Genomic DNA, 134,943 nt, shown 5'->3' with positions numbered 1-134,943 from the left:
AGTCCCAGACCCAGCTCTAGCCCCAAATCCCAGACCCGGCTCTAGCCCCAGATGTCCGTCCAAAACCCGGCTCTCGCCCCCGATCTCAGTCCCAGACCCGGCTCCCGCCCCCGATCTCTGTCCCAGACCCGGCTCTCGCCCCCGATCTCAGTCCCAGACCCGGCTCTCGCCCCCGATATCAGTCCCAGACCCGGCTCTCGCCCCCGATCTCAGTCCCAGACCCGGCTCTCGCCCCCGATCTCAGTCCCAGAAGCAGTTCTCGCCCCAGATCTCAGTCCCAGACCCGGCTCTCGCCCCCGATCTCAGTCCCAGAAGCAGTTCTCGCCCCAGATCTCAGACCCAGACCCGGCTCTAGCCCCCGATCTCAGTCCCAGACCCGGCTCCAGCCCCCGATCTCAGTCCCAGACCCGGCTCTCGCGCCCGATCTCCGTCCCAAATATAGCTCTAGCCCCAAATCCCAGACCCGGCTCTAGCCCGAGGTCTCAGTCCCAAATACAGCTCAGGCCCCAAACCCGGCTCTCGCCCCCGATCTCAGACCCAGACCCGGCTCTAGCCCCAAATCCCAGACCCGGCTCTAGCCCCAGATCTCAGTCCCAGACCCGGCTCTCGCCCCCGATCTCAGTCCCAAATACAGCTCTAGCCCCAAATCCCAGACCCGGCTCTAGCCCCAGATCTCAGTCCCAGACCCAGCTCTAGCCCCAAATCCCAGACCCGGCTCTAGCACCAGATCTCCATCCAAAACCCGGCTCTCGCCCCCAATCTCGGTCCCAGACCCGGCTCTCACCCAGATCTCAGTCCCAGCCCGGCTCTACCCCAGAATCTGTCCCAGACCCGGCTCTAGCCCCAGATCTCAAACTAGACCTGGCTTTCACCCCAGGTTTTAGACCCGGCTCTCATCCCAGATCTCAGTCCCAGACCCGGCTCTCGCCCCCGATCTCAGTCCCAGACCCGGCTCTCGCCCCCGATCTCAGTCCCAGACCCGGCTCTCGCCCCCGATCTCAGTCCCAGACCCGGCTCTCGCCCCCGATCTCCGTCCCAGATTAGGCTCTCGCCCCGATCTCCGTCCCAGACCCGGCTCTCGTCCCAGATCTCCGTCCCAGACCCGGCTCTCGCCGCCCGATCTCAGTCCCAGACCCGGCTCTCGCCCCCGATCTCAGTCCCAGACCCGGGTCTCGCCCCCGATCTCAGTCCCAGACCCGGGTCTCGCCCCCGATCTCAGTCCCAGACCCGGCTCTAGCCCCAGATCTCAGTCCCACACGCAGCTCTCGCCCCCGATCTCAGTCCCAGACCCAGCTCTAGCCCCAAATCCCAGACCCGGCTCTAGCTGGAGATCTCAGTCCCAAATACAGCTCTAGCCCCAGATCTCAGTCGCAAACCCGGCTCTCGCCCCCGATCTCCGTCCCAAATTCAGCTCTAGCCCCAAATCCCAGACCCGGCTCTAGCCCAAGATCTCAGTCGCAGACCCGGCTCTCGCCCCCGATCTCCGTCCCAAATACAGCTCTAGCCCCAAATCCAAGACCCGGCTCTAGCCCGAGATCTCAGTCCCAAATCCCAGGCCCGGCTCTAGCCTGAGATCTCAGTCCCAAATACAGCTCTAGATCCAAATCCCAGACCCGGCTCTAGCCCCAGATCTCTGTCCCAGACCCAGCTCTAGCCCCAAATCCCAGACCCGGCTCTAGCCCCAGATCTCCATCCAAAACCCGGCTCTCGCCCCCGATCTCGGTCCCAGACCCGGCTCTCGCCCCCGATCTCAGTCCCAGAAGCAGTTCTCGCCCCAGATCTCAGTCCCAAACCCGGCTCTCGCCCCCGATCTCAGTCCCAGACCCGGCTCTCGCCCCTGGTCTCAGTCCCAGACCCGGCTCTCGCCCCCGGTCTCAGTCCCAGACCCGGCTCTCGCCCCCGGTCTCAGTCCCAGACCCGGGTCTCGCCCCCGATCTCAGTCCCCGACCCGGCTCTCGCCCCCGATCTCAGTCCCAGACCCTGCTCTCGTGCCCGATCTCAGTCCCAGACGCAGCTCTGGCCCCAAATCTCAGTCCCAAACCCAGCTCTAGCCCCAGATCTCAGTCCCAGACCCGGCTCTCGCCCCCGATCTCAGTCCCAAATGCAGCTCTAGACCCAAATCCCAGTCCCGGCTCTAGCCCCAGATCTCAGTCCCAGACCCAGCTCTAGCCCCAAATCCCAGACCCGGCTCTAGCCCCAGATCTCCGTCCAAAACCCGGCTCTCGCCCCCGATTTCGGTCCCAGACCCGGCTCTCGCCCCCGATCTCAGTCCCAGAAGCGGTTCTCGCCCCAGATCTCAGTCCCAGACCCGGCTCTAGCCCCCGATCTCAGTCCCAGACCCGGCTCTGGCCCCCGATCTCCGTCCCAAATACAGCTCTAGCCCCAAATCCAGACCCGGCTCAAGCCACAGACCTCAGTCCCAGACCCGGCTCTCGCCCCCGATCTCAGTCCCAGACCCGGCTCTCGCCCCCGATCTCAGTCCCAGACCCGGCTCTCGCTCCCGATCTCAGTCCCAGACCCGGGTCTCGCCCCCGATCTCAGTCCCAGACCCTGCTCTCGCCCCCGATCTCAGTCCCAGACCCGGCTCTCGCCCCGATCTCAGACACACACCCGGGTCTCGCCCCCGATCTCAGTCCCCGACCCGGCTCTCGCCGCCGATCTCAGTCCCAACCCCGGCTCTCGCCCCCGACCTCAGTCCCAGACAGACCCTGCTCTTGCCCCCGATTTCAGTCCCAGACCCTGCTCTCGCCCCCGTTTTCAGTCCCAGACCCTTCTCTCGCCCCCGATCTCAGTCCCAGACCCTGCTCTCACCCCCGATCTCAGTCCCAGACCCGGGCCTCGCCCCCGATCTCAGTCCCAGACCCGGCTCTCGCCCCCGATCTCAGTCCCAGACCCGGCTCTCGCCCCCGATCTCAGTCCCAGACCCGGCTCTCGCCCCCGATCTCAGTCCCAGACCCGGCTCTCGCTCCCGATCTCAGTCCCAGACCCGGCTCTCGCTCCCGATCTCAGTCCCAGACCCGGGTCTCGCCCCCGATCTCAGTCCCAGACCCTGCTCTCGCCCCCGATCTCAGTCCCAGACCCGGCTCTCGCCCCCGATCTCAGACACAGACCCGGGTCTCGCCCCCGATCTCAGTCCCAGACCCGGCTCTCGCCCCCGACCTCAGTCCCAAACCCGGCTCTCGCCCCCGACCTCAGTCCCAGACCCTGCTCTCGCCCCCGATTTCAGTCCCAGACCCTGCTCTCACCCCCGATCTCGGTCCCAGACCCGGGCCTCGCCCCCGATCTCAGTCCCAGACCCGGGCCTCGCCCCCGATCTCAGTCCCAGACCCGGCTCTCGCCCCCGATCTCAGTCCCAAACCCGGCTCTCGCCCCCAACCTCAGTCCCAGACCCTGCTCTCGCCCCCGATCTCAGTCCCAGACCCTGCTCTCGCCCCCGATCTCAGTCCCAGACCCTGCTCTCGCGCCCGATCTCAGTCCCAGACGCAGCTCTGGCCCCAAATCTCAAACCCGGCTCTCGCCCCAAATCTCAGTCCCAAACCCAGCTCTAGCCCCAGATCTCAGTCCCAGATTCGGCTCTCACCCCCAATCTCAGTCCCAGACCCAGCTCTAGCCCGAGATCACAGTTCCAAATACAGCTCTAGCCCCAAATCCCAAACCCAGCTCTCGCCACCCATCTCAGTCCCAGACCCAGCTGTCGCCCCCGATCTCAGTCCCAGGCGCAGCTCTAGCCCCACATCTCAGTCCCAATTACAGCTCTTGCCCCACATCTCAGTCTCAGACCTGGCTCTAGCCCCAAATCTCAGACCCAGACCCGACTCTCGCCCCCGATCTCAGTCCCAGACCCGGCTCTACCCCAGAATCTCAGTCCCAGACCTGGCTCTAGCCCCAGATCTCAGTCCCAGACCTGGCTTTCACCCCAGGTTTTAGACCCGGCTCTTGCCCCAGATCTTAGTTCCAGACCCGGCTCTCTCCCCAGATCTCAAACCTAGACTCGGCACTCGGACAGGTTCCTTTTAAGGTTGATAGCACAGTTGAATTATTTATTTTTAAAGACTACCTGTGTTATCCCTTTTTCAACGGCTGGATGTTAAGGCTATTTCATTCAAGTTTTGCACAAATTTAAAGAAAAGCTTTAACTTGCATTTTAAAAAGTTGTGAGATTCATGTTTCAAAATAAAGGCTTGTTCAGATTTTTTTGGGGGAAATCTGAAATAACAGCAATTCCATAATGTTGCTGAGACAAAATATATCCAGTTTTCCTTTGAATTGAACTTCAAAACTGGGCAGCACCTGGACTTTATGGCTATGAGACCAGACAATGATTCTCTTCAAGGAGCGCTAAATGAAGAATACCATTTACCTGTCTATGGTTGGGAATTGTCCTCCAATTCTCCTATCTTTTTCCCAGTCTTATTATTTGAACTGTTTGCTGACCCATTCCTTAAGTCTAAAGAATGCGTGTGACATCATTGTATTGTCCAGTCAAGAACCTCCTCATCTACGTTTTTCTTGTTACTTCTCCTGAAGTTGCTGTGTTCTGCTGGTATTTTCCTGCACCTAACCTAGAGACAAAGAGAGGCCCATTGGATCCTTGCTGATACCCGTGAATTCAACACCGATCAGGGTTGAATTTGCGACCTTCTTGATGTATCTGGGTCAGTGCTACACTGTGCAATGGTATTATCTATGGTTCCATCGGGGAGCTCCATGCTTGGTACATGATTCAGATCTTTTCTCCGGGGTGCCAAAACCTGAGGATGCTGGTTTTTAAAAGGAAGAAAAAATACATGGGTGGGAACTGTTCAAGTTTGAAGAAATGTGTAGCTCTGTCAGTGAGCATATGATACTTTGAAGTCTGTAATACTTTTCTTCCCTTTCATTTAGTAGAAATTTTGCTCTGTAGATTTTTCAATTGGAACTATTACTATACTTCGTGAAAGGTGCTTTACAAATATCTGTTCTTGAATAAGTAAAGAAATAGAGACTTAATGACCAAGTCGATAACTATCAACTTGCATCTATATAGCACTTCTTGCGTCTCTCAACATACAAAATGCTTCGCATACAATTAATTATTTTAACAAATGACTTGCATAAACAAACGTGTAACTGTTTTGCGTGTGCATCCAAAAAATGGTAATAAGCGGACTCAACCAGCTATATTTTTCCACGATGCCATCTGCGAGGAAGGATTGCTCGTGGTGGTATTGAGAGAATTCAGTCTTCAAATCCGTCTTCTGGCTTGGGCAAGAGTGTTGGCACCAGTTCGTCTGAGCTAACACACAATTGTGATTTCTGATATAGTTCTGAACTCCCCGAACCAGTTTTGTTCTCCGTCTGTACTCATTTAGCTGGTCTGAACAGCAATATCATAGAACCTTACAGCACTAAAGGCCTATTTGTTTGAATGAGCAGTCCAGTTTAGTTCCATACCACAGCTTTCTCCACATAGCTCTGCAAATTAGTAACATGCAGTCTTTGACTTTACAACATTCAGGTTACAATGAACGGCAATTACAACATTTATAAATTGATGCTATGTTTCGAATTTGCAACATCAAATTTTGACTTTACAACACCACGCTAGTGAAAGTGAATGAGTTCAAACATTCATAGGTGTGCATCAAAGTTCTGTCCCATCCATTGTCCTAACTCTACACTCAGTTGCTTTTCAAATGCATTTTTAGTTTGAACTTAAGACATGGGTTTTCAGGACCTCAGTTGCTGACTGGCAAGCCTGATATAAACAATTGGACTAGATATCTAGGACATAAACCCGGCAGCAATTACAAGCTTGTCTGTAGAGGGTCACTTTGAATGTAAATATCCATCAGATAGTTGTGACGTAACTAAAGCTTGGAACAACAGCTGATGGAAGGGGTTAACTGAAGTCAGTCATAAATCTACGGTTTGCTGCTCATCATTAGGTTGCACAGATGTCGTCAGCTGCTGTTGGAACACAGTACTTCCACCTATTGTTCAATTGGGTAGGGACTGTCTTGATGTTGTGTGAACGTAAGAACTAGGAGCAAGAGTAGGCCATCTGGCCCCTTGAGCCTGCTCCGCCATTCAATGAGATTATGGCTGATCTTTTGTGGACACAGCTCCACTTTCCGGCCCGAACACCATAACCCTTAATCTCTTTATTCTTCAAAAAACTATCTATCTTTATCGTGAAAACATTTAATGAAGGAGCCTCAACTGCTTCACTGGGCAAGGAATTCCATAGATTCATAACCCTTTGGGTGAAGAGGTTCCTCCTAAATTCAGTCCTAAATCTACTTCCCCTTATTTTGAGGCTATGCCTCCTAGTTCTGCTTTCACCCGCCAGTGGAAACAACCTGCCCGCATCTATCCTATCTATTCCCTTCATAATCTTATATGTTTCTATATGATCCCCCCTCATCCTTCTAAATTCCAACGAGTACAGTCCCAGTCTACTCAACCTCTCCTCGTAATCCAACCCCTTCAGCTCTGGGATTAACCTAGTGAATCTCCTGCACACCCTCCAGTGCCAGTACGTCCTTTCTCAGGTAAGGAGACCAAAACTGAACACAATACTCCAGGTGTGGCCTCACTAACACCTTATACAATTGCGGCATAACTTCCCTAGTCTTAAACTCCATCCCTCTAGCAATGAAGGACAAAATTCCATTTGCCTTCTTAATCACCTGTTGCACCTGTAAACCAACTTTTTGCGACTCATGCACTAGCACACCCAGGTCTCTGCACAGCAGCATGTTTTAATATTTTATCATTTAAATAATAATCCCTTTTGCTGTTATTCCTACCAAAATGGATAACCTCACATTTGTCAACATTGTATTCCATCTGCCAGACCCTAGCCCATTCACTTAACCTATCCAAATCCCTCTGCAGACTTCCAGTATCCTCTGCACTTTTTGCTTTACCACTCATCTTAGTGTCGTCTGCAAACATGGACACATTGCCCTTGGTCCCTAACTCCAAATCATCTATGTAAATTGTGAACAATTGTGGGCCCAACACTGATCCCTGAGGGACACCACTAACTACTGATTGCCAACCAAAGGAGGAATTCTTTAGGCCTAATATCAACGAGTAAAAAACAGTTCTTGTCTGTTATCTAATAGCCAACTAGATACTGTCCTTAGTTGGGGTGAGAATATGTGGGATCTGTCTTGGACCAAGTTGGCTCCAAGACAGCAGTGGGACGCAATAACTTGTGTGTGATGTAGCCTTCAACATCAAATATCCCAGTGTGTTTCACAGGAGGGTTGTAAAACTTAAATTTGAAACTGGGCCATATAAGGTGATATTGGGCCAATGACCAAAATCTAACTCAGTGATGGTTTTTAAGGAGTATCCTAGTGGAGGATAAATGCGGAGAGGTTTAAGGAGGGAATTCCAGAGCATTGGTCTTGGCAGCTGAAGGCAGGGGCCATGAATGATCGAGCATTTCAAATTAGGGATACTCAAGGCGAGAATTAGAGGTCTGGTGGAGATTACGGAGACGGGGAAGGGTGAGACCATGGAGAGATTTGAAAGCAAGCTAAGAATTTTAAAATTGAGGTATTACTTAGACCAGGCATTAATGTAGGTCAGTGAGCACATGGCTGAAGTATGAACTGGACTTGCTCTGAGTAAGGACACAAGCAGCAGAGATTTGGATGACCTTAAATTTATGGATGATAGAATGAGAGAGGAACAATCAGTGATACCAACTTGAGAGATAACAAAGCATGAACAAGGGCTTTGGTTCTAGATGAGCTGAGGCTGGGCAGTGTCAGGAAATGTTACAATTGTGGAAATTGATGGCATTTGTGATAGCACAAATATGTGGTTAGAAGCTTATATCAGGGTCAAATAGGAAATCAAGTTGCAGATAGTTTGGCTCAGCCTCAGACACTTGTCAACAATGAGGCTGGAATTGTTGGCTAAGAATGGAGTTTGTAGAGAGATCAAAGATGATGTTTTGAGTCTTTCTGATGTTTAATTGGAATAAATGTCTGCTCACCCAGTATTGGATGACTGCAGACAGTCTAATAGACAATGGATGAATTGAGAGAGGCGGTGGTGAGTTGCAGTGTTGTCACTGTACTCATAAAAACTGACTTTTCAGATAATGTCACTGAGGGAGAGCATATGTGGGGGGTGCACTAGGTTTGGAGGCCACCAGAGATAACCATGCTGTAGTGGGAAAAGAAGACATTGGATGTGATTCTCTGACTACGATAAGATGGTGAAGAATGGAACCAGTCAAGTCCAGTCTGTTGGAGGAGGATGGTGTAGACAACCATGTCAAAATTTGCAGCTAGGTCAATCCACTACACGATTGTGGTCAATTTGGGGCTGGTTTAGCACACTGGGCTAAATCGCTGGCTTTTAAAGCAGACCAAGGCAGGCCAGCAGCACGGTTCGATTCCCGTACCAGCCTCCCCGAACAGGCGCCAGAATGTGGCAACTAGGGGCTTTTCACAGTAACTTCATTTGAAGCCTACTTGTGACAATAAGCAATTTTCATTTCAATTGGATACCATATAGAACCGCAGCGACTGAAGATTCTTCCCACTCCAGGTAAACTGTAAGCCAATGTTCTAGGGATAGGTTGGTCTTGGCCAAACAGGAAATGTGGGACTGAGTAAATTGGGCTATACTCTCCTGAGTTTAGGAAATTCAAAATTAGAAGTGAGTATGACTCTGCGATTCTCTACTTCAGAGGGTTGTGGACACTTCATCTGTGAATATATTTAACGCTTAGGTGGACAGATTTTTTTTGTCACTTGGGGAATCCGGGGAGTGGGGGGCGAGTGGAATTGAGACAGATTAGAGAATGAGGGGGGGGGGGGGGGGGGGAGAGGGGGGAGTGAATTGAGACAAGATCAACAATGATCGTATTGAATAGTAGAGCAGGTTCAATGGGCTGCTCCTATTTCTAATGTTCTCTTTTTAAATTTAAAATGCCCAATTCTTTTTTTTTCAATTAAAGGGCAAATTAACGTGGCCAATCCACCTACCCTGCACACCTTTTGGGTTGTGGGGGTGAGACCCATTCGGATATGGGGAGAATGTACAAACTCCACATGGACAATGACCTGGGGCCGGGATCAAACCCGGATCTTCGTCTCCGTGAGGCAGCAGTGTTAACCACTGCACCACCGTGCTGCCCTACTTTTGTGTCTCTCTATGCTCCTCACGTTCTGGCCTCTTGCGCATCTCCAGTTTTAATCTCTCCTCCACTTGTGGCCTGATATTCAACTGCTTCAGCCCTAACTCTGGAATATCTCCTTTCAAGATTCCGTATCAGATTTTGTTTGATATCACTACTTTTGAGGTGCCTTGGGATATTTTGCTGTGTTGATGGCCACATAGGATTGCATGTAGTTATTGTTGCTAAACTGCATGGAATAAACAACACTCGTAATCATGTGTACTTTTGAATATTTTTAGTCCTGCTGTCCTAAGCATACGTTCTCAGGGTTCGGGCAAATAGAATGTGTCTCTATGGGAAGTGTGTATGCACTTCAGAAACTGGCTTTCAATAGCTTGATTAGAATGTTGTTCTAACAGTGGTGGATATTCCTGAGTATCAGCTATCCAACTAATTAGACAAAGGTAAAAGCAGCCCCAATTCCACTTTCAGGGCTCATCAAATGTGATGTGAAAAAAATCCTTTTCCCACAACGAGTGGTTCGGGTCTGGAATGCACTACCTGGAAGTGTGGTGGAGGCAGGTTCAGTCGAGGCATTTAAGAGGGCATCAGCTGATTATTTGAACAGAAAGAGTGTGCAAGGGTGCAGGGAAAAGGCAGGGGATAGTGCTAAGTCACTGCTCATTTGGAGAACAGTTTTCAGACACAATGAACCAAATGGTGGCGGCCTGCACTGCAAACATTCTGTGACCTGCCATAATTATGAGTCCTGATATTTTTGTGTTTACGTATTGATAAAGAACTGTTTAATGGCAGACAGTAATTATTTTCATGGAAGCCTGCCATCTCACCTTGCCCCTCAATTGTGGAGAGGTGCCCCTCCAGTTTTACCAGTTGACTCTAATAGCAAGAGATGCCTCTCGTCCTCTGGATTTTGGCTAATTACCTTGCCTTAATTACTTGCTTTAAGAAAAAAATTACATGGTTGATAGATATACAGCCTGATACCGAGGAATGGAAACCAAGAATGTTAATTTATAATAATAATTGTATTTTATTCAGAAAGCTTTGCAGCTCCAAAAGCTGAATAATAATGAGACATACCTCAGTATAATTCATATATAGACAAGGTAATCAGGTTCAAAATGTGCAAACGTGACAATCATGTAGTAACAAAAATTCAGCAGGTAACAGGGAAGCAGTGGACAGGATTTTAAAGGAAAGGTAATGTTAAATTAAAATTATACACCATTTCTACACTTCAGGCACCAAAATTCATAATTTAAGTGCTAAATTAGGTACATTGCATATTTTTTCATAGAATTTACAGTGCAGAAGGAGGCCATTCAGCCCATCGAGTCTACACCGGCTCTTGGAAAGAGCACCCTACCCAAGGTCCACAACTCCACCCTATCCCCGTAACCCAGTAAACCCACCCAACACTAAGGGCAATTTAGAATGGCCAATCCACCTAACCTGCACATCTTTGGACTGTGGGAGGAAAACGGAGCACCCGGAGGAAACCCCACGCACACACGGGGAGGATGTGCAGACTCCGCACAGACAATGACCCAAGCCGGAATCGAACCTGGAACCTTGGAGCTGTGAAGCCATTGTGCTATCCGCAATGCTACCGTGCTGGGATTTTCCAAATTTAGTACAAACGTTAATCCTTGTTTGTAACATTTCAAACTTTGTGACATGAAGGGCATTGTCGTATGACCACTCAAAACGTGCTTCTGTATTTCACAGACAGTTCAATTGTTGATTGTCTTTGAATGTAAGATGCACAGATGCAGAAGAACTTTCTGTGCACGTGGGTTTCTGAAAAGTCAAAGGGAAACCCGGTGACAGCAATTTGGAGCTTTAAAGCACTTCATTGTTGAGTGACAGGATCCCACGATTGTGTTAGCATTCTTGAAATTCATCTGAAAATCCGGTGGTTCTGAGGCGTCAAATTGCAATGCTATACATCCCCTTAAAATCAGCATTGACAACAGATTTTCCCTGTTAAAATTGGAAACCCGAATGACAGTGCCCACTAGGCATGCGTAATAGCTGAATGGAACAAATTGGATCAATCTTGACTTAAGCTCTCCTGGAGCGGTGTATGGAGTTACTGATTTTACCTCCAAGTCAGTAAAATAGGCCTTTCAAACCCAGCTGCACTCAAGACAATCTTTCAGACACACCTTATTATTTTAAGTCAAACCAGCAGTGCAGGTATTGTAGATTTGCTCAAACTCGTCTGATACTGTTGCAACGTGTTCAACTTGTGGTAGGATCAATCAGAGTCTGGTATAATTGCACATGGTTCCTCCAATAGGATTTCAGTGAAACTTATGCTGCTTTTCTGACATTCTCTGGGGTCTGAGGTAGGAAACTCCATTGGCAAGATCTCTTCTGTTTGCTTTTTTGCAACAACATTTCAATTATACCTATTCAAAATTGTCCCACTCCTGATTGGTGCCTAGCAACTTTTGATGGAAATGCACCCTGTAGTTATGTGTTGCTGGACAGGATTGGTCTGAGCTACAAAGTCTCCACGTGGTAATTTAATCTGCTGATAACTTGGTATTTTAGGTACACACAGAAATGCTTGATTAAGGGACCAAAGGGTGAGTGGTGAATTGAATCCTTAGCCCAGAAAGGGCTTATTCAGGAGAGTAGGAAGAAAGACATTGGGTAGAATGGGTGAAAATGAGGGTAAATTCAAATTCCATGCAAGCCACAAAGTTTGTGTATTTTCCCAGCTTCGATCTGGCATTGTTAACACTAAGAAATTACAACTGTAACTTGGCTTCAGCTATCCATTTGTCGGCTATGAAACGGTTTCCCTGTCACCTTATTGGCTAGGCTGCTGTGTTGAAATTAACTATTTTGGTGACAACCAGTGAATCAAGGAGCTGGGGTGTGTAGTAACACAATTTGTTCCTAATTAAAATCAGACAAACTTGGAGGTACAGGATGTGTCCAGCTACATCTGAAAGAAAAGACACTTCCGAACTGACAAACTCGCTCCATTTGGAAACATCACCCATGATTTCTCTCTCTCCAAATGCTGAGCAATGTACTATGGACATTGAGCACTTGTTTTTATTTCAGATTTCCAGCATTATACCCAGATTCTCTATAGAAAAATAAAAAAAATCATGGTCAGATTAGTAAAACAGGCAAGATGCAACCAATTGCATTCAATCATGTATATGGTCAAATACGTTTTATCCAGGTCTTACTAGAGGAATAATGAAAATTGTGGTCATGGTTTTGAACAGCTTTGCTAAATGGCTGAACATTACTTCCAGCTGTATTGGGATCCATTTGGATTGGTATCTTGTTTTGGAGCAATCTAAAAAATATTACATTAGACACCTGTATCTACTCAAATGGTGATATGAAAGGATCATTATAATTCAAAACTATGGTATTCAGAATCAGTGTAGGAAATGAAAAATCTTAATTGTCGCAATGTGCTTCAATGTTGGGTGGTTCTCTAAATTGACTATTCAGCATGCTACCAGTCTCAGTGGCTTACCTATAAGTAGCAGCGGTTACAAAGCTTAAAATCATTGCTCCAGCCAACGCCAGAGTTTGGAAGGCCAAATGTATAATTGTACATTTTGTTGTAACAGTTAAATTGGATATAGTATGAAATTCAACACGGTTTTCATTAGGTTTTGCTGAAATCTAATTGCACAGAATTGGTCTGAGCTACAAAGTCTCCATGTGGTAATTTAATCTGCTGAAAACTTGGTATTTTAGGTTCACACAGAAATGATAGCTGCTTGATTAAGGGACCAAAGGGTGAGTGGTGAATTGAATCCTTAGCCCAGAAAGGGCTTATTCAGGAAAGTAGGAAGAAAGACATTGGGTAGAATGGGTGAAATGAGGTTAAATTCAGATTCCATGCAAGCCACAAAGCTTGTGTATTTTTCAAGCTTAGATCTGGCATTGTTAACACTAAGAAATTACTACTGTAACTTGGCTTCAGCTATCCATTTGGTCGGCTATGAAACAGTTTCCCTGTCACCTTATTGGATTGTGCATTTATAGCCTCTATACTGTAGACACAGGACGTCGGAAGCTTTGAAAACAGAAGACAAATAATATAATTCCATTACTGTAGGAAGCTTATCTGTGTGAGTACTTTTGCAGCTTAATAAATTATTGGCCTAATAAGGACCCTCTCCAATCTTGAAGATGACCTGTTTTTAATTGTTAAATGTGTATATTCTTTCTTGGTCCAGCTCCAGGTTTCCTTTTTTGTTCATTTGCTGGTATATCTTTTCAGCCCGTGACACTGTTCAGCCAACAGGACCATCCATATACTTCTCAGCTGGGCATCCTATGAAGCATCTGAAATAAATAGATCAATTATAAACGTCCTATTGGTGGCAACATTGACTGGATCTTTCCTTGCGTTACACATAGGAAGACATTTCCAAATAGATGGAAAATTGTGGCTTAACTTCTTCCTCCCCCCTTGCATTGGCAGAGATGCACAAGACGCAGTCTATGGAAGAAATGGTTATGATTATGGAGTCTATCGTTTACGGGTGGAGTTCCAGAGAGGCAGAGGAGCTGGCGGAGTCGGCGGTGGATCTAGAGGAAGACCAGGACCAGCTGCCCGCAGATCAGATTTCAGGGTCATTGTCGCTGGTGCGTTTTTGTTTCCGTTTCATATTTGACAGCCAATGTTTTTGTTAAAAACCTGAGTAGAGTTGGAAAGTCATTTAGTCTAGAATGTCCATTTAAGCTGGGGTCCCCGTGTGATGACCCGCAACGTCTGGCCAATTGAACCCCACAAAGCCCAAACAACTTTCTTTCTGTTCACTTTTATACATTTCATACTGTTTAAATTTTGTGAACTTGGAGGCTCGGAAAGGGCTGTTGGCTCATTGGGTGATAAATATTAAATGAAAACGTCAGCATCTGTTAATTCCAGCAAATTAACCGGAATATTCATTTAAACCTTATTGTGGACTGCAAGGATTCCTGTGACCTAAATTTGGAGCAAGAACTTAGGACACTCCTGGTATCAAGAAACTTCATATATTTAAGGATGAAGTCTTATACATCTTCACACATGGATTTATGTACTGATCCTTACTCTACAGAAATAAATTGCATTATTGTCACTTTCCCTGGAAATCAACAGCACGGTACTTTTAAAATTATGCAGGCCGCCACAGCTTTTTATTTTAAATTTTGCATCTTAAATGTGATCTAAAATGTCTGGCTACAAATTGCTAACTAGAACTACTGGAAAAGTTTTCTTTTTTTATCATTTCCCTCTTCCGTTTCTCACGGCCAATTTTCACCCGTCTACCACCGCCCCCACCCCAATCTCCAGGCATTGGCTACTTGCCTGTAATTAGCTGCAGCTCATTTTTAAGCCCAGACAGCAAGCTGTTTGACTTTGGATAGGGGCCATCATAGACCAATTCAGTATTTGTCCAATGACCACACATGGGCATTTTACAGTAGGGAGCACTGGATGCCAATCAAGAATGGGAACTCAGACTGAGTTTTCTCCTGTCTAGTCTAAGAGTAATGGCCCCACTTGTGACAGCAGTAATGAGACAAGCAATTTAGTGATTTGTTATGTCAGCATTCTTCAAGAACTGACGATGCTTGGAGTAAAAACCAAAAATGCCTGGAAAATATACCTTGGATCAGTCAACATCTTAAAGAGAAAAAGACACGTTAATTTTTAAGCTGAGACTGACTTCTACAAAATAAATATTTTTCAACTTCATATGCTGACTGACCTGTGATTCGCTGTTTTAATTCTGATTTCCAACATTGCTTCTAACTCCACTAATTGATTTCCCGGACCAATGGCGAGAATATGCATCTGAGGCCCAAACGTTTCTGTCACACTGATTGTGGAACGTGATATGGCAGAACAAATTTCTGGATTTATTCTTCAAAGATGCTACTTCATTTTACCTGACAAAGATCAGTAATTCGTTCTGATGTTCGGTGGCGTGTTTCCAGTCCTATCTGAGTTCAACCCATTGGGTATTTGGGTCTCTTACACTTGTAGAATCAGCTACCTATTTTGCTTTCTCTTGTTACCACCTTTGTGACTTTACGACATTTAACGCTTCAATCCAGAAAAAGCAATTCTCAAAGAACCAAAAGGTTAAAAACCGGATGGTGGAAGTGAACTACATGATCATTGTGGCACACTGAGGGCAACTGATTTGTTATCATTCAGATCTGTTCATAAACCCAGGAATTCTTAATGCAAAATCCAGGTCCTCACACAGCAAATCACACTATACGGAACACTTGATGCAACATGCTGTGCCAAATAACTTACCCTACATATTTCAAATATATTTCCTGTGGGTGAAGATGAAGATTCGTTAGTAAGCACTTTCCCAAACTGGCACTTAATGTGGTGAATCCGTTGCTTGAGGAGCAATCAGTCCTAATGCTTCTGAATAAAGTATTTGGCTACAACAAAGCAGCAAGACACGGAAGCTGCAGTCATTTTAAGAGAGAGTTGGATGCGCTGAGGATTACTAAAACGGATTGAATGTCCTCTCTTGTTCAGTTATTTCTTCACTTTTGAAATCATCTGGATTTTTCGTATTTCAGGTTTGTATGCAAACAGCACACCCAATTTTGGTCCTTCAGGATTAATGCTTTAAAAATGTTTTCCTACATAGGACTACCTTCCTCTGGCAGCTGGCAGGATTTGAAGGATCACATGCGAGAGGCTGGTGATGTTTGCTATGCAGATGTTCTGGGAGAAGGTGCTGGAGTGGTGGAATTCTTCCGTAAGGAGGACATGGACTACGCAATACGGAAGCTCGATGACACGAAATTTCGTTCTCATGAGGTTAGTTTGTTTCAGCCATACATGTTTGTTAATAAATTATAGACACTGTATGAAACACATTAGTGATGTCCTGGTCCTAGTAGTTTGGTTAGTCAGTGCATTGACCAATATATATATATAGCATGAATCCCACTAATCAGAATTCCTGTATAATCCCTATTCTGTGTTTTAGTTAGCTGGTGTCAGCTAAATTAGCAATAGAGTGGCAATATTCGATTCCAGTGTCCCTGACTTAGCAATGGGGAGATAAATTAACCAAGGCGTGGGCGGCATGATGGTGCAGTGGTTAGCACTGCTGCCTCACAGTGCCGAGGACCCAGGTTCGATACCGGCCCTTGGGTCAATGTCCCTGTGGAGTTTGCACATTCTCCCCATGTCTGCGTGGGTTTCACCCCCACAACCCAAAAGATGTGCAGGGTAGGCAGATTGGCAATGCTAAATTGCCCCTTAATTAGAAGAAAAAAATTGTGTACTCTTTTTAAAGAAAAAAAAAATTAGCCATGGCTGTGCCTATGATTGTTAATTCAGTTACATCGACATGGATGTTGAAAAAGCGCAGGATTGGTTTGACTGATTTCCATTGCTATCAGATAACCCGACCAGCACAGACTTTCGAGGTCCACTAATTTGTGGTTTGTGTTCAACCTGGGTGAGGTACTAGGCCCCATATCAATCTGGGTATTGACCTTCAGAGTGGCGGGGAGAAAAGGAAGATCTCGGCAACCAGGATATCCATAACAAATTTGGATTCTCTTTTTAAAACTTATTGTACATTTGAGAATAAATATAAAGATTCCTTAGCCCTGCCTTTTTCCTATATGTGTAACAAGGGACTGCAGTTTGTGGTGAAGGCCAAAGTTGATGTCATCCATCTTCGTGTTGTTGGAGCTATAAAACATTGTGACTCGTCCAAGAGATCTAGGAAGCGAAGAATGAAGGCATTGGTATATTTGAGGACGATACTGTAGATATGAAGAGGCAAAGGCGGGGTGAAAATTGAGAGTAACTCCAGAACTGATGGTGCAGATGAGGGGAGAGATCATAGAATCATAGAATTTATAGTGCAGAAGGAGGCCATTCGGGCCCATCGGACCTGCACCACCCCTTGGAAAGAACCCTCTACTTTTAAAAAAAATTTAATTTAGAGTAACCAATTCTTCTTTACAATTAAGGGGCAATTTGGCTTGGCCAATTCACCTACCCTGCACATCTTTTTGGGTTGTGGGGATGAGACCCACGCAGGCACGGGGAGAATGCAAACTCCACACAGACAGTGGCCCGGGGCCGGGATCAAACCCAGGTCCTTGCTGCCATGAGGCAGCAGTGCTAACCACTGTGCCGCCCAACTAAGATACTCCAACTCAGTTTAAATAGGTAGAAATGTAGACAGTGCAATTGTAGTGCAACAATGCTGGATGATGTCTGAGAGACATTAAAGCAAATGGTGTGAATAACCATAGATTGTGGTGGACAGAAAGGGATAAGCACTGATCACAGTGACAGAGGATGTCATTTAGGACTTTGTTTAGTGTCATTTCAGCATTGAGTATAGTAGAGGAACTGGGTGGTTTAAGCAGGTAGTTACTGGAGAAATAGGAAGCAATGATTGCTGGAGAAGGAAACCTGCCTTCTTTCAGCTGATTAATCAGTACTCCTGCATGTCCTACATGTTGAACACCAATAGAAGAAGTCCCTGAGACGGCAAGGCATAGAATATACACTGGATAGGGGACTTCAATGCCCATCATCAAGAGTGATTTGGTAGCAATACTCCTGACTGCACTGGCCAAGACCTGAAGGACATATCTGCTATACTGGGTCTGTGGCAGGTGAGGAAGGAACCAATAAGAGGGGAACACATGCTTGACCTCGTCCTCATCAATCGACCTGTCGCAAATGCCTATGTCCATGACCGCCTTTCTAGGAGTGACCACCACACAGTCCTTGTGGCGATGAAGTTCTGTCTTTACACTGAGGATACTACTATCACTGTGTAAATGGAATAAATTCAGAACCGATCTTGCAGCTCAACACTGCTATGAATGCTGTGTGCCATTAGCAACAACAGAATCATATTCAATCACAATCTGTTACCTCATGATCTGGCATATCCCTCATTCTACCATTACCATCAAGCCAGGGGATCAACCCCGGCGCAATGAGGAGAGCATGGCAGGGCAGTACCAGGTATACGTAACAATGAGGTACCAACCTGGTGAAGTTTCAGCATTAGTGCTACATAAGGGACAAACAGCAGAAGCAGCATGCGAGAGACACAGCTAACTGATACCACAATTGACGGATCAGATCAAAGCTCTGCAGTCCTACCGCATTCAGTTGTGAATGGACATTAAAACAAATTGCTGGAGCAGGAGGCTCCACAGACACCCCACTCTCAAAGATAGGAGATTCCATCACATCAATGCAAAAGGCGAGGCTGAAGCATTTGCTGTTTGCAGCCATCTTCAGCTAAAAGTGCTGTGCGCCTTGGTGCTGCCGCCTCCTGAGCTCCACAGCATCAGGTGCCAGTCTTCAGCCAATACAATTCACTTCACATGATATCAAGAAAGAGCTGAAGGCAATGGATATTGCAAATAGTATGGAACCCAACAGCATCCCAGCAGTAGTACAGAAGACTTGTGCTCCAGAATTAGCTGCATTTGCAGCTAAGCTGTTCCAGTATAACTAAAATACTGGCATCTCCCTGCTGATGTGGAAAATTGCCCAGGCGAGTCCTGTTCACAAAAGGCAGGCCAATTACTGTCTCATCAATCTACTCGCGATCATAAATTCAGTGATTAACTGTGTCCTGGACTACAATGACCAGTAATAACCTGCTTGGTTTGAGTTCTACCACGCCTACTCAGTTCCAGGCTTTATTACAGCTTCTTGGTCCGAACATGAACAAAAAAACTGAATTTAAAAGGGAGATGAAATGACGACCCTTGACAGCAGGTAGCATTTGATCACAGCTGGCATCATGCAAAATCTATGTCAATGGAAATTGGGGGAAACTTTCCACTGGTTGAAGTCATAACTAACGCAAAGGAAGATGGTTGTGGTTGTTGGTGGCTAATCATCTCGTGCCTTGGACACCACTGCAGGAGTTCCTCAGTATCGTGGCCTAGACCTAGACATCTTCAGTTGCTTCATTAAACATCTTTCCACTATCATAAGGTCAGAAATGGAATATTCGCTGATGATTGCATAATGTTCAGCACTGCTTGTCACTCCTTAGATACTGAAGCAGTCTCTGTCCACGTGCAGCATGTCCTGCTGGTTTAGGCTGATAACTAACAAGTAACTTTTGCACTATGGAAGTGCAAGGCAATAACTACCTTCAACATGAATGAATCTAACCATCTCCTTTTGACACCAACGACAGTCCCATTGATGAATTCCCCCACCATTACTATTTTGTGTGCTACCGTTAGCCAGAATCTTAACTAGACCAGCCATCTAAATGAAATGGCTACAAGAGTAGTCAGAGGCTGGGAATTCTGCAGCGAGTAACTCCCTGACTCCCTAAATCCTGTCCACTACCTACAAGGCCTATGTCAGGGGTGTGATGGATGAGTGTAGCTTCAACAACACTCGAAGCTTGACACTATCCAGGTCAAAGCAGTCCACTCAAAATGGCACTCCATCCATCACCTCAAACATACATTCCCTCGACCTCCGGTTGCAGCTATGCAGAGCTAAGTCGCACGTTCGGCAGCTCTCGCTTGGAACGGACTTTTGGGCTCTATTCAGGACCCCCAACGGCATTTTTTCAACATTTCCTGGTGTGGGAAGAAAACTGCAACATTCTCTCGACAGTGTATGGCTTGGACCAGGAGCGGGGTGACTACAAAAGTGGTGGTGAAGCCAAAGAAAGTACGAGGGAAGAAGAGCAAGACGGCGGCAGGCGGGGACCAGGCAGCATGGATGCAGTGGGCGCAGAAGCAGCAGGAGGTTATCCAGCGCTGCTTCAAGGAGCTCAAAGCGGACCTGCTGGAGCCGATGAAGGCTTCTATTGATAAGCTGCTGGAGACCCAGACGGCCCAGGGGGTGGCGATCCACGAGTTCCGACAAAGGATCTCAGATAACGAGGACGGGATCTTGGGCCTAGCGGTAAAGGTGGAGGCGCACGAGGCGCTCCACAAGAAATGGCAGGAACGGTTCGAGGAGATGGAGAATCAGTTGAGGCGGAGGAATCTGCGGATCCTGGGCCTCCCGGAGGGGCTGGAGGGGTCGGACATGGGGGCCTATGTGGTCACCATGTTAAACTCGCTGATGGGAGCGGGGTCCTTCCAGGGGCCCCTGGAGCTGGAAGGGGCCCATAGAGTGCTGGTGAGGAGGCCCAAGGCTAACGAGCCACCGCGGGCGGTGCTGGTGCGGTTCCATCGGTTCGTCGATCGGGAGTGTGTGCTCAGGTGGGCCAAGAAAGAGAGGAGCAGCAGGTGGGAGAACGCGGAGGTTTGAAGATATTAGGACTGGAGCGTGGAGGTGGTGAGGAAGAGGGCCGGGTACAACCGGGCGAAGGCGGTGCTGCACAGGAAGGGGGTGAAATTTGGCATGCTGCATGGCGCATCTGTGGGTCACCTACAAGGACCGGCACCATTATTTTGAGTCCCCGGAGGAGGCGTGGGCCTTTATTCAGGCCGAGAAGCTGGACACAAACTGAGGGTGGGGATGGGGGATCGGGCGTGGGGATGGTAGAGGATTGTTGTTGTTGTGTTACATTTTGAGGGGGCGGGGGGGGGGGTTGTTCTTGTTTCTTTTTGGTTCAGTTAGGGTGGGTTGGGCACTGTTTTGGTTGGTTCTGTCGGGTGGGCTCTTGGAGGAAGGGTAAGTAAATGGAGTAGGGGGTGGATGGCCGGTAGGGGAGATGGGGCCCCGCGGGGGAGGCCGGAGTCGGGGGTGAGGGGACTGGGCCTGTAAAAGGAGCACCGCCAGAGGAAGCGGGGCCGGGCAGGTGGAAAGCGCGGGCTTTTTTCCGCGCTGGCGGGGCGGGGAAGCGCGGGTTTTTTCCCGTGCTTGGGATGGAAGGGGAGGCAGAGAGCCTGCTGGTGGGTAATGGAGGGGATGGGGAAGTCCCACAATGGGGAGAGGCGGGAGTGGCCGGGGTCAGCGGGAATCAGCTGACTTGCGGGAGTGCAATGGTGGGAAGCAATGCAGCTAGGAGGGGTCCTAGCTGGGGGGGGACCGGGTTGCTGTTGGTATGGTCAAGGGGGAGCTGGAGCAAGTAGAGGGGGTTGGGACGGAGGTCTGCTGCCGTGGGGAACGGGCCGGGCGTGGGGTGCCTGCGCGTGGCTGGCCGAGGAGGGGTTATGGCTAGTCGGCGGGGGAGGGGGGCGGGTAGCCCCATGATCCGGCTGATAACCTGGAACGTAAGGGGACTGAACGGGCCGGTTAAGCGGGCCTGGGTGTTCGTGCACCTGAAGGTGGATGTGGTCATGCTCCAGGAGACACACCTGAAGGTGGCAGACCAGTTAAGGGGTGGGTAGGCCAGGTGTTTCATTCGGGGTTGGATGCCAAATATCGGGGGGTGGCGATCTTGGTGGGAAAGAGGGTGTCCTTCGAGGCATTGTGACACACAATGGCAGTAGGTACATAATGGTAAGTGGTAAGCTGCAAGGGGAGAGGGTGGTGCTGGTCAACGTGTACGCCCCGAACTGGGAGGATGCGGGTTTTATGCGGCGCATGTTGGGTCGGATCCCGAACTTGGAAGTGGGGGGCCTGATAATGGGGGGGGGACTTTAACACGGTGTTGGATCCGGCACTGGATCGCTCCAGGTCTAGGACGGGTAGGAGGCCGGCGGCGGCTAAAGTGCTGAGGGGGTTTATGGACCAGATGGGAGGGGTGAACCCTTGAGATTTGCAAGGCCGGGGGCTAGGGAATTTTCATTCTTCTCGCACGTTCATAAGGCCTATTCCCGGATCGACTTTTTTGTTGTGAGCAGGGCGCTGATAGCGAGAGTAGAGGATACCGAGTACTCGGCGATAGCCATTTCAGATCGAGCCCCGCATTGGGTAGACATAGAACATAGAACGATACAGCACAGTACAGGCCCTTCGGCCCACGATGTTGCACCGAAACAAAAGCCATCTAACCTACACTATGCCATTATCATCCATATGTTTATCCAATAAACTTTTAAATGCCCTCAATGTTGGCGAGTTCACTACTGTAGCAGGTAGGGCATTCCACGGCCTCACTACTCTTTGCGTAAAGAACCTACCTCTGACCTCTGTCCTATATCTATTCCCCCTCAGTTTAAAGCTATGTCCCCTCGTGCCAGCCATTTCCATCCACGGGAGAAGGCTCTCGCTGTCCACCCTATCTAACCCCCTGATCATTTTGTATGCCTCTATTAAGTCTCCTCTTAACCTTCTTCTCTCCAACGAAAACAACCTCCAGTCCATCAGCCTTTCCTCTTAAGATTTTCCCTCCATACCAGGCAACATCCTGGTAAATCTCCTCTGCACCCGCTCCAAAGCCTCCACGTCCTTCCTATAATGCGGTGACCAGAACTGTACGCAATACTCCAAATGCGGCTGTACCAGAGTTCTGTACAGCTGCAACATGACCGCCTGACTCCGGAACTCAATCCCTCTACCAATAAAGGCCAACACTCCATAGGCCTTCTTCACAACCCTATCAACCTGGGTGGCAACTTTCAGGGATCTGTGTACATGGACACCTAGATCCCTCTGCTCATCCACACTTCCAAGAACTTTACCATTAGCCAAATATTCTGCATTCCTGTTATTCCTTCCAAAGTGAATCACCTCAGACTTCTCTACATTAAACTCCATTTGCTACCTCTCAGCCCAGCTCTGCAGCTTATCTATATCCCTCTGTAACCTGCTACATCCTTCCACACTATCGACAACACCACCGACTAGTATCGTCTGCAAATTTACTCACCCACCCTTCTGCGCCTTCCTCTAGGTCATTGATAAAAATGACAAACAGCAACGGCCCTAGAACAGATCCTTGTGGTACTCCACTTGTAACTGAATTCCATTCTGAACATTTCCCATCAACCACCACCCTCTGTCTTCTTTCAGCTAGCCAATTTCTGATCCACATCTCTAAATCACCCTCAATCCCCAGCCTCCATATTTTCTGCAATAGCCTACCGTGGGGAACCTTATCAAACGCTTTGCTGAAATCCATATACACCACATCAACTGCTCTACCCTCGTCTACCTGTTCAGTCACCTTCTCAAAGAACTTGATAAGGTTTGTGAGGCATGACCTACCCTTCACAAAGCCATGCTGACTATCCCTGATCATATTATTCCTATCTAGATGATTATAAATCTTGTCTCTTATAATCCCCTCCAAGACTTTACCCACTACAGACGTGAGACTCACCGGTCTATAGTTGCCGGGGTTGTCTCTGCTCCCCTTTTTGAACAAAGGGACCACATTTGCTATCCTCCAGTCCTCTGGCACTATTCCTGTAGCCAATGATGACATAAAAATCAAAGCCAAAGGTCCAGCTATCTCTCCCCTGGCCTCCCAGAGAATCCTAGGATAAATCCCATCGGGACCCGGGGACTTATCTATTTTCAGCCTGTCCAGAATTGCCAACACCTCTTCCCTACGTACCTCAATGCCATCTATTCTATTAGCCTGGGTCTCAGCATTCTCCTCCACAACATTATCTTTTTCCTGAGTGAATACTGACGAAAAATATTCATTTAGTATCTCGCCTATCTCTTCAGACTCCACACACAACTTCCCATCCCTGTCCTTGACTGGTCCTACTCTTTCCCTAGTCATTCGCTTATTCCTGACATACCTATAGAAAGCTTTTGGGTTTTCCTTGATCCTACCTGCCAAATACTTCTCATGTCCCCTCCTTGCTCGTCTTAGCTCTCTCTTTAGATCCTTCCTCGCTACCTTGTAACTATCCATCGCCCCAACTGAAACTTCACACCTCATCTTCACATAGGCCTCCTTCTTCCTCTTAACAAGAGATTCCACTTCTTTGGTAAACCACGGTTCCCTCGCTCGACGCCTTCCTCCTTGCCTGACCGGTACATACTGATCAAGAACACGCAGTAGCTGATCCTTGAACAAGCTCCACTTATCCAGTGTGCCCAACACTTGCAGCCTACTTCTCCACCTTATCCCCCCCAAGTCACGTCTAATGGCATCATAATTGCCCTTCCCCCAGCTATAACTCTTGCCCTGCGGTGTATACTTATCCCTTTCCATCATTAACGTAAACGTCACCGAATTGTGGTCACTGTCCCCAAAGTGCTCACCTACCTCCAAATCCAACACCTGGCCTGGTTCATTACCCAAAACCAAATCCAACGTGGCCTCGCCTCTTGTTGGCCTGTCAACATATTGTGTCAGGAAACCCTCCTGCACACACTGTACAAAAAACGACCCATCTAATGTACTCGAACTATATCTTTTCCAGTCAATATTTGGAAAGTTAAAGTCTCCCATAATAACTACCCTGTTACTTTCGCTCTTATCCAGGATCATCCTCGCCATCCTTTCCTCTACATCCCTAGAACTATTTGGAGGCCTATAGAAGACTCCCAACAGGGTGACCTCTCCTTTCATGTTTCTAACCTCAGCCCATACTACCTCGGAAGATGAGCCCCCATCTAGCATCCTCTCCGCCACCGTAATACTGCTCTTGACTAGCAGCGCCACACCTCCCCCTCTTTTGCCTCCTTCTCTGAGCTTACTAAAACACCTAAACCCCGGAACCTGCAACATCCATTCCTGTCCCTGCTCTATCCATGTCTCCGAAATGGCCACAACATCGAAGTCCCAGGTACCAACCCATGCTGCCAGTTCCCCTACCTTATTTTGTATACTCCTGGCATTGAAGTAGACACACTTCAAACCACCTACCTGAACACTGGCCCCCTCCTGCGACGTCAAATCTGTGCTCCTGACCTCTATACTCTCATTCTCCCTTACCCTAAAACTACAATCCAGGTTCCCATGCCCCTGCTGTATTAGTTTAAACCCCCCAAAGAGCACTAACAAATCTCCACCCCAGGATATTTGTGCCCCTCAGGTTCAGATGTAGACCATCCTGTCTGTAGAGGTCCCACCTTCCCCAGAAAGAGCCCCAGTTATCCAGAAATCTGAATCCCTCCCGCCTGCACCATCCCTGTAGCCACTTGTTTAATTGCTCTCTCTCCCTATTCCTCATCTCACTATCACGTGGCACGGGCAACAACCCAGAGATAACAACTCTGTTTGTTCTAGTTCTGAGCTTCCATCCTAGCTCCCTGAAAGCCTGCCTGACATCCTTGTCCCCTTTCCTACCTATGTCGTTAGTGCCAATGTGGACCACGACTTGGGGCTACTCCCCCCCCCCCCCCCCCCCCCTAAGGACCCGGAAAACACGATCAGAGACATCACGTACCCTTGCACCTGGGAGGCAACATACCAAACGTGAGTCTCTCACGCTCCCACATAATCTCCTATCTATGCCCCTGACTATCGAGTCCCCAATTACTAATGCCCTGCTCCTCTCCCCCTTCCCTTCTGAGCAACAGGGACAGACTCCGTGCCAGAGGCCCGTACCCCATGGCTTACCCCTGGTAAGTCCCCCCCCCCACCCCCCACCCCCCCGCACAAGTATCCAAAGCGGTATACTTGTTTCTCAGGGGAACGGCCGCAGGGGATCCCTGCACTGACTGCTTCTTCCCAGTCCCTCTTACAGTTACCCATCTATCTCCAATCTTTGGTGTAACTAATTCCCTGAAGCTGCTATCTATGACCCCCTCTGCCTCCCGAATGATCCGAAGTTCTTCCAACTCCAGCTCCAGTTCCCTAACTCGGTCTTGGAGGAGCTGGAGATGGCAGCACTTCCTGCAGGTAAAATCAGCAGGGACACTAACGGCATCCCTCACCTCAAACATCCTGCAGGAGGAACATTGCACTCCCTTCCCTGCCATCCCTCTAACTTTCTACCAAGATCTGGCTAACAACTAAATTAAATTAAACAAAAAAATAATAATAATAAAATATGGTACTTACCTCACACCAATGGGTTTTATTATTAGGTTAGAGGAGGCGGGCGGGTGGGAGACACTACACGTGTAGTGTCTTGGGTTTCCTCTCCACCAGAATTTATTGGTGAGGGTCTTCCCAGAAGTCCGTGGGTCGAACTTCCTGTTCCCGCCTTAAACACTAAAATTATTTTTAAAATTTAAAAACAGCAAAGAGGGACCGAAAACGGGACCAGGTAAGTGTTTACCGCTGAAATTGACTACAAGGAGAGGGGAGAGCAGAGGGAGAGGCTGGTGGGGGATATGATGAGGGTAGACAGGAGGTGCCGGAGGAGGGACTGTTGAGGGAGAGGCGTAGCCTCCAGGCCGAATTCGACCTGTTGACCACCAGGAAGGCGGAGGCGCAGTGGAGGAAGGCCCAGGGGGTGATTTATGAATATGGGGAAAAGGCAAGCCGGATGCTGGCGCATCAGCTTCGGAAGCGGGACGCAGCTAGGGAGATCGGGGCAGTTAAGGATAGGGGAGGGAGTGTGGTGCGGAGTGGGGTTGGCATCAATGGGGTCTTCAGGGACTTTTGTGAGGAACTGTATCGGTCTGAGCCCCCACTGGAGGAGGGAGGGATGGGCCGCTTTCTGGACCAACTGATGTTCCCGAAGGTGGAGGAGGGACTGGTGGCAGGATTGGGGGCCCCGATTGGGCTGGAGGAGCTGGCCAAAGTGATAGGGAGCATGCAAGCGGGAAAGGAACTGGGGCCAGGCTGTTTCCCGGTCGAATTCTACAGAAAATATGTGGACCTGTTGGGCCTGTTGCTGGTTCGGACCTTCAATGAGGCAAGGGAGTGGGGGGGGGGGGGGGGGGGCTTTTCCCCCGATGATGTCCCAGGCACTGATCTCCTTGATCCTGAAGCGGGATAAGGATCCCCTGCAGTGTGGGTCTTACAGGCCAATTTCGTTGTTAAATGTAGATGCCAAGGTGCTGGCGAAGGTCTTAGCCACGATAATGGAGGATTGGGTGCCGCAGGTTATCCACGAAGACTAGACTGGGTTCGTGAAGGGGAGGCAGTTGAATGCGAATGTGCGGAGGCTCCTGAACATTATTATGATGCCGGCGAGGGAGGAGGAGGCGGAGATAGTGGTGGCGATGGACGCTGAGAAGGCCTTCGATAGGGTAGAGTGGGGGTACTTGTGGGAGGTGCTGAAGAGGTTCGGTTTTGGGGAGGGGTTCGTCAGGTGGGTTAGGCTGTTGTACGAGGTCCCGATGGCGAGTGTGGCCACGAACAAGAGGAGGTCTGAGTACTTTCGGTTACATCGAGGGACGAGGCAGGGGTGTCCCCTGTCCCCCCTGCTCTTCGCACTGGCGATTGAACCCCTGGCTATGGCACTGAGAGAGTTGAGGAACTGGAGGGGGCTGGTGCGGGTGGGGAGGAGCATAGAGTGTCGCTCTATGCAGACGAGTTGCTGCTATATGTGGCGGACCCGGTGGGGGGAATGCCGGAGGTAATGAGGATCCTCGGAGTTCGGGGATTTCTCAGGGTACAAGCTCAACATGGGGAAGAGCGAGTTGTTTGTGGTTCACCCAGGGGACCAGGAGAGAGGGGGATTGGCGAGCTCCCACCAAAAAGGGCGGGGAGGAGCTTCAGGTATTTGGGGGTCCAGGTGGCCAGGAGCTGGGGGGCCCTGCATAGACTTAATTTCACGAGGCTGGTGGAGCAAATGGAGGAGGAGTTTAAGAGGTGGGACACATTGCCGCTGTCTCTGCCAGGTAGGGTGCAGTCAGTGAAGATGACGGTGCTCCCAAGATTTTTGTTCCTGTTCCAGTGCCTCCCCATTCTTATCCCGAAGGCCTGCAACGGGAGCATAACGGGGTTTGTGTGGGCGCGAGGGACTCCGAGGGTGAGAAGGGTGTTCCTGGAGCGGAGTAGGGGGAGTGGGGGCTGGCGCTGCCCAACCTCTGGGTACTACTGGGCCGTCAATGAGGCGATGGTGCGCAGGTGGGTGATGGAAGAGGCTGGAGACGGCGTCCTGTGAGGGTACGAGTCTGGAGGCACTGGCAACGGCGCCGCTGCCACTCCCTCCAATGAGGTATACCACGACCCCGGTGGTGGCGGCTACCTTCAAAATCTGGGGGCAATGGAGGCGGCACGGGGGAAGTGGGGGCCTCGGTGTGGACCCCGATACGGGGGAACCACCGGTTTGTCCCAGGGAGAATTGATGGAGGGTTTTCGGGGTGGCACAGGGCAGGGATAAGAAGTTTGGGGGACCTGTTTGTGGATGGGAAGTTCGCGAGCCTGGGTGAGCTGGAGGAGAAGTACGGGCTCCCCCCGGGAAACACCTTTAGGTATGTACAGGTACGGGCGTTTGCCAAGCGGCAAGTGGTGGAATTCCCGCTGCTGCTGCCACGCACGGTACAGGACAGGGTGCTCGCGGGGGTGTGGGTTGGCGAGGGGAAGATCTCGGCAACATACCAGGTGATGCAGGAGGAGGAGGAGGCCTCGGTGGAGGAACTGAAAGGTAAGTGGGAGGAGGAGATCGAGGAGGGGATGTGGGCAGATGCCCTAGGGAGGGTGAACTCTTCCTCTTTGTGCGCGAGGCCCAGCCTCATACAGTTTAAGGTGCTGCACAGGGCACACGTGACCGGGACAAGGATGAGCCGGTTCTTTGGGGGTGAGGACAGGTGTGTTAGGTGCTCAGGGAGCCCAGCAAATCGCACCCTTATGTTCTGGGTGTGCCCAGCGCTGGAGGAATTTTGGAAGGGCGTAGCGAGGACGGTGTCGAGGGTGGTAGGATCCAGGGTCAAACTGGGCTGGGGGCTCGCAATATTTGGGATTGCAGAGGAGCCGGGAGTGCAGGAGGCGAAAGAGGCCGGTATTGTGGCCTTTGCGTCCCTGGTAGCCCGGCGAAGGATTATTCTTCAGTGGAAGGGTGCGAGGCCCCCAAGCGTGGAATCCTGGATCAACGATATGGCGGGGTTTATTAAATTGGAGAGGGTGAAATTTGCCTTAAGGGGATCGGTGCAAGGGTTTTTCAGGCGGTGGTAACTGTTCTTGGACTTCCTGGCAGAATGATAGACAATGGTCAGCAGCAGCAACCCGGGAGGTGGGGGGGGGGGGTTCTATTTTATTTTTGTTTGTCTATACTGGGGATCTGAGGGTGTGTATATATTTGCTATGTGTTTCGGGGTTTAGTTTATTATTTATGTATAGGGGGGAGGGGGGCACGGGGTTGTTTTGTATTTAATTCTATTGGGTTCCTTTTACATTTTGTTGATATTTTGTGAAAACTTTAAGAACATTTTTTTTTTTTTTAAACATACATTCCCTCCACCATCGGTGCACCGTGACAGCAGTATGTCCCATCTACAAAATGCACTTAATTTCCTTGTCCATGTTTATGCCATGGTTGTAATGAGGTCTGGAGCTGAGTAGACCTGGCAGAATCCAAACTGAGCATTCATACACAGGTCATTCCCTATGTCATTGGCGGGTCGGGTACAGGCGGTTAAAATGAATGTGCTGCCGCGATTCCTGTTTATTTTTCAATGCCTGCCGATTTTCCTGTCAAAAGCATTTTTTTTTCGAGAAATTGACGGGTTGATTACCTCGCTCGTATGGGGAGGGAAGTGGCCAGAATTAAAAAGGTGCTACTATAGAGAGGAAGGCAGGCAGGGGGTTTGGGTCTTCCGAACCTGATATACCATTACTGGGCGGCGAATCTGGAGAAGGTACGGAACTGGGTCAGGGGTTGACTCCCAATGGGTCAGAATGGAGGAGAGTTTGGATAGGGGGTCGGGATTGAAGACGCTAGCGACAGGGCCGCTCCCAACGGCCCCGGGGAGGCACTCGGAGTCCGGTAGTAATAGTTTTGTTGAGAATTTGGAGGCAGTTTCGACAGTACTTCGGTTTGGGGGCAGGGTCAAGAGAAATGCTGATTTGGGGGAACCATAGATTTGAGCCAGGGAAGTGGGATGGAAATTTTCAGGGATGGGAGGAGAAAGGAATTAGAACACTAAAAGATTTATTTCTTGGGGGTCGTTTTGCGGGCTTGAAGGAGCTGGGAGCAAAGTATGGGCTGGAGCAGGGGGGAAATATTTAGATACATGCAGGTTTGAGACTTTGCCAGAAAGGAGATACAGAGCTTCCCAGTAGAGACGGCTTCCTTGTGTTGCCCTATTATGTATTTTCTTTTATTCCGTTTTCTCCCCATGTACTTAATGATCTGTTGAGCTGCTCGCAGAAAAATACTTTTCACTGTACCCCGGTACACGTGACAATAAACAAATCCAATCCACGTTGCTGGAGGAGGTGCTGGCGACAGGGGGACTGGAGAAGGGGGTAGTATCGGTGGTTTACGGGGCTATTTTGGAAGAGGTAAAGGTGCCACTAGAAGGGATCAAGGCAAAGTGGGAGGAAGAGTTGGGAGAGAGTATGGAGGAGGGCTTCTTGTGTGAGGTGCTCCGGAGGGTGAACGCCTCCACCTCGTGTGCGAGGTTGGGGCTGATACAGCTGAAGGTGGTGTACAGGGCGCACCTTACAAGGGCGAGGATGAGCCGGCTCTTTGAGGGGGTAGAAGATGTGTGTGAATGTTGCGGAGGAGGCCCCGCAAACCACGTTCATATGTTTTGGTCCTGTCCAAAACTGGAGGATTACTGGAAGGAGGTGTTTAGGGTAATTTCTAAAGTGGTGCACGTGAAACTGGACCCCAGCCCTCGGGAGGCCATATTCGGTGTGTCGGACCAGCCGGGGTTGGAAACAGGCGCTGAGGCAGATGTTGTAGTCTTTGCGTCATTGATCGCCCAAAGGCGGATCCTGTTAGGGTGGAGATCAACCTGTCCACCCTGTGCCCTAGCGTGGCGGGGGGACCTGCTGGAATTCTTAATGCTTGAAAAGGTCAAATTTGAACTGAGGGGAAGGATGGAGGGGTTCTACAATTCATGGGCGTTATTCATTATGCACTTTCGAGAATTGGATTACATCGAACATTAGGGGGGTTGGGGGCTGGGAGGGTTGGGGGGAGGGGGACTGGATGTGTTAATGGTGACTATGGGTGATTCCAGATTCCTTTTTGTCATTTGTTTATGTTAACATGCGGGCCAATGTCTGGGGTTTGGTGGGAGGATGGGATCATTGTTATTGATGTGGGGATTGACATTACATTCGTTACTGATTATTGTTTATTGTTGGGTGTAAATTTGGGAGAAAATGTGAAAAAGGAGAATTTTTTTAATATATTTTTTTTAAGTAAGCAGGTTATTACTGCATATGTGATTCTGCTGCTGTTCTCCCCGTGTCTGTGTGGGTTTCCTCCGGGTGCTCCTGTTTCCTCCCGCAAGTCCCGAAAGATGTGCTTGTTAGGTGAATTGGACATTCTGAATTTTCCCTCTTGTGTACCCGAACTGGCGCTGGAGTGTGGTGACTAGGGGCTTCTCACAGTAACTTCATTGCAGTGTTAATGTAAGCCTACTTGTGACACTAATAAAGATGATGAGGGGTCATTCCATCACATTAGCTAATGATCGTCAAAGCCTCCGCAGACTTCCGGTGGTGGCCACAGGACAGCTCCTGTTGGAAGGCGTAAATCCAAGCTCTTTTTCCCTGAAAATGGGAGAAATTTTGACGGGAAAGTGCAGTTGAAGGTTGGAGGAGAAATTCCCCCCTTCCCTAGGTGTGGCATGTCTGCTGGCTACCAGCCCCGGCAGAATGAGGTGAAAGATCTGGCCAAGGAACTGGAAGAGGCTTCCGGGTGCGGCGATGGCCAGCTGAGTCGCACGTTTCGGCAGCTCCCGGTGAAACGGACTTTTGGGCTCTTGATAGGAGCCCCAACGGCAATTTTGACGGCTAAAAACACTGTGCGGTAAACCAGAAGGGAATCCCCCCTGGATACGGATGGAAAAAGGAGGAGAAAGTGGCCGGATTGCAGTGGATCCTTTAGAACAGCGGCAAGGAAGGCAAGCAAAAACCAAGATGGCGTCGGAAGGTGGCAGTTTAACATGGGGCCCTGAACAACAAGAGTTCTTGAAATGCTGTGTGGAAGAGATCAAAAAGGAAATGAAGAAAGAGCTGTTGGCCCCGATACTACAGGCGATCGAAGGGCTAAAGGAGGAACAAAAGACCCAGGAGCGGGAGCTTCGGGTCGTGAAGGCAAAGGCAGCCGAGAATGAGGATGACATACAGGGCCTGGTGGTGAAGACGGAGACGCATGAGGCACATCAGAAACGATGTGTGGAAAGGTTGGAGGCACTGGAAAACAACGCAAGGAGGAACAACCTGAAGATTCTTGGTCTTCCTGAAGGTGTGGAGGGAGCGGACGTCGGGGCATATGTGAGCACGATGCTGCACTCGTTAATGGGAGCGGAGGCCCCGGCGGGTCCGTTGGAGGTGGAGGGAGCATACCGAGTGATGGCGCGAGGACCGAGAGCAGGAGAAATTCCCAGAGCCATAGTGGTGAGATTCCTCCGTTTTAAGGATAGAGAAATGGTCCTTAGATGGGCAAAGAAAACTCGGAGCAGTAAATGGGAGAACGCGGTGATCCGCGTTTATCAAGACTGGAGTGCGGAGGTGGCGAGAAGGAGGGCGAGCTTTAATCGGGCCAAGGCGGTGCTTCATAAAAAGAAGATAAAATTTGGAATGCTGCAACCGGCAAGACTGTGGGTCACATATCGAGGGAGGCACCACTACTTTGAGACGGCGGATGAAGCGTGGACTTTTATTGTGGAAGAAAAACTGGAATGAGCGGGTTATTAAAAAGAACGTTTGAACAAAGTGGTGGGGGGCAAAGAGGGGGGTTAAAAAGGGGGGAAAGAGGAGTTTATGTACTAATCCTGCGATGTGGTAACTTTTCTCTCTCCCACAGGTGGTGATGGGGGAGGAGGGGAGGTGGAGGAGATAGGGCGTTGGCCATTGGGGGCGGGGCCAAGGGAGAAGCGTGGGCTTGGTTCCCGTGCTATGATAATCATGGCGGGAATAGAGAAGCAGGAAGGAGGGGGCGTCGCACGGTGCGAGCCGAGGTCACGGGGGGAAGCCGAGGTCGGCCAGAGTTTGCTGAATTCTGGGAGCAACATGGGGGGAGTAATTACGCTAGCGGGGGATCTAGCGGGGGGGGTGGGAGGGGGGAATTACTGGGTTGCTGCTGCTGGGGAGAGGGGGGAGCTGGCATGGGAGAGGATGGGCGAGGGGGCACCGCCTGGGGGAGATACAGCTGCGTGGGAACCGGGTGAGGAGCTGGAAAAAGGTGATGGCTAATCGACAAGGGGGGGGGGGGGGGGGGGGGGGGTAGGAAGCCCCCCAACCCGGCTGATCACGTGGAACGTGAGAGGGCTGAACGGGCCGATAAAGAGGGCACGGGTACTCGCACACCTTAAGAAACTTAAGGCAGATGTGGTTATGTTACAGGAAACGCACCTGAAACTGATATACCAGGTTAGGCTACGCAAAGGATGGGTGGGGCAGGTGTTCCATTCGGGGCTAGATGCGAAAAACAGGGGGGTGGCTATATTAGTGGGGAAGCGAGTAATGTTCGAGGCAAAGACTATAGTGGCGGATAACGGGGGCAGATACGTGATGGTGAGTGGCAAACTACAGGGGGAGACGGTGGTTTTGGTAAACGTATATGCCCCGAACTGGGATGATGCCAATTTTATGAGGCGGATGCTAGGACGCATTCCGGACCTAGAGATGGGAAAGCTGATAATGGGGGGAGATTTTAATACGGTGTTGGAACCAGGGCTGGATAGGTCGAAGTCCAGGACTGGAAGGAGGCCGGCAGCAGCCAAGGTACTTAAAGATTTTATGGAGCAGATGGGAGGTGTAGACCCGTGGAGATTTAGCAGACCTTGGAGTATGGAGTTCTCGTTTTTCTCCTATGTCCATAAAGTCTACTCGCGAATAGACTTTTTTGTGCTGGGTAGGGCATTGATCCCGAAGGTGAGGGGAACGGAGTATCGGCTATAGCCATTTCGGATCACGCTCCACACTGGGTGGACTTGGAGATAGGGGAGGAAACAGGAGGGCGCCCACCCTGGAGAATGGACATGGGACTAATGGCAGATGAGGGGGTGTGTCTAAGGGTGAGGGGGTGCATTGAAAAGTACTTGGAACTCAATGATAATGGGGAGGTCCAGGTGGGAGTGGTCTGGGAGGCGTTGAAGGCGGTGGTTAGAGGGGAGCTGATATCAATAAGGGCACATAAAGGGAAGCAGGAGAGTAAGGAACGGGAGCGGTTGCTGCAAGAACCTTTGAGGGTGGACAGACAATATGCGGAAGCACCGGAGGAGGGACTGTACAGGGAAAGGCAAAGGCTACATGTAGAATTTGACTTGCTGACTACGGGCACTGCAGAGGCACAATGGAGGAAGGCACAGGGTGTACAGTCCGAATATGGGGAGAAGGCGAGCAGGTTGCTGGCACACCAATTGAGGAAAAGGGGAGCAGCGAGGGAAATAGGGGGAGTGAGGGATGAGGAAGGAGAGATGGAGCGGGGAGCGGAGAGAGTGAATGGAGTGTTCAAGACATTTTATAAAAAATTATATGAAGCTCAACCCCCGGATGGGAGGGAGAGAATGATGGGCTTCTTGGATCGGCTGGAATTTCCCAAGGTGGAAGAGCAGGAAAGGGTGGGACTGGGAGCACAGATCGAGGTAGAAGAAGTGGTGAAAGGAATTAGGAGCATGCAGGCAGGAAAGGCCCCGGGACCGGATGGATTCCCAGTCGAATTCTATAGAAAATATGTGGACTTGCTCGCCCCGGTACTGACGAGGACCTTTAATGAGGCAAAGGAAAGGGGACAACTGCCCCCGACTATGTCTAAAGCAACGATATCGCTTCTCTTAAAGAAGGAAAAGGACTCGCTACAATGCGGGTCCTATAGACCTATTTCCCTCCTAAATGTAGATGCCAAGATCCTGGCCAAGGTAATGGCAATGAGAATAGAGGAATGTGTCCCGGGGGTGGTCCACGAGGACCAAACTGGGTTTGTGAAGGGGAGACAGCTGAACACGAATATACGGAGGTTGTTAGGGGTAATGATGATGGCCCCACCAGAGGGGGAAACGGAGATAGTAGTGGCGATGGATGCCGAGAAAGCATTTGATAGAGTGGAGTGGGATTATTTGTGGGAGGTGTTGAGGAGATTTGGTTTTGGAGAGGGGTATGTTAGATGGGTGCAGCTGTTGTATAGGGCCCCAGTGGCGAGCGTGGTCACGAATGGACGGGGATCTGCATATTTTCGGCTCCATAGAGGGACAAGGCAGGGATGCCCTCTGTCCCCATTATTGTTTGCACTGGCGATTGAGCCCCTGGCGATAGCGTTGAGGGGTTCCAAGAAGTGGAGGGGAGTACTTAGGGGAGGAGAAGAACACCGGGTATCTTTGTATGCGGACGATTTGCTACTATACGTGGCGGACCCGGCGGAGGGGATGCCAGAAATAATGCGGATACTTGGGGAGTTTGGGGATTTTTCAGGGTATAAATTGAACATGGGGAAAAGTGAGTTGTTTGTGGTGCATCCAGGGGAGCAGAGTAGAGAAATAGAGGACCTACCGTTGAGGAAGGTAACAAGGGACTTTCGTTACCTGGGGATCCAGATAGCTAAGAATTGGGGCACATTGCATAGGTTAAATTTAACGCGGTTGGTGGAACAGATGGAGGAGGATTTCAAGAGATGGGATATGGTATCCCGGTCACTGGCAGGGAGGGTGCAGGCGGTTAAGATGGTGGTCCTCCCGAGATTCCTCTTTGTGTTTCAGTGCCTCCCGGTGGTGATCACGAAGGCTTTTTTTAAAAGGATTGAAAAGAGCATCATGGGTTTTGTGTGGGCCGGGAAGACTCCGAGAGTGAGGAAGGGATTCTTACAGCGTAGCAGGGATAGGGGGGGCTGGCACTACCGAGCCTAAGTGAGTATTATTGGGCCGCTAATATTTCAATGGTGAGTAAGTGGATGGGAGAGGAGGAGGGAGCGGCGTGGAAGAGATTAGAGAGGGTGTCCTGTAGGGGGACTAGCCTACAGGCTATGGTGACAGCCCCATTGCCGTTCTCACCGAGGAACTACACCACAAGCCCGGTGGTGGTGGCTACACTGAAGATTTGGGGACAGTGGAGACGGCATAGGGGAAAGACTGGAGCCTTGGGGGGGTCCCCGATAAGAAACAACCATAGGTTTGCCCCGGGGGGAATGGATGGGGGATATGGAATGTGGCAAAGAGCAGGAATAACGCAACTGAAAGATCTGTTTGTGGATGGGAAGTTCGCGAGCCTGGGAGCGCTGACCGAGAAATATGGGTTTTCCCAAGGGAATGCATTCAGGTATATGCAACTGAGGGCTTTTGCGAGGCAACAGGTGAGGGAATTCCCGCAGCTCCCGACACAAGAGGTGCAGGACAGAGTGATCTCAAAGACATGGGTGGGGGATGGTAAGGTGTCAGATATATATAGGGAAATGAGGGACGAAGGGGAGACTATGGTAGATGAACTAAAAGGGAAATGGGAAAAAGAGCTGGGGGAGGAGATCGAGGAGGGGCTGTGGGCAGATGCCCTAAGCAGGGTAAACTCATCGTCCTCGTGTGCCAGGCTAAGCCTGATTCAGTTTAAGGTATTACACAGGGCGCATATGACTGGAGCACGGCTCAGTAAATTTTTTGGGGTGGAGGATAGGTGTGCGAGGTGCTCGAGAAGCCCAGCGAATCATACCCATATGTTTTGGTCATGCCCGGCACTACAGGGGTTTTGGATGGGGGTGACAAAGGTGCTTTCAAAAGTAGTAGGGGTCCGGGTCGAACCAAGCTGGGGGTTGGCTATATTTGGGGTTGCACAAGAGCCGGGAGTGCAGGAGGCGAGAGAGGCCGATGTTTTGGCCTTTGCGTCCCTAGTAGCCCGGCGCAGGATATTGCTAATGTGGAAAGAAGCCAAGCCCCCGGGGGTGGAGACCTGGATAAATGACATGGCGGGGTTTATAAAGCTAGAGCGGATTAAGTTTGTCCTAATGGGGTCGGCTCAAGGGTTCACCAGGCGGTGGCAACCGTTCGTCGAATACCTCGCAGAAAGATAGACTGAATGGAAAAAAGAAGGCAGCAGCAGCCCAGGATGTGTGGGGGGGGGGGGGGGGGGGCGGGGGGAGGAGGAACCAGAAGGACTCTCAGGGTTGTTAATATATACTGTATAATATGTATAGGTCGTTGCGACAGATAATTATATATTGGACTGTTAAATTATATTTTTGGAGAGTGTTACTTGTGACAAGGCCGCCAATTAGGGCTAGTTTTCATTTTTGTTATTTATTATTTATTCATTTTTTGTTTATAAAATAGGTCATTGTTATTTGTGTTGTTATAATATTGTGTAAAGGATGCACAATGTACTGTGTTGGTTGACCAAAAAGTTTCAATAAAATATTTATTTAAAAAAAAAAGGAACTGGAAGAGACCTGTGGCTCAGCAGATATTGGAAAGCTGGCGGAGGGGGAAGGCCGGTGCAGGTTCGAAAGCCCCAGATGGAGCAGTTGATGGCTTTTATCAGGGAAGAGTTCCGTCAACAAAGAAAAGATGCAGGAGGACCCATCGAAGGGGCGGTGACACCCCTAAAGAGCTTGATGGAAAGGGTTGAGAAGTGTTTGGAGCCACAAGGGTCGCAGATCCGGAGATAGAGACGGTGATGTTGGACCACAGCGATCGGGTGGTGGCGTTGGAGGCAGAGGTGGGGCTCTTGGGAGAGCTTTGCAAGATGTTAAGAGCAAACTTGGAAGAGCAAGAGAACGGGTCTAGAAGGCAGAACCTGCGTATCATCGGCCTCCCTGAAGGAATCAAAGGCACGAATGCTACAAGGTATGTCTCGAGGATGCTGGCAAGGCTGGAGGCGGAGGGAGTGCTGGACAAGGCCCCGGAGGTGGATCGAGCGCACAGGTTTCTAAGACAGAAGCCAAGAGCAGGGGAGCTGCTGCAGATGGTGATTGTAAGACTCCACAAGTTTGTGGAAAAGGAAAAGTTCCTGCTGTGGGCCAAGGAGAAGCGGAACTGTGAATAGGAGGGGAACAAGGTCTGAACATACCAGGACATTGGAGCAGAACTGGCAAAATGGATGATGCATTTAACAGGGCCACGGAGGTGCTTTATCGACGACAGATCAGGTTCGGAGTGCTCTACCCGGCAAAACTGTGGGTGACTTAGGAAGGCCGGGAGTATTACTTTGAAACAGCAGAAGCGGCCAATGACTAAGCAAAAACTGGGGGGGAACTGCACTTTAATGGGAGCCGGAGGAGCCAGCAATATGGAGTTCGGTGGATACGGGTAGTGGGAGTGGAGAGGTTTCTTTTCTTCCTAGATGTAGGGCTTTTGTTGGGTTGACTATTTGTTGCTGGGGTAATAAGTTTGTATGGTGGCAGCAGATATATAGGAACGTCACCTGCAGGTACCCCTCCAAGCCCTACACGCTGTCTTATAGAATCATAATGTGGAGATGCCGGCGTTGGACTGGGGTGAGCACAGTAAGAAGTCTTACAACACCAGGTTAAAGTCCAACAGGTTTGTTTCAAACACAAGCTTTCTGAGCACTGCCCCTTCCTCAGGTGAAGGAAGAAGCAGTGCTCCTAAAGCTAGTGTTCGAAACAAACCTGTTGGACTTTAACCTGGTGTTGTAAGACTTCTTACTGTTATAGAATCATATAAACTCTACAGTGCAGAAGAAGGCCTTCGGCCCATCGAGTCTGCACCAGCCCTCTGAATGAGCATCCTACCTAATCCCACTCCTCGCCCTATCCCTGTAACTCTGGACACTAAGAGACAATTTTAGCATAGCCAATTAACCTAACCTGCACATTTTTGGACTGTGGGAGGAAACCGGAGCACCGGAGGATTCTCACGCCGACACTGGGAGAAAGCGCAAACTCCACATGGACAGTCACCCAAGATGGGAATTTTTTTTAAAATTACTTTATCAGAGTTACAAATCCAGAGCTCAGAGTGTGGTCAGGGGCAAACCCTTAATCCAGCTCCTTGCCTGCTCCAAAAACTTATTTAAATTGAATCCAATTCATGGTCCCCATGAGAGACATACCACATCCAGGCATTACACCTGACCTCACGCTCATCTTAGCCAAAAGGCCGAGAAACTATTTTTAAAATTTTGTTAAATTTATAGTACCCAATTCATTTTTTCCAATTAAGGGGTAATTTAGTGTGGCCAATTCACCTACCCTGCACATCTTTGGGTTGTGGGGGGGGCGAAACCCACGCAAACACAGGAAGAATGTGCAAACTTCACATGGATAGTGACACAGAGCCGGGATCGAACCTGGGACCTCGGCGCCATGAGACCAGGTGGGAATTGAGCCTGGGTCCTTGGCACTGTGAGGCAGCTGTGGTAACCACTGTGCCGCCCAAGTGACTTGGAACCATTTTGATTTCCCTTCACTATCACTGGGTCAGAATCCTGAAACACTCTTCTAGCACTGTGGTTCAGGTGAACTGCAGTGTTCAAGGAGGTAGCTCACCACAACCACATATTTAAAAAAGAGAGATCTTAGAATTGGAGGAAGGGGTTTGGTTGACTATCGTATGGTGGTTAAAAAGAATGGAAGGGTGAAAGGGAATCCATTGATCGTTTCAACTAGCATGTGGGCCTAAAAGGTTGAGAGGGAAGGATATTGAATATCCTTCTCATGAGAGATAGTAGTTCAGTGGATGGATTTTGGATCCTATGGATAGAGACCACTGATTTTGGAGACAAAGAAGTCCACCAGCACCCAACGCTTGGTGATTGAGGTGAGGATGGGGAGATGTACATAAAGGGAAAGTTGTTTCTTAAAGAGTTTGGGGTTATCCCGGTCCTCCAGAATGTTGTTTGAGTAATTGGCAGTTTTGGCTGAGAAAAGCAAGTATGTTCAAGCCTGATCTGACAATTAATGACGAGGCACTTGTGTCTGGATTGTTTTCAAATTTATGCCCCTCAGACATGTTAGTGAAGATGGAGGCCTTACATGAAGAGAAACAGAGGTGGTAGTTGTTGGTAGATTTAATTGGGATTAAAGTTGGAGGTGAGCGCAAGGTTTAAGAAAATGGCAGGTATGGAGTCCAAAGTTTGGTTTGAAAGTGAGTTTGTAAGGGTTTTTGCAGAGTTCTTAAATTAGAAGATTAGTATGGATTGGCGGACGGGAGGTAAGGAAGTGGTCAGATTGATATATCGAGGCCACGAGAGATGGTTTGTTGTTGGTGTTGGAGGAGAATTAAACGTAGCACAGCTACAAGCGAGGAGAGGAGGAAAGAGAAGAGAATTCTGATGTTCAGAGCAGGCAAATGTTTGGACCCTTACTGTGAATTTCCTTCTCCTCCACTCTGTCAACAGCTCTTATATATTTGAATTATTGTAACATAGATTAAACTGAAGTAAATCAGTATCATAGGTGTAGGGGGAAATTGGAGAGGGAATAAAGACAAATGTATTTTATATTTTGGTCTAATTTCATTCCCAGTATTGGCTATTTTGTGCAGGCAGTTATAGGAAAGAGGGATACTCTGTTCTACAGATGTTATCACAATAATTCAAGTGTTTCTTGAAATCTTGGAGTTGTTTCAAATTGGACTGTTTATTTTTCATAGCAGGCAGATTCCATATTTATCGGCATTATCTGTCAGGGTGTTAAGAACAAACCACTGCCATTCCCCCATTTATAGCTCTCTTTGAATTATGCTGGGTTGCCCCTTGCTCATGTAATTGGCTACTTTTTGCACATGAGCCAGGGCAAGGATTCTAAGTGTTTACTTGAAGGAGCAGAATTCAATCATGTGAACATGCAAAATAGGAGCAGAATCCTGTCCTCATCAGTCTTCCAGCTGCTGCAGAAGTCATTGCAGCATGATCGGAAGCAGAAACAAAGCACCAGTGATTGGGAAATAAGATTGTAACTGTACTGCCACTTCTCAGCAGGCTCAGAATCAAGCTTTCTGATCCCTCTGGTGCACACACACTAGCTTAATCAATTGAACTATCACGGGACCTGGTAGAATTTGTGTCTGTAATTGCCAAGAATGTAACTCTTGCCATTTCAGATATTTAATGTTTGCATTATGAACTCCCAGATCAAATGCAGAGCGAGGATTCCTGTACTTTGCCCCATTAACATGCATCAGTCCCAATATCAGAAGCACACCTACTATATCTTAACAATAAGACTTTTGATTAGTACTAAACAAGCCCGCTTCAACAACAACTTGTGTTGATTTTACACCATTGGTGTAATAAAACATCCCAAGCTGCTTGAGGTATTATAAAATATGTTATCCTGGACAGCATGGTGGTGCAGTGGTTAGCACTGCTGCCTCACTGCGCCGAGGTCCCAGGTTCGATCCTGGCTCTGGGTCACTGTCCATGTGGAGTTTGCACATTCTCCTCGTGTTTGCATGTGTTTTGCCCCCACAGCCCAAAGAGGTGCAGGTTAGATAGATTGGCCACGTTAAATTGCCCCTTAATTGGAAAAAATTAATTCGGTACGCTAAATCTATTAAGAAAAAATAAATAAGTTATCCCAAGCCATTTCAGAAGTATTATAATAAAATCAACGATGTGGCATGTTACATAAGGCGAGATCGGAGAAATGGCTAAAAGCTTGGTCAAAGAGAGACGTTTTTAGGAGAGCCTTAAAGGAAGAGAGCTTAGGGCCTAGGCAGTTAAAGACGTAGTCATCAACGGTGAAGCAATTCAAACTAGGGATACTGAGGAGGCCAGAATTAGAGGACTGCAGATGTCTACGGCCTGTGGGGATATTGGAGATTACGTAGATAGGGAGAGGCGACTTCCGGTGACTGCGGGCGGGAGGCAGCCGCACACTGGAGGGCTCCCTCTCGGGAATAGGAATTTCGGAGTTTTAACGCCCGGTCCCAGGGGCAAAGGTGGCTGAAAAGGCTGTAAGAAAGCACAGGGAGGAGCAATGTCTAAATTTGGGAGAAAAACGGCTGTGCAAAAGGGGGTTAATGGATGTCCGCAGTGGAAAAAGTCACCGCAGGAACTGTAAGGAAAGCGGAGGCTGGGGCACCAGGGGAGGCCGCATCGCTCACAGCAGAAGAAATGACCACGGTGATGGCTGTGGAACTTGAAAAACAGTTCACAAAACACATGGAAGCGATGAAGAAGGAGTTGGGGGCGGCATTGAAAGTGCTGGAGGAGGAGGCGATTGCCCCGGTGAGGGCGATGGTATCAAGCGCAGTGGCAGAGGTGTGGGTGCAAGGTGAGACACTGAAGGAAGGGGAGGAGTTGACGAAGTCTGAAGGACTGGCAGAATTGAGAAATGGTCGTGTACCGATGTAGCCTCATGTAACTTTATTTTTTCACTGCGTGTTGGTGTATGTACTAAATGAGTCTACACTGTATATATTTGGACAAGGGAAGAGATGGAACTTTCGTTTGCAATGATGGTTCTTTGAGGCTTGGGTGTGTATGGGGGGGGTTGTGTGTTAAAGGGGATTTCTTGGTTTTCCTGGGACCGGGCAAGGGGGAAGGAGACCCGGGTGGGGGCCTCCACACTGGTCGGTTTAAGCCAGCAAGTGAACGGGAGTGAGGTGGGGGGAGGGGCTGCGGCCATCGGAGCCTGGTAGAACAGGTTTCGGTGAGTCTAGCCGGGGTGAAAAGTTGGGGGAAGGAACCGAGGTTGGGGGGAGGAGTTTACAAGAGGAAGTGGAGGGGAGGAGTCTGAGAGGGGGTGGGGTGTCTACAACTCACGGGTGTCATTCACGGTACTCTTTCGGCGATTGGATCGCGTTGAATATTAGGGGGGGGGGGGCGTTGGGGGGTGGACTGTATATGTCAATGGTGACCATAGGCACCATTTTCTTTTTCCTTTTTTTCCTCACCTTGGGAGGGTTTGTTTTATTTGATGCTTATATTGTCAGGTGGGGCATTGTTTGGGGTGGTGGGAGGATGGGATCGTCGTTGTTGCTAAGGGATTGACATTGTATTTGTTACCGTTTACGGTTTGTTGGTGGGGTGTAAATTCTGAAGAAAATGTGAAAATGGAGAATAAAAATATTTATAAAATAAAAAGGATAGGGAGAGGCCAGGCCATGAAGGGATTTGAAACAATTATGACATTTTTAAAACTATCACTTAACTAGCAGCCAGTGTAGCCCAGTAATCGCAGGAGTGATGGGTGAATGGGATTTTGTACGAGTTGAGACACGGGCAGGATAGTTTTGGGTGACCTCAGGTTTACAGAGGGTGAAATGTGTGACGCTGACCAGGGGTGTGTTAGAATAGTCAAGCCTGAAAGTAACTAAGACGGTTGAGGGTTTCGATAGCAGAAGAGGCTGGGCAGTGGAGCAGTTTGAATGCTGTGTGGTGGTGCAGGTAACTCAGGGAGGTAAAGTTTCTGTGGAAACATGCACCCTGCTCCAACTGTGTTGATCTTGTTTTGCTCTCATTGCCCTTGTTAAACTCAAGCTCGTTAGTTCCAGAATGTGAATGCTTCATTTGGTCAACTGACTACCGACACTCTGTTTTCCCTCTACCGTTCCTTCCAGCATCATTTCCATATCATTGCTTCATGCCACATGCCCCTAAATATGTTACAGCGATTGACATATTGTGGTTGTAATAATGCTGCAGCGATTCAGCAGAAAGGTCCTCACAAGTTCAATAATTACATACAGAATCGGGTAGCATGGTGGCACAGTGGTTAGCACTGCTGCCTCATCGCACTGAGGGTCTGGGTTCGATCCCAGCCCCGGGTCACTGTCCATGTGGAGTTTGCACATTCTCCCCATGTCTGCATGGGTGTCACACCCACAACCCAAAGATGTGCAGGGTAGGTGAATTGGCCACGCTAAATTGTTGGTGAGAGGGATGGAATTAGTGTCAAAGGAGCAACGATGGGGTAATGACTGAAGGTGGTGGGTCTCTTGGACAAGATGAGCTTGGAGTGCGCATGAGGGAAGTTAGAGGAAAAACTAGAGAAAGATGCAAGTTGAAGGTTAGGGTGCGGGGGTGTCTTGGGGGAAAAAGAGGAAAATGGCAGAAACAGCTGTTTGGATCGACACAATCTTGATGATAGAAATCAAAGAACTCCTTCCCTTCCTGGACGTGAGGATGGAGGAGGCAGTGGAGAAAGAGGTTTAAGACGATGGCTTGAAAAGAAAAGAAGCCGGGGTTTATCTTTACATTCCTGGGGTGCACATGACGCGAGAATGAGTGGGTTCTTCCAGGGAGTGGCAGACGAGTACGAGAAGTGTGGGTGTGGACCAGCAAACCACGCTCATATGCTCTGGGCTGTGAGAAGCTAGAGATACTGGGCGGGGGTGTTTGGGACGCTAGCAGCAAAGATTGTGGGTGTGGAGGTCGCGCTGGACTCGATGGTGGCAACTTTCGGGATATCGGAAAAGCCGGAGCTGATGGAGGAGAGAAAGCCTGATATCCTTCGCCTCTGATTGCCCGATGAAGAATTTGACTGGACTGGCGGTCGAATGTGCTGCCGGGGGTGGCTGCCTGGCAAGGGGATCACTACGACTTCCTTTGAACCGAGGGGTTCAGCGGAGGGCTTTGAGGCATGGTGGGGATTGTTCGTGGCCATGTTTGAGAGAGTTGTTCATCACCGGGGGGGGCAACATGGCGGGAAGACTGTAAAACTGAGTTGCAGAGTGTTCCCTGATTATTTATGTTTTTGTACTTTTCGAATAAGTTTGGAATAAAATACATTCTATCTTTACAATCCTGGGATAATCAGGTTTAGCAGACAAGTGCAGGATCTATGCTTTGGGAGGTCCAGGCCATATCTGATAGTGAATGGCTAAACCAGTTGTTTGTCACATCTGTTAAAGTCCGTGTACCATGGGGTTGAGAGCCTTGCCAGGGAGAGTGGCCCAGGTGAGAGAGAATAATGATTTTATTGGTGACTTGAGGCATCACAAGTGCAGGTGAGGTGGATAGTTTTGTGCTGTAGGCTGCATCTACTAGAAACTTGATAATCTTTATTAATGTCACAAGTAGGCTTACATTAACACTGCAATGAAGTTACTATGAAAATCCCCTAGTCGCTACACTCCGGCACCTGTTTGGATACACAGGGAGAATTCAGAATTCCCAATTCACCTAACTAGCACGTCTTTCAAGACTTGTGGGAGGAAACCAGAGCACCCGGAGGAAACCCACGCAGACACAGGGAGAATGTGTAAACTCCGCACAGACAGTAACCCAAGCCGGGAATGATAACGACCCAAGCCCATATAATAAAACACTTCTAACTAGCATTTAGAAAGCAATTTTCCAATAAATATGGACTACATTTCAAACCAGGTCCCAGGGTCAATGTCTAAACCACTTGCCACCTTGGAATGCTGTCTAATGAGAAAAGAGAAATTTTACCATGAGCAGCTTTTACCTCGTGTCAGCAAATATGTATTTAAGTAACTGCAAGCTATTCTAACTTTGCAACATTTGTGTTTAATTTATAAATGCTTTAACTGTGTCAGAGAGAAGACAGCAGATTATGTGCTGATCTAGTGATCTCTGCTACAGTAGCTGAGTGTAGTATTCTAACTTTGGCCTCTTGTGCATTCCCAATTATAATTGCTTCATTATCATAGAATTTACAGTGCAGAAGGAAGCCAGTTGGCCCATCGAGACCCTTGGAAAGAACACCCTACTTAAGCCCATGCCTCCACCCTATCCCCGTAACCCAGTAACACCACCTAACCTTTTAGACACCAAGGGACAATTTAACATGGCCAGTCCACCTAACCTGCACATCTTTGGACTGTGGGAGGAAACCGGAGCACCCAGAGGAAACCCACGCAGACACAGGGAGAAAGTGCAAACTCCACACAGTTACCAAGGCCAGAATTGAACCCGGGTCCCTAGAGCTGTGAGGCAGCATTCCAGCCACTGAGCCACCGTGCTGCCCCTTATAGGTGGCTTGTGCAGTAGTCTAGATGCCAAGCTTTGGAATTCCCTCCCTGTACCTCGCTGCCTCTCTATCTCACTTTCCTCTTTTTAAAAAAATACATTTAGAGTACCCAATTATTGTTTTTCTAATTAAGGGGCAATTTAGTGTGGCCAAACCACCTAACCTGCACATCTTTAGTTTGTGGGGGTGAAACCCACGCTGACATGGGGAGAATATGCAAACTCCACACGGACAGTGACCCAGCGCTGGGATTCGAACCCGGCTCCTTAGCGCGTAGTCCCAGTGCTAACCACTGCGCCGCACGCACTTTCCTCTTTTAAGACGCTTCTTAAAACCTCCCCTGTGACCAAACTAATATTTCTTTGTGGCTTGGTGTCATACTTTTATAATGCTCCTGTGAAGCGCCATGGGATATTTCGCGACATGGAGTCAATGCGAATCAGGGGGACAACTCCGCTGATGGACTCGCACCTGGCACAAAGAAGAAGCTATTAGTTGTTGAAGGTAATCATCTCCGTTCCAGGGCATCGCTTTAGGAGTTCCTCGGGATAGTGCCCTAGGCTAAACTACCTTCAGCTGCTTCATCAATGGTCTTCCTTCAATCATAAGGTCAGAAGTGGGGTGGGGGGGGTGGGGGGGGGGGATGTTCGCTGATTGTTCAGTTCCATTTGCAGCTCCCCACATACTGAAGCAGTCAATATCCAAAAGCAGTAAGATTTGGACTGTATAGGGTAGCACGTGGCACAGTGGTTAGCACTACAGTCTACGAAGCTGAGGACCCGGGTTCAAATCCCGGCCCTGGGTCACTGTCCATGTGGAGTTTGCACATTCTCCCTGTCTGTGTGGGTTTCACAACCCAAGATGTGTAGGTTAGGTGGATTGGCCATGTTAAATTGCCCCTTAATTGGAAAACAAAATAATTGGGTACTCTTAAATTTATTTTAAGAAGATTTGGACTGTATTCAGGCTTGGGCTGACAAGTGACAAGTAACATTAGCACCACACAAGTGCCAGACAATGACCATCTCCATCAAGAGAGAATCTTATCTGTACTCTTTGACATTCAATGGCATTGCCAGCACTAAACCCTCCACGATCAACATCTTGGGGATACCATTGACCAGAAACTGAACTGGACTAGCCATATAAATACTGTGGCTACAAGAGCAGGTAAGAGGTTGGGGATCCTGCGGCGAGTAACTTACCTCCTGACTCCCCAGAGCTGTCCACCATCTACAAAGCACAAGTCAGGAGTGTGATGGAATACCCTCCCCTTGCCTGAATGGGTGCAGCTCCAACAACACAAGAAGCTTGACACCATCCAGGACAAAGTAGCCCACTTGATTGGCAGCCCACCTACAAACATTCACAACACCACCAAAGCACAGTGGCAGCCGTATATGCCATCAATAGATGCACTGTAGGAAGTCACCAAGGTTCCTTAGATAGCACCTTCCAAACCCATGACTTCTACCATCTAGAAGAACAAGGACATCGGACACATGGAAACACCACCACATGGAGGTACCCCTCCAAGCCACTCACCGTACTGGAACTCCCTCCCAAACAGCAATTTGGGTGTACCTACACCTCATGGACTGCAGCAATTCAAGAAGCAGTTCTCCAGGGCAATGAATACTGGCCAAGCCAGCGATGTCCACATCCCACAAATGTGTTTTAAAAATCACTTTCGGTTGCTAGTCCAGCTGGACAGTGCAGCTTGAGTTTAGGCTGGGGTGTGGTGCCTCAGATATCTCAACGTTCACTGTGTTTACATGTAAATGTCCTTCAGCATGTATCTGGAGTCAGTCGAACCATACCCAGCAGAGGTCAACACCTTCAGGATCAGTGAAGAGAAAAATAACAAAACTTATGCGTTGCAATATTTGTTATGATGAGAAACTAACTGCTTAATTATGTATTCCAACCTTTTCCCACAGGTTCTGCTAAATGATACCAATCATTTCTTTTCCAGGGAGAAACTGCTTACATTAGAGTTCGTGCAGACAAGTCCAGAAGTTCTAGTTATGGCAGGTCAAGATCAAGATCCCTTTCTAGAGGGCGTTATTCTCCCTATCAAAGCAGAATCTCCCCTCGGTAGTCAGAAATTTCTTTTTAATCCACATTCCATCATTGGCGGATATTTTCATCTTCAACTCTATATTTCGTGATATGCTTTGAATTAAATAAACTTGTTTTTTTTTCTTTTTTTAATTATTGACTTTGTCATCTTGTTCCATGATCTTTACTGATCTCAAATAATTTAGCATAATTTTTATTAAATAAAAAGGTAGCCACGGCAATGCTGTTTTTATTTCTGTAGGAAGGTATTTTGTACTGTGCATCACTGTCCACCACTTCACAATATATATACTTTCCATTAATAATTTGAAATTTTAAGACTGTGAAAAAGAAATGGAACAATGAAGAAAATGTCAAATTGGATATTAACCTAGGATTTCTCAATGAAAACACAAATTTATTCCACATTTAAAGTTACGGAGGAGTTTGTTGCTTGCCTGTTTGAGATAGTGGTAGTATTAGGCCGAGGGTAGAAGGGTGCTAGTGCATGTAAATCACAGAGTTGGGCACTGTCAAAAGTGCTGCCTTACCTAAGCTACTTTAAATCATGTCTATCCAACTACATATAAAATATCCCACAGCACTGTTTTCATAGGAGTTGTGGGGGGTGGCTGCTGTTGTCCTGCTCAACTGATCTTCAGAACAATTCCTTGAGAGCCTTACATACAACCAGGAGGGCATAAAGTCTCATTTGAAAGACAGCACTTTTAATATTCTGTATTCCACTTAAGTATCAGCCAAGAAATTTCTGAAGTACGATCTGAAACCATAACCTTCCTCATCGGATGAGAAAGTGCTACCTCGAGCCAAAACCGTCTTTATTTCAATATTCAAATAAACTTCAACATTTTCCATCTAGTGACCGATTTAATAAAATTTCAAAATAATGTCATAAGCCGATAAACACTTATTACTGAATTTCATATCTGACAGCAGAGTCATTTGACATGAAAAATGGTTCACTTGATAAATCTTGTCGCACTTGGGTCTTCATTGGAGCAGGTGTAGATTCTGTGATTTCCAGTTGTCTGCAAGAAAGTGGAATTTCCCCCACAAAAAATGTCCATTTTGAAAATGGTGATCCCAACATTGTCTTGGTCATCAGTTAGAATGCTGGAGGAAACTGTCTCTCTCTTCCTTCTTTGGCAGTGGAATATTGCCTAAAAAGAAAAGATATTTATTTACATGGGCAAAATATAATCCCAGTAAGACACTGGAAAAAAACCAATGACTGTTGTTCAAAAATTGACTTCTACTACCTCCAGGGTAATCTGTACACTCGATCACTCACTGAACTCATAACACAACCATTCTGAAGTGGGATGCAAAGATTGTTAAATGATTGGAAGACATGCAGAAAAATCTTATTTCACAGAATAACGAATGAGAAAGGCTTTTTTAAGCATATCTTAACACACTGCTTTTTTACCCTTTGGGAAATCTGGGAGTAAGTGGCGGAAGTATTCCCGAGCTGATTATCACCACGTTGAACGCTCCTTCTACAAGTCCTGGAGTTGGACTCGAACCTGGAGCTTCTGGTCCAGCGGCAGGGAAGCTACCATTGCACCACAAGGCCTCTGCAGAGACAGCTTTAATGTTGTATCATTCTAATAATGCTGCAAAATAATAATTCCTCTGTCCCCAGATTTTCTTCTGCAATCTCCTGAAGACATGGGAGCAGCAGCCATGTCATTGAGCAGCTCAGTGGCTATTCTTCACATAAACTGTGACAGACTGTTCCACCAGAGGACCATCAGAGCTTGTCTTCAGCTTGGGTCACTATTCTGTGATAAGAAATGCTGGCACATCCCACCTTACATATCCCACAGGAACAGACAAATTGGATCCCTACCTTGGCTGAGATCAGCTTCATATTGTGCAGAATTATAAAAAAATTGTTTTATACACCTTTCCTGTGAACCTATGAAAGAATTTAGACAATTCCAGTCGTGTTGCCAAGGCACCAAAATTGTCAAATTTTACCAAACTAAACACCAATCAAATAGCAATGCAAGAATCCACTACATTTTGTTGATAAGTACATTCGTGCCCAACAGCGACATGTTATAAGACAGATGTCAGAGGTAGGTTCTTTACTCAGAGAGTAGTAAGGGTGTGGAATGCTCTGCCTGCAACAGTAGTGGACTCGCCAACACTAAGGGTATTCAAATGGTCATTGGATAGACATATGGACGATAAGGGAATAGTGTAGGTGGGCTTTAGAGTGGTTTCACTGGTCGGCGCAACATCGAGGGCCGAAGGGCCTGTACTGCGCTGTAATGTTATATGTAACTCAACCTATCAACTGACATTTAAAACTACCTTACCAATGGGGAGTGATTGGGCTGTTCTGACCTAGTGTATAAATCCAACCTGCCCATCAGCCTGGCTGTCATTTTTAGCTGCTGAGATAGCCGTGGGGTCCCAGCATACATCAAATAATTTTACAAAGCCACAAAGTATATTCAGAATGGCTCACCAATGTTTCAGATAATTTTTCCAACAACTAGCTGAAGATATACAGACCAAAGAGTCTGGCTTGGATCTCGTCCTGAGTTAACTGAGCTCAGGTGACAGCAAGAGATCTACAATTGGGACCCGGCCATCCAGCAGTAAGGGGGGGGGGGGGGGGGGGAAATCAGCCAGGGTCCCTGCTCTTTAATCGTTTTCCAAGAGTACTTGGGTGAAGACTATTAATTAGACTTGGCTGGGAAGTCAATGCAGTCAAAAGTTTTATACTGAAGAGCACCTATTCCCTTTAAGTCCAAAAGTAGAAAAAATTTTACAGCCTTCTCACATTGAAAACTCACATGATTTCCTAACGCTGCTTCCAAATGCCACAAATTGATTGTAGGACTGAGCAATTTGGGTTTCATAATTTATCTTGATAGATTCTGCTGCTTGTATTCTATTTTGTACCATGACCTTTTTTTTAAAGAATTTTTCAATAACTATTTTCCACCTTACAAACAAACCCCCCCCCCCCCCTTAAAAAAGAAAAGAAAAAGAACTCGCGTGGCAAGACATGAACATGGCACGTCAATAAGATACAAAACTTTGTACATTGGATTCTTCCCGTACATGTCAGTTTCCGGATCATTCATGTGCTTTCTTGCTCACATGCCCCCTACAGGAACCCGCCCCCCTCTGGGTTGCTGTTGCTGCTATCCGACCTTCATCTAACCATGACCTTTTCATGCAGCACTCTCACTGGTCTGCACTAGTCCTCAGCATGCTGATGTCAAAAATCTAAAATTCTCATCCTAAATTTTCTCATGGTTTCCCACTTCTGGCCTAAAAAATTTTTTAAATACTGGACTATCTCTTAATTTTTCCAATGAAGGGACAATTTAGTGTGGCCAGTCCACCTACCCTGCACATCTTTGGGTTGTGGGGGTGAGATCCATGCAGACACAGGGAGAATGTACAAATTCTACACAGACAGTGACCCAGGACCGGGATTGAACCTGTGTCCTCGATGCCGTGAGGCAGCAGTGCTTGCCACCGTGCCACCCTCCGTGTGGATAAAGCTAAAGATGGTCAGGATGTGGGTCAAAAAGGGAGAAAAGTTAAACTAAAAAGTAGATATGAATAAGGTACGGGCAGAGCAGTTGTGTGTCTGGACTGCTTAATTAGTTTGTGCACAATGAGGTTGTCCTGAATGAACACACCGACCGTAGACATTTCTATCTGGATTCCCTCTGGCTCAGATCATTAAGCTGGAGTGTGAGTTGGAGACACTGACATACAAGTATCTGAAACGTGTTTGTTCCAGACTTTGGTCATTCCTCATAAGAGATGCAGGTTCAGAAGGGAGCTGGCAGGAATGATAATGTACAAAGTAAAGGGATCCTAGGTAAACTAGTGAGCAAGGATCTGTAGAAACCTTGGTTCAAACATGGACAAAAGAGCTCTATGCCAGAGGTGAGGTGAGAGTGACTGCCCTTGAATTCAAGGCAGCATTTGACCGAGTATGGCATCAAGGGCCCAAGCAAAACGAGTCAATGGGAATTGGGGAAAACGCCACTGGTTGGAGTCATACCCTACACAAAGGAAAATGGTTGTGATGGTGGAGGTCAATCATCTCATCTCCAGGACATCATTGCAGGAGCTCCTCAGGGTAGTGTCCTAGGCCCAACCATCTTCAGCCACTTCATCAAAGACCTCCCTTCCATCATGGACCGAAGTGGGGATGTTTGCAGATGACCGTTCAGCACCATTCGCGACTCCTCAGAAAATGAAGTAGTCAACGTCCAAATGCAGCTAGACCTGGACAATATCCAGGATGTGCTGACAAGTGGCAAGTTACATTCGCACCACACAAGTGCCAGGTAATGACCATCGCTTACATGAGAGGATCTAACCATCGCCCCTTGACATTCGCATTACCATTGCTGAATCCCCCACATTCAAGATCCTGGGGGTCACCATTGATCATAAACTGAACAGGTCTAGCCATATTAATACTGTGGCTACTAGAGCAGGTCAAAGGATAAGAATCTTACTGTGTATAACTCATCTCCTGAACCCCCAAAGCCTGTGCACCATCTTCAAGGCACAAGTCAAGAGTGTAATGGAATACTCTCCACTTGCCTGGATGAGTACAGCTCCAACAACATTTAAGAAGCTCGACACCATCCAGGACAAAGCAGCCCGCTTGATTGCTACCCCTTTCTCAAACATTCAAACCTTCCACCACCGACGAATATTGACAGCTGTGTGTACCACCTACAAGATGTACTACAGTAACTCGCCAAGGTTCCTTAGACAACACCTTCCAACCCACAACCATTACCATCTAGAAGGACGAGAGCAGCAGATACCTGGGAACTCCAACACCTGGAGGTTCCATTCCAAGTCATTCACCACCCTGACTTGGAAATATATCGCCGTTCCTTCACTGTCGCTGGGTCAAAATCTTGTAACACTCCCCCGAACAGCACAGTGGGTGTACCTACACCACATGGACTGCAGCGGTTCAAGGAAGCTCACCACCACCTTCTGAAGGGCAACTAGGGATGGGCAATAAATACCAGCCTAACCAGCGATGTCCACATCCCATTAAATTAATTTTTTTTTAAATTCAATAGTTACAATGCCTTTGTTAACTGGATATAGTTTTTTTTAACCAATCCACCTACCTTGCACATTTTTGGGTTGTGGGAGTGAGACCCACGCAGACACAGGGAGAATGTGCAAACTACACGGACAGTTACCCAGGACCCGGATCGAACCGGGGTCCTCGGCGCCGTGAGGCAGCAGTGCTAATCACTGCGCCGCCCTCTGTGTGGATAAAAGTTAAAGATAGTCAGAATGGCGGACTGGTTGTGGATTTTGGGACCTTTGAGAAGGTGGAGTAATGAAACTTAATGTAGTAGTTGTTGGATGCAATAATTCGGTGAACAGATATCATTCTTCGTAAGCAAGGTTGAGAGCCCTTTGTTGTCTACCTGCTGCCAGGGTGAAGGGCATCTCAAACCAGCTTGAAAGAATATTGATGAGGGAGTTGGGAGGATCCAGTAATGGGATTTTTGTTGGAACCAACAACATAGAAAAGAGGTCCTGATTGGACAGAATCCTGGAACTCAGCTAAATTAAAGAGCAGGGCCACAAAGGTTACATCTCTGGATTATTCCTGATCCATATGCAAATTGGTGTAGGGATATGCAGATTAAGGAGGTGAACATGTTGCTGAAGAAATGGGAAAGAGGGGGTTCCAATAGGAAGGGAAAATAAAGTGGTCAGAGGGTGGAGTGTCAAGGAACACATTGAATGAACTTAGCAAATTAAACTTGGGTAGGCAGGCGGGGGTGTAGTGGCAGTACAGATGTGGCAGTATGACCATGGTTGCCGATAGTGAGTCATGGCTGCAAGATTGGCAGGATCAGGAACTTAATGGGGCAGGTTATAAAGTCGGCAGGAAAGATTTGGAAAATGGTAAAGGCGGAGGAGTAACCTCTGTGAGTAAAGATGAAATCGCCTCAATGATAATGAGAGGTCGTGAAATAGTGGAGTCTTTACGGGTAGAGTTAAGAAATAGCAAATAATTTATGACTAGTGAGAGTTGTGAATAAGAGGGCAGCAAGGTGGCACAGTGGTTAGCATTGCTGCCTACGGCACTGAGGACCTGGGTTCGAATCCCGGCCCTGGGTCACTGTCCGTGTGGAGTTTGCACGTTCTCCCCGTGTCTGCGTGGGTTTCACCCCCACAACCCAAAGATATGCAGGATAGGCGGATTAGCCACGCTAAATTGCCCCTTAATTTTTTAAGTTGTGAATAAGCCACTTGATAACAGATCTGAAGTGGTAGATTGTATAAATGTAGAGATTAGACATGCATGTAGCAACAGTAGTGTTTTTAATGGGGGATTTCAAATAAACATGTCAGAAAGTGTGCTTGGGATAATTTTCTGCAACAATATACCCTAGAGCCAACAAGGGAGTAGACCATGTTAGATATGGTAATGAGCCAGGTTTCGTTAACAGCCTAACGATGTAAGGACATTTATCTAAGAATCATAGGATTAAGTTGAATGTTTTGTTTGAAAGGGGAAAATGTGATACAATTATTCTAAATTTAGGTACAGCTGATTTCAGTTGGATGACAGAGAGACTGTCCAAAGTCTGGACAAGTCTGTCAGGTGACAGAAGATCAGTGGGAGGAATTCAAAAAGTAATTTAGCACCAATCCTGCTGAATGGAAATATACAAAGAACAGCAAAGGATGACAAAACAGCTATAAAAAAAGTGTGTGAACACAAACATGCAAAATATAACAAACTCAATACTTCATGGTAAAGAGTGGTCAGGTGTGGACTTCCGGTTGCGGCGATGCACTGCTAAGCCGCACGTTTCGGCAACTCCCATTCTAACGGACTTTTGGGCTCTTTTCGGGAGCCCCAACGGAAATGTTTTCAGACCAAACCCAGTGTGGGGTGACGAAGGAAGGTGCCCCCCCGGGTGTGTATGGAAAAGACCAGTGGCAATGGCCAGATTGCAAAGGATCCTTTGGAGCAGCGGCAGAGAAGAGAAGGAAGAAGCAAGATGGCGGCGGATGGAGCCCAGACGACATGGGGCCCAGACCAGCAGGAATTCCTCTGACAGTGTGTGGAGGAACTAAAGAAGGAGGTGCTGGCGCCGATGTTACTGGCAATCGATGGGCCGAAGGAAACACAAAAGGCCCAGGCGATAGAGCTCCGTGGAGTGAAGGCAAAGGCAGCCGAAAACGAGGATGAGATACAGGGCCTTGTGGTAAAAACGGAGACGCATGAGGCGCTACATAAGAGATGCATCGAAAGGCTGGAAGCCCTGGAGAACAGCTCGAGGAGGAAGAACCTCCGGATTCTAGGTCTCCCCGAAGGAACGGAGGGAGCTGACGCTGGGGCTTATGTGAGCACAAAGCTCCATACGCTAATGGGAGCTGAGGCCCCCTCGGGCCCCCTGGAGGTGGAAGGGGCTCACTGGGTCCTTGTGAGAAGACCAAAGGCGGGAGAACTACCAAGGGCGATAGTGGTGAGATTTCACCGCTTCACAGACAGAGAAGCTGTTTTTTTTTTAAAAATATATTTTATTCAAATTTTTTGGCCAAACAAAACAATACAAAGGTTTTCCTTTTTACAACAATTAAACAATATAAATAACAGTGGCCGTTTTAACAAATAAATAAATAATATATAAACTAAATGGCAACTGCCATAACAAAAATAATAACTCTCCAAAAATAAAATCAAACAATCCATTATACATAACCTAGTACAAATATCTATACAAAAACACCCCTGAGGACCCACCCGACCCCCCCCCCCCCCCGCGCCCCCCCCCCCCCGGGTTGCTGCTGTCACCTTCCCATTTCCTTTATTGTTCTGTGAGGTAGTTGACGAACGGTTGCCACCTCCTGGTGAACCCTTGAGCCGAACCCCTTAGTGCGAACTTTATCCGTTCTACTTTTATAAACCCTGCCATGTCATTTATCCAGGTCTCCACGCCCGGGGGGTTTGGCTTCCTTCCACATAAGCAATATCCTTCGCCGAGCTACTAGGGACGCAAAGGCCAAGACATCAGCCTCTTTCGCCTCCTGCACTCCCGGCTCTTCTGCAACCCCGAATATAGCCAACCCCCAGCCTGGCTCGACCCGGACCCCCACCACCTTCGAAAGCACCTTTGCAACCCCCACCCAGAACCCCTGCAGTGCCGGACATGACCAAAACATGTGGGTGTGGTTTGCTGTCCTTCTCGAGCATCTCCCACACCTCTACCCCGAAATATTTACTGAGCCTTGCTCCGGTCATATGCGCCCTGTGTAAAACCTTGAATTGTATCAGGCTTAGCCTGGCGCACGAGGACGACGAGTTTACCCTACGTAGGGCATCAGCCCACAGCCCCTCCTCAATCTCTTCCCCCAGCTCTTCTTCCCATTTCCCCTTCAGCTCATCCGCCATGATCTCTCCCTCGTCCCTCATTTCCCTGTATATATCCGACACCCTACCCTACATGTATTGTTCTATGTTCTATCCCCCACCCATGTCCCTGAGATCACTCTATCTTGAATCTCCTGCGTCGGGAGCTGCGGGAATTCCCTCACCTGCTGCCTCGCAAAAGCCCTCAGTTGCATGTATCGAAATTCATTCCCTTGGGGCAACCCATATTTTTCCGTCAGCGCTCCCAGACTCGCAAACGTCCCGTCTACGAACAGATCTCTCAGTTGCACAACCCCAGCTCTCTGCCATGCTCCAAATCCCCCATCCATTCTCCCCGGGACAAACCTATGGTTATTTCTTATCGGGGACCGCACCGAGGCTCCCGTCCTTCCCCTATGTCGTCTCCACTGCCCCCAAATTTTTAGTGTTGCCATCACCACTGGACTTGTGGTGTATTTCTTCGGGGAGAACGGCAACGGCGCCGTCACCATTGCTTGTAGGCTGGTTCCTTTGCAAGACGCCATCTCCAATCTCTTCCACGCCGTTCCCTCCCCTTCTCCCATCCACTTACACACCATTGAGATATTGGCGGCCCAGTAGTATTCACTTAGGCTCGGTAGTGCCAGCCCCCCCCCCCCCCTATCCCTGCTACGCTGCAAGAACCCCCTCCTCACTCTCGGGGTCTTCCCGGCCCACACAAAACTCATGACACTTTTCTCAATTTTCTTGAAAAAAGCCTTCGTGACCATCACCGGAAGGCACTGAAACACAAAAAGGAATCTCTCGAGGACTACCATTTTGACCGCCTGCACCCTACCCACCAGTGACAGGGGCACCATGTCCCATCTCTTAAAATCCTCCTCCATCTGTTCCACCAATCTTGCTAAATTAAGCCTATGTAAGGTTCCCCAACTCCTGGCTATCTGAATCCTTAAGTACCGGAAATCTCTTGTTACCTTCCTCAGCGGTAAGTCATCTATTCCCCTGCTCTGCTCCCCCAGATGCACCACAAACAACTCACTCTTCCCCATATTCAATTTGTACCCCGAAAATTCCCCAAACTCCCTGAGTGTCTGCATTATCTCAGGCATCCCCTCCACTGGGTCCGCAACATACAGCAATAAATCATCTGCATACAAAGATACCCGGTGTTCCTCTCCTCCCCTGAGTACTCCCCTCCACTTCCTGGAGCCCCTCAGTGCTATGGCCAGGGGCTCAATCGCCAATGCAAACAGTAACGGAGACAGGGGACACCCCTGCCTCATCCCTCTATGAAGACGGATGTAGTCAGACCTCTGTCTGTTCGTGACCACACTCGCCAACGGGGCCCTATACAGCAGCGGTACCCATCCAATAAACCCTTCTCCAAAACCAAATCTCCTCAGCACCTCCCACAGATAATCCCACTCCACTCTGTCGAATGCTTTCTCGGCGTCCATCGCCACCACTATCTCCGCCTCCCCCTCTGGTGCGGGCATCATCATTACCCCTAGCAACCTCCGTATGTTCGTGTTCAGCTGTCTCCCCTTAACGAACCCAGTTCGATCCTCGTGGACCACCCCCGGGACACAGTCCTCTATCCTCGTCGCCATCACCTTGGCCAGGAGCTTAGCATCTACATTTAAAAGGGAAATGGGCCTGTAGGACCCACACTGCAGCGGGTCTTTTTCTTTCTTCAAAAGGAGCGATATCGTTGCCTCCGACATAGTCGGGGGCAGCTGCCCCCTTTCCCTCGCCTCATTAAAGGTTCTCGTCAAAAGCGGGGCCAGTAGGTCCATATACGTCCTATAAAATTCCACCGGGAATCCGTCCGGTCCCGGGGCCTTCCCCGCCTGCATGCTCCCAATCCCTTTTACCACCTCCTCCATCTCAATCTGTGCTCCCAGTCCCGCCCTCTCCTGCTCCTCCACCTTAGGTAATTCCAGCTGATCCAAGAAACACATCATTCCCTCCTTCCCTTCCGGGGGCTGAGCCTTATATAACCTCTCATAAAATGCCTTGAACACCCCGTTCACTCTCTCCGCTCCCCGTTCCATCTCTCCCTCCTCATCTCTCACCCCACCTATCTCCCTCGCTGCTCTCCTCTTCCTCAATTGGTGGGCCAGTAGCCGACTCGCCTTCTCTCCATACTCATACTGTACACCCTGTGCCCTCCTCCACTGTGCCTCTGCCTTACCCGTGGTCAGCAGGTCAAATTCCACACGTAGCCTTTGTCTTTCCCTGTACAGTCCCTCCTCCGGTGCCTCCGCATATTGCCTGTCCACCCTCAAAAGTTCTTTCAACAATCGCTCCCTTTCTTTACCCTCTTGCTTCCCTTTATGTGCCCTTATGGATATCAGTTCCCCTCTAACCACCGTCTTCAACGCCTCCCAGACCACTCCCACCTGAACCTCTCCATTGTCATTAAGCTCCCGATGCACCCCCTCACCCTTAAACATACCCCCTCATCCGCCAATAAGCCCATATCCATTCTCCAGAGTGGGTGCTGTTCTTTTTCCTCTCCTACCTCCAGGTCTACCCAATGTGGAGCGTGGTCCGAAATGGCTATGGCCGTATACTCCGTCCCTGTCACCTTCGGAATCAGTGCCCTTCCCAAGACAAAAAAGTCTATCCGTGAGTATACTTTGTGAACATGGGAGAAAAATGAGAACTCCTTACTCCTAGGCCTACTAAATCTCCAGGGGTCTACCCCTCCCATCTGCTCCATGAAGTCCTTGAGCACCCTTGCCGCTGCCGGCCTCCTCCCGGTCCTGGACCTCGACCGGTCCAGCCCTGGATCAAGCACCGTATTAAAGTCTCCCCCCCCATTACCAACTTTCCCGCCTCCAGGTCCGGGATATGCCCCAGCATACGCTTCATGAAGTTTGCATCATCCTAGTTCGGGGCATATACGTTCACCAGAACCACCGCTTCCCCTTGTAATCTGCCACTCACCATCACGTATCTACCCCCACTGTCCGCTACAATGGTCCTTGCCTCAAACACTACCCGTTTCCCCACTAATATAGCCACCCCTCTATTTTTCGCATCCAAGCCCGAATGAAACACCTGCCCCACCCATCCTTTGCGTAGTCTGACCTGATCTATCAGTTTCAGATGCGTCTCCTGCAACATAACCACATCTGCCTTTAATTTCTTTAGGTGTGCGAGTACCCGTGCCCTTTTAATCGGCCCGTTCAGCCCTCTCACGTTCCACGTGATCAGCCGGGTTGGGGGGCTCTTTACCCCACCCCCATGTCGACTAGCCATCCCCTTTTTTAACCCACCTCCTCACCCGGTTCCCACGTACCCGTATATCCCCCCAACGGCACCCTCCCGCCTCGACCACCCCATCCCATAACAGCTCCCCCTTCTCCTTAGCAGCAGCAACCCAGTTAACCCCCCCCTCCCCTCCGCTAGATCCCCCTCTAGCGTAGTTGCACCCCCCATGTAGCTCCCAGAAGTCAGCGAACTCTTGCTGACCTCGGCTTCCCCCCTTGTCCTCGGCCCCCACTGTGCGAGGCCCCCTCCTTCCTGCGTCCCTGTTCCCGCCATAATTACCATAGCACGGGAACAAAGACCGCGTTTCCCACTCGGCCCCGCCCCTAATGGCCGGCGCCCACAGTTCCTCCTTCCTCCCCCCCCCCCCCCCCCCCCCCCCAACATGGGGAAGAGAGAAAAGTTACAGGATCGCAAAATTAACAAATTGAAAAATCATCCCCCCCCCCCTTTTCTCGCCCCACATAATCACCCCACCACTTTGTCCCAAAAGCTCTTTCTCTCGCCAGACTATTCCTGCTTCTCGTCCACAATGAATGTCCACGCCTCTTCTGCCGTCTCAAAGTAGTGGTGCTTCCCTTGGTGTGTGACCCACAATCTCGCCGGTTGCAACATTCCAAACTGGATCTTCTTTTTGTGAAGCACCACCTTAGCCTGATTAAAGCTTGCCCTCCTTCTTGCCACCTCCGCACTCCAATCCTGGTATACGCAGATCACCGCGTTCTCCCACCGACAGCTCCGAGTTTTCTTCGCCCATCTGAGGACCGTCTCTCTGTCATTGTAGCGGAGAAACCTCACAACTATAGCTCGAGGTATTTCTCCAGCCTTCGGTCTTCGCGCCAGAACTCGATAAGCTCCCTCCACCTCCAAAGGGCCCGTCGGGGCCTCCGATCTCATTAGCGAGTGAAGCATCGTGTTCACATATGTCCCGACGTCCGCCCCTTCTGCGCCTTCGGGAAGACCCAGGACTCTTAAATTCTTCCTCCTCGAATTATTCTCCAGTACGTCCAACCTTTCCACACACCTTTTGTGCTGTGCCTCGTGCGTCTCTGTCTTCACCACCAGGCCCTGTATTTCATCTTCATTTTCAGCAGCCTTTGCCTTCACGACCCAAAGCTCCAGCTCTTGGGTCCTCTGCTCCTCCTTTAGCCCTTCAATCGCCTGTAATATCGGGGCCAACAGCTCCTTCTTCAACTTCTTCTTCAGCTCTTCCACACAGCGCCGCAGGAACTCTTGTTGGTCCGGGCCCCATAACAAACGGCCACCTTCCGACGCCATCTTGCTTTGAGCTTCTCTTCCTTGCCGCTGCTCCAGAGGATCCTCCGCATTCCGGCCGCTATCCTCTCCCTTATCCATGCGTGTCTGGGGGGATTCCCTTCTGGTTTACCGCACAGTGTTTTTGGCCGTTTAAATTGCCATTGGGGCTCCTATCAAGAGCCCAAAAGTCCGTTCCAACAGGAGCTGCCGAAACGTGCGACTTAGCTGGTCATCGCCGCACCCGGAAGTCCAGAGAAGCTGTTTTGAGCTGGGCCAAGAAGGTACGGAGTAGAAGGTGGGAGAATGCGGTGATACGAGTGTATCAGGACTGGAGTGCGGAGGTGGCGAGAAGGAGGGTGAGCTTCAATCGGGCCAAGGCGGTGCTTCCCAGGAAGAAAATAAAATTTGGGATGCTGCAGCCGCGCGCGATTGTGGGTCACGCATTAGGGCAAGTACTACTTCGAAATGGCGGATGAGGCATGGATCTTCATCCAAGAAGAGAAGCTGGACTAGAACTGAGAGACTGATGTTGGGGGGGAAACAACGAGGTTGTGGTACAGAAGTGTAAATTGGGGAATGGGAGGTTTATAGTATTGAAACGATAGACGGGGAATTTTTCTCCTCTAGATGGGGGAACACGGAGAAATGTGGGCGCTGGTGGAAAAAGGGACTGAGAGGGGGGTGGGGAATGAGGGAGCTGCTCCATAGGGGGCGGGGCCGATAGGAAAGCGCGGGGTTTTTCCCACGCTATGGAGATGATGGCGGGAAGATAGGCGCAGGAAGTAAGAGAGTTCCACACGCAGGGGGGTCAAAGAGAGAACGGGGGAAGCCGGGGTCAGTTAGAGTTAGCTGACTTTCGGAAGCATCATGGGGGGAGTAACCATGCTAGATGGGGATCTAGCGGGGGGGGGGGGGGGGGGGGGGACTAACTGGGTTGCTGCTGCTGGGAGCAAGGGGGAGCTGGCAAGAGAAGAGGTGGTCGGGACGGGAAGGCGCCGCCTGGGGGATGGGTGGGTGTGCGAGACCCGGACGGGGGGCTGGCCTAGAATAGAGGATGGCTAGTCGGCGGGTGGCCCCCCAATCCGGCTGATCACGTGGAATGTGAGAGGCCTGAATGGGCCGATTAAAAGGGCCCGGGTGTTCGCACACTTAAAAAGACTGAAGGCGGATGTAGTCATGCTTCAGGAGACGCATCTGAAGGAAGCGGATCAGGTTAGGTTAAGGAAAGGATGGGTGGGACAGGTGTTCCACTCAGGGTTGGACGCAAAAAATAGGGGGTGGCGATATTGGTGGGGAAACGGGTGTCGTTCGAGGCTAGGAATATAGTGGTGGATAACGGGGGTAGATACGTGATGGTGAGTGGTAGATTGCAGGGAAAGGAGGACGTGCTGGTAAATGTATATGCCCCAAACTGGGATGACGCGGGATTTATGAAGCGGATGCTGGGACGTATCCCGGACCTGGAGGTGGGAAGCCTGGTAATGGGGGGGGGGGGGGGACTTCAATACTGTGCTGGATCCAGGGCTAGACCGGTCTAGATCCAGGACCGGAAGAAGGCCGTCAGCGGCCAAGGTGCGGGTTCATGGAGCAAATGGGGGGAGTGGATCCGTGGAGATTTGCTAGGCCTTTGGCCAAAAAGAGTTCTCCTTTTTCTCCCATGTCCACAAGGTATACTCCCGGATAGATTTCTTTGTTTTGAGCAGGGCACTGATCTCGAAGATGGCAGGAATGGAGTACTCGGCCATAGCCGTTGCAGACCATGCCCCGCACTGTGTGGATCTGGAATTAGGAGAGGAGAGGGAACAGCGCCGACTCTGGCGACTGGATGTGGGACTATTGGCGGATGAGGGGGTCTGTGGAAGGGTGCGGGGATGTATTGAGAGGTACCTGGAGGTCAATGACGATGGTGAGGTCCAGGTGGGGGTAGTATGGGAAGCACTGAAGGCGGTGGTTAGGGGAAAGTTGATCTCCATTAGAGCTCACAAGGAGAAACAAGAGGGCAAAGAAAGGGAGAGATTAGTGGGGGAGATTTTGAGGGTGGATAAAAGATATGCGGAGGCCCCGGACGAAGGACTATATAGAGAGAGGCGAAGACTTCAGACGGAGTTTGACCTGCTGACCACAGGAAAGGCAGAGGAACAGTGGAGGAAGGCACAGGGGATGAGATATGAGTATGGGGAAAAGGCGAGCCGGCTGCTGGCCCACCAGCTTCGCAAGAGGATAGCGGCGAGGGAGATTGGGGGAGTTAGGGATGAAACGGGAACTATGGAGCAGAGAGCAGGGAAGGTAAATGAGGTGTTTAAGACCTTTTATGAGAGGCTATATAAGTCCCAACCCCCGGAGGGAAGAGGGAATGCAAGTTTCTGGACCAACTAAGGTTCCCGAGGGTGGAGGAGCAGGAGGTGGCAGGTCTGGGGGCGCCAATTGTGGTGGATGAGGTGACTAAAGGACTGGGGAATATGCAAGCAGGGAAGGCCCCGAGACCAGACGGGTTCCCGGGGGAATTTTACAGGAAATATGTGGACTTGTTGGCCCCGCTGCTGGCGAGAACCTTTAACGAGGCCAGAGAAGGAGGGACTCTACCCCCGACAATGTCGGAGGCGATGATATCACTAATCCTGAAGCGGGATAAAGATCCGCTGCAATGCGGGTCATATAGGCCTATCTCACTCCTGAATGTAGACACCAAGCTGCTGGCAAAAGTGCTGGCGACGAGGATAGAGGATTGTGTCCCGGGGGTGGTGCATGAAGACCAGACAGGGTTTCTAAAGGGGAGACAACTGAATGTCAACGTTCGACGGCTGCTGGGGGTGATAATGATGCCCCCAGCGGAGGGGGAGGCAGAGATAGTGGTGGCGATGGATGCGGAGAAGGCATTCGATAGGGTAGAGTGGGAGTATTTATGGGAGGTGTTGAGGAGGTTTGGGTTCGGGGAGGGGTTTGTCAGTTGGGTCAGACTCCTATATGGGGCCCAGTGGCAAGTGTAGTCACAAACCGGCGAAGATCGGAGTATTTTCGGCTACACAGGGGAACAAGGCAGGGGTGTCCCATGTCCCCATTACTGTTCGCGTTGGCAATTGAACCACTTGCCATAGCGTTGAGAGACTCTAAGAAATGGAGGGGGGTGGTTAGAGGGGGAGAGGAACATCGAGTGTCACTCTACGCAGATGACCTACTGCTATATGTTGCGGACCCTGTAGAGGGGATGACAGAGGTTATGCAGATACTGAGGGAGTTTGGAGGTTTATCGGGATACAGGCTAAATATGGGGAAGAGCGATCTTTTTGTAATACACCCCGGGGACCAGGGAAGAGGAATAGACGCCCTGCCGTTAAGGAGAGTGGAAAGGAGCTTCCGATATTTGGGGATCCAGGTAGCTAGGAGCTGGGGAACTCACACAAACTTAATCTGACGCGGCTGGTGGAGCAGATGGAGGAGGAATTCAAGAGGTGGGATATGCTGCCGCTCTCACTGGCAGACAGAGTGCAGGCGGTAAAAATGATGGTCCTCCCAAGATTTCTTTTTGTGTTTCAATGTCTCCCCATTCTGATCACGAAGGCATTTTCAAGAAAATAGACAGGAGCATTACGAGTTTTGTGTGGGCAGGGAAGACCCCGAGGGTGAGGAGGGGGTTCCTGCAGCGCAGCAGGGACAGAGGGGGACTGGCGTTGCCGAACCTGGACGACTACTACTGGGCTGCCAATGTGGCGATGGTTTGTAAGTGGATGAGGGAGGGAGAGGGGGCGGCGTGGAAGAGGCTGGAGATGGCATCCTGTAAAGGAACGAGCCTAAAGGCGCTGGTGACGGCGCCGCTGCTGCTCTCCCCGAAAAGGTATACCACAAACCCAGTGGTGGTGGCAACCTCAAGGATCTGGGGGCAGTGGAGGCGACACAGGGGGGTGACGGGTGCCTCGGTGTGGTCCCCGATCAGGAACAACCACAGGTTTGTCCCAGGAAAGATGGACGGAGGGTTCCAGAGCTGGCAACGAGCAGGAATTAGGAAACTGAGAGATTTGTTTATAGACGGGACATTTGCGAGCCTGGGAGCGCTGGAGGAAAAGTATGAGTTGCCCCCGGGGAACAGTTTCAGATACATGCAAGTGAGGGCGTTTACGAGGCAACATGTGAGGGAATTTCCGCTGCTCCCGACACAGGGGATCCAAGATAGAGTGATTTCCGGGGTATGGGTCGGGGAGGGCAAAGTATCCGAAATATATCAGGAGATGAGAGACGAGGGGGAGGCGATGGTAGAGGAGCTGAAAGGAAAATGGGAAGAAGAGCTGGGAGAGGAGATTGAGGGGGGGCTGTGGGCTGATGCCCTAAGCAGGGTAAATTCCTCATCTTCGTGTGCCAGGCTTAGCCTGATTCAATTTAAGGTTCTACACAGAGCACATATGACGGGAGCAAGACTGAGCAGGTTCTTCGGAGTGGAGGACAGGTGCGGGAGGTGCTTGGGAAGTCCGGCGAACCACACACACATGTTCTGGTCGTGTCCGGCACTGGATGAGTACTGGAGGGGAGTGGCAAAGGTGATCTCAAAGGTGGTGAAGGTCCGGGTCAAGCCAGGCTGGGGGTTAGCGATATTTGGGGTAGCGGAAGAGCCGGGAGTGCAGGAGGCAAAAGAGGCCGATATTTTGGCCTTTGCGTCCCTGATAGCCCGGCGAAGGATCTTACTCATGTGGAAGGAAGCGAAACCCCCCAGCGTGGCGGCCTGGATAAACCGACATGGCAGGGTTCATAAAACTAGAACGAATTAAATTTGCGCTGAGAGGATCGGCTCAGGGGTTCTCCAGGCGGTGGCAACCGTTCCTTGACTATCTCGTGGAACGTTAAGGGAAAATAGATCGTCAGCAGCAGCAGCCCGGGGGGGGGGGGGGGGGGGGGGGGGGAGCACTATTTTTTGTTACTTTGTTAGTTCACTATATTATTTAAATAATGTTATTTATCAATTACTGTGCTATTTTTATGTTGATTTGTAAAGTGGAAAAATTCTGTTTGAAAACTTTAATAAAATATATATTTTTTTAAAAAGAGTGGTCAGGTGCAATGTGCATCCCTTTAAAACAGATACTGGTAATACTGTCAATAGAAATAAGGGAGACATGCTGAATAATTATTTTGCGTCAGTATTTACTTTAGAAGAGGAGTCAGCATGCCTGCCATCCCAAAGAAACAATATTGAACTAGGATCAGAAACTGACCTAAATTAAATAAGCAAAATGAGAACAGTAATGAAGATGAGTGAAGCGGATACTCGGTGAACATCCTCACTTCTGACCTTATGGAGGGAAGGTCATTGGTGAAGCAGCTGAAGATAGCTGGACTGAGGACCCTACCCTGAGCAATTCTGACAGTGATGTCCTGGGACTCAGGTGATTGACTTTCCGCAGCCATCTTCATTTGTGTTAGGTATGACTCCAGCCCTGAAGAGTTTTTCCTGATTGGATTTGTTTATTGTCACGTGTACCAAGGTACAGTGAAAAGTATTTTTCTGCAAGCAGCTCAACAGATCATTAAGTACATGAGAAGAAATGTAACTACATAAGCACTGGCATCGGATGAAGCATACAGGGTGTAGTGTTAATGAAGTCAGTCCATAAGAGGGTCATTTCGGAGTCTGGTGACAGTGGGGAAGAAGCTGTTTTTGAGTCTGTTCGTGCGTGTTCTCAGACTTCTGTAGCTCCTGCCTGATGGAAGAAGTTGGAAGAGTGAGTAAGCCGGGTGGGAGGGATCTTTGATTATGCTGCCCGCTTTCCCCAGGCAGCGGGAGGTGTAGATGGAGTCAATGGATGGGAGGCAGGTTTGTGTGATGGACTGGGCGGTGTTCACGACTCTCTGAAGTTTCTTGCGGTCCTGGGCCGAGCAGTTGCCATACCAGACTGTGATGCAGCCAGATAGGATGCTTTCTATGGTGCATCTGTAAAAGTTGGTAAGGGTTAATGTGGACATGCCGAATTTCCTTAGTTTCCTGAGGAAGTATAGGCGCTGTTGTGCTTTCTTGGTGGTAGCGTCGACGTGGGTGGACCAGGACAGATGATTTTTGGAGATGTGCACCCCTAGGAATTTGAAACTGCTAACCATCTCCACCTCGGCCCCGTTGATGCTGACAGGGGTGTGTACAGTACTTTGCTTCCTGAAGTCAATTACCAGCTCTTTCGTTTTGCTGGCATTGAGGGAGAGATTGTTGTCGCTACACCACTCCACTAGGTTCTCTATCTCCCTCCTGTATTCGGACTCGTCGTTATTCGAGATCCGGCCCACTATGGTCGTATCGTCAGCAAACTTGTAGATGGAGTTGGAACCAAGTTTTGCCACGCGGTCGTGTGTGTACGGGGAGTAGAGTAGGGGGCTAAGTATGCAGCCTTGCGGGCCGCCGGTGTTGAGGACTATTGTGGAGGAGATGTTGTTGTTCATTCTTACTGATTGTGGTCTGTTGGTCAGAAAATCGAGGATCCTGTTGCAGAGTGGGGAGCCAAGTGGGGTTTTGGAGCTTTGATATGAGCTTGGCTGGGATTATGGTGTTGAAGGCGGAGCTGTAGTCAATAAATAGGAGTCTAATGTAGGAGTCCTTGTTTTCGAGATGCTCTAGGGATGGGTGTAGGGCCAGGGAAATGGTGTCTGATGTGGACCCGTTGCAGCGGTATGCGAATTGCAGTGGATCAAGGCATTCTGGGAGTATGGAGGTGATGCGCTTCATGATCAACCTCTCGAAGCACTTCATTACGACTGACGTCAGGGCCACTGGTCAGTAGTCATTGAGGCACGTTGCCTGGTTCTTCTTTGGTACCGGTATGATGGTGGTCTTCTTGAAGCAGGTGGGGACCTCAGAATGGAGTAGGGACTCCCATTGACTTCAATTTTGCCACGGCTCTTTGTTGTCACAATTAATCAAATGTTGCCACAATGTCAAGGGCAGTCACTGTCACCTTTGTCCATGTTTGGGCCAAGGTTATAATGAGGTCAGGACCTCAGTGGCCTTGGAACCAAAACTAAATATCAGTAAACAGGTTATTGCTAAGTGCGCTCGACAGCACTGTCAATGATCCCTTTCATCACTTTGCTGATGATCAAGAGTAGACTAATGGGGTGATAATTGGTCAGGTTTGATTTGTCCTGCTTTTTGTGGATAGGACATAACTGGGCAAATTTCCACATTGCCAGGTAGATGGCAGTGTTGCAGCTGTACTGGCACAGCTTGGCTAAGGGCATGGTTAGTTCTGGAACATAAGTCTTCAGTACTATTGCCAAAATGCTGTCAGGATCCATAGCCTTTGCAGTATCCAGTGCCTTCAGTCATTATGTGTCTTGTGATGGAGCGAATCAAATTGGCTGAAGACTGACATCTGTGATGCTGGGGAACTCCAGAGGAGGCCGAGATAGATCATCCACTTGGATTTATCATAATGATACCTAGACTCCAAGGGTAAACATCACGAGAGATTACACAAACAAGGGTTGTATTACCTAGAATGTTTAACCTTAAGGGGTAATTTTATCAAAATTTCAAAATGTTAGTGGGAATAAATACAGTAAAAATAAACCATTTCTGCCGGTTGGGGACTCCAGGACCAGGAGCATAGTCTAGAAAATCGAGCTGGACCTGTCAGGAATTAAATTAGAAAACAATTCTCCACAAAGATGGTGGTGGAGATTTTGGAACACTCGGATGATAGATCAGTTGTTAGTTTTACCACTGTGATTCGATAGATTTTTGTTAACCAAAGGTGTTAAGGAACATGGACAACGGTAGAGGGAGTGAGCTCACAGATCAGCCACGATCTCACTGTATGAGGATTAGATGACCTACTCCTCTTTCTATGTTTCTACATACGTCACAGATCAAGTTCCATCGCTGAGTTATGATGAGTTAACTGACCTCAGCGAAAGTTTTAACAGCTACCCCAGATTATGTAAACGAAAAACCGGCCCTGACTCCCACTCTCAGCTGTTATATAACAACAGCCTCTGTCCTTGTTGTTCGTGTTTAGGCACTGCATGAGATCAGGATCAGACTTGGTGATTACCTTTCCTACATGTCTGAAAGCCTTCCTACTCATTAACATGGTTCACATGACAACAGCGGACATTTAAACAATAACGTCAGAAGAGGCCAGTAAACAATCGATGGGGAGATATTCAATAAATGGAAATGAAATCTCAGGCAGCCAATTAAAACATCAATTGCAGCCCTGGAAGCAAGTTGAAAAACAATTTCAATGTCTTCAGGCGAGAATGGGGGAAAAACTAGAGTGAACAAAGCTCATTTCACACCACACGATGAATCCAAAAACACCAAACATTTGCAGTGTTCATGCTGCCTGAATTTACCTGGAGGTGCTACAAGGTATTCTTCTATAACGTGCTTTGCATTGCTCAGGATCACCTCTGTACAGTAACCTTCTGTGACCTTGTCAGCGCGCAAGTACAAAGATCTGTGTAGAAAAAGAAGCAATGTTTTGAAAGTTGAATTAAAAGGTCCTATGATCTCTCAGATCTGTGACACACAGCTCCATAAGAATATGAAATGGAGCAAGAGTAGACTATATGCCCATGAAGCCTGCTCTACTATTCAATATGATCATGGCTGATCTTCTGCCTCAACTCCACTTTCCTGCCCATCCCCATGTGCCTTGATTCCCCAATTCTACCAATCCTAGCCTTGGATGTGTACAAGGATGAAGAATCCACAGTCTCTGGAATTGAAAATTCCCAAAATTCACAAATCTCTGAGGGAAGTCCTGAATGATGAACCCCTTTTCCTGAGGTTGTGGCCCCTTGTGCTAGATTCCTCAGCCAGGGGAAGCAATCTGTCAGTCTCTACCATGTCAAACCCCTTCAGAATCCTATATGTTTCAATGAGATCACCGTTCATTCTCCTAAATTCACGAATATAGCCCCAATTTACTCAGCCTTCCATCAGAGGTCAACCCTATCATCACAGGAACCAATCAAGTAAATTTTTGCTTTACAGGCTCCAAAGCAAGTAGATCCTTCCTTAGCTATGGTGACCAAAACTGCACACCGTACTCAAGGTGTGTTCTCACCTCAATGTGTATAGCAAGCCCTGTACAACTGTATCAAGATTTCCTTGTTCTTGTAATCCAGTCCTGTGCAAAAAAAGGTCAACATGTCATTTTCTAATGGTTTGCTGTACCTGCGCACTAACTTGTTGTGCCTTCTATAAGTACACCCAAATCTCTCCAAACATCAACTGTTAAAAAGTTTCACGCCTTTTGAAAAATATTCTGCTTTTCTTTTAGAACCAAAGTGAACCTCTCACATCCTCACATAGACATAGAATTTACAGTGCAGGAGGCCATTCGGCCTATCGAGTCTGCACTGACCCTTGGAAAGAACACCCCACACCTCCACCCTATCCCTGTAACCCCCACCTAACCTTTATGGACACTAAGGGCACTTTAGCATGGCCAATCCACCTAATCTGCTCATCTTTGGACTGTGGGAGGAAACCGGAGCACCCAGACACGGGGAGAACTTGCAGATGGTGACCCAGGCCGGGAATTGAACCTGGGACCCTGGAGCTGTGAAGCAACTGTGCTACCGTGCCGCCCACCCCTCCCTCACCCTCCTCCTGTCGACCCCCATTTCACTCCCATTAACTAGCCAACCAGCTAGCACGGTGACCACCACCGCTGCCTCCGTCTACCCCCTTCCCCAAATCTCCCCACACCAGAGACCTGATGCACGATCAATCACTAGTGAAGCGAGATTGTAGTCCAACTGAAGGCTTCAATGAACAAGTAGTTACCTCAGCAGCTCCGGTACAGAATGACTGCTGTGGGTGAAACACAGACTCTGGGCGGAGCCAGCAGGCAGGTTCTACCACTCATACTACAGTATAAGGTACATACCACCTAGGAACCGCGATACCCCTAATATAGCCTACCACATTCACCCCCTGTTTAAAAAAAGAGTCCGGCGGGGATGTTGGCCTTGCTTTTACAGTGGTAGAGGTTCTGGCGGTATCCTTCGGGGCCTTTACATGAAATACACATATTTACAGACAATTATTTACAAGTTCATTTTACAATGAAACTATCAGCCGGCCGGTGGCCCTGGTCGTCCTCTGCGATCGACGCAGTCGCGGCGGTGATGCTGGCCTCGGCTCGGGCATCCGTGGCTCTGGGAGCGTGTCAATTTCAGCTTCATCACATCCGGATGGGGCCAGTGGGAGGACGGATCCTCCTGGGAAGGGAGCTGCGGTGGTGTGCAGCGGTGAAAAAATGGTTAGGGTTGGTGGGGGGGATCCAGCAGAGGCCAGATCCCGGAGGGAGACCGCGTCTTGTCGGCTGTCGGGGTGCGCCACATAGGCGTACTGGGGGTTAGCATGGAGGAGATTTACCCTCTCAACCGGTGGGCCCGTACGTGCTTGAGGAGTAGGACGGGTCCGGGGGCTGCCAGCCATGTTGGGAGCGAGATCCCCGAGGAGGACTTCCTAGGGAAAGCAAGGAGACGTTCATGAGGTTGTTTCGTTGGTAGTAGTGCACAGTAGTGATCGGATGGAGTGAAGTGCCTCGGGGAGGACCTCCTGCCATCGGGACACTGGGAGATTCTTGGACCGTAGGGCCAGTAGGATGGCCTTCCAAACCGTCCCGTTCTCCCTCTCTACCTGCCCGTTTCCCTGGGGGTTGTAACTGGTCGTCCTGCTGGAGGCAATGCCCTTGCTGAGCAGGAATTGATGCAGTTCGTCACTCATGAAGGAGGACCCCCTATCGCGATGGATGTAGGCGGGGAAACCGCACAGGGTAAAGATGCTGTGGAGGGCTTTAATGACGGTGGCAGCCGTCATGTCGGGACAGGGGATGGCAAAAGGGAACCGGGAGTACTAATCAATCACGTTTAAGAAATACGTGTTGCGGTCGGTGGAGGGAAGGGGCCCTTTGAAATCCACGCTGAGGCGTTCAAAGGGGCAGGAAGCCTTCACCAGGTGCGCTTTCTCTGGCCTGTAGAAGCGCAGTTTGCACTCCGTGCAGATTTGGCAGTTTCTGGTTACGGCCCTGACCTCCTCGATGGAGTAGGGCAGATTGCGGGTTTTAACAAAGTGGAAGAACCGGGTGACCCCCGGGTGGTAGAGGTTGTCATGGAGGGTCCGGAGTCGGGCTACTTGTACACTGGCCCAAGTGCCGCGGGACAGGGCATCAGGAGGCTCGTTGAGCTTCCCGGGACGATACAAGATCTCGTAACTATAGTTGGAGAGCTCGATCCTCCACCGTAAGATCTTATCATTCTTAATTTTGCCCCGCTGTGCATTGTCAAACATGAAGGCTACCGACCGTTGGTCAGTGAGGAGAGTAAATCTCCTGCCGGCCAGGTAATGCCTCCAATACCGCACAGCTTCGACGATGGCTTGGGCCTCCTTCTCGACGGAGGAATGACGGATTTCTGAGTCGTGGAGGGTGCGTGAAAAGAAGGCCACGGGTCTGCCCGCCTGATTGAGGGTGGCAGCCAGAGCTACGTCTGATGCGTCGCTCTCGACCTGGAAGGGGAGGGACTAATCGATTGCGTGCATCGTCACCCTGGCGATGTCTGCTTTGATGCGACTGAAAGCCTGGCGGGCCTCTGCCGACAGGGGAAAAACCATGGACTAGATTAGTGGGCGGGCCTTGTCCGCATAATTGGGGACCCACTGGGCGTAATAAGAAAAGAAGCCCAGGCAATGTTTCAGGCAGTGGGTGAGGGGAAACTCCATGAGGGGGCGCAAGCGTTCGGGATCTGGGCCTATGACTCCATCACGCACTACATAGCCGAGGATGGCTAGGTGATCGGTGATCGGTGCTAAAGACGCATTTGTCCTTGTTATAGGTTAAGTTAAGGATTTTTGCGGTATGGAGGAATTTGCGGAGGTTGGTGTCGTGGTCCTGCTGGTCGTGGCTGCAGATGGTGACATTGTCAAGGTAAGGGAACGTGGCCCGCAGACCGTACCAGTCAACCATTCGGTCCATCTCTCGTTGGAAGACCGAGACCCCATTTGTGACACCAAAGGGAACCCTTAGAAAGTGGTAGAGCCGCCCATCTGCTTCAAATGCAGTGTACTTGCGGTCGTCCGGGCGAATGGGGAGCTGGTGGTAGTCTGATTTAAGGTCTACTATGGAGAAAACCTTGTATTGCTCTATCTAGTTGACCATTTCAGGTATGCGGGGGAGACGGTACGAGTCGAGCTGCGAATACCTGTTGATGGTCTGACTGTAGTCTATGACCATCCTATGTTTCTCCCCGGTCTTTACAACCACCACTTGAGCTCTCCAGGGGCTGTTGCTGGCCTCGATAATGCCTTCCTTTAGTAACCGTTGGACTTCCGACCTAATGAAGGTCCGGTCCTGGGCACTGTACCGTCTGCTCCTGGTGGCGATGGGTTTGCAATCGGGGGTAAGGTTTGCAAACAGGGAAGGCGGGTTGACCTTGAGGGTCGCGAGGCCGCAGACAGTGAGGGGGGGTATGGGGCCGCCAAATTTGAACGTTAAACTTTGCAGGTTACACTGGAAGTCCAGTCCCAGGAGTGTGGCAGCGCAGAGATGAGGGAGGACGCAGAGTCGGAAGTTATTGAACACCACGCCCTGGACCATGAGGTTGGCTATGCAGTACCCCCGGATCTCCACAGAGTGGGACCCAGAGGCCAGGGAGATCTTTTGTTAAATCGGGTGTACAGCGAGGGAACAATGTCTTACCGTATTGGGATGGATGAAGCTCTCCGTACTCCCAGAGTCGATCAAGCAGGATGTCTTGTGCCCGCTGATGAGTACCGACGTCGTAGCAGTTGAAAGCGTTCAGGACCGAGATTGCTCCAGTGTCACTGAGGCAAGTTGTGGCAGAAGCTGAGAAATCTCGTCGGGCGATTTAGGGGTGCTTTGGAATCGGCCGCGGGTGTGGTCCACCCTGTCCATGCAGGTACCGCGCAGTCGGACACGTAGGCCTGGGCGTTGCGGGAGGCTACATCTAGGGAGTGCGCAAGTTTCCGTGCCTCTTTAAGCCCTAGCTTGTCGTTTTCCAGCAGTCGCTGGCAGATTTTAGAGGACAGCATGCCCACAACAAAAGTATCCCGTATTAAGAGTTTGGTGTGGTCATAGGCTGAGACTTGTGGACAGTTACAGTTTCTACCTAACACTAACAATGCGCGGTAAAAATCACCCAGTGATTCCCCTGGGATCTGTCGTCTGGTAGCTAAAAGATGCCGAGTGTATACCTGATTCACAGTGCGGACGCAGTGCTCTTTTAACAAAGTCATTGCGTCCTCGAAACCGTCCGCGTCTTCGATAAGCATGTAGATTTCTGGGCTCACCCTTGAGTGGAGGACTTGCATTTTCTGTTCCTCCGTGGGGGTAGTCGGGGCCATCCTGATGTACCCGTTGAAACATGCCAGCCAATGTTTAAAAGCTGCTGCTGCATTTGCCGCGTGGGGGTTGATTTGTAGACACTCTGGCTTGATGCGGAGAGCAGCCATTCTTCAATTTTGTTCATGAAATTGATGCACGATCAATCACTACTGAAGCGAGATTATAGTCCAATTGATGGCTTTAATGAACAAGTAGTTACCCCAGCAGCTCCAACAGAATGACTGCTGTGGGTGAAACACAAACTCTAATGCTCCGCCTACTAGGCGGAACCAGCAGGCAGGTTCTACCACTCATACTACAGTATAAGGTACATCCCACCTAGGTACCGCGATACCCCTAATATAGCCTACCACAAGACACAAACATAAAAGAATGCATACTCGCCCTCTCCGCTCCCATTCTCATTAAATTCACCAATCCACCCATCCTGTGAGCCCACATTCTCCACATTGAACATCTCCACAGTTCAGTGTCCTCACACTCCTCCCAGTCCATGGCCTCTCATAAACTCCCTCGCCTCCTCTGGCATATCAAAATAAAATACCCGGTTCTGATGCGTGAACAACAGACGAGCAGGATACACAGCATCAAAACTTCACCCCCTCCTTGTAGAGAGTCGCCTTGTTCCAGCTGTAACCAGCCGGTCGCTTGACCAACTCCACACTCAGGTCCTGGTATATTCTCAGCTCGCTCCCCTCCAGGTACACTTCTTCGTCTGCCTCGCCCATCTCATGATTTTCTCCTTATTGAGAAAACGATGCAACCTCACCACCATCGCCCTCGGCAGTTCACCCCCGCCTTCGGCCTCCACCTTCGGCACCCGATCCACCTCCCCCATCAGCTTCACCAGCATATTTAGCGGCCTGCACTCCTTCAACCCCCTCAGGCATCGCCATGATCCAAAGATTCCGCCTCCTGGAGCGATTCTCGAGGTCCTCCTCCTTCTCCCTCAACATGTTGGGGCTATCTGCCACCAGCACATCTCCGCCTCCAGTGAGGCCAGCCGGTCCTGATGCTCCCCCCATCGACTCTCCAACTTTTGGAGTGCCAGGCCCTATGCCTCCAGTCTCTGCTCCACTCTCTCGAAAGCCACCACCACCTTAGCCAGGTCCTCTGAGGCCTCCTTCCTCTGCTGCTGGAACCTGTTGTTCAAAAGGTTCACGAGCTGCTCTGTAGACCACTGGGCAGGCAACAATGCCCCAGCGCCTTCCGCCATCTTTTTCTGTGTCGCACCTCGACTATTCCCGCGGTCTTATTTGTCATACTCCTCGTCTGGTAAAACATAAACCGTGCCCACCAGAGGTGTATTGCAATCATTCAGTGCTTATACAAAACACCCCTCAAATCATGTGAGGAAGGACCAGAAAATTCCACCTCAAAGGGTAGCCACCAAATGTACAACCACTCACTTCATGGCCGCCACCAGAAGTCTTTTTTTTTTTAAATAATTTTTAAAAAAATTTAGAGTACCCAATTAATTTTTTCCAATTAAGGAGCAATTTAGCCTGGCCAATCCACCTACCCTGCACATCTTTGGATTGTGGGGGTGAAACCCACCCAAACAACGGGAGAATGTGCAAACTCCACACAGACAGTGATCCAGAGCTGGGATCGAACCTAGGACCTCGGCGCCGTGAGGCTGCAGTGCTAACCACTGCGCCACCGTGCTGCCTCCGCCACCAGAAGTCCTGACAAATGAAACTCTGAGACTGATTTTCCTCTATCTACAAGCTATTCAATAAAGTCATTAAATTAAGTTAAAAGATAAACGAACACCACAGATACCTGGATTACAACAGTTGAAATTTCTCAGCAGCTCTTCACAAAGCAATAAATGATACATCAAGACATTTTCTCCCAATTCAACAGAACTTTAAGCAGCTATGTGATGTAACGATCAGTGGGAAACGCCAACTCTTGGAATCCTGTTTATTACCACACAAAGAACAGCATGCAGCAGATACTCTCTCCCTCCAGGGGCTCAATCCCAATTACCCAAGGCCAGAGTTTAGATGCTGCGGTTGGACCCCGAATGTGCTGGAGATTAACCAGCAAAACTCATGTAGCTTTCCACAGCTTCTTCCTGCAATTTGTGCAGCAGAAACACTAGCTAATGAGGCTTTGACCATTGAGGAAACATGGGCATCAAGCCAAAAGAGAAATTAGGAGGGTGTTATAATATGGCAGGTGGTAATTGTCAGGCTGTCTCAATCCTGAAAGGAAACTTAATCGTGCTATCACAACAATTTGCAATTTGTATTTTTTTTAAAAATAAATTTAGAGTACCCAATTATTATTTTTTTCCAATTAAGAGACAATTTAGCGTGGCCAATCCACCTAACCTGCACATCTTTGGGTTGTGGGTGTGAAAACCATGCAGACACGGGGAGAATGTGCAAACTCCACACGGACAGTGACCCAGGGCCGGGTGCAATTTGTATTTTATTACGAGACGTTACTGGTACTGAAGTCAGGAGTCAAAATTCCAATACCACTTTCAGAGATTTTAAATATTAAATAAAAATGTTTATTAACAAAAAAAAAACCCTAACTATTTCTACTTAGGTAGTATTCACAAATAAATACCTCTTTTCAGGCAACAGTCCCCATGGTTTGTTAATCTATAAAAATTCTAGAAATATTACTGCAATGCCCCCACTGCAGCCAAAGGGAAAGTACAGGGTTCCTCTCTCCCTCGCTCAACAATGCAAATCCAAGGCTGGAATAAATAAACACTTTTCAGGGGGTATTAGAGGCTGCTTACTTCACTTGTCTATCTCTGCACAACACACTCTTCGAGATATCACATGGCCTCTCCTCCTAGCACGCTCTTCAATCTTCTTTAAATATGTTTTCAGCTTTAAACCCATTGTTCTTAACTTTCTTTGGAAGTTACCTTTCCCAGAATCTAAAAATCTTTCATATTGTCTCTATAGCTACTGCTTTCAGGTAAAAATAAACTTAACAACTTCACTTTGTGATCTTTGCCAATTGTAAACCTTTTAGTTTTCTTTAAAATTCAACAAGTAAACACAAACAAACCTGTTCATCTCCTCGTGCAAATTTCTATCCATGTTGTTTACTTGTATCTCATCTTAGTTTTGCTCATCTCCACTTCAAACACCTGCTTTTACAACTAACCCTTTTGAGGATTTAAACCTTGCAGTCTGCCTTCAGTTCAATTAAATGAGTTACACGAGCACACAACCATACACACTGCCCCCACAAGCCTACTTCAGTCTCCCACAGTAATATTGGAAAAATGATATCTTCTTTACAAGAGGCATAATGTCCCAAGGTGCTTCATAGGAGAGTTATCAGACAAAGGAAGAGACAGTAGGATAGGTGATGAAAAGATATAGGGTTTGATGGAGTGTTTTATAAGCAGGGAGGCGTAAGAAGAGAATTTCAGACCTTATAACTTCAATACTTTACATTTATCAGTGTAAAATCTCATTCCCCTGTAAAATACATTTAATGAATCTAATTCATTTGTCTCTAGTGTTCTCCTTAATTTAGCAACCGTCACATCAGTAAACAGAAAGCCATTACCTATCCTCCAGCACTGAATCCATGGGCTCCACTCCTTCAGTGTCAACAACATGCAGCTGGTTGGCAAACTGTATGGCATCTGCCAGCCTTTCCACACCCTCCTGGTTCCGAAAATCGACGAGTGCCAATCGTTCCAGGTGGTCAATCATCTCCATGGATACCTGGAGTTTGTTTGCATGGAAATATATGTTCATTAATTGACCATAAATCTGTTAGCTCAGCAGATAAGTATTCGAGTCACTGTGCCACCAAGCCTGGGCCGATTGCTAGCCTGCATGGGGTTGAGGCAATCAGGACATGATTACAGAAAAGAACAATCGAGTCTCTCCTGATCTCGGGTTCAACAAACGATCCAGCCCAGAAGCCGCAGCGATATTCAACTATTTTCAGGTCCTTTCTACCACCTGAACCCCAAGTGGCCTTCCGTGTAAGACTTGGTGGTTTGTGTACGTAGATTGACTCAATCTGATCTGCCCACTTTACTCCGAGGTTGTGGGAACGTTATCAGGGATTGACAAATTCCTCACCCAGGGATGGTGAGTCACTGATCTCCCAGGTCTGTATACTTCACAGTTGGAGGTTTAACCACTAACCCAATGGCTTTCAGCTATTTTCAAATCTGAAATTAGTGCCCACAATTGCTGGCTTACCTCTGGAAGCTCTCCAACCTCTACTGGCTGCCAGGACGGACTCTGAGGCACCTACAAAGATTAAGAATGCAAATCTAAATCAGAGATTGGCTCCAAGAGGGTTTGTAGTTAAACGGCACATCAGCACTGGCTGCATGGCCTCCCGGATGGAGAACTTGGACGAGAGAACAAAGTGGTGCTTGAACCTCATAAACAGGCAAGGAAATTGGGCCATGGCTGCAGTTTCAATCCAGACAATTACACCATCAATGGATTAGGTAGAGTGAGACACAACAGTGTGCCAGCAATACAGGGTCAAATGGGCCTCAGAAACACAGTGTAACATGCTAAACAGTGCGAGGGTTTATCCGGAGGAATCCTGTTATGAGGACGGGAGGAATCCTGTTTTGAGGACGGGAGGAATCCTGTTTTGAGGACGGGAGGAATCCTGTTTTGAGGACGGGAGGAATCCTGTTTTGAGAGGCTTGAGGTTTGATGCGTGTTGGGGGGGGGGGTTGATACTGGTTTAGATGGGGTTGATCCTGGTGTGGTGGAAGTGGTGGGGTGATGCCGGTTTGGAGGGGTGGGCCGATCCCAGTTTGAGGGGGCGTTGATCCCAGTTTGGGGGGGGGGGGGGGTAATCCTGGTTTTGGGAAGGGCTGATCCTAGTTTATGGGGAGGGGAGATTGATGGGGATTTGGGGTGGTTCATCCAGGTTTGGTGAGAAACCTGGTTTGAGCACTGGTTTGGGAGTGTAAGCTTAGATTTGGAGGAGGGGAATCCTGGATTTGGGGAGGGAGGGGGGGGATCTGATTTGGGGGGGGATCTGGTTTTGGGTCCTCTGGTTGGGTCGGGGGGGCTCTCTGGTTGGGTCGGGGGGGCCCTCTGGTTGGGTCGGGGGGGGCCCTCTGGTTGGGTCGGGGGGGGCCCTCTGGTTGGGGCGGGGGGGGCCGGGTCTGGTTGGGGCGGGGGGGGGGGGGGGAGGGTCTGTTTGGGGCGGGGGGGGGGGGGGGGAGGGTCTGTTGGGGGGGGAGGAGGGTCTGTTGGGGGGGGCGTGGGTTGGGGGGGGGGCGCCGGTTGGGGGGGGGGCGCCGGTTGGGGGGGGCGCCGGTTGGGGGGGCGCCGGTTGGGGGGGCGCCGGTTGGGGGGGCGCCTGTTTGGGGGGCGCCTGTTTGGGGGGCGCCTGTTTGGGGGGGGGTCTGTTTGGGGGGCGCCTGTTTGGGGGGCGCCTGTTTGGGGGGGAACTGTTTGGGGGGGAGTCTGTTTGGGGGGAGTCTGTTTGGGGGGAGTCTGTTTGGGGGGAGTCTGTTTGGGGGGAGTCTGTTTGGGGGGAGTCTGTTTGGGGGGGGTCAGTTTGGGGGGGTCAGTTTGGGGGGGGTCTGTTTGGGGGGGTCTGTTGGGGGGGGTCTGTTGGGGGGGGTCTGTTGGGGGGGGTCTGTTGGGGGGGGTCTGTTGGGGGGGGTCTGTTGGGGGGGGTCTGTTGGGGGGGGTCTGTTGGGGGGGGTCTGTTGGGGGGGGGTCTGTTGGGGGGGGGTCTGTTGGGGGGGTCTGTTGGGGGGCGTCTGTTGGGGGGCGTCTGTTGGGGGGGGTCTGTTGGTGGGGGCTGTTGGGGGGGGGCTGTTGGGGTTGGGGGGGTCTGTTGGGGGGGGTCTGTTGGGGGGGGTCTGTTGGGGGGGGTCTGTTGGGGGGGGGTCTGTTGGGGGGGTCTGTTGGGGGGGGTCTGTTGGGGGGGTCTGTTGGGGGGGTCTGTTGGGGGGGTCTGTTGGGGGGGTCTGTTTGGGGGGGGGTCTGTTTGGGGGCTCTGTTTGGGGGGGGTCTGTTTGGGGGAGGGGAGGGTCTGTCTGGGTGGGGGGGGGTCTGTTTGGGGGGGTCTGTTTGGGGGGGTCTGTTTGGGGGGGTCTGTTTGGGGGGGTCTGTTTGGGGGCTCTGTTTGGGGGGGGTCTGTTTGGGGGAGGGGAGGGTCTGTCTGGGTGGGGGGGGGGTCTGTTTGGGGGGGTCTGTTTGGGGGGGTCTGTTTGGGGGGGTCTGTTTGGGGGGGTCTGTTTGGGGGGGTCTGTTTGGGGGGGTCTGTTTGGGGGGGTCTGTTTGGGGGGGGTCTGTTTGGGGGGGGTCTGTTTGGGGGGGGTCTGTTTGGGGGGGTCTGTTTGGGGGGGTCTGTTTGGGGGGGGTCTGTTTGGGGGGGGTCTGTTTGGGGGGGGGTCTGTTTGGGGGGGGGTCTGTTTGGGGGGGTCTGTTTGGGGGGGTCTGTTTGGGGGGGTCTGTTTGGGGGGGTCTGTTTGGGGGGGTCTGTTTGGGGGGGTCTGTTTGGGGGGGGTCTGTTTGGGGGAGTCTGTTTGGGGGGGTCTGTTTGGGGGGGTCTGTTTGGGGGGGAACTGTTTGGGGGGGAACTGTTTGGGGGGCTCTGTTTGGGGGGGTCTGTTGGGGGGGGTCTGTTTGGGGGGGGTCTGTTTGGGGGGTGTCTGTTTAGGGGGGGGTCTGTTTGGGGGAAAGGAGGGTCTGTTTGGGGGAGGGGAGGGTCTGTCTGGGTGGGGGGGTCTGTTTGGGGGTTCTGTTTGGGGGGGTCTGTTTGGGGGGGTCTGTTTGGGGGGGTGTCTGTTTGGGGCGTCTGTTTGGGGGAAGGGAGGGTCTGTTTGGGGGAGGGGAGGGTCTGTCTGTGTGGGGGGGTCTGCTTGGGGGGTCTGTTTGGGGGGGTCTGTTTGGGGGGGTCTGTTTGGGGGGGTCTGTTTGGGGGGGGTCTGTTTGGGGGGGTCTGTTTGGGGGGGTCTGTTTGGGGGGGTCTGTTTGGGGGGGTCTGTTTGGGGGGGGTCTGTTTGGGGGGGGTCTGTTTGGGGGGGTCTGTTTGGCGGGGGTCTGTTGGGGGGGGTCTGTTGGGGGGGGTCTGTTGGGGGGTGTCTGTTGGGGGGGGGGGTGTGTTGGGGGGGTCTGTTGGGGGGGGTCTGTTTGGGGGGGTCTGTTTGGGGGGGTCTGTTTGGGGGGGTCTGTTTGGGGGGGTCTGTTTGGGGGGGTCTGTTTGGGGGGGTCTATTTGGGGGGTCTGTTTGGGGGGGTCTGTTTGGGGGGGGGTCTGTTTGGGGGGGTCTGTTTGGGGGGGGTCTGTTTGGGGCGTGTCTGTTTGGGGGGTGTCTGTTTGGGGGTTCTGTTTGGGGGGGTCTGTTTGGGGGAAGGGAGGGTCTGTTTGGGGGAGGGGAGGGTCTGTCTGGGTGGGGGGGGGTCTGTTTGGGGGGGTCTGTTTGGGGGGTGTGTCTGTTTCAGGGGGGTCTGTTTGGGGGAAGGGAGGGTCTGTTTGGGGGAGGGGAGGGTCTGTCTGGGTGGGGGGGTCTGTTTGGGGGGGGTCTGTTTGGGGGGGGTCTGTTTGGGGGGGGTCTGTTTGGGGGGGTCTGTTTGGGGGGGTCTGTTTGGTCTGTTTGGGGGGGGTCTGTTTGGGGGGGTCTGTTTGGGGGGGGTCTGTTTCGGGGGGGGTCTGTTTCGGGGGGGGTCTGTTTCGGGGGGGGTCTGTTTCGGGGGGGGTCTGTTTCGGGGGAAGGGAGGGTCTGTTTCGGGGGAAGGGAGGGTCTGTTTGGGGGAGGGGAGGGTCTGTCTGGGTGGGGGGGTCTGTTTGGGGGGGTCTGTTTGGGGGGTGTCTGTTTCAGGGGGGTCTGTTTGGGGGAAGGGAGGGTCTGTTTGGGGGAGGGGAGGGTCTGTTTGGGGGAGGGGAGGGTCTGTTTGGGGGGGTCTGTTTGGGGGGGGTCTGTTTGGGGGGGTCTGTTTGGGGGGGTCTGTTTGGTCGGGGTCTGTTTGGGGGGGTCTGTTTCGGGGGGGTCTGTTTCGGGGGGGTCTGTTTGGGGGAAGGGAGGGTCTGTTTGGGGGAGGGGAGCGTCTGTCTGAGTGGGGGGGGATGGTCTGTTTGGGGGAGGGTCTATTTGGGGGGAGGGTCTGTTTGGGGTGGGGAGGGTCTGTTTGGGGTGGGGAGGGTCTATTTTTTGGGGGGAGGGTCTGTTTTTTTTGGAGGGTCTGTTTTTTTGGGGGGGGTCTGTTTTTTTTGGGGGGCGGTGTCTGTTTTGTGGGGGGTGACTGTTTTGGGGGGGATGTTTTGGGAGGGGGGTCTGTTTTTTTGGGGGGGTCTGTTTTGGCGGGGGGGTCTGTTTTGGGAGGGGGGGGTCTGTTTTGGGAGGGGGGGTCTGTTTTTTTTTGGGGGGGGGGTCTCAGTCCCTCCAGCCCCGGTTCACAATGGAAGGTTCCGGAGTCCCTGACGTTTCCAGTCCCGAGATGGCGGCTCCCTCCCTGGCTCACAGGCCCTACCTTACTCCGGCCCGGCCTGGGGCCCGGGCCCGGGCCCGACTCCTCCACACCAACGCCGCCGGTCTGCCTCCCCCAAACGGCAACGCGAGGATTCACCGCCCGGTTAGGCCTCAGCCATCCGAGAAGCGGCACCGACTGAGCGGCCCTCCTGGTGAAGCTCCACATCTCGCAGGAGCCCCCCGTGTGTGGGGGGGAACCGCGGAGAAAACCCGACCCCAGCAGCAGCAGCTCCGGGTGGATGAGTTACAGTTTCTGATCAATAATCAATAGACAAGATCAATAATCCATAGAGTAGGGGCGTCATTTGGATCAGTGGTTAGCACTGGGACAGCGGTGCTGAGGACCCGGGTGCGAATCCCGGCTCTGCGTAGGTTTGACCCCCACAACCCAAAAGATGTGCAGGATGGGTCCATTGACCACGCTAAATTGCCCCTTGGAAAAAAATAATTGGGTACTCTAAATTTATATATTTTTTTAATCCATAGACTAGAATCAATAATCCATAAACCAAATCAATAATCCATAGACCAGAATCATTGATCCATTGATCAAATCAATAATCCACAAACCAAATCATTAATTCCCAAATCAATAATCCAAACAGCCAGCATGGGTAAAGAAAGGGTGGTTCAAATCCACCCATCTCATTTTTAAATGCAGATGTTAAAATGGTTCTGGTGCTCCGGTTGGAAACTTCCCTTCCAAGCATAATTTCAGTTTTGTAAAAGGCTGTCAATTATCAGCTAATATACATCGCCTTTCTCCCCCTCCACCTTGCTGCTCTCCAAATCCTTTTTGTTAAGGTTAATAAATTGATATCAGCCTTTATTTGGGCAGGTAAGAAGCCCAGAATCCGCAGCGTTTTACTCAGCAAGAACCACCTTTTCTTACCTTCAGGGTGGACTCAACCTTTAACTTGTGGAAATTGGAGGGACTCAAGCACTTTAGTAACCTGTTCATAGAGTGGAGGTTTGCCAGCTTTAACGGATTAGCAGACAAAATTCAGCTACCCAACTCTAGTCTTTTTCGCTACTTACAAGTTTACGATTTTACCCGTTTGGCTTTCCCTTCTTTTCCTCTGGTTCCACCTTCCACTTTTCTGGAGAGTATTGTTTGTTCGGCGCAACCGGGCAGACGGTCTATCTCAGACATATATGGCCACATTCTCTCATCTGATCCCTCCCCACTGAGCAGAGTGAGGGCGAAATGGGAGCGAGAACTGTGCCCTACACTCACAAGCAAGGTTTGGAGACAGGGTCATGTGCCCTGTTGAGTCGAGAAGTATAGAATCCCTACATGAGGGGCAGCACGGTGGCGCAATAGTTAGCACTGCTACCTCACGGCGCTGAGGACCCAGGTTCGATCCCGGCCCCAGGTCATTGTCTTAGTGAAGTTTGCACATTCTCCCCGTGTCTGTGTGGGTCTCACCCCCACAACCCAAAAAGATGTACAGGGTAGGTGAATTGGCCACTCTTTTGAGGTCCACCAACAAAATGGATGAAAGGAAACAACATCGGGACAAAGCAAAAAGGGCCGCTCCTGATAGAGACATTGCTCGATCGTAACAAAGGTCAACGGAAACTTAAAAACATCAAATGAGAGTGCAATTAAAGGGGTCAATAAAGCACCCCAACCCCTGCGGTGCCCACCGAGCACAGAAGGCCTCGATGGTGCCCCTGGACACCCCATGCAGCTTTCTAGAGATACCCCGCCGTGAATGTAGCCGCGGAAAAGGGGCAGACAGACCCTTCGGTTGCCTGCTACCTGGGCCTATGAATGGCATGTTTGCCAGGCCAGGAGTTGGTTCACAAGGAGATCCTCTGCCTTCCCTGCCCCTCTCCGCACCGGGTGGCCATAGATCAGGAGCGTGGGGCTGAAGTGCAAACAAAACTTCAACAAATGATTTACAAAAAACTAAAAAGGGGGTGCAACCTATAACACGTAACACAGACATGATCCACGGACTCCCCAAGCTGCAAAAATGGCAGGATTCTGAGGAGTCCGTGAACCAGTGCAATCGGTGATTGTATGGCACTGCTGCATGCAACATCCTCCACTCCAGGTCCCCAAGATTGAGGGGGAGGACTCTTCCATAGAGGGACCTCCAGTGGGGAGGTCCACCGGCGGACGGCAACAAGGCATGCCATGCCGTGTCCGGGCGAGGGTAAGGCGGTGAAGGGTGTGCAGCTGCAGCCCGTACAGGAAACCTCTCCGTGCAGTGCGAAAAGACACGGTGGGCATTTCCACAAGGCGTCTAGGATTGTGGGGCACCAGCCCTCGAGGGAGGTATCGGGCCCTGGGGCCAAAGTGGAAATCCGTCCGGGCAGAGGTTCTCCCAGACGCGATACCACGCAAACCTGCACGTCCTCCAGACCGCGAGTGCCATTGGGTCTGAGCATGACCGTTTTGAGGTCTCGGATAGCATTGGCTGCTTGCCGGATGTCCACTGGCGCGCGTTGTGCTAATTCGTGGGGTGTCATTCAGCCCACTCCTCCGCCATCCAGAACGTCCCCGATCCTGGTCACCCCGGCAGCCACAGCTCGCTCCTCCGCAGTCACTCAAAATGGTATTGGTGGAGGTGCGGATTCCTGAGTAGCGGCTCCTTGATGACAGCCGCTACTGACGGGGGGGTGGGAGCTGCGGCGTGAGGCAACCATGTTCCAGACTTTGAGCAGGTCCTGGTAAAAGACGGGCAGCGCTTGCAGAGGGTAACGAAGACCCTGCAGATCTATGAACAGGAGCTAATTGCCATAATTCAGGCCGTACACCTGGTGGAAGAAATGTGACATCAGGACACACCATCGTGGAGGGGGCTCAACGAGGGGTCTGAAGGTGGAAGGTCACCACCTGGGTGCAAAGGCACATTGGTGCCTGGCCAACCTGCCTAGGCGGGAGACTCAGAACCTCAGCTGTGGGGCAGCATGGTGGCGCAGTGGGTTAGCCCTGCTGCCTCATGGCGCCGAGGTCCCAGGTTCGATCCCAGCTCTGGGTCACTGTCCATGTGGAGTTTGCACATTTCGCCCCCACAACCCAAAGATGTGCAGGCTAGGTGGATTGGCCACGCTAAATTGCCCCTTAATTGGAAAAAATGAATTGGGGACTCTAAATTTATATTAAAAAAAGAACCTCAGCAGCGGCCCAGTGTAGTCTCTTGTCCCAGAAGAACTCTACAATCATACTCTGGATCATTGTGAGCAAGTCAGACGGAGGGGTCAAAGTGACCAGCCAGTACCACAACATGGAGACTATCAGCTGGTTTATGACGAGAACTCGACCCCTGTAGGACAGCACTCGGAGCAGTCCTGTCCAGTGTCTCAAGCGAGCAGTGACTTTGGTCTCCAGCTCCTGCCATTTAGGCGGCCAGGATTCCTCAGCCGGGCAAAGATGGACTCCCAAGAAGAGGAGACTGGTCCTGCTTCAGGTGAAAGGCCTGAGCTCCTCTGGGATGGGGTCCGTCTGTCACGAACTGACCAGGAGTCCAGAACACTAGGCCCAGTTGATCCTGGCAGAAGACACGTCGGAATACACAGCCTGGCACTCTCACATCCTCCGCAGGTCATCAGGATTGGTGATCATGAAGACCACCTCATCAGCGTAAGCCGAGAGGACCATCTCAATGCCCGGCCCGCACAGAAGCAGTCCCGACAACCTCCTCCACAAGAGGTGCAGGAAAGGCTCCACGCCAAGATGAGTGGACACTTGCTCGAAAAAAGTTGTCTGTTGCTGGCCAGCCTAGGGGGCGTTAACATTCACAAAGTGAAGTACCTCGCCCCCCCTTGCGGACCGTCAGGTGCAGCAACTGGTCTGGAACTGGCTCCTTGACCCCCAAAATCTCCATCTGAAAATGTGGGGTCACCAAGATTAACCACCCTGCCGAAACGTAAGGTCATGTGACTCATGTAGACCCCCCCCCTTGCCACTCCAGGAGCCATGTGGCTTTGTCTCCCGGAGCGGTGTAGATTTCATGCAGGAAGCAGGCCGCATACTTCCCATCCTGGAGGAGCGAGATGTTCTGGAACCTGCAGAGCACATCCCTGATGGCGTTGATGTTGAGGCTGGCTATGGTCACTTTCATGTCAGCAGTAAAGTGCTACCTTCACCGTCACCTTTTTAGTGCTCGGAAGGAACAGAGGACTGCGAGCCCCTCCACTCCCTCTACAGCCCGGTGAGGAAAAATTTCAGCCAGCGCTGCTGAGTCGCATCCGTGTCTCCCACCTCTTTAACATAGGCACGGGAAGACCGGACGAGCAGCACCATATCCGTCCACTGGCTGAGGGCTAGCTGCATTCGGTTTTGGTGGCTGCAGTTGGCATGTGGAGAATCCCGGAGTTCCCCACGTCGGATGAGGAGTGACTCGATGTTGAGCACGAGGGAGTCCACCGCCTCACCTTAGATGGACTCAACATCATCCCCCGTGGCCCCCACCGAGCATCTGTCTTCCTTCGGGCAGTTGCCTTCTGGGACCGAGTCCCCCGCCACATTGAGTGTGTCAAACGGGGCGTGGTGTGATGTCGGGCAGGGGTCGGGGCGCCACCCTCACTGCACCAGGGAGGAGGGGTTATGATGTTTTTCTACCCCCTTGGAGGAGTGGCACCATTTATGGGGGAATGGCCTGTGCCAAGGAAACCTCCATCCTCGCACCTGCAGCTCCTCGAACAGCAACAAACAGGTTAAAGATCAGGACAAAGTATTTCTGTGTAAAACATGTGGTCAAATCCACAAATTAAGGCAGTGTCCAGCGTTTAATAATAATAATCACATTGTCACAAGTAGGCTTCAATGGAGTTACTGTGAAAAGCCCCTAGTCGCCACATTCCGGCGCCTGTTTGGGGAGGCAGGTACGGGAATTGAACCCGCGTTGCTGGCCTTGTTCTGCATTACAAGCCAGCTGTTTAGCCCACTATGCTAAACCAGCCCAATCCAGATGCAAACCAGCCCAGCCAAATCCAGATGCAAAGGGAAAAATCACTTTGCTCAGAATTGTTACTCGAAGCTCAACCCCAAACCAGTCAGCCCAGTGGAAGACACAGTCTCCAGAGACGAGACATCATTGTTTGCTGGAGTAATAACAGAATAATTTTTTTGGAGACATCAAAAAATTCTTTAGCACTTAAAGAAATGCAAATTGATAATCCATTTCAAATAAATTTGGTTGATGAGGCTGCTACCACTTGAAGTGAACGTACAGTGGTCCAATTGAAGTTAGACACTGGTGCCAAAGCCAATTTAATCAGCTTGACTGATTTTAAAAATCAAAAAAATTAAGCCGATTAGAAGAAATCACAAAATATCTTTGAGAGATTATAATTGTTCAAGCATTAAATGTTATGGTGCTTATGACCTGAGTGTGATGGTGAAGAGCACAGTTTATTCCATCCCATTCTGTATTGTATCTGAGGGCTTGGATTGATTATTAGGTGATCAGTCCTGTGAAGAATTAGGTCTAGTTCAGTTGGTGTATAGCATCCACAACGGATTGGATCAACACTCCAGCGATTCTGAGAATATTATCAGCAAATTCGGCGATGTGTTCACTACCATTCATCTACTAGAAACAACTCAAAGAGAATGCAAAACCTGTGATACAGGCACCAAGAAGAGTACCAAGAACGCATTCAGGACCCTGACCTTCCCGTCGCTTGCCATTTTAACAAAAGACCCTGCTGCCATGCCCACATGTCTGCCTTGGCCTGCTGCAATATTCCAGTGAAGCGCAACGCAAACTGGAGGAACAACATCTCATCTTCCGGTTAGGCACGCTGCAGCCTTCCGGCCTGAACATCGAACTCAACAACTTCAGATGATCAGCTCTACCCCACCTCGACCCATTTGTTTTCATTTCATTTTAACTGTCTTTTACCATTTCTTTCTTTCTTAATATACATTTAATTCCCCACCCCCCCAATCTTATCCACCTTTCCTTCACCTTCCTCCTCTTTGTTTCCCCCTTCCCTTCCCCCCACACATACAGTTCATCCTCTGATGTTAGTTTCCCTGCTGTTTGACCTTTCACATCTTTTGTCCTCTCTGGAGACTGCCATTAGCACTCTTTCCCCTTGGTTTCTGTGGCCATGAGCACCCGGTTTCCCTGGGTTTCTGTGGCTATGACTCATCTTTCGTTCTCCCTCCACAGTATAAATATTTCCCATTTTCTCTATCTGTTAGCTTTGACAAAGAGTCATCAGACTCAAAATTTTAGCTCTTTTCTCTGCTGCCAGACTTGCTGAGATTTTCCAGCATTTTCTCTTTCGTTTCAGATTCCAGCATCCGCAGTAATTTGCTTTTATGTAGAAGAGTACCTGCACCTCTTTGGGGTCGCCTCAAAAGGAGCTGGACAGAATGACAAAATTTAAAGTAATTAGAAAGATAGAAGAACCTACCAACTGGGTAAACTCCATGGTTAATAATAATAATAATCACTTATTGTCACAAGTAGGCTTCAATGAAGTTACTGTGAAAAGCCCCTAGTCGCCACATTCCGGCGCCTGTTCAGGGAGGCCGGTATGGGAAGGCTGGTACGGTTTGTGTGAAGAAAAAGAATGACAATATGCATGGATCCTAAAGATCTTAACAAGAATATCAAAAGAGAACATTACCAAATACCAAAGCATGAGGAAATCACATCTGAGATTTGGTGCACAATTCTTAACGAAACTTGACGCATCTCAGGGTTCCGGGCAACTAAAGCTAGAGGAAGAAAGTACAAATTCCTGCACTTTTAGTATGCCATTTGGATGGTACTGCTTTCTGAAATGCATTTGGCATAATTTCAGCATCAGAAATTTTTCACTGTGCCACGGAGCACATAATTGAAGGCGTCAAAGGTGCACCTGTGTACGTGGATGATATCATCGTTTGGGGATGAACCATAAAAGAGCTCAATACGTGGTTGTTTAAAAGTCTAACGAGTGTCAGGAGAAACAGGATGAAGCTCAACCAGCAAAAATGCCAATTTGGAGTAACTGAGGTCACATTCCTAGGTGGCAAGCTCTCATCATAGCATTGAACCGGACAAGGACAAAATCCAAGCAATTCTCAACATGCAAGAACCACACTGCAAAAAAGCCACCTTAAGAGTGATGGCTATGATCAATTTTATGGGGAAATTCATTCCAAACCTGTCAGCAAAAACAACAAATCTACATGATCTCCTGCACAAGGCAACGGATTTCACTTGGACTGAGCAACATGAGCAAAAATGGAAGAAGCTCAAAACTTCACGAACCACCACGTCAGGTCTCACATTTTTTGACCGGTCTAAGCAAATTAAAGTGTCACAGATACATCCAAAGGTGGTCTGGGAGCATTCTTCTGCAACTCGAGCATGACGATTGGAAACTAGTGGCGTGTGCATCATGATCCATGACGATAACAGAGCAGAGGTAAGGGGAGCACGGTGGTGCAGTGGTTAGCACTGCTGCCTCACTGCACCGAGGTCCCAGGTTCAATCCTGGTCCTGGGTCACTGTCTGTGTGGAGTTTGCACATTCTCCCCGTGTTTGCGTGGGTTTCGCCCCTACAACCCAAAAGATGTGCTGGGTAGGTGAATTGGTCATGCTAAATTGCCCCTTAATTGGAAATAATGAATTGGGTACTCTACATTTTTTAGAAAACAGAGCATAGGTACGCTCAAATCAAAAAAGAATGCCTGGGTTTCTTTGCAGGCTTAGAGAAATTCCACGACTACATCTAATAATAATAATCACTTATTGTCACAAATAGGTTTCAATGAAGGTACTGTGAAAAGCTCCTAGTCGCCACATTCCGACGCCTGTTCAGGGAGGCCGGTACGGAAATTGAATCCGCACTGCTGGCATTGTTCTGCATTGCAAGCCAGCTATTTAGCCCACTGTGCTAAACCAGCCCATCTATGGGCTTCCAACTTTGCCAGTTGAGACAAATCATCGTCCTTTGGTTAACATCATCAAACAAAATCTCAACCAGATATCTCTGTGATGATGAAATTACAACACTATGACTTCAATCTCATCTATACGCCAGGCAAATATTTGTTCTTAGCAGATGCATTATCGAGAGTGCCGATACAAAGTATTAGAAGTGAAATTGCTGAAGATGTAGATCTGCATGTCAATCTTATTTCCACACTATTACCAGTTTCAGATACGGAACTACGTGATATTCAAGAAGAGACCAGGAAGAATCAAACTCTTCAAGAGGTGATGAGGAACATCAACTCACACTGGCCCAGAGGTCAATATATGGAGTTCTACAATATAAGATCTGCACTCAGTATCATTGATGGAGTGTTATTTTGTTTGAACACTATAGTCATACCTCAATTTCCTTGCAAAGATGTACTAAAGAGGATACACGAAGGACATCTATGGATTGAAAAATGTAAACGGAGAGCTTGTGACTCTGTTTACTGGCCAGGTATAAACCAAGATATTGACAGGATGGTCAGTTGCTGTGGCACATGCCAGACGCATCACTGCAAGCAAACAAGAGAACAAGAGAAACAAATATCTGATTTACCTACCATGGTAGAAAGTAGCTATTGATCTCTTTCACCTACGAGACAAAAATTATTTCATGATCATAGACTATTTTTCAAACTATCCTGAAATGGCTCTACTGTCAAGCATAAAGGCAAGCAGCGTAATACTGCATACCAAGTCAATTTTTGCGAGACATGGTTTCTGCAAGTTGTTGTGAGTGACAATGGTCCTTGTTTTAGCTGCAAAGCGTGGCAACACATAGCATTTATGTATGATTTCAATCATGTCACGTCAAGTCCATTAGACCCTCAAGGCAATGGATAAGCCTGAAAAGGTGTACATATTGTCAAGCAATTATTGAAGATGGCAATGGCCATTGTACTTGAAGTACCGTCTCGTTCCTACAATGAACAGATAGAGGATGGGATGGTTTTAATAATAATAATCTTTATTGTCACAAGTAGGCTTACATTAACACTGCAATGAAGTTACTGTGAAAAGCCCCTAGTCGCCACATTCCGGTGCCTGTTCGGGTACACAGAGGGAGAATTCAGAATGTCCAAAATACCTAACAGCACGTCTTTTGGGACTTGTGGGAGGAAACCGGAGCACCCGGAAGAAACCCATGCAGACACAGGGAGAACATGCAGACTCTACACAGACAGTAGAAGAAATTGTCGCGCACTCTTGAAAACCAAAGAAGACTTTCACAGCAACGTGATGGATGACAAATCTACATCAGTATAAACGTCAGCTGCAGTGTCAGATCGTTCAGCAGTTCCTGAGCATGATAATGTCATGGAGAACATTGAATCGACAAGTTCTGAGCAGCAAGGCCAAACTTTGAGAAGATCAACCAGAGTCAAAAGAAAACCTGATTGACTCAATTTGTTGGACTATTTGTACATACTATGCTTGCTTGCTGCTCTTGGGTGTGCATATATATATATATATGTTTTAAAAATTAATACTGTTAGACTCATAGGCTCATAATATCACATGTAAATATACTGATAATAATATATTAATGTATTCCTTCAAAGGAAAGGGGATGTAGTGATATCTTGGTGTTGTAATTCACCGACTGGCCACTAGGAGTCTCACTAGTATATAAGTGAATGTTAGAGTCAAGTGACCCATCAGATGGGCTGGAGGAAGCTGAAGAGAGAGATTGCTTGCGCTTGATCTTACTGTTATTCATCTGTTGTTTTGTATATAGTTTACCCAGAGTTAATGTTAATAATTCATTTATAGCTTTAGCTACAGGTGTTCTTGTAATATAAATCAGTCCATCCGACAAGAACATTACAATTAACGGGCAATTTAGCATGGCCAATCCACCTAATCTGCACATCTTTGGACTGTGGGAGGAAAAGCGGAGCATGTCAAAATACAACAAGACCTGGACAATATCCAGGCTTGGGCTGACAAGTGGCAAGTTACATTCGCGCTACACAAGTGCCACACAGGCAATGACCATCTCCTACAAGAGAGGATCTAACCACCGCCCCTTAACATTCAATGGCATTACCATCGCTGAATCTCCCACAATCAACATCCTGCAAACATACTTTTTTTTAAAAAGGATACCAGACGAGAATTCCAAATAATTTTTCTATTTGTAAAACTGTGAGGAAAGGATACTTCACTCCAGGAATGATGCCTTTGACCAATTGATATTTTTCATGTTAAAACAAACTTTGATTTAAACACAGAATTAGCCACATTCACATCAAAGAAATAACTTTACCATTATCAGTTGAACAATCTTAATCAAAATTAAAAAAATCTTGCTATCTATACCTGCTACTAACCAATACAGTTCAACTACCACTTGCTGGTTTGGCTCAGTGGGCTAGACAGCTGGTTTGTGATACAGAACAAGGCCAGCAGCGCGGGTTCAATTCCCATACGAGCTTACTCGAAAAGGCGCCGGAATGTGGCGACTAGGGGCTTTTTGCAGTAACTTCATACTTGTGGCAATAAAAGGTTATTATTATAAATAAAGTTAACAGATTATTTTCTAGTTGTGTAGAGACATTGGAGAGAGAGAGCCTTTCAGGACCAGATCCAGTACACCTTTGCTCAAACTCCCAATATTTGGCCAAACTGCTGTTCAACTTAAAATACTATCTAAAACTTCAAAACTACAGACAGACCTGGCTCCTACTATTAATTATACAATCTATATCCTGCTAAGGTCCATGACTTCCTTAGCTGGGACTAAACACCACTTACTCATAAATTATCTACACTCCCAGGGAATTTCCAGCAATCAAACTTGATTCCATTAGCCCTTTATCTTTGTTGCAATCGATCGTGATCTCACCTTTTACAACTCACTAATTACAGCTTTAGCAGACACACTGCCTATATGTATTTTAAAATAACATTACTATCGCAAATATGAAATATAATATATAACAATTTCTGCATTCATCACGCATCAAGCAGAAAATGCGAGGAAAACTCAGCAGGTCTGAAGAAGGGGCATACGGACTTGAAACATTAACTCTCCGCAGATGCTGCCGGACCTGCTGAGATGTTTACCCAGCACTTTCTGTTCTTATTTCAGATTTCCAATATCCGCAGTATTTTGTGTTCCTCCTTTAAGACATTCCTTAAAACCTACCACTTTGACCAAACCTTTGATCAACTAACCTAATATCTCCTTCTGTGGCTCAGTGATGTGTTTTTTTATAATGCTCCTGTGAAGCACCTTGGGGCATTTTATTACAGTAAAGGTGCAAAATAAATATAAGCTGTTGTTGGTTCTGTAGTGATCTGTGTATCTGTATATACATAAAGGGTGAATGTATAGTCATTGCAGTTAAATGATCACGAGAGAGCAACACTAACAGGGGGTATAAAAACAGACTCAATCTGTTTTCCTGCCTCTTTGTGTGTGTTGTGACTAGAGACCAGAGATGTAGAGTAGTTCAGAGTGCAAGTATAAATAATCATAGTTTATCCCAGTTCTGTCGTTTAATTCAATAGCTAGTAAAAGTATTAAAGAATCAAACTCATAAGTTAATTGATTAGTTACTCAATAAATTATTTGTTTTCATTGGACAACTTTGAGTATTCATCATTATCAAGTTTTAGAACATCTTGGCAGAAACAAATGAGTAATATATATTACTCCAAGTAATATAACAGATTCCATTGAAGATTGTCAAAGGAATTCTTCCAGAACATGCCACAATGAAACCCCAAAACACACAGCACAACAAGGCAATAAAACAAACAACAATTAATCTATGTTTTGTATTAGTTGAGAACATCAGCCAGGGCGGCACGGTAGCTCCATGGTTAGCACTGCTGCCTACGGCGCTGAGGACCCACGTTCGATCCCGGCCCCGGGACACTGTCTGCATGGAGTTTGCACATTCTCCCCATATCTGTGTGAGTCTCACCCCCACAACCCAAAGATGTGCAGGTGAGGTGGATTGGTCACACTAAATTGCCCCTTAATTGGAAAAAATAATTGGGTACTCTAAATCTAAAAAAAAGTTAAGGACATCAGCCAATAGCCAAGGTACACTTACTGTTCTTCAAATATTGGGCGGGATTCTCCGGTTCCCCAGCTCCGTGTTTTTTGGCAGCACATCATTCGCTGACGGTGGAATTCTTTACTCTCGCCGCTTGTCAATGAGATTTCCCATTGAAGACACGTCATGCCAATGGGAAACCCACAGGCGGAAATGCGCTGCCTGCAGGAAAAGAAAATCTTAACGGTCGGCGAATCTTTTTAAAAATATATATTTATCAAAGTTTTTTAACACAATTTTTCTCCCTTACAAACAATAACCCCCCTCCCCCCGTAACAAAAAAAAACGAGAAATCGCGCAGAGCAAGATATATACATGGCAAAATGATATATTTACACAGCTTTGTACACTGGCCCTCACCCGTACGTGCCAGTTTCCCCAACCCTTCATGTGATCTCTTGCTCATCCACCCTCCCAGGCAGTCCCCCCTTTTCCCCCTCCCCCCTCCCCCCACCCCCTCCCAGGACGCCCCCTCCACCCCCCACCAAGGTTGCTGCTGCTGCTGAGCGATCTTCCTCTAACGCTCCGCGAGATAGTCTAGGAACGATAACCACCGCCTGTAGAACCCCTGCGCAGACCCTCTCAAGGCGAACTTAATCCTCTCCAACTTTATGAACCCAGCCATATCATTTATCCAGGCCTCCAGGCTGGGGGGCTTCGCCTCCTTCCACATTAACAAGATCCTTCGCCGGGCTACTAGGGACGCAAAGGCCAGAATGCCGGCCTCTTTCGCCTCCTGCACTCCCGGTTCGTCCACTACTCCAAATATTGCTAGCCCCCAGCTTGGCTTGACCCAGACTTTCACCACCTGAGATATTGCTCCCGCCACTCCTCTCCAGAACCCCTCCAGTGCCGGGCATGACCAAAACATATGGACATGGTTCGCCGGGCTCCCTGAGCACCTTCCACATCTGTCCTCTACCCCAAAGAACCTACTCAACCTCGCCCCTGTCAAGTGCGCTCTGTGGACCACCTTAAATTGTATCAGGCTGAGCCTGGCACACGAGGAGGAGGAATTAACCCTACCTAGGGCATCAGCCCACAGACCTTCCTCGATCTCCTCCCCCAGCTCCTCCTCCCATTTACCCTTCAACTCTTCTAGCAGCGCTTCCCCCTCTTCTTTCAACTCCTGGTGTATTTCCGACACCTTGCCCTCCCATACACCCGAGATCACCCTATCTTGAACTTCTTGTGCCGGGAGCAACGGGAATTCCCACACCTGTCGCCTCACAAAAGCCCTCACCTGCATATATCTCAAGGCATTTCCCGGGGGTAACTCGAACTTCTCCTCCAGTGCCCCTAGGCTCGCAAACGTCCCGTCGATGAACAGGTTCCCCCATTCTTCCAATCCCAGCCCGATGCCAGCTCTGGAACCCCCCCGTCCATCTTCCCCGGGACAAACCGGTGGTTATCCCTGATCGGGGACCACACCGATGCTCCCATTGCACCCCGGTGCCGTCTCCACTGGCCCCAGATCCTTAGCGTTGCCGCCACCACCGGGGTCGTGGTATACTTTGTCGACGAGAGCAGCAGCGGTGCCGTCACCAACGCCCCCAGGCTCGTTCCTTTACAGGACGCCATCTCCATCCTCTTCCATGCCGCCCCCTCTCCCTCCATAACCCACTTGCGGATCGTCGCCACATTTGCTGCCCAGTAGTAGCTCCCCAGGTTTGGCAGCGCCAACCCTTCTCGGTCCCTACTGCGTTCCAGGAACCCTCTCCTTACTCTCGGGGTCTTATTCACCCACACAAACCACATAATACTCCTGCCTACTCTCTTAAAAAAGGCCTTAGTGATCACGATGGGAAGGCACTGAAACATAAACAGAAACCTCGGAAGGACCACCATTTTGACCGACTGCACTCTACCCGCCAGTGAGAGCGGTAACATGTCCCATCTTTTGAAATCCTCCTCCATTTGCCCCACCAACCTCGTCAGATTCAGTTTAAGTAGGGTCCCCCAACTCCTGGCTATCTGGATCCCCAGATACCGAAAGCTCCCCTCCGCCCTCCTCAGCGGTAGGTCCCCTATCCCTCTTTCTTGGTTCCCCCGTCTGTAATACAAAGAGCTCACTCTTCCCTACATTGAGCTTATAGCCCGAAAACTCCCCAAACTCCCTTAGAGTCTGCATGACCTCCACCATCCCATCCATTGGATCCGCCACGTACAGCAACAGGCCATCCGCATATAGCGACACCCGATGCTCTTCTCCCCCTCAGACTACCCCCCTCCATTTATTAGACTCCCTCAATTACATGGCCAATGGTTCGATCGCCAATGCGAACAACATGGGGGACAGGGGGCACCCCTGCCTCGTCCCTCGGTACAGTCGAAAGTACTCCGATCTCCGCCGGTTCGTCACTACACTCGCCATTGGGGCTCTGTAAAGGAGCTTAACCCAATTGATAAACCCTACCCCGAACCCAAACCTACGCAGCACCTCCCAGAGGTACTCCCACTCTACTCGGTCAAAGGCCTTCTCCGCGTCCATAGCTGCCGCTATCTCCGCCTCTCCCTCCTCCGATGGCATCATTATCACGTTTAAGAGCCGCCGCACATTGGTGTTTAGTTGCCTGCCCTTTACAAATCCCGTCTGGTCCTCGTGGATTACCCCCGGGACACAGTCCTCGATCCTCATGGCCAGCACTTTTGCCAGCAACTTTGCATCCACATTGAGGAGCGAGATCGGCCTGTACGATCCACATTGCAGTGGGTCCTTGTCCCGCTTTAGGATCAAAGCAATTGTCGATCCGACATTGTCGGGGGCAGGGTCCCCTCCTCTCGTGCCTCATTAAAGGTCCTCACCAGTAGCGGGGCCAACAGGTCTGCGTACTTCCTGTAGAACTCCACCGGGAATCCGTCCGGTCCCGGGGCCTTCCCCGCCTGCATGCTCCCCAAACCCTTGCTCAGCTCCTCCAACCCAATTGGTGCCCCCAAACCAGCCACCTCTTGCTCCTCCACCCTCGGGAATCTCAGCTGATCTAGGAATCGTCTCATCCCCTCTGCCCCCGCTGAGGGCTGGGATCTGTACAGCTCTTCATAAAAGGCATTGAATACCTCGTTTATTTTCGTTGCACTCCGAACCGTGGCTCCCCTTCCATCTTTGACTCCCCCTATTTCCCTTGCTGCCATCCTCTTACGGAGCTGGTGTGCCAGCATCCGACTAGCCTTTTCCCCATACTCGTAGGTCGCCCCCTGCGCTTTCCTCCACTGTGCCTCCGCCTTCCCTGTGGTCAACAGGTCAAACTCCGTCTGGAGCCGTCGTCTTTCCCCAAGTAATCTTTCCTCCGGGGCCTCTGCGTATCTCCTGTCCACTCTCAAAATCTCCCCCACTAACCTCTCCCTTTCCATACCCTATGTCTTCTCCCTATGAGCCCTAATGGAAATTAGCTCTCCCCTGATCACCGCCTTCAACGCCTCCCATACCACCCCCACTCGCACCTCCCCGTTGTCGTTGGCCTCCAAGTACCTTTCGATACACCCCTTCACACACCACCTCGTCCGCCAGCAGTCCCACATCCAGCCGCCACAACGGGCGTTGGTCCCTCTCCTCTCCCAGCTCCAGTTCCACCCAGTGCGGGGCATGATCCGAAACGGCTATAGCCGAATACTCCGTCCCCTCCACCCTCGGGATGAGCGCCCTACCCAGAACAAAGAAATCTATCCGGGAGTAGGCTTTGTGTACATGGGAGAAGAAAGAAAATTCCCTGGCCTGCGGCCTTGCAAACCGCCATGGGTCCACTCGCCCCATTTGATCCATAAACCCCCTAAGTACCTTGGCCGCCGCCGGCCTCTTTCCAGTCCTTGATTTGGAGCGGTCCAGTGCTGGATCCAACACTGTATTGAAGTCCCCTCCCATTATCAGGCCTCCTATCTCCAGGTCCAGAATGCGCCCCAACATGCGCTTCATGAATCCTGCATCATCCCAGTTCGGGGCGTATACGTTTACCAACACCACCCACGTCCCTTGCAGCCTACCGCTCACCATTACATATCGCCCTCCATTGTCCGCTACAATAGTCTTGGCCTCAAATGACACCCGCTTTCCCACCAATATTGCCACCCCTCTATTCTTCGCGTCCAGTCCCGAGTGGAATACCTGTCCTACCCATCCCTTTCTTAACCTGACCTGGTCCGCCACCTTCAGATGTGTCTCTTGGAGCATGGCCACGTCTGCCTTCAGTCCCTCTAAGTGCGCGAACACTCGAGCCCTCTTCACCGGCCCATTCAGGCCCCTCACATTCCACGTTATCAGCCGGATTGGAGGGGCTCTCACCCCCCCCCCCCCCCCCCCCATGCCCCGCCGACTAGCCATCTCCTTTTCTGGGCCAGTCCCGTGTCCACGCCTCCCTCACCCTCCAGTCCCCCAGAGGGGGGACCCCGTCCCAACCACCTCTTCTGTGTCCCATTCCCTTTCGGCCAGTGCAGCAGCAACCCTCCCCCCCCCCCCCTTTCCCCCCTCCCCTCCCCCCCCGCTAGACCCCTGTCTAGCTTTTTTGCTCCCCCATGTCACCATGTCACTCCCGTAAGTCAGCTGACGCCTGCTGACCCCGGCTTCCCCCGCCGTCCCATTGACCTCCCCGCGTGGGAGTCTCCCAATCCATATGCATTCCTTCGTTCCCCTTCCCGCCTTTCATCCCGCACGCGGGAAAAAAACCCGCGCTTTCCAAAGCCCGCTCCACCCCCTCTGGCGCAGCTCCTGTCGCGGCCTTGTCTCTCTCCCCCAGCCCATGTAACCATTTCCTGCGCGTGATTGACCCCCTATATACAACAACCATCACACATCAAACCTCAAACATACCCCCACCCTCAAAACCCTCAGTTAGAGTCCAACCTTTTGGCTTATACAAAGGTCCACGCCTCTTCAGGCGTTTCGAAGTAATAATGTTGGCCCTTGTATGTGACCCACAGTCACGCTGGCTGCAGCATTCCGAATTTCACTTCTTTCCGGTACAACGCCGCTTTGGCCCGGTTGAAACCCGCTCTCCGCTTTGCAACCTCCGTGCTCCAGTCCGGGTATATTCGGATCTCTGCATTGTCCCACTTACTGCTCCGCTCCTTCTTGGCCCATCTCAGGACCCACTCTCTGTCCGTGAACCGGTGGAACCTCACCACCATCGCCCTTGGCGGCTCATTTGCCTGGGGCTTCTTCGCCAGCACCCGATGTGCCCCGTCCAACTCCAGCGGCCTCGAAGGGGCCTTCGTGCCCATCATCGCCTCGAGCATCGTGCTCGCGTATGCCCCGGCATCAGCCCCCTCCACTCCCTCAGGGAGACCCAGGATTCGCAGATTCTTTCTCCTCGACCTGTTCTCCAGGTCTTCGAGTCTTCCCGCCCACCTCTTGTGTAGCGCCTCGTTCTGCTCCACTCTCACCGCCAGGCCCACGAGCTCGTCCTTGTTCTGACTGACACTTTTCTGTACCTCCTGGATCTTAGCTTCGTGGGCCTTCTGCGTGATCCCGAGTCCTTCAATTGCCAAAAGCATAGGCGCCAACATCTCTTTGCGCATCTCCTCACGCTGCTCCTTGAAGCAGCGCTTGATGAACTCCTGCAGCTCCCCTTTGTCCCTGGCCGCCGCCATTTTGTTTTCTTTCCCTCGCTTCTCCCGTTGCTCCAGTGCCGCTCCTTTGGCCGTTACACTTCTGGTCCGTTTGATAGAAGTTGGCAGTGTCCGTTTCATAGAAGTTGGCAGTGCCATAGAAGTTGGCAGTGTCGGTCGGCAAATCTTGGCCATTATTCATTTTCATTATTCATTCCTGTCGACATCCCTGGAAAATATTAAATTTCTTGACAACTGATCGACCTGTTGGCAAGGTAAGCCACTCCTGAGTGTGGGACAGGAGTCATCTGTGTGCCAGATCAAGTAAAGGCAAGTTTCCTTCCTCAGAGGACATTACTGAACCAGATGGATTTCGAGATTTCTGCAAATTCTCAAACTGCCATGAACTCATGCTCTCTGGATTATTAGTCCAGTAAGATAACCAATACACTACTGTACACATAGTGCTATTAAATCTTTCCCATCCACCTGAGAGAGTTGAGAATTTAACATATAATTTGAAATATGACACCTCAATCAGTACCCAGCCTACATTTTTTTCCTCTTTCCCCCCCCCCACCCACCATCCCCCAGACGCTGCCTGACTCACTGAGTGTTTGCAACATTGTCTGTTTTCAATGTAAACAATCCTCAGTACGCAGCAAAGAGTCAGCAACATATATTTTGCATTACGGCTACAGAAATAGCCTGGGACTGATTTACATTAATATGTAAGTATTAATACCCTGAAGTCACATTTTCCAATCTCAATTACTGTATTTATTACCCATACTATTCAATTGTACAAATAGTATAATGTCCCTATTGTCTCATCAAACATTACCCCATAATTTTAAACCATGAAAATAAACTATGGTGCATGGTGTGTGTTTACACTGCATCTCTTCAATTACCCAGACAGATCTTTACCAAATAAGTACATTTCAATGCATTTATTGTTGGAAATGTCCTGACAATGGGGGAGCGAGGAGGTGGTAAAAGAGTGGTTAAAAGCAAGAACACTGTCTAATCTCCTTCCTCCCCAGTACAAAAAGCAAACAGCAGCAACCCATTCAATCCTAGACAGGGTTGGCTTGGAGTCTCCAGGAATTGGTGATCAATCTCCAGGACACTACTATGTGCGACCCTGGAGAAAAATCATCAGGACATTAAAAGGATATATTTTTTATTTGTCATTTTCTTCCAACATTTCTCTTTGCCAGGTATAAAAAATATTGAAAATGGGAAAATAAAAGGCTATTTGGCTGATAATCAGGCATCATTTAATTGGATAATGAGTCTTTGCTTTCCAATTGGCGTAGAAAGGCCGTGCATCAGAAGCATGGATGTGTTGGCCGACTAATGAGTTGGGACAATTCATGTGATGAAATCTCCAGGAATTCATTTAATCACAGTTGACAACCCTACTCCTTACCTAAAATCAGCCTCAGCACTGGTCCGTCCAGCATTGGGTGGTGCATTACAAACCACATCGCATTTCTCTTAAATCTGGGCATCCGTGAGGTGCTGTGGGCCATCAGCAGCAGAACAGTACTCAACCACAATCTGTAACCTCATGGCCCAGCTTATCCCCTATTTTACCATTGCCACTAAGCCAGGGATGAATCCTGGTTCAATGAACAGTGCAGGAGGGTGTACCAGGAGCAACACCAGGCATACCAAAAAATGAGATGACAACCTCGTGAAGCTACAGCACAGGACTACTTGTGTGCCAAACAGCAGAGGCAGCATGCGATAGACAGAGCTAAGCGATCCCACAACCAACAGGGATCAGATTTGCAGTCTTCTTAGATCCTGTCTTGAATGGCGATGGACAATTAAACAAATAACCGGAGGAGGAGACTCCACAAATATCACCATCCTGAATGATGGTGGAGGTAAGCACATCTGTTGCTAACTTTCCGGTTGGTTCAATTGCTCTGTTTTATTACCTTTGCTCTCGAGTCACCAGGTAGCTTTATGATACCGCCACGAGGTTCAAGTCCAAGTAATGATCAATAACCCAATACACCGATTAGTAAGATTCAAATCAAAGCACATTTATTATACACAGTAATCGCTACTCATGCACAAATCCTACGTCTAAGCTACTTCTACAAATAACAGGCCTATACTTAACTTCAGACTGGGCCACCAGGTCAGGGGAACAAATGGCCTTTTGTTCGGGTTCTGAGTCTGCGGGATTCGAAGTTGGTACGGATTGGTAGCTAGGAGCGCCTATCTCGTAGCGAGCGTTGAATTAAGACTTACTTCTGTCGGGAGTCACTGCACCAGTCATGGTCAATGTTGGTTTGTGTTGCAGGGTGACCCGGGTAGGACGAAGAGAGAGAGAGAGCGATTTGAACTTGGGGCTTAACTCTTATAGTCCCCAGGGACTTCCCCCCTTTCGGGGCGGACCCTGTGCCTGGTTCTAGGTGATTGGACTTTGTTCCAATCGCTTGGTTCGATTTCTCCAATACTGGAGCGGTTCCCTGATCGATGGGCGGTCTTGAGGTGCTCGTTCACCTCCTTTGTGTTGGCTCCTGCTGGCGCCGGGGAGTCTGGCTTTGCTTTGTGTGTCCCAAATGTTACTTATTGTTCCCGGGGATTTCTCATCAGTATGTAGATGGCTGCTACATTGTTATGCTGATGGCCACTGGTATCGATGTGTTCTGGCCTTTTGCAGAGTTAAATCCACAGCAAACCTGCACCTGTTGGTTTCTGTCTGTGTTGGCTGACTGTCCCATCAGCCTTTGCCATCGCCATTTTAAATCGGGAGTTGGCCAATTTAGGTGGCTACACGCCCTCTTTGTGATCCTAACGCGAAGCGTGAAGGATCACATAACTACGTTGCTTTCATTCCCTGACCCGGTGAGCACTTCTTTCATGGCCTCTACACTGACCATAACTATGCAAAAAATGTTTTAACTGACAATTCTAAGGGGCGCTATGTCAAAACAGGGACATGCATTACAAAACAAGAAAATGGGAACCTCTAACTATCCTTAATACACTACACTCACTCAAACATTTCATCATTCTACCTTCCTCAACCATACAAACAAAATCATAGCAGTTTATACACATGTTTCCTGGCTTGGCAGTCAAGCTCAGGATCGTACAATTGCTCATGAACATTTCTTTATTTACAACAAAAACGCAAATGAATGCTCTTTATTATAGATCGCGGGGTCGGGGGTCTGGTCGTATCCGAAAATAGGGGATCTGATCCTATATACCGGGGTGCGAGCGCGGTAGGCTCTCCTTCTCCATTTTCTCAGACACATAGTCTGCACGATGCAGCAGAGTATCGCCAATACCAGTAAGGTTTCTATTACGTAGGACAGGGAGTACCAGGTTATAAACCAGGCACACCAAGATGGTGTGGTGTCGCTTGTGACCGGGCTCTGGGTACTGTGGGGAAGTGAATCATTAACGGCTGGGGGGCTTAAGGTCATGGGGTTCGCGTTCACGCGTAACCAAATGTCCATCATCATGATGAACAATCCGGATGATATCCTCATGGTTCATCTTCTTTCACTTCTCTTCTCTTCTCTTCTCCGATCCTGGAGCTTCTGGAGTTCTGTGGAAACAAGCATAGTGTCTGTAACTATCTTGGTTTCACATCTCGTATGATAGCCTGTCTGTCGTTTAGTGCCAATTACTCCCTTTATAATTGGTCACTGTGTGTGACTCCCTCATTTTATTTTTCAAAAACCGAATTTTAGGACAAGACACACTTACAAATAATGGACCAGTGCGAGCCGTCTCGCAGACTGTGCGGTTTACCATCCAAATGTTTCAGGATGTAAATAGCATGTGGTTGGCAACCTAAGGGTTACCTGAAACAAAACAAAACTTTTTGAACTAAAATTTCCAAAATGAGGTGCGTATGGGCCGCGACGGGTAAGAGTTGGATGGAGTCCCCGGGTAGGACGGCGACCAATGCCGTGTCTTCCCCTACCCGAGCGTAGTTGACCAGAGGGGGGGGTTCCCAGGCAGGGCGGGTCCCAATGCCGTTTCTCCACTGCCTGAGCAACCGACAAGAACGGGCAAGAAATGTAGTCATCGTGGGGGGCTGCCACAGTGGTTCTTCAGAAGGGCAGTTATGAACGGACGTGTGGTATGTGTCGACAGACAAGTTCCGCTGAACTGGCGTCTGGGACCTTAACATGTCTCTGTGGGCAAGTCCTCAGAAGTTTCGGCCGAAAAGGCATGGGGCCGTGAAAAAAAAAATTCCGGTCTAACATACAACATTTAACAAAACACTACAAACAACATAAAACATGCTGCAGGTTCCATCAGAAAGGACACCGTTTCTCCCAAGCGGTTCCTATTAAAACATCATCTGGACACCTCAGTTATCGGTTGCGAACAGGGTCGCAAAGGGGTTCTCGTTTTGGGAGTCAGACTCAAGGTCGTCATCGTCTCCCGGATGCCAAACTCTTGAATGTATCAGGGCTGAAAGGGCTGCTTGGTATGATTTCGGATCGCTCACGTTATTCCGGACGGGTCTGTACGAATTGTCTCTGTGCCAATAGGTGGTGTCTAGTTGTGTGGGGACGGAATCGGGGTCGTCATTGTAGGTCGGTGGTCGGTGGTGGGGTTTGTTTAGGAAAGTGATCGTGAAGGGATCACTCGAATCGTGGTCAGATTCATTGGGTGTGGGTCCTGTTGCATGGGGATAGTAGGGAGGCGTGCTGTGGCTATCGTTCGAGTCACAGTCGCTGTCTCTGCTGCTGCAGTCGGTGGGCATGCCGGGGCGGAGTCTATAGTTCGGGGGTGGAGTCGAGGTCGAGTCCGTGGCTGGGCTGGACGTGTTGGGGGATGGTAGGGTTACGTTGGCTGTGGGCAGGGTGTGGTGTGCTGCGTCGAGCATGACGTGGTGTGAGTGGTTAGACTTCAGCTGGTTGATATGGAACCACGCAGTCTTTCCGTTGGGATACTTTATCTTGTAGACGGAAGGGCTTACTTTGTCCGCAATGGAGTACGGACCCGAGTACTTAGGTGACAGGAATGTGCTGGGGTTGTATACGGAGAGCACGACTTGCTGTCCTACACTGAACTCAGTCGCATGCACTGTCTTGTCGAAACAGACTTGCTCTGTTTCTTCCTTGTGCCCAATTTCACTGCGGCTGCTAGCTGAGCTGTTTTAACATTATTCACAAATTGCTCTCCTGCTTTCTCGTGTGTGAGGTCCGTCACCTCGGGGCTGGTCAAGTCTAAACCTAATAAAAATTCTGTGCCTCATTCATGGGGCGTCCGGTCATGAGGGTGTGTGGGGTGTAACCTGTAGAAGTTGAAACTGTATTACGCAAAAACATCAGCGCAAAAGGGAGGACCGAGTCCCAAGTGGTGTTGTTCTGCTGGACCATTTTTCTGAGGGTGGATTTTAGGGTCCTATTCATGCGCTCCACGATACCACTCGACTGTGGGTGGCATGCTATGTGGAATTTTTAGGTGATGCCAAATATCGTGAGGACGTTCTGCATGACACGTCCTGTAAAATGGGAACCTTGGTCGGATTCAATGCTGCGGGGGAGTCCCCATCTTGTAAAGATGTGGTGGGTTAGGATCTTGGCTGTGGTCTTTGCCGTGTTTGTTCTGGATGGGAATGCTTCCACCCATTTTGTAAACGTGTCTATCACCACGAGTACGTATTTATAACCATTCCTGCAAGGGGGCAATGGTCCTATAAAATCAATCTGGAGGTTAGTCCAGGGGCCATTAACGGGTCGGGTGTGACTGAGCTCAGCCTTTTTGGCATATCTGTCCGAATTATTCTGGGCGCAGATAAGACAATTCTCGATGTAGTGATTTACATCGTCCTTTAAATTCGGCCACCAACAAAGCTGCCTGAGGTGGGCTGTAGCGGGATCAATTCCCTGATGTCCATGACCGTCATGGAACAAACAAATCAGTTGATTCATGTCCTGTTCAGGAACCACATAAAGGGCGTCTTTTAACACCACACCGTCATGTGTGGTCAGAGAATTTTTAAATCTCTCGTAGGGTGCTGGATAGTTTCCTTTTAAAATCTCCCTGAGATTGCTGTCCTGCTTCTGGGCCTGCACTAGATCCTCGGTCTTATTCTGCGAGACCTGAACTGTATTCACTGGTGCGCTTTCGGGGGTGTCCAAAAATATCCATGCCTGGAACCTGCTTTAGCCAATGCGTCGGCTTTTACATTTCCAGGGGGGGAGGAACGATGGTGACTACGAACTTTGACTATACCAAAAGTCCTGTTCTGTGCTCTCTCTAAGATGTGACGGAGCAATGGGGCTGAAGGGAGGGGTTTTCCGTCTGCGGAAACAAATCCTCTTGCTTTCCACAGGGGCAGGAATTCCGTGAGGCTGTTACAGACATAGAGGCTATCTGAGTATATGTCTGCTGGGCTGGGGAAGGAATCTGGGTGTTCCACTATATATGTGATGGCCGCAAGCTCTGCTGCCTGCGCGCCTAAGTGTCCGGGTAGTTTTATTGCTATTTCTTCTAGGACGCGTCCCTGCACGTCCTCGACATAAATACCGCAACCTGTTATGCGCTTCCCATCCAATATTGTGGAAGATCCATCCACATATATCTTTATGGGCTCGCACGTGTCTGTGTACTGGAGGCTCTGGGTTGAACTACCTATCTTTCTGGGGGGGGGGGTTTCGCAATAAAGGGGCCTGTGTTGTGGTGTGGAGAGATAATTTCACATTCATGGGGGGTTCCGGGGTACTGTTGGTTGTCGGCTAAAAACGTGTGGGTCTTTGTCCATTTCACAGTGATGTCCCGTCCCTGCAAGAGGAGGGTCCATCTAGCTGCTCTTATTTGACTGACTGTACTGTCCTTGAGTCGTCCGTCCATTAAAAGTCGGGGGGGGGGTTCTGTGAGGATTGTGATGGGGTTCAGTCCGGTAATGTACGAAAAATACTGAACTGCCCAAAATACTGCGAGCAGGTGCCTCTCACAGGCTGAAAATCCCTGCTCCACAGCATCTAAAATTCTGGAGGCGTAAGCTACGGGCCTTAACTGTTCGTGCCGTTCCTGGAGGAGCACGGCGAAAGGGTGCGGTCTGTGGCTGCTACCTCTATAGCGTAAGGGGAAAGCGGGTCTGGAACTTGTAGTGCGGGGGCTGCTATGAGTGCCTGTTTTAACGAGTCCACAGCATCTGTATGCTGCGGAAGCCATTCCCGGGGGCTCCTTTCTTTTGGAGGTCTGAGAGGGGCGCTGCCTTGCTGGCGAAACCGTCAATGTGGTTTCGGCAGTAGCCAACCAGTCCTAAAAACGACCGGAGTGCTGAAACGTTCTGGGGAAGGGGCAATTTAGCAATCGAGTCAATCCTTTAATGCTCGATCTCACGTTTACCATGTGTGATAATTGTTCCCAAATATATCACCTTATCTTCCAAAATCTGGGCGTTTTGGGGGTTAACTTTACAACCAATTGAGTGTAAGAGTTCCAGGAGTTCGGACAGAAGCTCAATGTGCTCTTCCTTGGTGTTTGTCTGCAGTAGTAGGTCATCTACATACTGGACCAGACATTCAGGGCGAGAGAATTTGGCAAAACCATTTGCCAGCTGTCGGTGGAAAATGGAGGGGGAGATGTGGAATCCTTGTGGAAGGCATGTCCACGTGTACTGCTGATTTTTAAAAGTGAAGGCAAATTTGTACTGGCACGCCTTTGCCAATGGAATGGACCAGAATCCATTACTGACATCCAAAACCGTAAAGAATCGGGAATTGAGTCCCTGCTTGAGCACGCTCGCTGACTGAGCGAGAGACATCCTCGCTCAATGAGCGAGAGGCATGATCGCTGACTGAGCGAGAGACACGCTCGCTCAATGAGCGAGAGACACGATCGCTGACTGAGCGAGAGACACGCTCGCTGACTGAGCTAGAGACACGCTCGCTGACTGAGGGAGCGACACGCTCGCTGACTGAGCTAGAGACACGCTCGCTGACTGAGCGAGAGATACGCTGGCTGACTGAGCAAGAGACACGCTCGCTGACTGAGCTAGAGACACGCTCGCTGACTGAGTGAAGACACGCTCGCTGACTGAGTGAGAGACACGCTCGTTGACTGAGCGAGAGACATGCTTGCTGACTGAGCGAGTGTCACACTCGCTGAGTGAGTGAAAGACACGCTCGCGGATTGAGCGACAGACATGCTCGCTGACTAAGTGAAAGACACGCTCGCGGACTGAGCGACAGACACGCTCGCTGACTGAGCGAGAGGCACGCTCGCGGACTGAGCGACAGACACGCTCGCTGACTGAGTGAGAGACACGCTCGCTGACTGAGCGAGAGACACACTCGCTGACTGAGTGAGAGACACACTCGCTGACTGAGCGAGCGACACGCTCGCTGACTGAGCGAAAGACACGCTCGCTGACTGAGCTAGAGGCACGATCGCTGACTGAGCGAGAGACACACTCGCGGACTGAGCGAAGGACGGACTCGCTGACTGAGGGAGAGGCACGCTCGCTGACTGAGCAAAAGACACACTCGCTGACTGAGCAAGAGACACACATGCTGACTGAGCGAGAGACACGCTCGCTGACTGAGCGAGAGACACCCTCACGGACTGAGCGAAGGACGCACTCACTGACTGAGCGAGAGACACGCTCGCTGACTGAGGGAGAGGCACGCTCCTGACTCAGCGAGAGACACGCTCGCCGACTGAGCTACAGACTCACTTCGTCTTGAGTGTAATTGATTGCGCATCACTGAGTGAGAGACGCACTCGCTCACTGAGCGAGAGACGCACTCACTGACTGAGCGAGAGACACACTCGTTGACTGAGTGAGAGACACACTCTCTGACTGAGCGAGAGACACACTCGCTGACTGAGCGATCGGCACATTTGCTGACTTAGCGAGAGACACGCTCGCTGACTGAGTGAGAGACACGCTCGCTGACTGAGCGAGAGACACGCTCGCTGACTGAGCGAGAGACACGATCGCTGACTGAGCGAGCGACACGCTGCGTGTCCTGATAGGCCTTTTCATATTGGTACTGAAAGCTGCTTAAGTGCACCAGACAAGACTGGTTTGCCCTTTTGGGATCCTCCACCTCTCCGTCTTTTGCTGCCAACTTCCTTCTCAATTCTAAGTTCTCTCTTTCTACCTCGCTTACATCGACCTTACTCATTCGATGTATGCCTTCTACTTCTTACCGGAGTGTCCTAACGATCTCCTCTGTGCCTCGCAACTGTGTCAAGCAGGACACGATTGCCATCGGCTTGCAAGCTTTCCCTAAGCTCTTTTTGTGGATCTCGCTCAGGCCCTCCCACCAAGTATGTCCTATACTCCCGGGGCCTGATTCCTCGTTGTCACAGAATTCGTTCCAAAGGGGCCAACCTTTCCCTTTGAGGTACTTCCTGATTTCTTCCTCCCAAATGGGACATTGTCCCACTCTACTGCTGCTGGTCGCTGCGACCGCAAATTCCTCTGGGTTCATGAGGCGCTGCATTGCCTGCATTGCCATCTTTCCTATCCGAATGCTGCTCTTCAAATTTGGGACAGGGGTATTAAGGCGGTGCTGTAAATACGGGTACGGCTTTCGCTACTTTCCGAGTAAAGTACTCCCGACCATTTTGTCGCAACACAAAATCTATCAGTTTTACCTTATCACCCTGTTAGTTACACATGCATACACACATGTCCGAATTATGAGTATTGATCAGAACTGCTTGAACGCTTGTAGTATTCTGTTCCCAATTGGATCTCTAATTCAAATTCTGGGTTCTGCTGGAGTGGTTATGCCACTTCTAGATCCCGGCGGAGTCGCCAAATAATGTTGCTAACTTTCCGGTTGGTTCAATTGCTCAGTTTTATTACCTTTGCTCTCGAGTCACCAGGTATCTTTATGATACCGCCACGAGGTTCAAGTCCAAGCAATGATCAATAACCCAATACACCGATTAGTAAGATTCAAATCAAAGCACATTTATTATACACAGTAATCGCTACTCATGCACAAATTCTACGTCTAAGCTACTTCATAGTTTCATAGAATTTACAGTGCAGAAGGAGGCCATTCGGCCCATCGAGTCTGCACTGGCTCTTGGAAAGAGCACCCCACCCACGGTCGACACCTCCACCCTATCCCCATAACCCAGTAACCCCACCCAACACTAAGGGCAATTTTGGACACTAAGGGCAATTTATCATGGCCAATCCACCTAACCTGCACATCTTTGGACTGTGGGAGGAAACCGGAGCACCCGGAGGAAACCCACGCACACACGGGGAGGATGTGCAGACTCCGCACTTCTACAACTAACAGGCCTATACTTAACTTCGGACTGGCCCACCAGGTTAGGGGAACAAATGGCCTTTCGTTCGGGTCCTGAGTCTGCGGGATTCGAAGTTGGTACGGATTGGTAGCTGGGAGCGCCTATCTCGTAGCGAGCGTTGAATTAAGACTTACTTCTGTCGGCGGTCACTGCACCAGTCACGGTCAATGTTGGTTTGTGTTGCTGGGTGACCCGGGTAGGACGAAGAGAGAGAGAGAGCGATTTGAACTTGGGGCTTAACTCTTATAGTCCCCAGGGGCTTCCCGCCTTTCGGGGCGGACCCTGTGCCTGGTTCTAGGTGATTGGACTTTGTCCCAATCGCTTGGTTCGATTTCTCCAATACTGGAGCGGTTCCCTGATCGATGGGCGGTCTTGAGGTGTTCGTTCACCTCCTTCGTGTTGGCTCCTGCTGGCGCCGGGGAGTCTGGCTTTGCTTTGTGTGTCCCAAATGTTACTTATTGTTCCCGGGGATTGCTCATCAGTATGTAGATGGCTGCTACATTGTTATGCTGATGGCCGCTGGTATCGATGTTGTCTGGCCTTTTGCAGAGTCAAATACACAGCAAACCTGCACCTGCTGGTTTCTGTCTGTGTTGGCTGACTTTCCCATCAGCCTTTGCCGTTCGCCATTTTAAATCGGGAGTTGGCCAATTTAGGTGGCTACACATCAGTCAGTGCAAAAGAGATGGCTGAAGCATTTGCAATGATCCTCAGCCAGGATATTCTCCTGAGGTCTGCAGCATCACAGATGTCAGTCTTCAGTCAATTTGATTCACTCCACATGATATCAAGAAATAGCTGAAGGCACTGGATACTACAAAGACTCTCGGGCCTGACAACATTCCGGCAATAGTCCTGAAGACTTGTGCTCCAGAACTTGCTGTGCCCCTAGCCAAGCTGTCCCAGTACTGGCATCTACCAGGCATTGTGGAAAATTTCCAAGGAATGTCCTGTCCACAAAAGGAAGAATAAATATAACCCAGTAATTATCACCCCATCAGCCTATTCTCAGTTATCCGCAAAGTGATGGAAGGTGTTATTGATAGAGCTATCAGTGGCATTAATTCAGCAATAATCTGCTCACCGACGCTCAGATTGGATTCTGCCAGGGTGACTAAGCTCCTGACCTCTTTCCAGTCTTAGTCCAAATGCGGATAAAAGAGCTGAACTCATGAGGTGAGAGTGACTGCCCTTGACGTCAAAGCAGCATTTGATCAAATGTGGCATCAAGGAGCCTTGAGTACTAGGCTAAAAGACAGTACTGGGCTAATGGTAAGATTCTTGGAAGTCTGGATGAGCAGAGAGATCTCGGTGTCCATGTACATAGATCCCTGAAAGTTGCCACCCAGGTTGAGAGGGTTGTTAAGAAGGCGTACGGTGGACTTCCGGGTGCGGCGATGACCAGCTGAGTCGCACGTTTCGGCAGCTCCCTGTGAAACGGACTTTTGGGCTCTTGATAGGAGCCCCAACGGCAATTTTGACGGCTAAAAACACTGTGCGGTAAACCAGAAGGGAATCCCCCCTGGATAAGGATGGAAAAAGGAGAGGGAAGTGGCCAGATTGCAGTGGATCCTTTAGAACAGCGGCAAGGAAGGCAAGCAAAAACCAAGATGGCGTCGGAAGGTGGCAGTTTAACATGGGGCCCTGAACAACAAGAGTTCTTGAAATGCTGTGTGGAAGAGATCAAAAAGGAAATGAAGAAAGAGCTGTTGGCCCCGATACTACAGGCGATCGAAGGGCTAAAGGAGGAACAAAAGACCCAGGAGCGGGAGCTTCGGGTCGTGAAGGCAAAGGCAGCCGAGAATGAGGACGGTATACAGGGCCTGGTGGTGAAGACGGAGACGCAGGAGGCACATCAGAAACGATGTGTGGAAAGGTTGGAGGCACTGGAAAACAACGCAAGGAGGAACAACCTGAGGATTCTTGGTCTTCCTGAAGGTGTGGAGGGAGCGGACGTCGGGGCATATGTGAGCACGATGCTGCACTCGTTAATGGGAGCGGAGGCCCCGGCGGGTCCGTTGGAGGTGGAGGGAGCATACCGAGTGATGGCGCGAGGACCGAGAGCAGGAGAAATTCCCAGAGCCATAGTGGTGAGATTCCTCCGTTTTAAGGATAGAGAAATGGTCCTTAGATGGGCGAAGAAAACTCGGAGCAGTAAATGGGAGAACGCGGTGATCCGCGTTTATCAAGACTGGAGTGCGGAGGTGGCGAGAAGGAGGGCGAGCTTTAATCGGGCCAAGGCGGTGCTTCATAAAAAGAAGATAAAATTTGGAATGCTGCAACCGGCAAGACTGTGGGTCACATATCGAGAGAGGCACCACTACTTTGAGACGGCGGATGAAGCGTGGACTTTTATTGTGGAAGAAAAACTGGAATGAGCGGGTTATTAAAAAGAACGTTCGAACAAAGTGGTGGGGCGAATGTGGGGGGCAAAGAGGGGTTTTATGTACTAATCCTGCGATGTGGTAACTTTTCTCTCTCCCACAGGTGGTGATGGGGGGAGGAGGGGAGGTGGAGGAGATGGGGCGTTGGCCATTGGGGGCGGGGCCAAGGGAGAAGCGCGGGCTTGGTTCCCGCGCTATGATAATCATGGCGGGAATAGAGAAGCAGGAAGGAGGGGGCGTCGCACGGTGCAAGCCGAGGTCACGGGGGGAAGCCGAGGTCAGCCAGAGTTTGCTGACTTCTGGGAGCAACATGGGGGGAGTAATTACGCTAGCGGGGGATCTAGCGGGGGGGGTGGGAGGGTGGAATTACTGGGTTGCTGCTGCTGGGGAGAGGGGGGAGCTGGTATGGGAGAGGATGGGCGGGGGGGGCACCGCCTGGGGGAGATACAGCTGCGTGGGAACCGGGTGAGGAGCTGGAAAAAGGTGATGGCTAATCGACAAGGGGGGGGATAGGAAGCCCCCCAACTCGGCTGATCACATGGAACGTGAGAGGGCTGAACGGGCCGATAAAGAGGGCACGGGTACTCGCACACCTTAAGAAACTGAAGGCAGATGTGGTTATGTTACAGGAAACGCACCTGAAACTGATAGACCAGGTTAGGCTACGCAAAGGATGGGTGGGGCAGGTGTTCCATTTGGGGCTAGATGCGAAAAACAGGGGGGTGGCTATATTAGTGGGGAAGCGGGTAATGTTCGAGGCAAAGACTATAGTGGCGGATAACGGGGGCAGATACGTGATGGTGAGTGGCAAACTACAGGGGGAGACGGTGGTTTTGGTAAACGTATATGCCCCGAACTGAGATGATGCCAATTTTATGAGGCGGATGCTAGGACGCATTCCGGACCTAGAGATGGGAAAGCTGATAATGGGGGGAGATTTTAATACGGTGTTGGAACCAGGGCTGGATAGGTCGAAGTCCAGGACTGGAAGGAGGCCGGCAGCAGCCAAGGTACTTAAAGATTTTATGGAGCAGATGGGAGGTGTAGACCCGTGGAGATTTAGCAGACCTAGGAGTAAGGAGTTCTCGTTTTTCTCCTATGTCCATAAAGTCTACTCGCGAATAGACTTTTTTGTGCTGGGTAGGGCATTGATCCCGAAGGTGAGGGGAACGGAGTATACGGCTATAGCCATTTCGGATCATGCTCAACACTGGGTGGACTTGGAGATAGGGGAGGAAACAGGAGGGCGCCCACCCTGGAGAATGGACATGGGACTAATGGCAGATGAGGGGGTGTGTCTAAGGGTGAGGGGGTGCATTGAAAAGTACTTGGAACTCAATGATAATGGGGAGGTCCAGGTGGGAGTGGTCTGGGAGGCGTTGAAGGCGGTGGTTAGAGGGGAGCTGATATCAATAAGGGCACATAAAGGGAAGCAGGAGAGTAAGGAACGGGTGCGGTTGCTGCAAGAACCTTTGAGGGTGGACAGACAATATGCGGAAGCACCGGAGGAGGGACTGTACAGGGAAAGGCAAAGGCTACATGTAGAATTTGACTTGCTGACTACAGGCACTGCAGAGGCACAATGGAGGAAGGCACAGGGTGTACAGTACGAATATGGGGAGAAGGCGAGCAGGTTGCTGGCACACCAATTGAGGAAAAGGGGAGCAGCGAGGGAAATAGGGGGAGTGAGGGATGAGGAAGGAGCGATGGAGCGGGGAGCGGAGAGAGTGAATGGAGTGTTCAAGACATTTTATAAAAAATTATATGAAGCTCAACCCCCGGATGGGAGGGAGAGAATGATGGGCTTCTTGGATCGGCTGGAATTTCCCAAGGTGGAAGAGCAGGAAAGGGGGGGACTGGGAGCACAGATCGAGGTAGATGAAGTGGTGAAAGGAATTAGGAGCATGCAGGCGGGAAAGGCCCCGGGACCGGATGGATTCCCAGTCGAATTCTATAGAAAATATGTGGACTTGCTCGCCCCGGTACTGACGAGGACCTTTAATGAGGCAAAGGAAAGGGGACAACTGCCCCCGACTATGTCTGAAGCAACGATATCGCTTCTCTTAAAGAAGGAAAAGGACCCGCTACAATGCGGGTCCTATAGACCTATTTCCCTCCTAAATGTAGATGCCAAGGTCCTGGCCAAGGTAATGGCAATGAGAATAGAGGAATGTGTCCCGGGGGTGGTCCACGAGGACCAAATTAGGTTTGTGAAGGGGAGACAGCTGAACACGAATATACGGAGGTTGTTAGGGGTAATGATGATGGCCCCACCAGAGGGAGAAACGGAGATAGTAGTGGCGATGGATGCCGAGAAAGCATTTGATAGAGTGGAGTGGGATTATTTGTGGGAGGTGTTGAGGAGATTTGGTTTTGGAGAGGGGTATGTTAGATGGGTGCAGCTGTTGTATAGGGCCCCAGTGGCGAGCGTGGTCACGAATGGACGGGGATCTGCATATTTTCGGCTCCATAGAGGGACAAGGCAGGGATGCCCTCTGTCCCCATTATTGTTTGCACTGGCGATTGAGCCCCTGGCGATAGCGTTGAGGGGTTCCAAGAAGTGGAGGGGAGTACTTAGGGGAGGAGAAGAGCACCGGGTATCTTTGTATGCGGACGATTTGCTACTATACGTGGCGGACCCGGCGGAGGGGATGCCAGAAATAATGCGGATACTTGGGGAGTTTGGGGATTTTTCAGGGTATAAATTGAACATGGGGAAAAGTGAGTTGTTTGTGGTGCATCCAGGGGAGCAGAGTAGAGAAATAGAGGACCTACCGTTGAGGAAGGTAACAAGGGACTTTCGTTACCTGGGGATCCAGATAGCTAAGAATTGGGGCACATTGCATAGGTTAAATTTAACGCGGTTGGTGGAACAGATGGAGGAGGATTTCAAGAGATGGGATATGGTATCCCTGTCAATGGCAGGGAGGGTGCAGGCGGTTAAGATGGTGGTCCTCCCGAGATTCCTCTTTGTGTTTCAGTGCCTCCCGGTGGTGATTACGAAGGCTTTTTTTAAAAGGATTGAAAAGAGCATCATGGGTTTTGTGTGGGCCGGGAAGACCCCGAGAGTGAGGAAGGGATTCTTACAGCGTAGCAGGGATAGGGGGGGGCTGGCACTACCGAGCCTAAGTGAGTATTATTGGGCCGCTAATATTTCAATGGTGAGTAAGAGGATGGGAGAGGAGGAGGGAGCGGCGTGGAAGAGATTAGAGAGGGCGTCCTGTAGGGGGACTAGCCTACAGGCTATGGTGACAGCCCCATTGCCGTTCTCACCGAGGAACTACACCACAAGCCCGGTGGTGGTGGCTACACTGAAGATTTGGGGACAGTGGAGACGGCATAGGGGAAAGACTGGAGCCTTGGGGGGGGTCCCCGATAAGAAACAACCATAGGTTTGCCCCGGAGGGAATGGATGGGGGATATGGAATGTGGCAAAGAGCAGGAATAACGCAACTGAAAGATCTGTTTGTGGATGGGAAGTTCGCGAGTCTGGGAGCGCTGACCGAGAAATATGGGTTGCCCCAAGGGAATGCATTCAGGTATATGCAACTGAGGGCTTTTGCGAGGCAACAGGTGAGGGAATTCCCGCAGCTCCCGACACAAGAGGTGCAGGACAGAGTGATCTCAAAGACATGGGCGGGGGATGGTAAGGTGTCAGATATATATAGGGAAATGAGGGACGAAGGGGAGACTATGGTAGATGAACTAAAAGGGAAATGGGAAGAAGAGCTGGGGGAGGAGATCGAGGAGGGGCTGTGGGCAGATGCCCTAAGCAGGGTAAACTCGTCGTCCTCGTGTGCCAGGCTAAGCCTGATTCAGTTTAAGGTATTACACAGGGCACATATGACTGGAGCACGGCTCAGTAAATTTTTTGGGGTGGAGGATAGGTGTGCGAGGTGCTCGAGAAGCCCAGCGAATCATACCCATATGTTTTGGTCATGCCCGGCACTACAGGGGTTTTGGATGGGGGTGACAAAGGTGCTTTCAAAAGTAGTAGGAGTCCGGGTCGAACCAAGCTGGGGGTTGGCTATATTTGGGGTTGCACAAGAGCCGGGAGTGCAGGAGGCGAGAGAGGCCGATGTTTTGGCCTTTGCGTCCCTAGTAGCCCGGCGCAGGATATTGCTAATGTGGAAAGAAGCCAAGCCCCCGGGGGTGGAGACCTGGATAAATGACATGGCGGGGTTTATAAAGCTAGAGCGGATTAAGTTCGTCCTAAGGGGGTCGGCTCAAGGGTTCACCAGGCGGTGGCAACCGTTCGTCGAATACCTCGCAGAAAGATAGACGGAATGGGAAAAAGAAGGCAGCAGCAGCAGCCCAGGATCGGGGGGGGGGGGGGGGGGCGGAGGAACCAGAAGGACTCTCAGGGTTGTTAATATATACTGTATAGTATGTATAGGTCGTTGCTACAGATAATTATATATTGGACTGTTAAATTATATTTTTGGAGAGTGCTACTTGTGACAAGGCAGTTGCCAATTAGGGCTAGTTTTCATTTTTGTTATTTATTATTTATTCATTTTTTGTTTATAAAATAGGTCATTGTTATTTGTGTTGTTATAATATTGTGTAAAGGATGCACAATGTACTGTGTTGGTTGACCAAAAATTTTCAATAAAATATTTAATAAAAAAAAAAAGAAGGCGTACGGTGGACTTCCGGTTGCAGCGATGACCAGCTAAGCCGCACGTTTCGGCGGCTCCAGCTTGAACGGACCTTCGGGCTCTTTTAAGAGCCCCAACGGGGAATTTTTTCGGGACGAAACCCGGTGTGGGGTGAGACAACAAGGAGTCCCCCCCCAACGAAAAAGAAAAATATCGGCGGCGGCAGCCAGATCGCGAAGAATCCTCGAGGACAGGGGCAGAAGGAAAAAGGAGCAAGATGGCGGCTGAGGGAGCCCAGGCGACATGGGGGTCGGACCAAGGCGAATTTTTGAGACGGTGTGTGGAGCTGCTTAAGAAGGAGGTGCTGGCCCCGATGCTACAAGCAATTGAGGGGCTTAAGGAGACACAAAAGACCCAGGAGATGGAGCTCCGCGTGGTGGAGCAGAAGGTGACGGACAACGAGGACGAGATCCTGGGCCTGGCGGTCAAAATGCAGACGCACGAGGCGCTCCACAAAAGGTGCATTGAAAGGATTGAAGTCCTAGAAAACAGATCACGGAGAAAGAACCTTCGGATCCTGGGTCTCCCCGAGGGAGTGGAAGGAGCAGACGGCGGGGCTTACGTGAGCACGATGCTACGCTCGCTAATGGGAGCTGAGGCCCCCTCGGGCCCCTTGGAAGTGGAAGGGGCCCATTGGGTCCCTGCGAGGAGACCAAAGGCGGGAGAACCACCTAGGGCGACGATCGTGCGATTTCATCGCTTCAATGACAGAGAGGTGGTTCTGAGATGGGCCAAAAAGGTACAAAGTAGTAGATGGGAGAATGCGGTGGTACGGGTGTACCAGGATTGGAGTGCGGAGGTGGCGAGAAGGAGGGTGAGTTTTAATCGAGCCAAGGAGGTGCTACACAAGAAGGTGAAGTTCGGGATGTTGCAGCCGGCGCGACTGTGGGTCACGCACCAGGAGAGGCATCACTACTTCGAAACGGCAGAAGATGCATGGACCTTCATTAAAAACGAGAAACTGGATCAGAACTGAGGGACTGATGTTGGAGGGGAAACGACAATGCTGATGTATATAGAGATGTAAATTGGGGAGGGGGGGGACATTGAGAAATGTGGGCACCGGTGGGGGGGAAGAAGAGACATAGGCGGGGGATGGGGAATGGGAGTGGGGCGGCAGAGGGAGCTGCGCCACAAGGGGCGGGACGGCTCTAGAGAACACGGGGCTTATTTTTCTTGATCCCGCGCCGGAACGGTGATGGCAGGAAGATAGGCGCAAGGTAGATGGGAGTTCCCCACACGGGGGGGGTCAAGGAGAGAGCGGGAGAAGCCGGGGTCAGTTGAAGTCAGCTGACTTTTGGAAGCAATATGGGGGGAGTAAACATGCTAGATGGGGATCTAGCGGGGGGGGCGGGGGGGAGGGGGGCGGAATAACTGGGTTGCTGCTGCAGAGATCGAAGAGGAACTGGTAAAAGAAAAGGTGGTCGGGGCGGGAATGCGCCGCCTGGGGAACAGGTGTTTGCGCGGAACCGGGACGTGGGACTGGCCCAGAGAGGGTGATGGCTAGTCGACAGGGGAGGGGGGCAGGCAGCCCCCCAGTTCGGCTGATCACGTGGAACGTGAGAGGCCTAAATGGGCCGATTAAGAGGGCCCGAGTGTTCGCGCACTTGAAAGGACTGAGGGCAGACGTGGCCATGCTTCAGGAGACGCACCTGAAGGTGGCAGACCAAGTTAGGTTAAGGAAAGGATGGGTGGGACAGGTGTTCCACTCAGGGCTGGATGCAAAGAACAGAGGGGTGGCCATACTGGTGGGGAAACGGGTGTCATTTGAGGCTAGGAACATTGTAGCAGACAGCGGAGGCAGATATGTGATGGTGAGTGGCAGACTGCAGGGAATGGAGGTCGTGTTGGTTAATGTATATGCCCCGAATTGGGATGATGCGGGATTTATGAAGTGGATGCTGAGACGTAACCCGGACCTGGAGGTAGGAAACCTGATAATGCGGGGAGACTTCAACACCGTGCTGGACCCAGGGTTAGATAGATCTAGATCTAGGACCGGAAGAAGGCCGGCAGCGGCCAAGGTGCTTAGGGGGTTTATGGACCAAATGGGGGGAGTGGATCCTTGGCGATTTGTTAGGCCGATGGCCAAAGAGTTCTCCTTCTTCTCCCATGTTCACAAGGTGTACTCCCGGATAGATTTCTTTGTTTTGGGAAGGTCACTGATCTCGAGGGTGGAAGGAACTGAGTACTCAGCTATAGCTGTTTCAGATCATGCCCCACACTGGGTGGACCTGGAATTAGGTGAGGAGAGGGAGCAGCGTTCACTCTGGCGACTGGATGTGGGATTACTGGCGGACGAGGGAGTCTGCGGAAGGGTGCGGGGATGTATCGAAAGGTACCTGGAGGCCAATGACGACGGGGAGGTCCGAGTAGGAGTAGTATGGGAAGCACTAAAGGCGGTGGTCAGAGGAGAGCTGATCTCCATCAGGGCCCACAAGGGGAAAATAGAGGCCAAAGAAAGGGAAAGACTACTGGGGGAGATTTTGAGGGTAGATAAAAAATATGCGGAGGCCCCGGATGAAGGACTATACAGGGAGAGGCGACGACTCCACACGGAGTTCGACCTGTTGACCACAAGCAGGGCAGAGGCACAGTGGAGGAAGGCACAGGGGATGAGATATGAATATGGGGAAAAGGCGAGTCGCCTGTTGGCCCATCAGCTGTGAAAGAGGACAGCGGCGAGGGAGATAGGGGGAATTAGGGATGAAATGGGAGCCACGGTGCGGAGAGCAGGGAAGATAAACGAGGTGTTTAAGACCTTTTACGAGAGACTATATAAGTCCCAACCCCCGGAGGGAAAAGAGGGGATGCGGCAGTTTTTGGACCAATTAAGGTTCCCGAGGGTGGAGGAGCAGGAGGTGGAAGGCCTGGGGGCGCCGATTGGGGTGGACGTGGTTACCAAGGGGCTGGGGAACATGCAGGCAGGGAAGGCCCCGGGACCAGATGGGTTCCCGGTGGAATTCTATAGAAAATATGTGGACTTGTTGGCCCCGCTGCTGGTAAGGACCTTTAACGAGGCCAGAGAAGGGGGGACTCTACCCCCGACAATGTCGGAGGCGACGATATCGCTAATCTTGAAGCGGGATAAAGATCCGCTGCAGTGCGGGTCCTATAGGCCTATCTCACTGCTAAATGTGGACGCCAAGTTGCTGGCAAAGGTGCTGGCAACGAGGATAGAGGATTATGTCCCGGGGGTGGTGCACGAAGACCAGACAGGGTTTGTAAAGGGGAGACAACTAAATGTCAACGTGCGACGGCTATTAGGGGTGATAATGATGCCCCCAGCAGAGGGGGAGGCAGAGATAGTGGCGGCAATGGATGCAGAGAAGGCATTTGATAGGGTGGAGTGGGAGTATCTATGGGAGGTGCTGAGGAGGTTCGGGTTCGGGGACGGGTTTGTCAGCTGGGTTAAACTCCTCTATGGGGCCCCAACGGCAAGTGTGGTCACAGGTCGGCAAAGGTCGGAGTATTTTCGACTACACAGGGGAACAAGACAGGGATGCCAGTTGTCCCCATTACTGTTCGCGCTGGCAATTGAACCACTGGCCATAGCGCTGAGAGACTCCAGAAAATGGAGAGGGGTGATTTGAGGGGGAGAGGAAAACCGAGTGTCACTCTACGCGGATGACCTATTGCTGTATGTGACGGACCCAGTGGGGGGGATGACAGAGGTCATGCAGATATTGAGGGTGTTTGGAGATTTCTCGGGACATAGGCTTAACATGGGAAAGAGTGAGCTTTTTGTGATACACCCTGGGGACCAGAGTAGAGGGATAGATGGCCTACCGCTAAGGAGAGTGGAAAGAAACTTCCGATACCTGGGGATTCAGATAGCCAGGAGCTGGGGAACCTTACACAGACTCAATCTGACACGGCTGGTGGAACATATGGAAGAGGATTTCAAAAGGTGGGACATGCAGCCGCTGTCACAGGCGGGCAGAGTGCAGGCAATTAAGATGATGGTCCTCCCGAGGTTCCTCTTTGTGTTACAATGTCTCCCTGCACTGATCACTAAGGCCTTCTTTAAAAAAATAGATAGGAGCATCACGAGCTTCGTGTGGGCAGGGAAGGCCCCGAGGGTAAGGAGGGGGTTCCTACAACGTAGCAGAGACAGAGGGGGACTGGCGTTGCCGAATTTGGGCGACTACTACTGGGCCGCCAACGTGGCGATGATTCGTAAATGGATGATAGAGGGAGAGGGAGCGGCGTGGAAAAGGTTGGAGATTAAGTCCTGCAAAGGGACGAGTTTAAAAGCGCTGGTGACGGCGCCACTACCGCTCTCCCCAAAAAGATTTACCACGAACCCAGTGGTGGCGGCAACATTAAGTATCTGGGGGCAATGGAGGCGACAGAGGGGTGTGCTGGGAGCCTCGGTGTGGTCCCCGATCAGGAACAACCATAGGTTTGCCCCAGGGAGGCTGGACGGAGGATTCCAGAGCTGGCACCAGGTAGGAATCAGGAGAGTGGGAGATTTATTTATAGACGGGACGTTTGCGAGCTTGGGAGCGCTTGAGGAAAAGTATGAGCTGCCCCGGGGAAATTTCTTTCGATATATGCAGGTGAGAGCATTCACGAAACAACTGGTGAGGGAATATCCGCTGCTCCCGACACAAGGGATCCAGGACAGGGTGCTTTCGGGGGGGTGGATTGGGGAGGGCAAAGTGTCAGAGATATACCGGGAGATGAAAGAAGAGGGGGAGGAGCTGGTGGGCGAACTGAAGGGAAAATGGGAAGAAGAGCTCGGGGAGGAGATTGAGGAGGGTTTGTGGGCTGATGCCCTAAGCAGGGTAAATTCCTCTTCCTCATGTGCCAGGCTTAGCCTGATCCAATTTAAGGTGCTGCATAGAGCACACACAACGGGAGCAAGGTTGAGCAGGTTCTTCGGAGTGGAGGACAAGTGTGGGAGGTGCGGGGAAAGCCCGGCGAACCACACACATATGTTTTGGTTGTGTCCGGCACTGGAGGGGTATTGGAGGGGAGTGACGGGAGTGATCTTGAAGGTGGTGAAGGTCCGGGTCAAGCCAGGCTGGGGGTTAGCTATATTCGGAGTAGCGGATGAGCCGGGAGTGCAGGAGGCGAAAGAGGCTGATGTCGTGGCCTTTGCGTCCCTAGTAGCCCGGCGTAGGATTTTACTCATGTGGAAGGAAGCGAAACCCCCCGGACTGGAGGCCTGGATAAGCGATATGGCGGGGTTCATAAAACTAGAGCAGATGAAGTTTGCGCTGAGAGGATCGGCTCAGGGGTTCACCAGACGGTGGCAACCGTTCCTCGACTACCTAGCGGAACGTTAGGGGGAAGATAGATGGCCAGCAGCAGCAACCCTGGGGGGGTGGGGGGGGGTAAATTGTTTGGGTTTTGGGAGGGGGAGAGGGGGTAGGGGGGAGTATTACTTTGTGTTATTTGGTTAGTTTACCATGTTAGTTAAACAATGTTATATAGCAGTTAGCATGTTCCCATTTTTTTTTGATTTGTAAGGGAAAAAAATTGTGTTTGAAAACTTTAATAAAATATATTTTTTTTAAAAAAGAAGGCATACGGTGTGTTAGCTTTTATCGGTAGAGGGATTGAGTTTCGGAGCCATGAGTTCATGTTGCAGCTGTACAAAACTCTGGTGCGGCCGCATTTGGAGTATTGCGTGCAATTCTGGTCGCCGCATTATAGGAAGGATGTGGAAGCATTGGAAAGGGTGCAGAGGAGATTTACCAGGATGTTGCCTGGTATGGAGGGAAGATCTTATGAGAAAAGGTTGAGGGACTTGAGGCTGTTTTCGTTAGACAGAAGAAGGTTAAGGGGTGACTTAATTGAGGCATACAAGATGATCAGAGGATTGGATAGGGTGGACAGTGAGAGCCTTTTTCCTCGGATGGTGATGTCTAGCACGAGGGGACATAGTTTTAAATTGAGGGGAGATAGATATAGGACAGATGTCAGAGGTAGGTTCTTTACTCAGAGAGTAGTAAGGGCGTGGAATGTCCTGCCTGCAACAGTAGTGGACTCGCCAACACTAAGGGCATTCAAATGACCATTGGCTAGACATATGGACGATAAGGGAATCGTGTAGATGGGCTTTAGAGTGGTATCACAGGTCGGCGCAACATCGAGGGCCGAAGGGCCTGTACTGCGCTGTAATGTTCTATGTCCTATGTTGACAAAACTGGAATCAATGGGAATAACAGGAAACACTCTCCACTGATTAAAGTCATACCTAGCACAAAGGAAGATGGTTGTGGTGGTTGGAAGTCAGTCATCACAGTCCCAGGACATCATTACAGGAGTTCCTCAGGGTAATATACTAACCTCTTCACCTGTTTCACCAATGACATCCCCTCCATCATAAGTTCAGAAATGGGAATTTCTGCTGATTCGTACACTGTTTTGCATTCCTAGAATAACTAAGGGTGTGTTGGAGGTGGCAGGGTGGGGGCGAGGGGGGGCTGGAGATTGCGCTCCCTGGGGCAGCCAGGGAGTGGTGACTATGGATTGGAAGGAGAAAGGTTGAGAGTGGGGACTTTCTTAAAGCAGGAAAGGGAGGGATACAGATCCACAGGTTGCTTCTGGGAAGCTGGAAGGTTGTTAGTGCCCCACTGTGACTGATGGAAATTAGGAATTGACAAGTGTATGTTATCCAATTAACCCACTGGACTTTCAAGAAGAGGCAGGATAGATTTTCTGCTATTTAAAGAGGTGACCATGGTTTGAGGAACATAGAACATAGAACATAGAACAATACAGCGCAGTACAGGCCCTTCGGCCCACGATGTTGCACCGAAACAAAAGCCATCTAACCTACACTATGCCATTATCATCCATATGTTTATCCAATAAACTTTTAAATGCCCTCAATGTTGGCGAGTTCACTACTGTAGCAGGTAGGGCATTCCACGGCCTCACTACTCTTTGCGTAGAGGAGTTGAGTCAGTGGTGATGGAGCAGGATCATTTTGAAGAACATAACAAATAGGAACATGTGGCCACTTGAGTTTGTGCCATATTCAATCATGGCTGATCTTCTATCTCAACTTCACTTTCCCAAAGATCCCTATATCTCTTGATTCCTTTAGGGTCCTAAATACTCAACGACTGAGCACCCACTGTCCTCTGGGACTGCATTCCAAAGATTCACAGCTTGCTGAGTGATGACATTTCTCCTCATTCAGCCCTAAATGACCCACCCCTTATTCTGAGACTGTGACCCAGAGAAATGTGAGGTAATGCATTTGGGGAGGTCAAACAAAACAAGGAAATATACAATAAATAATGTTCTTGTAAAGTGTAGAGGAACAGATGGACCTTGCAATGTATTTTGACAAGATCCCTGAAGGTGACAAGACAGGTAGGTAAGATGATTAAGAAGGTGTATGAGCCAATTTACTCTATTAACAGATGCATAGAATATGTCATGATTAGAAGACATGAAGGAAAGTGTATGTGTATATATATATATATATATATATCTACGTCACCCTTTTGCCTCCTAAGTGAATTTTAATGTTTATTGGTTAGTGGAATTTAAAAATTACCAGATATTTAGCTGGTAATGATTCAGCCACAAGCTTCTTTTATCTTAACCCCCGAGACCTCTCAGCTGCCATTACAGTAGACATTCACCAAGGCTGCACTTCTGTAAGGAATGTGGTAAAATGGAGCATTGTTCATTCATTTCTTTGTCACCAGTCAAATCATTTTTAAAAATTCATTCATGGGACGTGGGCGTCGCTGGCTGGGCCAGCATTTATTACCCATCCCTAATTGCCCTTGAAAGGGGTAGTTAAGAGTCAACCACATTGCTGTGGGTCTGGAGTCACATGTAGGCCAGACCAGGTAAGGTTGGCAAATTTCCTTCCCTACAGGACATTAGTGAGCCAGATGGGTTTTTACAACAATCAGCAATGGTTTCATAGTCATCATTAGACTTTTTTTCCAATCTTTTTATTGGCATTTCTCATATTTATATCATTAGACTTTTAATTCCAGATTTTTATTGAATTCAAATTTCACCATCTGCAGAAGATGTTCCGGAAACCTATATGTAGACAAATTCAAAGATGCAAGACAATGCTTAGAATGCGAGCATTTGCAGGTAATTAAGTCTTTACAGATCCAGAGATAGGGGTAACCCCAGGTTAAAGAGGTGTGAATTGTGTCAAGCCAGGACAGTTGGTAGGATTTTGCAAGCCCAGGCCAGATGGTGGGGGATGAATCTAATGCGACATGAATCCCAGGTCTCGGTTGAGGCCGCACTCATGTGTGCGGAACTTGGCTATAAGTTTCTGCTCGGCAATTCTGCGTTGTCGCGCGTCCTGAAGGCCGCCTTGGAGAACGCTTACCCGGAGATCAGAGGCTGAATGCCCTTGACTGCTGAAGTGTTCCCCGACTGGAAGGGAACATTCCTCCCTGGTGATTGTTGCGCGATGTCCGTTCATTCGTTGTCGCAGCGTCTGCATGGTCTCGCCAATGTACCACGCTTCGGGACATCCTTTCCTGCAGCGTATGAGGTAGACAACGTTGGCCGAGTCGCAAGAGTATGAACCACGTACCTGGTGGGTGGTGTTCTCACGTGTAATGGTGGTATCCATATCAATGATCTGGCACGTCTTGCAGAGATTGCCATGGCAGGGTTGTATGGTATCGTGGTCGCTGATCTGAAGGCTGGGTAGTTTGCTGCAAACAATGGTTTGTTTGAGGTTGCGCGGTTGTTTGCAGGCAAGTAGTGGGGGTGTGAGGATGACCTTGGCAAGATGTTCATCTTCATCGATGACGTGTTGAAGGCTGCGAAGAAGATGTCGTAGTTTCTCCGCTCCGGGGAAGTACTGGACGACGAAGGGTATTCTGTCGGATGTGTCCCATGTTTGTCTTCTGAGGAGGTCGGTGCGGTTTTTTGCTGTGGCAAATGTTACGAGACAGCAGGTGTGTGGGGTAAATAATACTGCGATACGGAAGAAACTGTTAGCAAAATCCTGAAGAAGATGCTGGAGGTTACCAGGGCGAGGGCAGGCTTTCCCTTCCAGTCGGGGAACACTTCAGCAGTCAAGAGCATTCAGGCCTTTTATTCGTATATAAGGAGCAAGAGGGTAACTAGAGAAAGGATTGGCCCACTCAAAAGAAAAAAGAGGGAATTTATGCATGGAGTCAGAGGAAATGGGTGAGATTCTTAATGAGTACTTTGCATCAGTATTCACCAAGGAGAGGGACATGACGGATGTTGAGGCTAGGGATGGATGTTTAAATACTCTAGGTCAAGTCAGCATAAGGAAGGGGGAAGTTTTGGGTATTCTAAAAGGCATTAAGGTGGACAAGTCCCCAGGTCCGGATGGGATCGATCCCAGGTTACTGAAGGAAGCGAGGGACGAAATAGCTGGGGCCTTAACAGATATCTTTGCAGCATCCTTGAGCACGGGTGAGGTCCCGGAGGTCTGGAGAATTGCTAATGTTGTCCCTTTGTTTAAGAAGGGTAGCAGGGATAATCCAGGGAATTATAGACCTGTGAGCTTGACGTCAGTGGTAGGCAAACTGTTGGAGATGATACTGAGGGATAGGATCTATTCACATTTGGAAGTAAATAGACTTATCAGTGATAGGCAGCATGGTTTTGTGCAGGGAAGGTCATGTCTTACAAACCTAATAGAATTCTTTGAGGAAGTGACAAAGCTAATTGATGAGGGAAGGGCTGTAGATGTCATATACATGGACTTCAGTAAGGCGTTTGATAAAGTTTCCCATGGCAGGTTGATGGAAAAAGTGAAGTCGTATGGGGTTCAGGGTGTACTAGCTAGATGGATAAACAACTGGCTGGGCAACAGGAGACAGAGAGTAGTGGTGGGAGTGTCTCAAAATGGAGAAAGGTGACTAGTGGTGTTCCACAGGGTTCCGTGCTCGGATCACTGTTGTTTGTGATATACATAAATGATCTGGACGAAGGTATAGGTGGTCTGATTAGCAAGTTAGCAGATGATACTAAGATTGGTGGAGTTGCAGAGAGCGAGGAGGACTGTCAGAGAATACAGCAAAATATAGATAGATTGAAGAGTTGGGCAGAGAAATGGCAGATGGAGTTCAATCCTTGCAAATGCGAGGTGATGCATTTTGGAAGATCTAATTCAAGAGCGGACTATACGGTCAATGGAAGAGTCCTGGGGAAAATTGATGTACAGAGAGATCTGGGAGTTCAGGTCCATTGTATCCTGAAAGTGGCAACGCGGGTCGATAGAGTGGTCAAGAAGGCATACAGCATGCTTGCCTTTATCGGACGGGGTATTGAGTACAAGAGTCGGCAGGTCATGTTACAGTTGTATAGGACTTTGGTTAGGCCACATTTAGAATACTGCGTGCAGTTCTAGTCGCCACATTACCAGAAGGATGTGGATGCTTTAGAGAGGGTGCAGAGGAGGTTCACCAGGATGTTGCCTGGTATGGAGGGTGCAAGTTATGAAGAAAGGTTGAGTAGATTAGGATTGTTTTCGTTGGAAAGATGGAGGTTGAGGGGAAACCTGATTGAGGTCTACAAAATTATGAGAGGTATGGACAGGGTGGATAGCAACAACCTTTTTCCAAGAGTGGGGGTGTCAATTACAAGGGGTCACGATTTCAAGATGAGAGGGGGAGAAGTTTAAGGGAGATGTGCGTGGAAAGTTTTTTACGCAGAGGGTGGTGGGTGCCTGGAACGCGTTGCCAGCGGAGGTGGTAGAGGCGGGCACGATAGCATCATTCAAGATGTATCTAGGCAGATATATGAACGGGCGGGGAACAGAGGGAAGTAGTTCCTTGGAAAATAGGCAACAGGTTTAGATAAAGGATCTGGATCGGCACAGGCTGGGAGGGCCGAAGGGCCTGTCCCTGTGCTGTAATTTTCTTTGTTTCTTTGATCTTCCCGGTCAGAATCGATCCTGGAGCTGAGGAAGTTGGTAGCATATTCTAGCGCCCTGTATATAGTCAGTTATTCTAATAGTTTGTTGTTGTTCAAACATGGCAGTCGCCACTCGGATATTACAACATTCATAGATACTTCTCTATCAGCCATGCTGGTGGCTTTATCAAAATGTTCCACTAGATTAGTTAAACATAACTTACCCATCACAAATCCATGCTAAATACTGGAACCGCTGAAGGCAATTCCTGTTATTGAGGAACTTTTTTAAGACTGGCCAGTGCTTCAAAACTTGCAGGTCAGAAGAAATCCACATGAAATGATTGCTGTGCTTTCTCTTCACTGAAGCTCTGAAAGCTTGAAGTGCATCTGAAATATGGCAGATGAAAACTTGTGGACGTACTGGTGTAAGAGGATGGAGTAAGTGTTTAGTAACATGGATTTAGCAATATTATGTGTAAGAATAAATTGTAGTTTGCAAACTGAGAGGAAATGTAAACTAAACCGTGGATGCCTGCAAAATGCAGAGGTGAAGCCAGATATATCTTGCTGTCAAGGAATCAGCGCAACGTGAATGTCACGCAATGTGAGAATAGCTATGTCTGCTCGAGATGTTGGCATTATCATGGGTTCATTTGCCAATAATAGCTTTACTGATTTATTTGACAATATGTTGTAAAGACCTTGGGTGGGACTTTCCGGCCCAATCTTGTCGGCGGGATCTGCTGGTCCCGCCGAAGGCGACCCTCCCCCTGTGAGGGGCAGGTGGGTCCCAGCAGCAGGATGGACGAGCCACGCAAAATGCCGTAGACGTCAGTGGGACTGGATGACCTCACCAGCAGTCAGAGGCGAGCTGCCTCTGCCAGAAAACACACCGTGGGGGAGGGGCTGGAAAATCCCACTCTTTTTTGAGAATGCAGTAATCTGAATAAATATCAACACGGCAGTTAATTCCACCGTAGATAGGAATAGGAGGTCATTTAGCCCCACAAGTCTGTTCCACCATTCACTAAGTCGCTGTTCTGCAATCTAACTCCACATACCTCAGTAATCCCCAAATCTCTTTATAGATATAGATGGAGGCAAAAATGCCACCCACGTCGAAGCTACCACCAAGAAAGCACACCAGCGCCTATACTTCCTCAGGAAACTAAGGAAATTCGGCATGTCCACATTAACCCTTACCAACTTTTACAGATGCACCATAGAAAGCATCCTATCGGGCTGCATCACAGCCTGTATGGCAACCGCTCGGCCCAGGACCGCAAGAAACTTCAGAGAGTCTGTAGCCACCTAAAATGGCTGATTCCCTATTAATATGGCCAAAACCCGATTTAAAATGGCTAACCGGAAAGGCTGATGGGAAAAGCAGCCAACAGGACACAAACGGACAGCTGCAGACAGAATAGCGTATTCGGCTCTGGGGAAGTCGGCCCAGATCGATACTCAAGACCATTAGCAGCACATCAACCCAGACATCTGCAGTTTAATCGGCTATCCCCGGGAACAATTGCAACATATTAGCAATTGAATACCGGGCCAGACCTGTCGGCGCCTGCAGTGGCCGAAACAAAGACAGGTGAACGACCACCCCCCGATCAAGGAATCGCCCTGTTACTGGACGTATCGAACCCAGTGATTGGGAACAAGTCCAATCACTTGGGACTCAGGGTCAAGGGCCGCCCCGAGAGGCGGGAAGCCCTGGGCCCTATAAAGTAAGGGGCCAAGTTCAGATCGCGCTCTCTCTCCCTTCTTCTCCTGCTCGAGACTTTCGCAAGAACATCAACAAAGAAACAGTAAGTTTGACTCCAGCGATCGCTACCCGATAAAGACTCCTAGCCATCGACCTGTATCAGTCTTTTTGAATCCCACGGGCCAGATCCGATTCGATAAGCCATTCGTTTCCCTGACCTGGTGGGCCCTTCCTAAAGTTAAGTATTGGCCAGTAGTGATAGGTTTCTGTATAGATAGTAGGATTATTGTGTAAGCATTACTTGTTGTATATAATAAATGACCGTTGATTTCAATCTTACTAAGCGGTGTGCTGACTTATTAATCATAACTCGAGCTTGAATCACGTGGCGGTATCAGAAAGATACCTGGCGACTCGTGAGCAAAGGTGACATAATCAGAGCTAATAAACTAAGGCTAAAAAGAGCAACATTATTGGCGACTCCGCCGGGACCCGACATAGAAGTGGAAAACCACTCCGGGAGAACCCCAACAATTTGAATAGAATCCAATCGGAAACAAAAACAAAACAACCACAAGTGTTCAAGCGGTTCTGGTTAATAATTCACAATTCGGAAGTGTGTATATGCATGCGTAACTGACAGGGTTATAAGGTAAAACTGATAGATTTTGTTGCATCAAAACTGTCAGAAGTCTTTATTTTCGGAAATTAGCGCAAGCCGTACCCGCATCTACGACACCACCTTAGCCCCCTGTTCCAAATTTGAACGTAACGAGCAGATAAGAGAGATGGCCATGCAGGCAATGCAGCGCCTCATGAACCCCGAAGAATTTGCGGTCGCACCGATCAGCAGCGTTAGAGTGGGACAGTGTCCCATTTGGGAAGTGGAAATTCGCAAATTTCTGCAGGGCAAAGGATGGCCCGTGTGGAGCGGTTTCTGTAATAACGACGACTCAGGTCCTGGAAGTATAGGGCATACTTGGTGGGAGAACATGAGTGAAATCCATAAGAAAGCTTAGCGAAAGCGCGCAAGCCGATGGCAATCGTGTCCTGCATGGCACAATTGCGAGGCACAGAGGAGGTCGTCAGGACGCTCCGAAAAGAAATAGAAGGCATACATCGTATGAGTAAAATCGATGTATGCGAGATGGAAAAGGCAAACCTGGAATTGAAAAGGCAGTTAGAAGCCAAGGACGAAGAGGTGGCTGACGCCAAACGGGGTCACCAGCCTTGTCTGGCGCATTTAAGCAGTTTTCAATCCCAGTATGAGAAGGCTTATCAGGACACGCAGCGTGCCATCCTGGTTAAGAAAGATACGGAGAAGCAGGTGGAGACACTACAGAAGCAATGTAGTGATCTCAAGGCAGCCTTGAGAGCGCTCCACGCTGCAACCACGGAACAAAGGCAGAGTACCTTAGACCATGCAAAGTGCCGAAAGCAAATTGCAGACCTGCAAGCAATGCTTTCTGTCCAAAAGGGATTCCAAGACACCTTTGGGGAAAGTTTAGAACAGGAAGACGGCCCTGATTGGGAAGAACTGCAAGAGACAGCGCAGAGATATGTTCAGGGAGCATGTGCGCAGGGAAAACCCCAAAGGAGGAGAGCACCCCCACCCCCCACACAGCAGGTAATACAGGCTCCCATGAACTCTGCAACAACCCACCGCACCGCCACAGCGGACGAGGCGGAAGTCTTATATTCCACCCCCCTCACAGTGACCCAATTACGGGACGCGTGTGCTAAAATCGCACTGTTCCTCCCCGGTTCAGACCCACACCATTTCTTTGCAACCGTCAAACACCAGGCGACCATGTACGGCCTGGATGAGAAAGAGCAGGTAAAGCTCACGGTCCTCAGCTTAGACCCATCGGTCGCAGCAGCCCTTCCCGACCCACAGAATGTAGGAGGAGGCACCCTTGCAGAAATGCATACCGCGATCCTGGATGCGATCGGGTACAACCGGGGCGACCCCGTAGACGGTCTAAATAAGTGCAGACAGAAAAAGTCTGAACACCCCACAGCGTTCGCAGGACGCTTGTGGATTCACTTTGAAGCCGTTTTCGGAAATGTAGACCGTGCCCCTTTGTCCGCAGACAATATAGCCAAATGGACCCGCACCCTTATCTCCCATGCCACGGAAGCAGGACAGAATGCCTGTAGTAATTATGACCCCTCGGAGGAGGCTCATAATGAGAAGTGGGTGGTCAAAAGATTGTCCCGCGTTTGGGAACAAGCGGCTCACGGTAAACCCGCAGCTAGAACCCCTGAGGAAAACCAAGCCGCCGCAGACGTGCAGGCAGTAAGAACCACTCTCCACAACCCCGCCTGGGTAAACGAGGGAAAGAGCAGCCCCCCAGCAAAACCGCAAGAATGCTACAGTTGCGGACATTTTGCCAAAGAATGCAAGGCCCCTAAAAAACCAGAGAGAGCCCAACAGACAGGCACTCACAATAAGAAAAAGGCAGAGCCCATACATAGCGTTAGCGCCCAGTCTGATCAGACAGACTTGACCGGAACGGACTGACGGTGTACAGGCTCCCCCAGCTGGGTCTGCGATACCCTTTGGGATAGGTCAGGACGACCCGTAGATGCAGCAAAGGTTAGGGGACAGCCGATCGAGCTTCTCTGGGACACAGGAGGGTCCCGCACAACCTTAAATTTCTCCACCCTTGGTAAGGACACGTGGCCCACCACAGCCACTATCACCCTCAGCGGCTTCACAGGCCACTCACAACAGGGACATATCACAACCCCTGTACCCATCCAGATCGGAACCATTAATACAAAACACCCCGTAGTGTTAGTCAACCTGCCCCCAACAGCAGAGCATATTTTGGGGATCGACTTCATGAACTCTCATCACCTCTCTTTCGATCCAGTCAACCAGTGTGTCTGGAAGATGTCAAAATCCGCTAGAGCCCCCGCAACACTCAATATAGGGGATTATATGAACAAAATTAGCGCAGTAGGCGAGTTTTGGTTCAACCCCAGCACACTCAGCACGGACCGACAGGTTAGGGCAGTCCTGCAAAAGAACAGGGCAGCATTCGCAACCCACAAACACGATTGTGGACGGATGACCGGTTCCGTACAAATAACCGGACCGGACCCAAGACGCCAAAAACAGTACGGATTTCCCCTAGAAGCAGAGGGAGAAATCCTAAAGGTCATAGAAAGCTTATTAGAGCAGGGCGTCCTAAGATCGGTAGCCTCAACTAATAATGCCCCGATTTGGCCAGTAAGGAAACCCGACGGATCATGGCGCTTGACCATTGATTATCGGGAACTCAATAAAGTCACCCCCGCAGCAGCCCCCACCGTTGCAACAAGTCCCGAGACCATGCTCAAACAGTGACTCCATGCCCGATATTTCACGGTTTTGGACATCAGTAATGAGTTCTGGTCCATTCCATTGGCAAAGGCGTGCCAGTATAAATTTGCCTTCACTTTCAGAGTGCAGCAGTACACATGGACATGCCTGCCACAAGGCTTCCACAACTCCCCCTCCATTTTCCACCGACAGCTGGCAAATGGACTAGCAAAGTTTTCTCGCCCCGAATGTCTGGTACAGTATGTGGACGATCTACTACTGCAGACAGACACAAAGGAAGAGCACATTGAGCTTCTGTCCGAACTCCTGGAATTACTACATTCCATTGGCTGTAAAGTAAACCCCCAAAAGGCCTAGATATTGGAAGAAAAAGTGGTATATTTGGGTACAATTATCACACACGGCAAACGCGAGATCGAGCACAAAAGGATTGACTCGATTGCTAAATTGCCCCTTCCCCAACACGTTTCAGCCTTCCGGTCATTTTTAGGACTGGTTGGCTACTGCCGAAACCACATTGATGGTTTCGCCAGCAAGGCAGCGCCCCTCTCAGACCTCCTAAAGAAAGGAACCCCCTGGGAATGGCTTCCGCAGCATATGGATGCTGTGGAATCATTAAAACAGGCGCTCATAGCTGCCCCCGCACTACAGGTTCCCGACCCGCTTTCCCCTTACGCCATAGAGGTAGCAACCACAGACCGCACCCTTTCAGCCGTGCTCCTGCAGGAACGGCACGACCAGCTAAGACCCGTGGCTTATGCCTCCCGAATTTTAGATGCTGTGGAGCAGGGATTCTCAGCCTGTGAGAGGCACCTGCTCGCAGTTTTCTGGGCAGTCCAGTACTTCTCATACATTACCGGACTGAACCACATCACTATTTTGACTGAGCACACCCCCACCCAACTTTTACGAGACGGACGTCTTAAAGACGGTACCGTCAGCCAAATCCGCGCTGCTAGGTGGACCCTTCTCTTGCAAGGACGGGACATCACAGTAAAACGGACAAAGACTCACACATACTTAGCGGACAATCTACAGTACCCCGGAACCTCCCATGAGTGTGAGATCATTTCACCCCACCATAATACAGGCCCTTTTATAGCTAAAACACCCCCCAGAAAACTAGCCACTCCATCTCAGAACCCCCCTCACCCGGACACGTGTGACCCCGTTAGGATTTATGTGGATGGATCTTCCACAATCCTGGATGGGCAACGCATAACAGGTTGTGGGATTTATGTTGAGGACGCGCAGGGACGTGCCCTTGAGGAAATCGCATTAAAATTACCCGGACACTTAGGCGCACAGGCAGCAGAGCTTGCGGCCATCGCTTACATTATAGAGCACCCAGATTCCTTCCCCAGCCCAGCAGACATATATTCAGACAGTCTATACGTGTGCAACAGCCTCACTGAATTTCTGCCCCTCTGAGAAACGAGAGGATTTGTTTCCGCGGATGGAAAACCCCTCCCCTCAGCCCCATTATTCCGCCATATTCTGAAAAAAGCCAAGAACAGGA

At 49.8% G+C, this 134,943-nt stretch overlaps 2 protein-coding genes across 3 annotated transcripts; one reads left to right on the top strand and one right to left on the bottom strand.

Annotated features, from left to right (window-relative positions):
- Positions 1 to 13,431: 13,431 nt before the first annotated feature.
- LOC140414790 (serine/arginine-rich splicing factor 6-like) lies at positions 13,432 to 48,049 on the top strand (the record flags this gene model as incomplete). Its single annotated transcript, XM_072501009.1, has 3 exons — positions 13,432 to 13,789; positions 15,811 to 15,983; positions 47,776 to 48,049. Coding segments are annotated over 3 exons (762 nt in total), but the record flags the coding sequence as incomplete, so codon positions are not given.
- A 553-nt stretch (positions 48,050 to 48,602) lies between these two features.
- On the bottom strand, positions 48,603 to 83,059 carry gatc (glutamyl-tRNA amidotransferase subunit C). Of its 2 annotated transcripts, XM_072497576.1 has the most exons (5): positions 82,659 to 83,054; positions 78,403 to 78,453; positions 77,753 to 77,913; positions 69,177 to 69,280; positions 48,603 to 49,077 (listed from the first exon to the last, which is right to left on the bottom strand). In XM_072497576.1, the coding sequence occupies exons 1-5, from the start codon at positions 82,821 to 82,823 to the stop codon at positions 49,019 to 49,021; spliced, it is 540 nt and encodes a 179-aa protein (XP_072353677.1). In that variant the 5' UTR covers positions 82,824 to 83,054; the 3' UTR covers positions 48,603 to 49,018. The 2 variants fall into 2 exon arrangements, with proteins under 2 accessions (XP_072353677.1, XP_072353686.1); XM_072497585.1 differs by lacking the exon at positions 78,403 to 78,453 and having other exon boundaries at positions 82,659 to 83,059.
- Between the last annotated feature and the right edge of the window lie 51,884 nt (positions 83,060 to 134,943).

Source organism: Scyliorhinus torazame, chromosome 1 (genome assembly GCF_047496885.1).
Source record: "Scyliorhinus torazame isolate Kashiwa2021f chromosome 1, sScyTor2.1, whole genome shotgun sequence".
NCBI classification, from domain to species: Eukaryota; Metazoa; Chordata; class Chondrichthyes; order Carcharhiniformes; family Scyliorhinidae; genus Scyliorhinus; species Scyliorhinus torazame.
The sequence above is the reverse complement of the archived record's forward strand: the minus strand, read 5'-3'. Positions and strand labels throughout refer to the sequence as shown.

Bases quoted from the DNA above. Each gene is read 5' to 3' on its own strand.
- gatc (XM_072497576.1), bottom strand. From the start codon at position 82,823: ATGTGGAGCTTCACCAGGAGGGCCGCTCAGTCGGTGCCGCTTCTCGGA. The intron at 78,454-82,658 runs GTAGGGCCTGTG...TAATCTTTGTAG, and splicing joins CCAGGCCGGGCCGGAGTAAG to GTGCCTCAGAGTCCGTCCTG. The intron at 49,078-69,176 runs GTAAATTCAGGC...TTTTCTTTTTAG, and splicing joins ATACCTTGTAGCACCTCCAG to GCAATATTCCACTGCCAAAG.